This window comes from Amphibalanus amphitrite, unplaced genomic scaffold (assembly GCF_019059575.1).
Source record: "Amphibalanus amphitrite isolate SeventyFive unplaced genomic scaffold, NRLGWU_Aamphi_draft 001105F_arrow, whole genome shotgun sequence".
NCBI lineage: Eukaryota > Metazoa > Arthropoda > Thecostraca > Balanomorpha > Balanidae > Amphibalanus > Amphibalanus amphitrite.
The window spans coordinates 78,469-222,647 of NW_024882599.1; the positions used below are offsets into that span (position 1 = coordinate 78,469).

At 51.6% G+C, this 144,179-nt stretch overlaps 3 protein-coding genes across 4 annotated transcripts; 2 read left to right on the forward strand and 1 right to left on the reverse strand.

Moving 5' to 3' along the window:
• Window positions 1-609: 609 nt before the first annotated feature.
• On the forward strand, window positions 610-27,016 carry LOC122370171 (inhibitor of growth protein 3-like). 2 transcript variants are annotated; one of them, XM_043345532.1, is made up of 9 exons: window positions 610-663; window positions 10,578-10,649; window positions 10,891-10,962; window positions 12,854-12,982; window positions 13,275-13,496; window positions 13,832-14,049; window positions 14,340-14,503; window positions 14,931-15,123; window positions 25,527-27,016. In XM_043345532.1, the coding sequence occupies exons 2-9, from the start codon at window positions 10,622-10,624 to the stop codon at window positions 25,635-25,637; spliced, it is 1,137 nt and encodes a 378-aa protein (XP_043201467.1). In that variant the 5' UTR covers window positions 610-663; window positions 10,578-10,621; the 3' UTR covers window positions 25,638-27,016. The 2 variants fall into 2 exon arrangements, with proteins under 2 accessions (XP_043201467.1, XP_043201468.1); XM_043345533.1 differs by lacking the exon at window positions 610-663 and adding an exon at window positions 846-942.
• A 515-nt stretch (window positions 27,017-27,531) lies between these two features.
• On the reverse strand, window positions 27,532-113,017 carry LOC122370169 (aryl hydrocarbon receptor-like). The gene is made up of 11 exons (XM_043345531.1): window positions 112,840-113,017; window positions 84,867-85,057; window positions 59,008-59,111; window positions 58,086-58,175; window positions 46,127-46,336; window positions 40,139-40,326; window positions 37,965-38,071; window positions 31,180-31,321; window positions 29,001-30,176; window positions 28,502-28,605; window positions 27,532-28,152 (listed from the first exon to the last, which is right to left on the reverse strand). Exons 1-10 carry the CDS (start codon window positions 112,911-112,913, stop codon window positions 28,539-28,541), a joined length of 2,349 nt encoding a protein of 782 aa, XP_043201466.1. The 5' UTR covers window positions 112,914-113,017; the 3' UTR covers window positions 27,532-28,152; window positions 28,502-28,538.
• Window positions 113,018-125,769: 12,752 nt separating this feature from the next.
• Window positions 125,770-127,506, forward strand: LOC122370168 (ubiquitin carboxyl-terminal hydrolase 37-like). Its single transcript, XM_043345530.1, has 2 exons — window positions 125,770-126,886; window positions 127,055-127,506. Exons 1-2 carry the CDS (start codon window positions 125,770-125,772, stop codon window positions 127,504-127,506), a joined length of 1,569 nt encoding a protein of 522 aa, XP_043201465.1.
• Window positions 127,507-144,179: the final 16,673 nt, after the last annotated feature.

Below are 144,179 nucleotides of genomic sequence, written 5' to 3' on the forward strand. Positions count from 1 at the left end.
CAGTGCCGTGCCCGCCGTCTTAGTCTCCTGCTGCTGAGTGCTGTTGCCGTTCGTAGTATCTGTTTGCCGCCGCCGCAGTATTGAGTCGAAATTATTATACATATGCACATGCATGTTAAAGCTAGGTACTAATATATTTGCCTCAATCAGCATTTAGGCATCCTGAAAACAGATAAAGTGATCGTGAACAATGTGTGGAAATTAAACGATGCATTACAAAATCGTGGGTGGGGGCCGGGGGGTGGGGGTGGTGGTTAAGGAGGGGGAGGGGTGTGGGTGGGGGAGGGGGGCGATGGCAAAGACTAGTTTTGTTCATCTCTTGCTTGGGCAGCAGTTGATTCGTGGCGATATTGTACCAATGAACGCCGCTGCCAGGACAATGCAGCTAAGAGCTAACACCGGCATTGCAGTCTCCATTATGCCCTATGAGGCAAACTTCGAGGCCTTTGAGGCAGACGCAAACGTTGAGCTAGGAAGCTGAAATTTTGCACACTTCTTATTGGGCCAACAAGCAATGGGAAAACACCAGGGGAGCTGGTCTTCCAAACTTAATAAAATTTGACGGGGCCTTGAGTGCGGGATTATAATATAGTGGCTGTGAGTCTTGCGCGTTAGCCATGCGGCATGAAATAATTTTGATACAAAACTGGCGCGGGGCGTGTTGTAAATCCCCGATGATATGTTGATTTATTTTTTATTTTTGGGGGAAATAAGTCAGCTTGAATTAATTAATTTTTAGTATTTCTCGCGTTTGTCGATATTTTTAGGCGTTGCCCATTTATTCAAGTACAGCTTTGTTTGCGGGTACCTGTTTTCTGTGTCGCGTCGGTTATGCCGCATGTCTTATAATGTGTTTTGGTTTGGTTTTGTTAAAAAATAAGCTACTGAAGTAAAATTTCGGTTATTCAGCTACATGAATTAAGTATCTGTCTTTCTGCATGGGTGAGGTCAATGCTTTCAATTGTAGAGTATCTGGTTTGAGACTTCTGCATCTATAGTTGTTTTTTTCCGAAAGGACTCTGGCTCCACGTACGGCTTTTGAAGAAGCACATTTTTTAGCGAGCAAAGCGGGCAAAAACTGAACCTGAGAAAATCAAATGTTGACCAATTTTAACATGTGGTTTCTTCCTGATACAGATTCAGATTAGTTCCATGCATGTTTTGGGACTAGATAGGTACCGTAAAATGGGGTGTTAAGGGACAGTGGAGTGATGAGGGACAGTTGTGTGGGAACAACTTTGAGTCATGTTAAGTTCCCAATTTGAGAAGGTTAAATAAAACTTGAGTGTGGTAGTTGACACTGTTTTGTTCTTGACTTCCTGGTACCTATAGGACAAAATGGCACGTTTTTTCATGCAAGTGATTTGGTTCAAATATGGTTTTTAAAATCATGCTACATTTTCACAAAATTGCGAAATCTCCAAAACTCTGTGTGTACTGCATAAACTAGTAGGTGTACAGGTAAAATGAATGCATAGGTGTATTGTCACATGTATTGCACATGTTTCCTGAAAAACTTATACAAATCCACCCATTCATTCATCATCCTTTTCCTCTTTTCCGGACATGCATATTTTGAGGTGGATGTGGGGTACTAAGGGACAGGGAAGAAAAAATAAAAAATAATATCTAAATATAATTTCATAAAGTTTTCTTTCAGTAGGCATGGAAAACACCAAATTCCACATAAAATGCTGGCATGTTCATGCTTCCATCTCTAACACATCTTAAGCTATATAACAAAACACCTCAAAACTCCCTTAACACTCTCTTTTACAACGATAGGTCAATGAAGACTGATGTAGGTAAATGTGATGTTCAGACATGGGCACAGATCCCAGATGACCAAACACGAAAATCAAGATGGCCACTAGATTAGTGGACTTCAAGCATGGAATTATGGTGGAAAACATGGCTAATAGATGCCTCTCAACGAACCAACTATTTTGCATTCCCTCAGAGTTCACAGTTTTGAGAAAATCCCTCAAGATCCATCTCGGATCCATGGCCGCGAATCATGGATCCGAGATGGATCTTGAGGGATTTTCTCAGAACTGTTAACCCTGAAGGAATGCAAAATAGTTGGTTCATTGAGAGGCTTCTATGAGCCATGTTTCCACCATAATTTCATGCTTGAAGACCGTCAATCTAATGGCCATCTCGATTTCCGTGATTGGTTGTCTGGGATCCGTGCACATGTCTGGTGATGTTATCATAAAAAGGCCAAAACAAAGAGGGCAACATAATGACAAGTGACTAGCTTCAAAATTGTTTTTTTTTTGTTGATGACAGAAGGGTACTTTTTGGTTCTGTTTACCTTATAATTGGCACATTTTCCAAACGTCTTGTGACTCCGTCTTTTAGTGGGGCAAGTGCCTGTTGACGGTCTGTTGAATAAATACTAAAAAATAAATATAAATACAAGCGTAAACTGCATTACATGTAATTGGCTAAAAAGGCCATTAGTGGTGAATGATCCTGACTTGTTTTGTGACAGAATATGCAAAACATTCCAATAAATAAATTGTGTGCCCTTTCACACCCCAATTTTGGGCATTTGATGACCATTTCTTGGAATAATATAGGTGTCCCTTAACACCCCACATTGGGGTGCTAAGAGACAGCGATGAAAAATAATAAATAATATGCATGTATATATTTTTAAAACTTTTATGTAGCAGGCATGTAAAGCACCAAATTCCACATAAAATGCTGGCAATTTGAGCGCCGCCAAATTTTGGGTACCTTATGGGGCAAACCTTGCGCATCTTTTGATCAAAAAAATTTGACCGGGTCATGTCAGGTCACGGAGTTATGACGTCACAAAGGGAACAGCCTCCGGCCGGATTTTCACAAACTGAGTGCCAACGCCCGAGGTTTCCTGCCGGTGGTACGGACATCGGTTGATGGATCGTGATGAAACTTCCCATGCATGTTGGGGCAAGTATTGGCTATCATATGGTATAAGAAACTTGACCGGGTCAGGTCAGGTCACGGAGCTATGACGTCACAAGAGGAACAGCGTCCGGTACTATTTTTGAAAAGCGCCCGAACCACTATTTTGCTAATTCTTGTCAGCTCAATGGGAATATGCAGCAATATTAGCTATTATAGGGAGCAAATGGACATCCCAAATCCAAAAATACAATCAGATTTCAAAAATTTAAATTTTGATTTTTCGAATTTCTGCCGCCGACTGTGACCTTGCCGACTTCCGGCGCTCCCAACGCGCCATTTTTAGAGCTAGGGAAACGAAATACATACCAAACGATAGAGAATTGATCAAGGAATACGATAGTGAAGGTTTCAAGTCGATATCTCCCACCGTTTTGCCACAATCGCCGCGGAAAATTTGAAAAAGTCTATTTTCCCGAAAATTTGACCTTTGACCGGTCAAAAGTAGGTCAAATGTTGACCTAGGACCAAAAAATATACCACCAATCGCGAGATTTCGGCGAGAGCAATCCGTTGGTCTTTTCCGCTAAGCTCTACGACGCTCCGTTTTCAAACGCCAAGGGGGGGGGGTCGCACCAACCCCCCCCCCCCCTGCATGGGCGAAGGTGGCAGATCGCCGTTTACGGGCGAGGGTTAAAAAGGGACCCTCCTGGCTGCCACCTTCAAAAAAGTTAATGAATTGGCATGAAAGTGATGTCGCTCGGTTCAGAAAGAGCAAAAACGAATATCTACCAAATTTCACCGAAAAATATTCACCGGTTTTCAAGATATTAGACTTTTACTTTTGTTTACTTTTTTTGGGATCTCCGCTGTTCCTAGCGACTTTATTTGAAAGTGCGGCGTTTGCGGCAGATGTTGCGCGCAAATAGCATATACCACCACCGCTTCACAAAGATGTTAGTATAATGTTTTAAAATCGTTAGATCACCGCTGGCGCTGACGTCACAAATTCTAAGGGTCGCCGACGTCGGCACGTTTACTGGGACAACACGCCAAAAGCATCAGCCGGCGATGGGATGCGAACCCCGTGTCATTTGTATGCGAGGTTAGTGCGCTAACCACTACACCACGCAGCCAGATAACGAATTCAGTTTGTTTTGTTGGGCTATGCCCTTTCGGTCTGACAAGACCATTTCAGAGCCGGAAGGATGATAGGATGGAGACATTGGTCTTCTTGGCGAGCACCCTGGGTCCAGTTCATATAGGGGGCATTCCACGATAGATCGACCAAAATTTTATCAGATTTACACCCGACCATTTTTGATTTTGATGAAATCTTGTCTACAGGGTTCTCTTATGCCCTGAAGTCAATGGTGACAACGCCAGACCCCTACGGTCAGCGGTTTAGGAGATATAGCCCCGGGCATTTTGACGAGGTCACTCTGCAGAGTGATTTTTGAAGTGCTATATCTCCTAAAGGAATGAAGGAAATGCATTAAACCTTTGCATCGTTGTGATCGTGGTGAAATGGGCAATTAATTGGCCATCTCGGATTTTCAAAAAAATGATTTTGATTTTTAGCTGTGACGTCATCAATTTTTAAACTTTCTGGCTACCCCCCTAGTACATTAAAATTTGCCATTATTTTTGCTCAGAAATAAAGTTCCGTCAATTTCCTTTCGACTGGAAAAAACAAAAATGGTAATCTTTCTACAAATATTTTATTTTATTTTTTGAAAATCGCACTACAAACTCTGATTTACAGAATCGGGTTATTAAGCAATATAAGACACATCTGCGAGGACCAGTTACTTCCAAAAAGAGGTTATCTGGGTTTCGGCATATATGTAGGGAAATACAGAATGTTAACCCTCGCCGGACCTATTGGTTTTCTACATACGCCCCGGCCGAGGGGGGGGGGGCGGGTACGACCCCCCCCCTCGCCGTTTCGCCCCTGGTGGAGCTAGCGCGTCGCGGAAAAAACGAGCGTGTGCGCCGTTACGAGACGCAGAGATTGGTACCCGATTTTAAGGTCCTAGGTCAACCGGTGACCTCTGAGGTCAGGTCAAGTGCCCAAAGGTACGGTTCAGTTTTTGATGAATAACTTCGCGGAAAATGGCCGCAGAGCCGCGATTTTGGCAGCATCGTGTTCGCCTCGCTCAGGCGCGTCGAATGATATACTTTTTGTTCGGGTCAGGTCAACTTGGGGTGTTGACCTCAGGTCAAGGTCAGGTCAGCACCCTAAGGTCACGAAGCTGGTCTAAAGGGGTCATGTCGCATATCATTCGATTTGGCAGGTCTTCCTGAGTCCATTGGTGGCTTTCCCGGCTCGCTAGCTCAATTTGATCAAGAGTTATTGACGAAAAACTAATATGACCTTGATGACGTCATAAATGACGTCACGAAAGGTCAACATTGCAAAAGTGACGCATCTAACCTTGCAAGGAGTGCATCAAATCACGATTCTGTGTGCTTGAGATAGTTGGAGATCGTTCCCGGCGCCAGAATAGCAGTTTTCATTTTTCCCCATTGACTTATAATGGTGAGGTCACGAAAATGACCTGACCTCATATGACCTTTAGGAAAAATCCGAGATATACAAGTTGTGAGACTCATAATGGATACTAGATCCTGCAAGTTTCATTTCCCTGTGACATCTCCTCTGGCAGTGAGGGCGTTGCGAAGTTGCGACATCTGAAGACCGTGCAGAGGTTCACTTATGACGTCATAGGTCAATGACCTGACCTGACCCAAAAATGCGGTTGGTGTCAAAAGATGCGGCTTGGATCAAAGGTCAGGTATGCCAAGTTTCAGCTCTCTACCGCCGGCGTGTTCGGAGCTATCGCGAAAAAACCCTATGGGGGGGGGGGGGCGGCACCCGCCCCCCCCTCGGCCGGCGAGGGTTAGATTAAAATATCTTACGCTTTGTTCCAGTTGCGAAAAATATTCAAGAAAATATTATTTAGATGTTTTATAAATCCAGTCCTTCCACTGTCCGTGCCAGCTGCACCTATTTGTCGTTTCAGAGCAAATGTATGCAAATTTCATATTACAGAGTTGTTTTCAAAAAATAAAATAAAATATTTATAGAAAGATTACCATTTTTATTTTTTGACAGTCAAAAGAACATTGACCGATCTATATTTCTGAGCAAAAATAATGACAAATTTTAATGTACTAGGGGGGTAGCCAGAAAATTTAAAAATTGATGACGTCACAGCTAAAAATCAAAATAACTTTTTTGGAAATCCGAGATAGCCAATAAATTGCTCATTTCACCGCCATCACAACGATGTACAGGTTTAATGCATTTCCTTCATTACTTTAGGAGATATAGCACCTCAAAAATCACTCTGCAGAGTGACCTCGTCAAAATGCCCGGGGCTATATCTCCTAAACCGCTGACCGTAGGGGCCTGGCGTTGTCACCATTGACTTCAGGGCATAAGAGAACCCTATAGACAAGATTTCATCAAAATCAAAAATGGTCGGGTGTTAGGCCTTGGTCGATCTATCGTGGAATGCCCCATAGAGTCCCTGGTCCCATTGCTGTTACGTGACACTTATTGGAAAGGGCGACCCCACAATGGATTCATATAGCCACTCTTACACACCGGCACCAACGTTTCCCAAAGTGTCCCTTTGATAAGTGACACTTTGGCAAAGTGACACTTGCCGACTGGTCTTTCTATATGAACTGGGCCCGGCCCTGGTGAGTTGCCGGGGCTGAGCCTGACCAAAGGATAGGCCGAGCAGCCCCCAAGCACTCACCGCACCCGGCTACGGGCGAGCTCGGCTTACGGGCAATCCCAAATGGGATAAAGTTTCCCGTCCAGTCCGGATCAGGGGGTTGCGGCGTGGAGGAAGATTTGAGTTTCCTGAGGATATTTTGAATACAGAAGCTCTTTATGAAACATGAAACATGTAATTTATATTATTTTAACCCTCGCATGTGTAGGGGGGGGGGTCGGATGCCCCCCCCATGTTTTTTCGCGAATAACTCGCGTAAAAAGCGGCCGATCGCGACGAAACTTTCAGTACCCTCGCATTGATCAATTTTACACCTACCCTGGAAATTTCATGACCCTGACCCAAATGACCTTTGACCTGTGACCTCTTTTCCGAGACCATGTTTGGCCGGAATCGCGATTTCGCGTATGTCGGCTCGCACTAGCCGCGTGTTTGCAAGCTTTTCGTGGTTTCAAACGTTCAAACATGTGATTTGATGTTACTCCCGTGTGTGTCAAGGTCACCTGAAGGTCAGGTCAGGTCATTGACCTTTGGTGACCTCGGGTGACCTCGGGTCACTTTTTCGAGTTTTACATGTCTCTAGGCTAGTTTTTGGAGCTGAATTCGAATTTAGCAACCATTTGAACATTTACGAAGTAGTTTTGGTGACTTCGTAACATGTTACGAAGCTGTCAGAGGCGGTTGACACGTACTACGAATACCCGTCACGACGCCTACTGGTTGACCTGACCTGACCTGACCCGACCTGGTCTAAATGCTTCAAGACATCATCTGTGATCAAAACTAACACGATGTTCGTGATCAGCACCCCGAAAAACCCCTTAGCAGCCACACTTTACGACTTTCTAACAGGTCCCGATTTTCCCGACTTTGGGTCATTGACCTGACCTGGAAGGTCAACCAATGACCTAGGACCTTAAAATTGGGTATCATCGGCTTCCTGTCGTCACGGGCAACACGCTCGTTTTTTCCGCGAAGCTCTAGCTCGATCAGGGGCCAAACGGCAAGGGGGGGGGGGTCCAACCGACCCCCCCCCCCCCCTACACATTAGAAGCTGGCAAACGCCGCACACATGCGAGGGTTAACGGTCAAAACAGCGGCCGATGTCGGTCCGACGTCGCCCCGACGTCGGCCCGACGTCGGCTGAACCTCAGCAATTGATCTCGGTCCGACGTCGGCCCGACGTCGGCTGGAACTCGGCTGGACGTCGGTACATGCGGGCATATCCGACATCCAGCCGACGTCGTGCCGAGGTTGGACCGACGTCGGGCCGACGTCGACATGCCGATGCCGAGTTGCCGACGTCACCCCGACGTCGGCCGACGTCGGGCCGACGTCGGCATGTTTACTGGGTTGGGAGCGATTGCCGTGGTTCAATGTTTTGCGTCGAAATCGGCCGAACATGACGTCACTCTGACGTCATTTCCGGCCGACCTATGGTAGTTAGAAGTTCAAATTTTGACACAAGGTGTCAAATTGATGCAGCCTAAGGTACTGAAAGTTTGGCGTCGATACGTCAAGCGGTTTAGAAGTTATTGCAGAAAAACTGGAGGGGGGGGGGGCTATGAATAGCCCCCCCCCCCAGTGGGGCGGGGGTTAATCGATGATACTCTCTGATGATATGGCAAAGCAGGCATATAAGCAATTAGCGTAACCCTAGCTGATGCCTGATAGCTATTGAGAGGTACACTGAACCTAATTCGACCAAGTCTGCACCTAATCTGCACCAAATGTGCACCAAATGTGTACTAGATGGCCATCGTGAAAACGGCTATTATCGCTTACAAATTCACTTGATTCTTAACATTTGCTCACCGTCTGTAATCACGAACCCTCACTTGTCAGCATGATTTAAGCAATTTATTAAACTAAAACTTAGAAAATATTTTCAAGAGATTCCTCACTTGATATTTAACCAGAATTACAGGACTTTTCATCAAGATCAATAACAAATAAGCAATACATCTCAAAAATATACAAGGCGCGCTCCACCAGTAGCGCGCAATGCTAAAAAGGCGCCGGCGCCCTGGCCGTCGTTAGATTGGGTGGTCGGAAAATCGGCGGAGTGTCCTATCCAGGAAGGCCTAATCCATGAACGAGGCATAAATCACACTGCATCATGCATTTTTTTTTAGTTACTTAGATCAGGCAGTCTTTTTTTGCTGATATTTCATGTTACAATTAGGCTTTAGGCAAGAAACCAGGCAGTTTTGTACTTTCAGGTTCAAAATGATTTGGTTGAAGTTTCAGCCAAATATTTGCACCAATAAAAAGTTATGAGCCAATATGTTAAACATTTGTTGAAAGTAAACATATTTTGCTCTTAAATGGTAACCTTACCTGGTTGGGTTCCCTAAGGCCGGGTTCGGTGTCTCCCGGACGACAAAGGTTCTACGTCGTCCGGGAGACATCAAATGTGGCCTTAGTCTCAGTAAAATTTGATCAGGGATAGTCAGGTTGGGGAAGAAAAACCCAAGATGCCGAGACACGTCAGTTCTCTGGGTACACAACTGCCCCTAAGGACAGCAGGACATGCACTGGGACCTCGTTAGTATTTCCAGGGCTAACAAATGCCGTTTGAATTTTGACAATCGGACCAGTACCTAGTTTCGGAGATAGGAAGGGGGTAGGGGCTCTGTAAAGCTAAACCCGTCATTCGCGCTTTGGAATAGACGGCAGTCATGCGCGGATTAACGTAAAAAGGAAACCAAACTCCTGGTTTGATTCACACTTATCCTTTACACGACATACATAAACATACTTTTATCTGGCATGGAACAATAGATAAATGAGTATTTTACACCTGTCCCTGGCCCATGCACCCAAAATGTCAGAGCCGCCTTATGAAATGCTAATTTGATTTTAGCTAGGGTGCCAGAGAAGACCGTGTAGACTGTAGAGGTTTACTCATTACGTCCCAGGTCAATGACCTGACTTGAAAAAGTGGCTTTTGTTTAAGGTCGTAAATCAAAGGTCAGATGTGCAAACTTTCAGCTATTCATTCCAACACGTTTCTAGTAATTGCAAAACAGCGTGTAGTGGCCTGAAGCCTCGAACATTTAGCTCTTCCTTGACTGGCAGGGTTGAAAGTGGCTACCGTTTTCTTTCTTTCGTGGAGAGCAACGCGCTCGTTTTTCAGGGGCCCTTCTATTCAGAAGGCGCTAAATGCGATCAGCTGTCGTTCCAACTGCATCCACTGTGCAGCCGAAGGATTAAAGGGACCCTCCCACCTTCAAAAAAGTTAATGAATTGTCATGAAAGTGATGTCGCTCGGTTCAGAAAGAGTGAAAACGAATATCTACCAAATTTCATCAAAAAATATTCATCGGTTTTCAAGATATCAGACTTTTACTTATGTTTACTTTTTGGGATCTCCGCTGTTCCTAGCGACTTTATTTGAAAGTGCGGCATTTGTTGCGCGCAAAGCAGCATATACCACCGCGTGCTACCAAACGTTTTAGTTAAAGATTTAATAATCGTTACATCTCCGCTGACGTCACAAATTCTAAGGGGGCATCCCAATGCCCTTAGAATCTGAAAACTGCAAGTTTGAAATTCCATATCTCCGAATTAAAGCATTTTTCGATGTTGTGAGAGCCCAAACCGGTATTTTCAGGCCATGGCCACCAATTTGGCTATCTCAACTCAAAACTAATGTTAAGGTGGGACGGTCACTTTAAGGAGGATCGACTAATATGCATAGGTGGAGGACTATGGGTGCTCGACCTCTCCAAATTTTACGCCGGCTTGCCTTTAGACTTTAGAGCCGCAACAGACGGCGGAGGTCAGGGTCACCGCTAGGGAGGCGGCCGCGTGCGACGGATTTGTTGCGCCCGAGTACCCATAGAACAGCACAATCCTCCACCTATGTCAATATGAGCAACGGTTAAGACCTATGTTTGACATTTAATTATCGATATGCCTTCTTTTCAGGTTCAACTTAGGATACTGGGAAAACTGCTGCACACCTGCTCAACATGTTGTACCTGGAAGATTATATTGAAAGTAAGCACAGGCCTCAGACATTGAATTCGACGCTGAGAAACCCTTAGTAGTTGATAGTTCGCATTAAAATATTATTTTGTAACATCTAAATTTTAAAGATTATGTTAATACGGATATCGTCAACATCGCAGCTTGACTAATCGATATCCACCACGGTTAGCACTTTAAGCCGACTTCCAACGTAGAACATATCCACTGTGTAACCACGCCTGACAGTGGGCGGTCTGTCTCTACTCCCCAGTGATCGAGCACCTGCCACGGGAGCTGCGGGACAGCTTCACCGAGATGCGTGAGATCGACTTGCAGGTTCACAGTGAGTTTGGCTGGAGACTGGAGAGGGGCCGGGCCGCGAGTTACCTAAGTGTGGAACTACCCAGCGCCGAGCCGGCCGGATGACGTCACACCACGGCCAGTGCCGGCGCGGCGGCAGACTGGCCGAGATTGGCATGGTCTTAACTTGGCGAAGAGGCATCGGACGCCAAACTTCTGCTGCAGCTATTAATCACATTTCATGCGTTTCTTCCATGTGTATGAGCTATCAAGTCCTTCGAATACCTAATGTATAGGTGAGCGTATCTGCATTTAGCAGTGTGTGCTATGCTATGTGGATGGGCACATCCGACAGTCGACACACTGCGCAATGGATTCCGATATTGCTTGGCTGATTCTGGCTTTGTGTCTTCGCACGAACCATTGAAAGGGAGGACGTCATTTTTAAAGGTTGTCAGGTGCACTCAAACGTTTTAATAAGCAACTGCTGATTGAATTTCTGGCGAGGGGTGGTGGAACGTTCTGTTCACAAATGAGTATCTACCTACCTAGTGCCTACCTGCATTGGCAAATAACTTGGTCGCGGTCAATTAGGCATGATTCACGAAGTCCCTTATCTTTTATTAGACTTATTAAGCCCAATGTGCAACATTTGCGTCTTTTCGCGTTGCATCGGGTAGCAAATGAGAAAATCTGCCTCTTCTCCACAGCCCTCAATTCAAGAAACCGTCCTTTTCCTTATCACACCATTCCATAACATAATTTTCAAACATGGGTATCCTCCCCACAAAAAAAAAACTGAAGCAGTTTCCTTCGGCTCCAATGCGCCGCTCGCCCAGGGAGACGGAAGTGTTATATTCTCGGCGGTCCAGTCTGCATTCTGCAGCACAATTAAATTTGGCGGACCCCCAGCGCACGACTGAACGATTCGTATTGTTGTGAGTGACTGTGACAATTCACTGGTGGTTTCGGAATAATTAACAGGCGGCGCAGCCCAGTGCCTCTTACAATGAATTACAGTGGCGAATGCACTATTGCAGAGAAGAAATGGATTGAGCAGATGCCCAACCTCGCTGTATTATCAACTAAACATTAGGTACGCTTTACATTTTAATCAGGCAATCATGTAAACAAACGACTTGCGAGTTGCGACCCTTCCGCCTTACAGAACTCGGCAGAATGCCCCTGAGTCGGCTATACTACACTGCATCTCTTCAAACCTTAAGCATTTTACATTTTACCACTCAGCTATGCAACAGGCTTATAATTCACTGCTCAAGTCTCAACCCCTTTTTCCCTATCATCTTTTTGGCACCGTCAATCGCCATCTGCGCTGCCCACTGTCCAGCAAATAATCCGGCCGTCTCCAGTTCTCTGGCAGGGGCTTCCAAACTCAAGCGAACTCGCCGAAGTTTCGCCATTCAATGCGCAGGATCTGTGCAATTGAGTTTGAGAGCCTCTGGGTTGGCTCGGCGCGCCTGCGCCGCGCCGTTGGTCCGGCCAAGTACGCGAGTGACGTCATGCTATAAGCGTCATCCCCCGACCAAAGTCACCAATCAGAGCCCTAGAATCGACTTGTAGTTCCACACTTAGGTAACTCGCGGCCGGGCCTCGGCGTGATGTGGGGTGAGCGAGTGTCGCCTCTGAATATGGATACAACTGGTCGTCTCTGCGGTGAGGTGACTGGCGCTCACTAGGTGCGTGTGAATGAGACGAAAGGCTCTCACTGGGCTGCAAGGTAGGAAATTTATTTTTCTTTTAACACGTAACAATTCCGATTATTGTTGTTAGCCTTGCAGAGCTCGTTGCCATCATTTGGCACTTGGAGCGCACCAGTAGTCTCGAGCGATGCAGTAAAATGTCATTGTTATCAGCACTCCCACCCCTCGGTTAGTGCCCTGGGGTGACGGCGACCCCTCGACCCTCCCCGGCAGACACCACTGACAATCTGGAGGAACGTGTCAAGACGTTCTTCGGCAGCGCTAAGAAGCTGAAGCCGGCCGAGCGGGAACAAGAGTACGAGTCCATTAAACGAGACTACTACAAAACGCTGGACGACTCCGGTGAGCCGACCGGGGAGGGCAGAAGGGCCGAGCGCTGGTGTTTGGTAGGGGACAGCAGAGGCGTAGTGTAAACATTGTGTGCTGAGATTCGCGTGTGGGTACTGGGTTTGATTCTGAAGTTGCGACCGAGGGCAAGATTGGAGGCTATGAACTGGAGCGGGACGTTGGTACCATTTTTACGCTAGATAACTGGGAAAAGTCCATTTTAATTCACTGGGAATTAAGCCAGCGCACAGAATGATTGAACAATCTTCCTTCTTACTGACGGTGGGATCCATCGTTGGCTCGGCAGACGAGAAGGTGCAGATCGCGCACCAGATGTACGACCTGGTGGACCGGCACCTGCGCCGGCTCGACCAGGAGCTGCACAAGTTCAAAATGGAACTGGAGGCCGACAACGCCGGCATCACCGAGCTGCTCGAGCGGAGGTCTTTGGAGCTGGACGTCACGGGCGCTGAGAGCCAAAAGGAGAACCGCTACTCGGGCCGCAGCGGGCTCAGCAGGCATTCACACGGTGAGGGAGTGAATGAATGAATGAATGAATTAATGGCATGCATGAATGAATGAATGAATGAATGAATGAATGAAGACGCGAAAAAATCAATGAACGAATGAATGAAAATGCGAAAATCATTGAATGGAAGAATGAATGAATGAATGATCCCCTAATAACCAATTCACATGACTCGCTTTGTATGGTCACCTCATGATTCACTCCACTTGGTCCGATTACATTAACCTACGGCAGTCCACGTGATCCGATGTTGGATTCTTGTACGTACACCACCCCACTTAGCATGATTTCCCCCCCCCCCACCCCACGTGACTGACTGCCGTGCTCCCCGCCAGAGCGGAAGGCGGTGCTGACCGCGCAGCAGGCGGTGCGCCGCGAGGCTGACCGGGCGGCCGACCGGCACCACGCCGAGGCCCGCCAGCCGGCCGCCGTGGCGCCGGCGTCAGTGGCCGGCGCCGCCTACCCGGCCGTCTCCTACATGGGCAGCATGGGCGTGGGCAGCAACAACGCGCTGGCGGCGGCCGCCTCGCAGGCCATCGCGGCCACACAGCACGTGAGTGATGCGGGGCGGTACTTTGGACCGGGGGAGGGGGGGTAGGGGTCACCAGCTTGGGAGCTGGACAGACGTGGAGGCTATCGGGCTGTTCTTACTGGAAGCCTGTTGAAATTTTATGATTCACTAACTTTCGACACCAATATTTTATTCCATGGAAATATGCTTACTTTTACTGCCTCAGTTACTTATCACCCAATTAAAGCATGATTGCCATACATTACCAATGTGTCGCCTTCCCGTGGTACGTGTCCTCCCCTCCCTCACTCCCCGCGCCTCCCCTCCCTCAGATGCAGCAGGGCCGGAGGACGTCCAGCATGAAGGCCAGCTACGACGCCATCTCGGCGGGCAGCGGCGGCGCGTCCGGCGAGTTTCCGCTGGCCAGGGAGCTGGCCGGCGCCGCGCACACCGCCCTCGCCTCCTCCGGACTCGTGGGAACGGATAGGAAACGAAAGTACGTGAAGCTGGAGAGGGGGAGGGAGAGACGGAATGGGAGTGGGAAGGGATGGACAGGATGTGGTGACATGATTTTCATGCTGTTTTTATATATCTGCTGACATATTACGCCGAAGCTTTTTGATGTGCATGTTTCTGGTAGTTTTTACTTGATTTGTTGCTCATTTGTTGCTTAGGTTGTAATTGTTTCAAAATATTGTAAATATTTCTGCGTGTTTTCCCTCTCCGTGGCCCATGCATTTGACCGTTTCCTTCCTATTTCAACGCCTCACTCACTCAGCTACAACTGAGCTCTCCTTCCTGCTATAGCTTCCACACTTAAGTACCATTCAATTTCAGGCCGATCGATGTTATATTGAATCTACACACCCTCCACCCATACTATCCCACACATCTGACCCCTGGCGCTCTGACCCCGCTCTCAGGAAGTCGACGGCTCCTCCGGCCCCTCCGCCGGCGCCGGTACCGACGTCCCCGACCCCGTCGGACGAGCTGGTGGGCGACATGATCATCGACCCGAACGCCGAGGAGCCGTGGCTATACGACGCCAACGAGCCGCGCTACTGCGTCTGCCAGAACGTCTCCTATGGAGACATGGTGGCCTGCGACAACAGAGAGGTGAGGGGAAGTTGGTGGGATATGATGGGACGTGTGGACTGTGAACATGGATGTCAGATGTGGCTGGGGATATGAGGGGGAGATATTTTATTGGGATGTGGTGATATATGGTGGCCAGTAATAAGAGAAGTGAGAGCTCTCACTAATGGGATATGTTCAGATATTGTGACGTGTAAAGAAACAGATGAGTGCTATGTGGTTGGAATATGGCTAGATATGGTTGACTGAGCTATTATACTTCGGCAGGATAATTACTGCCTGGAGTAGTGAGAAAATGGTTAGCGCACATTATTTTGGAGATTTGAATACTATTTTTAAAAAGTGTTTAACACCGATGAGGTGCCGCTATGTTAAACGCCGTGCGATCAGGGGCGGATCCAGGAAAACTCCAGGGAGAGGGTCATGAATCAAAGTGGTGCCCCTACCTATACTCACAATTAAAAACAACGGATTTCGGCCACATAAATCTTGTGCCCTTTTTCAGTTTCTTTATATTTATTTTTGGTCAGTGTCTTGGTGCCCCTGAGCCCTGGCAGGCCTGTGGTGCCCCTGGCTGTGGTGCTCCCTGCAGGGGCGGCGGATTCCGGGGGGCAGGGTGGGCAGATGCCCATCCTGAAAAATCTCAGGGTGGGCAAAACTATCTTTTTGCCCACCCTGTTCTGGGTGGAGGCCCTTTGCTCGGAATAGAGGGCCGCAGGCCCTCTATTCCGTTTTTTAGGGCCAGCCATGCTTGAAAGAGGCTAAAGGCTTCCGTGCAAAAAATGGCACTTTCATGCAAAAGAAGGTTCCCTCAGGGTCACTTTGCAATGTTAAGATGAGGCTCTGTCGTGACAGAAGACCCTCCCACTTCCCAGTCCCTGCAAAGAGAGGCCCTCCCAGAAACGGAGGAGGATTTATGTGTACGTAGGAGGCCCCTGTGCAAATGGGAGGTCCTACGTGTACAGAGGAGGCCCTTCCTAGCACAGAGGAGGCCCCCTGAACAGATGAGGAACTAATCGTGCGCAGGAGGCCCCCGTGCACATGGGAGGCCCTCCATACACATAGACAAACCGTAGTATACAGAGGAGGCCCTTCCGAGTACGAAGGAGGCCCCCTGAAGTCTGAACGGAGGAGAAACGAAACGTAGGTACGCAGGAGGCCCACGTGCACAGGGAGGCCCTCCATCTAAAGCGGAGGAGTGTCGGATACAAAGGAGGCCCCTTACACATGGGAGGCCCTCCATGTACAGAGGAGGCGCGTAGTATACAGAGGAGGCCCTTCCGAGTACATAGGAGGCCCCCTGAACGGATGAGGAACTAAACGTACGCAGGAGGCCCCCGTGCACATGGGAGACCCTCTATCTAAAGCGGAAGCGTGTCGGATACAGAAGAGGCTCACGTCCACATGGGACCTCGGCTATAGCCTCACGGCTAGCTGGGAGGACAAAAAAGTCCACATGGGAGGCCCTCCATGCACAGAGAAGGCTTCAAGGCGCGTAGTATATAGAGGAGGCGCTTCCGAGTACAGAGGAGGCCCCTGAACGGAGGAGAAACGAAACGTAGGTACGCAGGAGGCCCACGTGCACAGGGAGGCCCTCCATCTAAAGCGGAGGCGTGACGGATACGAAGGAGGCCCCTTGCACATAGGAGGCCCTCCACGTACACGGGAGGCGCGTAGTGTACAGAGGAGGCCCTTCCGAGTACAGAGGAGGAACTAAACGTATGCAGGAGGCCCCCGTGCACATGGGAGGCCCTCCATGTTAGATATGTCAATCGGATACCAACTTTTTGGTATACCGATACCAAACCGATACCATCTTTGTATTTGATATTTCAAGGCTAATTTATTTGGTATTTTGTTGGTACCATGAATCCTCACTAATGAAAAAAGAGGTTGTGAATTTGGTAAAAAGTTGGTATTTTCCTCATATTCCCATGTCGGTTCGGTTTCTGTATTTTCACATGATCATTGTTGGTATTTGGTTTGGTATCGGTGTCCCGACCTTCTGCCATCCTCGTATCTATTGGCGTCCTCTTGCTGGTCATCGCCCTTCTGATCATTGACGGTGACGCCCTCACGTTGTTCGGGGCCCTCCTACATACTGGCGCCCTCCTGTTGAATGTTGATGACGTGGCGCCAATAGGTAGGATGACGTGGTCATCCTACCTATTGGCGCCCACTTCTTAGTAAACGGCCTCCTACATATATTGGCGCCCTCCTGCTGCTCGCCAACCTACTACTATTAGTGCTATCCTGGTGAATGTTGATCGGGGCTCTCCTACCCTTTGGCGCCTTCATGTTGATTGCCGTCCTTCCACACATTGGCGTCCTTTTCTTGATAGCCATCCTCCTACCTATTGGCGCCGTCTTGTTGATCACCGCCCTTCTGATCACAAGCGCCCTCCTGTTGATCGGTGTCCTTCCTCCTCACAGACGACGTCCTATTTAATATCACCGTCTTGGGAAAAACGCCCTCTAACTATTGGTGTTTCTGTTTTCCTGTCATTCGCCGCCCTTCTACCCATTGGCGCCCTCCCGATGTTCGCAACCCAAGCCTACCTATTGGTGCCTTCCTGTCGAATGTTGATCGGGGCTCTCCTACCTTTTGGCGACCTCCTGTTTAATGTTGATCGGGGGCCCTACTATATATTTAGCGCTCTCCTGATGATCTCCGCCCTCTCAACCATTGGCACTATCCTGCCGATCACAGCCCATCTACCTATTGGCGACCTCCGTTGATCGCTGCCCTCCTATCATTTATCTACTCGTAAGCTTAAAGGGACCCTCCCACCTTAACATTAGATTTGAGTTGAGATAGCCAAAATGGGGTCCCTGGCTCACAATTACCGGTTTCGGCACTCACAACATCGAGAAATGCCTTAACCCTATTCCTGGCGGGGGGGGGGGGGGCTCAGGAGCCCCCCTGAGGTTTTTTGGTTATTTCTCCCAAACGCGTTGAGCTAGGAAGCTCAAATTTTCTGACTTTTCCTATAAGGCTTCTACGCAACATGTCTGAAAATTTTGAATTGATCTGACCTCAGGTCAGGTCACCAGAGGCGGTTTGGTGACCCTACCTCAGAAAAGTTTGCAATCACGCCAGAGCTAGAGTTTTTGACCGATCAATTTCTTCTCTTCAGGCTTTAGTTAGGGTACCAGTATGTGCAATTTGTATATCTCGGAATTTTGATATCGGTGACCTAAGGTCAGGTCAATTTCGCGACCTCCCCATTATAAGTCAATGGGGGAAAAATCAACTCCCTGTTTTTACCACTAAAACGGGTCGGAATGGCCCCATATACCATACATGACTTCATATACGATCAACCTTCACTACCTTGAGGTCTGTTTTGCTGTAAGGCAGCTGTGAGGTCGTGTGACGTCATCAAAGGTCACCAAAGGTTTTTGGCCAATAACTCCGTACAGGAACAAGATACAGACGCGTGGATGGTCTCATTGTGTTCAGCTTGTCAAGACGCATCGAATGATATACATGATGACCTCGAGGTCACGTGACCTGAGGTCAACCTTTGACCTTGACCTTTCGAGGTCAACATATATATATCATTCGATGCGGATTGACGAGAGGATCACGATGATGCCCTTAGTTTGTTCCTATCTTGACTAATTCGAAAGTTATTCGAGAAAAACTCTCCATATCTAGCGCCGCCATTTTGACTTTTTCGACCCCTGTGACGTCATCTTTGACCTGACCTGAAAATGACCTTAGTAAAAATTGTAGACCTTGTCCATGCGTATCCGATGCCGTTTACCGCTTGTCGCTATCTTGCTTCGTTCTCGAGATCTCAGGGGGGGGGGCCGAATCGGCCCCCCCGCCAGTTTCTTGTCCCGGCGGAGCCCGCCAGGAATAGGGTTAACCTTCCAGGCGGTGGGGGGGGGGGCATTTTTTTGCCCCCCCCCCTTTACTTTTTTCAATATATCTCGAGAACCGCTGCGCCGATCGTCACCAAACTTTCAGTACCCTCCCGGGAGCAGCTAGCGCACATGGTGACCAAAAATTTTTCCAAAGGCTATGATAGGTTGGCCGCTAATGACGTAAGAGTGACGTCATTTTTGCCATTTTCGACCCAAAAAAAGGTTTCGCGGGAAGAGCTGTCAGGCCTACAGCTTTAGAGATACAGAAAAATGTTTTAGACATAAAAGGTGTGGAATCAAAAGGGCTACAAAACTGCTATTTCGGTTTTTCGAATTTTTTGAATTTTGACCCCCAAAAATCAAAAAATATATTTTTTGAATATAATAGACAAAAAATCCAAAAAGTTTTTTGAATTTCGAAAAACCGGAATATATGTGATAGTCCCTACCGCTTTCTATCTACATACCAAATTTGAGATCGATACCTCGTTTTTTGGCCAAGTTATAGCGAAAAAACTGTTCAAAATTGATGACGTCAAATTTTCGAACTCAATTTTTAGCAATTCTAGACCTCGTAGCGCAAAACAAAGACCACCATTAGACTCCCCGTGACGAGCTGCATCGAATCGATACCCATTTTATGCAAAAATATCAACTTTGAAATTTGACCTTTTTTGACCTGACCTTGACCTGACCTCCACCAGAAAGTGACCTAAACCGTACCTGATGGTCTTATAACCAACACCATTGAGTTGGAAATGAAAAACTGACCATAAAACATGCATCACATAACCTTAGTAAAGTTGGGCTCATGTGGTGACCCTTGGTGACCTTTGGTGACCTGACCTGTGACCTGACCTGGTATGACCAGTGACCTCTAATAGCAACATATGTACTAGACAACTGACGCCTTATCGCTGATTTTCGACAAAATTCGTTTTACTCGGTGTTATAGCGCTTTCCCTAGAAGCCCTGTGAACGGTGAAACCTTTTATCTTTGACCTGACCTGTGACGTCATCGGTGACCCCGAGGTCAATGAAATTTGGTTTCCTTCGACAAATTTGACAGGGCTATCGAACGCCGTTTGAATTTTCCGGATCCGTCCAGTAGTTTCGGAGATACGGGGGGGGGGGGGCAAAAAAGTGCCCCCCCCCCCACCGCGTGGAAGGTGGCTGGTAGGCCCACCGCCTGCCGGGTTAAATCGGAAATATTGAATTTCAAAATTGCAGCATTTTGATTCAGAGGGGCTAATGCATAGGAATGCCCCTCTGAATGTGTGACGTCAGCGCAGATATCTAACGATTTTTAAATATTTCACTAAAACGTTTTGTAGCACGCGGTGGTATATGCTGCTTTGCGCGCAACAAATGCCGCACTTTCAAATAAAGTCGCTATAGAAACAGCGGAGATCCCAAAAAGTAAACAAAAGTGAAAGTCTAATATCTTGAAAACCGGTGAATATTTTTCGATGAAATTTGGTAGATATTGTTTTTTGCTCTTTCTGAACCGAGCGACATCACTTTCATGCCAATTCATTTACTTTTTTGAAGGTGGGAGGGTCCCTTTAAGTATGTTTCCCAGCATAGCCGTTCTCTTGCACAATGTGATGCATTGCCTGGGAAAACTGATACAATGGAACGTGTATTCAGCACAATGAATGAAGTATACCTACCAAATGTATGAGTAGATAAGTGAAACTTTTTTAAATATAAAGGTACTGTATTAAAGCAAGCATTTGCAAACGCCTTTCGAATATATCTTCGTCAGTGCTAGCTTCCTATAATACAAAATCAAAATGGTACAAAAGTTCACAACTCATCACAAGTACACACCCAGACCGCAAATCACCCCTCCGAAGGTGTAAAAGCCCCTTATGGTTGACACACTTTGAATTAATGCCGACTCCTATAGGGTAAGGTGCCTAATTAGCGACCCCCTTAATTTGAACCGTAATTGCTTACGCTCTGTGGGTGCCACTGTGTTACTGGCTTGATTTTCGGAGAGATCGTTCATTTTTCTATTAAAATATAGTCATTTTCTGCCCCAATATTCACTAACTCATTTGTAGTGAGCATTTTGGCAAACCGTTGCAAAAAACGCTAATAGGGAACTCTTCCCGATTAGCGACCGGGGAGGGTCGCTAATAAGTCTATGGGTTTCCCCATATTAAAAATGGCAAAAAATGCGACGCCTGAAAAGATGAAATATGATCTCAAGAAGGTAACCTATACGCAAAGCACTCAATAACTCGAACAGGAACGTTTATCCAACACATTTACGTAAGTAAAAACTGATCACGTGATCCACCGAAGGCGAAAAGAAGGCGGAAACCCAAATTTTGCAGGCTATCTTGTATGATATTCGAGGTCCGCGCTGAATTCGGCACTCCTGCAGTCGGTGACGACATTTGGCATCCCCTGCCACACATTGCAAGCTTCAGCAACACCTCATTTTCATTTCTCTCTTTTCCCCTTTCTTTCCCTTCTTGAGCTATTTGCGACCATGCCAGGCGCAAATAGGAAATAGGGGAGATCCGTGTAAGACGCCCAGGGTCGGTAAGAGGCCCCATCGCTTTTTTTACCAAACCAATAATGTTATTTATTTTTTAATGTTCTTGTAAAGCAGAAGCCCTCTTGAAACAACAACTCACGAAACCTGAGGTATCAGGTGCGTCGCAGCGACTTTTGGTAAGCCTGTTTCTGTTTTTGCCCCTTTACTTGCTAGAAATATGCATCTTTATCACCCTTATATATCTGAAAAAACAATGGCTATCAAATGCAATCTTTTCTCATCGAAATTGTCACATGTTAGCTTCAGAATAGACCATGTTCTGGTGCGCTGCAAATGTCTCATAAACCATAAATATTGTGGACGTTAAAACACTGTATTTTTTTAAGAGGCCCTCCCTTCGAGGATGATAAAACGCCCCCCGATAAAAAACGCCCCCGATGCTAAAACGCCTGCACCTGCGGCAGGCGTGGCATTCTTTTTTCAAGGAGTTTGTTTTTGTTTCTTTTTTTCTGTTTCTTTTCTTAGAGGTTAAAGGTACAATTTTCGTTGGTCATCAGCGTTTGGTTGTGCTAGTTTTCGCATTGTTCGAGCGCTTTGGAAGTGTTATTGGTTTCGATAACACCGTATTTGCTTAGCTTTTCGAAATAAAAGGCCTTGCAGCTGTGTTCGCAAAGCGTCTTTTACAAGTCGACTTGACTTTTAAAACGCCCGAGGGGGGGGGGGCGTCTTACCATACCCATAGTGTAAGAGGCCCTTTTGCAACTTTTTCCAAAATGTTAAAGTTTACGGTTTTTGTACCCCCTAGATTCATTTTGAATGCAAATATGTATGGGAAAATGATGCATGCTCACAGCGCATGCACACGTTAGCGCTTAAATATTATGAGTTGTCTAAAAATAGTAACTGAGCTTAAGGGGGGGCCTCCTGCACCACTCTCCCCTACTAGGCTTACCCGCGTGCTCCGCAACGCGAAGGGGGGATTTTTTGACCTGTGGATATTGGGTTCGTCTGTGTCGATTTGGTTGGTATCCACTTCGTTCGATTGCTTTTTGACGGCCAAGCATTTTGTAAGAAAACAAAAAGATACATCGCATCGAGGTGCCCGTGTCGTATTATCTATGTTCTTGGTATTATCATGCGTTCTACTTTAGAATGATTCGAAAACTGGCGTGAAATCTTTTGAGGGCCATCGCAGGGTATGGCCATCGATGAATTTCGCTAAAAATGACAATGTAATGGTTTAGAACATTTGCATTATTAAGAATACTGTTATTCATAATGCAAAAATGAAGACTGAGCCTTGGACAGAATTCAATGCTCTTTCCAACGGTGCCATTTTTAATTGCCAGAGATATCAGATCATTGAGGAAAACCCGTGTGATTAATGAAGTGGCACAAAATTGACAAACACTATTTTCTCCCGTGATTTGTACCACCTTGATTTGGATCAATTAGCTTTTCACAATTTTCCCATGAGAGGCGGTACATTTCTCTTCCCAACAGGCGTTGTTCCAACTCGCTCCGTTTAACGGTCAACTAAAAATAAAATTAATCCCAAAATCCGTCAAAAAACGGCAATTTTTCAATAAAAGTATCCTCATAGGGGCACGTGGCGCGTGCCATCCCCTGCAACGCACACCATTCAATAGCCCATTCGATTCTCTACACGATGCTGTTTTCCCCGTGCCGATCGGGCGCACGGTTACCGAGATGTTGCACGGGGATCGGACCCGTGTGGGGCAAATTTAGCCATTTTCGCCCGATTTTGCAAGCCGATTTATACATGTAAAGTCTATGACGCGAATTCGCACTTTTTGAGCACGCGCCACGCGCTCCCTACCAATCCGATCGAGCTGAGACCCCTCAAAGGCACGTCGCGCATCCTTGATCTATAAGTTGTGCAAATTTCAGCGCGCTAGGTGCAACGGTCTGACTTGTAGTCCACGCAAAGCACGACCAAGTCGGGACCTCGGTAACGGACAGACTCACCCTCCTCAAATAGTAAAGGTAGATGAGTTGCGACACATTTTTAACCGCCATGCTGTGCACAGTTGAGCGATTCACTATGGGAAAACGGCAATCAATTAAAAAAGGAATGTCGATTCAGAATAAAAAAGGTGCATCATCCTAATGTGCATCGCTTTTCATCAGAGAGGGCCCAAACACACACGTTTTGGATAAGAAACTCGTCATTTTTATTTAAACTCACCTGAAACGTCCCACTAGAAACATCGACGACCGGAAAATAATCTAATTTGATAACCAAAGTATGGGTGACCTTTTGACGATGTTTTTACCCCGTTTTCTCCTGTCAGTTTCTGTAGGGAGGTAGGTCGCAAATCGGAAAGGGTCGCTAATTAGGCACCTTACCCTATATACCTGCCAAAGCTATTTACGCTCTAACATGGATGAAACCCGTCTTGGTCTTAACTGATATTGATTTTACAACCATGACTGGTGTTTCTGAAGATTGTTGCTGCTATGCTGCTGCATTCTCGCTGTGAGCTTGCATGCTTTCGCATCTCTTGCTCCGGTGTCGATTCGATACGGTGATTTGGTGTGGATGCCGTCACCAATAAACTTTTTCTACACCGTCACCCATGGGCAGAACGTCTCCACCAACCTTTATTTTAACCTTAACTTTGCTAAAGGGACAAGAAAAGCTTCGAATGGTGAATGCATAACAGGTGTGCCTAAAAAGCAGAAAAAGGTTGTTTTTTTACAATTCTACGGGACTTCGGCGCGGCATTTAAAGAACGTATGGTCGAAAGAAATTTGGTACCCACATGCCAATCGTTTGCAACCTTTTTGTCGCGTGTGATATTAACCCGATACCAAGTTTCGCAGCACTGCGCGTTGCCGCTTTCCTTACATACGCAAAAAAAGCTGGTGGCGTGGTAAAAACGCTCCCCCCCCCTCCTGAGCGATCGCTAAGGATTTTTTTTTTTATATCGCCACCGTACATACGGCGCCCTCCTTGGGTGAGGTGGCGCCCTCCTAACCTTTGCTCCCCCCCCTTCCTTCGCGATATTCTAAACACGCCGCTGACTACAATTTTGAATGTTGTTTTCGTTGAATTGGCTGGCGGAAAAAAAATATGCTTGTAGAGCAGATTATGCTAGTTGGTTTACTTCGGTGATACACGTTTACCCCTCCGTTGGTTCACTCACCAGATCTAGGAGGCCCCTATACACAAAAGGCCCTTTTTCGCCAGGAGGCCCCCCACGATATCTTGCCCACCCTTTCAAAAATGCAATCCGCCGGCACTGGCTCCCTGCTAGGCCGCAGGTGCCCCTGGCAGGTTTGTGGTGCCCCTGGAAGGACTGTGGTGCCCCTGACAAGCCTGAAGTGCCAACGACAGGTCCTTGGTGCCCCTAACAGGCCCATGGTGCCCTTGCGAGGCCGGTGGTGCCCCTGACATGCCTGTGTTGCCCCTGCTAGTCTTATGGTGCCCATGGCGGACCTGTGGTACCCCTGATAGGCCTGTGGTGCCCCTGATAGGCCGGTGGTGCCCCTGGCAGGCCTGTGGTGCCCCTGGCAGGCCTGTGGTGCTCCGGGCCCCAAGTGGGGGGGGGGGGGGTCATGACCCAATATATGACCCCCCCCCCTTGGATCCGCCACTGCATGTGATTTACTATTTAGCATTAAGTTCAGTTATTATTCCTGACAAATTGTCTATCATTCCGTGTGGGGTTGTTAATATGGGGGTAAATACGAGCTGAGAGTCAGGGAAATAGGAGCCAGGAAGAAATAATTTTGATAATGTTGATCGTCTGTGAAATTCATTATATGCTAACAAGTTTTCTCAGTAATTCAGCTTGCAAGAAACGTTTACAGTGAGGTCTAACCTAAATAAAACTATGGAGTAGAAACTGTTGAACGTGCTATGAGGTAGCTGTGCTAAGGTGGAAACCAAATACAGATATTTCATGCACTCCTAACTATAACCCCATGAGATATAACATTTTAGGCGAATGATAAGCCTGCTGTGTTCGTCTTCTCGACCCTACCTCACTAACTCACAATCTCTTTCCGGCAGTGTCCGTTCGAGTGGTTCCACTACGCGTGCGTGGGGATCACGGCGCCGCCCAAGGGCAAGTGGTACTGCCCGCAGTGCACCGCCTCAATGAAGCGAAGGAAACACAAGTAGGTGGCGGCGGGGCCGACTGCAGAGGACCGCCGGCGGCCGGCGGGGCGGTGGGGGAGAGGCCGGAGGGTACTGTGGTGTCGCTCTCATTCGCTGGGAGGGTGAGGTAGACTGAGGGATGAACTGGGATCTGTTAGAGGAGAGAGAGGGTGGGAGAGGGAGAGCGAGGAGTGGGAACGGACGACTGGCGGCGTGAGTCTGGCGGGGAGAGGCTCCCGAGGGGTTCACTCCCTCCTCCGCTGTGTGGAAAAGCCAGGGGTCTGTCTAGGACACTCTCATTCGGCCTGTGTGCTCGTTCAGCTCATGTCGCTCCGTGTCTTCCCAATGGTGATCGGACTGTACGCGCAGAGGTGAAATCGCGACTGAGTGGCTCCCGTGGAGCCAAACGTTACCCGTGGAGACGGCGAGGGACTCTGACCGCTCCATTGTCAGATGACCAGGTCAAACTCTGCATTGTGTGGAGGGTTTAAAAATGGTGATAGCCTTGTCAATGTCACAACCCCTCGGCATTATATACCCCTAAAAGCGTCAGCTGGCAAAGCCGCTTCTCAATTTCCAACAAGCCACTTAATACTCATCCAGGCATCCACGTACTATAAAAGCCACAAAACATGATTGTAGTGCCGTAAATATTGCTTGTGCCGGAGTCTGGGCTCGCTATGTCCGGGGCTTGTGACCTGGCTGGGGCTCGCGCAGTGTCAGCGGGTTAGGCGAAACTCGTTTGCTCCCCTGATCGTTGGGTTGTGGCGTCCTCTTCTTTGGGCTGTGGCTTCTGTAGAGTGTAGGCGGGGGGGGGGGGGGGCAAACAAATGTCAAACCATACAAATGTCAAATCATGAAGAAGGTGGCATGTAATGTGAGCCACTTCACGATAAAACCCAGAAAAAGCTAGGCTTTGTAGTTTGTAATGTGCATAAAATGGAAGTGCATTCAAGCGTTTTCATAAAAATGACACCAAAAAAGTAGATTCACGTAGACTGCTTAGCGAATAGGGAATCGCCCACGTTTCAGTGTGGCTTGGAAAAAGACTGTGGTGTCAGGCTTTGTTGCGGTGATCCACACGAACAGTCCCCTGGTCCTAGCTGTCGACCGCCGCAGCTGCAGCGGCTGCTGTCGTCCAATCAGACTCCGCCGCCGTGTGATGTCATTAGCCTCAGGACTCAGCTGTTGCATTCATCGTAGTCACCATGCGTAGGCACCTTAGGTGCCTAGCTAGTTAGTCATTTCTGTGTAGCACGCCGTGTCATCTCATCATTTTGTATCCAGATTTTGTTGCGTTGCGCTGCTTCGGTGCGATTTTTCGCTGTTTTGCTGTGTGACCTGCCTCTGTCGAGGACTAATTGTACAATGTGATTGGACCGAATACATTCTGAAAGGTGTTACACTAAGTCTCTCTGATTGTTCTGGGTACATTCCCAATGGCGGGGGGGGGGGGGGGTGCCGTTTGCGTTGTTTTAATCTTCCCTGGGACGGCTTGGTTGGTACTTGAACGCCGGAACTAGTTTCTAGGTCGCTGAAATTACGTTATCGGTGCGATTCCAGTAGTGTTCGTGGCGTCTGGGACATCGGCTAACGTAATGTACACTGTCTATTTTTACTATGCAAGCTCAGTTGTCTTGAATCGCAAAATTTCCGGGGAAATCGCCTTGCCAGGCATGACGAACTAGTCAGTATGGCTCGCGTTTTATTTCGATCAATTGGCCTTTCGCCTAGGGCTGCCACCTGCGAGGGGTGTATTCCACCGTTTAGGTGTATTCAAAGACGACCCAATGCTTTGAGCCAGGCTTTCCAGCATACAAATCTGATATTGTCCCTTTGCCAGAGTGTTCCCCCTCAAACGAAGCGAACGAATCCAGCTGTCCAGTTAGTCGGGGCGCATAGAAACAGTCGATGAAAATAGTAAGACATTTACTTATTTATTATGACGTAACAACATGCTGTAACAAAATTTCACCTCTGAATTGGACACCGGCTGCCTACCAATCACGACTTGTCAGTGCCGGAGTAACGCGCGTATGGAATTCACGCCAAATGCTGCGCATTATGGAGGGGAAACTCAGCAAACGGAACACATCCAACTTGCGTCACAATTTTCACATGGCCGTCATATGCGCCACGTACGTCTCAACTGCGACACATGCGTCATTGTAATTCGTCGTCGAGAAAGCAACAAGCAATATACAGCTCTCAACAGGCTGTCGGCCCCGCGCGGTGACACGACGGCAGCGCCGCGCCGCGGCCGCGCGGCGAACTATCACTCGCCACCTAGCGGCCGGTCGCCGAACTAGCACTTGTCCCCGTTCGGGGTAAGAAGTAGGTAAGCTCTTCTCACACGCACTGTCGACCCCTGACTAGATCCGGTCTTGCCACTCCGTCCCTCGTTCTCGCTCACTCTCGCTCTCTCTCTTTCACTCTGTCCCTCGCAGTGGAGAGCATCTCCCATTCAATTGTTCGTGGCCGTCTCTTCCAAGGCGCTCCCGGGCCGCGCAGACCCAACTGCAATGTACACTAATGCCATCTGGGAACAAGAGCGGGAAACACGTTAGTCAAGAGCTAAAAAAATAAATGTCAAACTCAAACGAGTGTCATACGCTAACAAATTATAGCTCTGGATGCAGCGTCCATTCCTTCGATTTGAAGTAGGATAGGAACAAAGAGAACCGACTATTCACATTTACCGTTACTCGGCTAAAAACAAAAGCAAAATACGACCGCCGCAGGCCCGCAGCTGACAAACGCAAGCATTCCAGAAATGTAGTCGGTATAGCTGAAATGATCGTTACAAAGCAGACAATTCTGAAACCCTGAGCGTGCGGCCGCGCCCTCCTCAGGTAAGAAATGAGCCCGCGTGTGGGTGCGTTTCTCACCTGCTCAGGGCGCAGAGCGGTGACGGGGAGGTGTCGGTTACCTCAGCGTAGGACAGCACAGGGTGCCGTTCCTCTGGGCCGCGCCGGCATAACCTTCGGACGACCTGAGACAGGAGGCGGGGGAGGTCAGGGGGCTGAGGGGGTGTAGTTAGGAGGCGACAGGTGGCCGAGATAGCTGTGTGCTGTGTAAACAGCAACGCTCACCAACAAATGCGCTTTGCCTTCCGTTTCCGTTGTAAGAACAATGATGCTAATCATAAGTGCTCCAGAACCAAGAATCTTTGAAGTTTGTGAAGTTTGGAATAACAGGCCGTGCCTGTTTTCTCTGAAGACTGAGGCAAATCGAAATGTTTTACTTTTCCCTACCCCTATCGTCACCACTCTTTCTCCTCTGGCGTTCCCTCCCTCCCTCCCTCCCTCCCTCTCCTTGTTCTCTTCTCCTCTGCCGCCTCCCTCTCCATATTCCTCTCCCCCTATCCCGTCCCGCACCGCCACTCACTGTGCGGGATTGTAGCTGAGTGACGAGTAGGGCGCCCACACCTCGGGCGCCGCCGGCTCCCCATACCCGGACGGATACGCCGGCGGCTTGGAGGCCGTCGGCTGGCCCGGTCCCGGCGAGCCGCCGCCCTTGGGCGCCCACTTGCACGCCGCTGACATGTCGGTCATCGACTTGATGGGGTCGGCGGCGCCGGGCGCGGAGGGCGGCGGCGGCGGCGGCCGCTCCCCGTACGGCGGCGACTGCGGCCCGTACGCCGCGCTGCTGTGCGTGTAGTGCGCCGGCGCGGAGGTGCCGCTCGGCGAGCAGATGACATGCGTGGCGTTGGGCCGCGGCGCATGCGCGCTGCCCCACATCAGCACCGTCTGCCGCGTGTCGTTGGCGGTCGAGTAGGCGGCGCCGGCCGCCGACGCCGCCTTCATGTCCGGGCTGACGTCGCCGTCGTGTTTCTTGCCGTCGGGTGTGTGGCGCGGGTCTCGCTCGGGCGTGCTGCCGAAACCCTGCTGGAGGCTGGCGCTGGCCGCCGAGCCGAGCCCGCTGAGTGAGGTGCCACCTATCGGCGAACTGGCCAAACTGGCGTTCAGCAGCGCGCCACCAGGGTAGCCGTCATAGTAGGCCGTTTTCGGCAGGTACGAACGGTCGGTGGCGTACTTGGTGGCGTCCAGCTGACACCCGTACTCGCCTGGCTTGGCCAGCTGCGAGGTCTCGTACGTGGGAAGGCACGTGCGTCCGACATCCACAAAGCCGTTATAGCTACCGTGGTGCATATAGTCCGGGTAGTAGCCGCCCAGCTGCCGGTAATACAGGCTGTCTGTGGCCAGGAAGCGGTTCTCTATGGGAGGGTAGAGATTCTGGAAGTTGGGCAGATTCTGCTGGTAGAGCGCCGCCGCCGCTGGGTCCGTGTAAGAGGTCGCCGCCGCCGGGTAGACGCCGGCCGCCGCCGCGTAGCTGTTGTAGGCGGCCGGGTCGGCCGGGTACTCGGGGGTCAGCTTCCTCTTGGTGCGGCACGTGCTGAGGAAGTCGCGCAGCTGGGTCTTGTAGCGGCGGTTGCCGCGGCCGGCGGTGCCGCTGGCACCCACCTCGCCGTCGTAGAGGTACTGCGAGGTCAGGCCCGGGTCCAGGTAGCTGACCTTGAAGTCCATGGTGCGCTTTCCGAGGAGGTCGCGACCCTCCTCCTCCCTGGGGAAGACCGGAAGGTCAGTCAGCTGGTGTGTCTCTATGGTGGTCATCCCTGCATATGATAGTGATATAGCATTGGATGGCGTGTACACTTCCCCATTCAGCTGCTTCCACTAGATTATTTGACGGGCGCACGTGGCAAAGTTTCTTATAGCGTTCACCCATGCAGCAAGCGGATAAACACATTCTAACCTTCTCACATTCAGCTAAGTCAGTCGGCTGTGAGATACCTCTGACAGACTGACAGTGATGGGTTCAGCGGGTGAGCTTCTGTCGGCAAACCGCAGAACTATGCCTTTTTAGCTTGCCCCGTTCGTGACTTTGAAAACTAGGAAGGCGCCGCGGTAAGCTACGGACACGAATTAAGGCTAAATCGCATCACTGCGCTCGCCACCGCGCCGGTCCGCGCGGCGCCAGTGGCGAGGCAGAAACTGACCACAATGGCACAGGCAGCCGCTCATCCGGGCGATGATATAAAAAGGGCAGCGCGCGCCCGCCCATTGTTCCATTGCACCTGCATCATCAGAGAAACGCGAGCGGAGGGAGGGGGAGGAGGTGCCATTTTGACCAGCAAACTCCTCCTTGGGGGACTCATCAATGAGTCATTCATGCGGTGAGTCATGAGGTATCTGCCCGAGGGAGTCACTGCGGTGACTCAGCTGAGCGGCTCTGCGCCATTCGTCAGTCATATTGGCATAACTGGCGCAATGCACTAAGGCTGTGACGCCCTGGGGTGAATGCATGAGCTCCACTGATCCTCCAACCCCTTACGGGAGGATCCAGCCAGCTTTTTGTTCCAACATGCAACCCACGCCTCGCTAAATACCGACTTATTACCCACCGTTCAACTGCGATTCCTATCACCGCTCCCTGGAATGGATGTCTTGATTTGAGCAAATACCTAACGGTAGTGACCTACGTCAGCTTGGCGAAATGGTATCATGATGCCCATTTAGCCTCACTTACAGCCCCACGCAGGGTTGACTGATGGTTAGCGACTTACAGCAGAGGCCGGTGCGTTGAAATGATGAAGTCGGGTTTGGAGTTTTTGTAGACGAGCCGGCTGGAGGTCTGCAGCCACTGCCAGTTGAGGTCCTTGGTTTGGAGTCTGTACGCGATCAGCCCGGAGGCTCCCGTCTTCAGCACTGAAACGGAACGAGTTCAGTGGTCAATTAATAGCAGTGAAACGGCGCGCAAAGAGCGGAGATGGGGATAAACTTAAATAGAAGGTGACGGTCAAAGATTGGAAGCCGGTTGGTCCGAGGGGTTAAACGGTTTTACCGGGGCAGTCAAGCGGACTGATAGGCGATAGCCATGAACATTGGCCGAATCGGGTGAAAAAATCGGTGGTGAATCGGGGAAATTCAACCGCCGATTGGGAAAATCAGCAGTCAAACGATTGCAAGAGCTGAACTGCAGAAACATGTCATTCATTGTTTTATTCCCAAGCTGCTCGCTGCTCAGCCCATCCCAATAAGCTTTGGTGTTGGTCATCCAGCCATCCTCTTGCGGCAGAGCTCATCGATTTCTCTGTCAAACTATATTTACGACGTGTGCCAATTCCATGAACAGACCCCGGCCAGAAACCTGGGTCAAATCAACCGCACAACAGAGCAGCAAGGCCTCAATCCGCAGTCAGCTGAAGGGTTCGACAGTCCTTCGGAAAATCGGGCCTCGTCTGGGGATTAGTTTCACTTTCTGGGAAAAGAAACCCTGCATGGTGACGGAGGAATTCGAGGGACGGGCCGGCGGGGGTCATTCACCCCGGTGGCTTCCAGCTGAGCTGACCACTGGCATGTGCCGAGTCTCTCACAGATTCGGCGCCGTCGTACGTAACTCATCCGAAAAAGGACAGAAGGTGGGCCACGCCATTTGGGCGAGAGGTTATTTTGAGAGGGGGGGGGGGTGCAATTTTGATTCGACGATAGTGCACCATACGACAGTTTTTAAATTCATACTGGGCTACGAGTAAAGCCCCGATTACAAATATGGTTTAAAAAGACTCCCCCCCCCCCAAGATGAGGTTGCTTTCCGGTCCTGTTCCCCTCCTCGCCGTCTGACAACCACTCGCCGGCGGGCATGGGGAACTAATCAATCACCACACACCCTCCTATCCATCTCCTTACTCAGGTGTTTCCCGACACTGACGAATCCGTCAACTCTGCAGCTGCCACTGCACTGACTCTGGGGCCAGCTGCCAGTGGCGGCGGAAGCAGGGGGGCAAGGGGGGCAGCTGCACCCTAAAGCTATGGAAAGGGGCGCCTCGAAAATCTGTAGAGGAGGCAGGAAGTTAACCCGCGCCCTGGTGGGGTCTGTTTATAACGCGACCTGGTGGGGGGGGGGGCTATTTTTTGCCCCCCCTCGTATCTCCGAAACTACTGGACGGATCCGCAAAATTCAAACGGCGTTCGAAAGGCCTGTCAAATTTGTCGAGGGAAACCAAATTTCATTGACCTCGGGGTCACCGATGACGTCACAGGTCAGGTCAAAGATGAAATGTTTCACCGTTCACGGGTCATCTAGGGAATGCGCTATAACACCGAAGAAAACGCATTTTGTCGAGAATCTGCGATAGGGCGTCAGTTGCCTAGTACATATATTGCTATAAGAGGTCACTGACATTACCAGGTCACAGGTCAGGTCACCAAGGGTCACAGGTCAGGTCACATGAACCTAACTTTAGGTACTAAGGTTGTGCGATGCATGTTTTATGGCCAATTTTTCATTTCCAACTCAATGGTGTTGGTTATAAGACTATCAGGTACGGCTTAGGCCACTTTCTGGTGGAGGTCAGGTCAAGGTCAGGTCAAAAAAGGTCAAATTTCAAAGTTGATATTTTTGCATAAAATGGGTATTGATTCGATGCAGCTCGTCACGGGGAGTCTAATGGTGGTCTTTGTTTTGCGCTACGAGGTCTAGAATTGCAAAAAATTGAGTTTGAAAATTTGACGTCATCAATTTTGAACAGTTTTTTCGCTGTAACTTGGCCAAAAAAGAGGTATCGATCTCAAATTTGGTATGTAGATAGAAGGCGGTAAGGACTATCACATATATTCCGGTTTTTTCGAAATTCAAAAAACTTTTTGGATTTTTCGGCTATTATAATCAAAAAATCTATTTTTTGATTTTTGGGGGTCAAAATCCAAAAATTTCAAAAATCCGAGATAGCAGTTTTGTAGCCCTGTCGATTCTACAGCTATTATGTCTTTATCGTTTTTCTGTATTTGCAAAGCTATAGGCCTGACAGCTCTTCCCGCGAAACCCTTTTTTGGGTCGAAAACGGCAGAACATGACGTCACTCTGACGTCATTTCCGGCCAACCTATCATAGCCTTTGGATAAATTTTTGGTCACAATGTGTAAAATTGATGTCCGGGAGGGTACTGAAAGTTTGGTGACGATCGGCGCAGCGGTTCTGGAGATATATCGAAAAGTCTGGAGGGGGGGCAAAAAATAGCCCCCCCCACCAGGGCGCGGGTTAAGAGGTGCGGCAGCCATAAAGCTGAGCAGTGCGACACCGCAACTGATAAAGGCACTTGTGACACGAAGAGGGTGGCAATGACGTGGGAAAAGTATCTTTTGATATGCTGAAGAGTGGAGGGCATCCTTATCTGAAACAAAGGGAGATGCTGCCGACCCTGTCGAATATAATCTTGCCAGGCGATAAAGGCTAGGAGGGCGCAGCCACTCGAGAAGCGCGCCATGCGGAAGAGGGGCGCCTGCATGCGAAAGAGGGGCGCCTGTGTGTGGGACGAAAAAGAAACATTTATGGAGACGTCTTTGAAGGCGATAGCCTCCGAACGCCAGCACGAACATATGAGGGCTTATAGCGTTGCAGGCTCCATGCGACAAAAAGGGGCGCCTGATGGCCGATATGCGAGAGGAAATTAGTTTGTGTAACATTTATCGGGGGCGGTTTGCCGTTTACAACATATGAATGTTAAGGGAGGTCCGAGATTGGGGCCTGTAAAATTGCACTGTCCGTATGGGCGGTTACACCCATAGTGCTAGGGCGTATTTTGCGTTTTTTTACTGGGGAGATGATTATGACCAGGAATAGCACTCTGCAAACTTCTATGGGCGCCTGTATAGGGGCGAAACTGATTTTCCAGTGCAGGGACGGCCATCGGCATTGTGGGGCGGCATTCATTCCACTGGGGCGTCTGCCAGTGTTGAAGGGCGGGATTCATTTCAATGGGGCGCCCGTTGGTGTTGATGGGCGACATGTATCACCTGGGGCGCCTATCGGAGATTGGGGCGGCATTAATTTCACTGAGGCGCCTATCGGCGTTGACGGGTGGTATTTATTCATCCGGGGCGCTTATCGGTGGTATAGGCCGGCATTCGCTTCACTGAGGTGCCTATCGGTGTTTTAAGGCGGCAGTAAATCCACTGGTGTCTGGGGCGCCTACCGGCGTCGAAAGGCGACATTCATAATTCATTTCACTGGGAGGCATATTGGTGTTGATGTGTAACATTCATTCTCCTGGGGCGCCCGGCAATGAGGGGGCGGCATTTATTCCGTTCCCCTGGGATGGGCCCCTATCGGTGTGGAGGCGTCGCCGTCGTATTACTTTGAAATGGGGGCACCTCTGGATGGTAGTAGATGCATTCATTTCGCTGGGACACCTACCAGCGTTGATTGCCTGTATTCATTCATTTCGGGCTCCTATCGGTGTTGAAAGGCGGCATTTATTTCACTGGGGCGTCACAAACCTGCTACTCCCACCATAAACCTCAGCGTATTCACTTCACGTTAGCAGTAACTAGAAGTCTCTTAGGGGGATCCATAGGGGGAGGCTTAGTCTCGGCATAGTCTCGGGTATCATTGCGTCGCGTCGGAGCGATTAGAAACCGGGTTCTAACGATCGAAATTTCGCAGCTCTAACCAACTTGCCGGGAGGACGGATGCAACTTAAACGCAATTTAAATGAGTGTTTTTTTTAACAATTCTCTGTCACCGAGTTAGTGTTATGGATTCGGCGCCTTATTCACTAGTCCACACGGAGGTATTGGAACCGTGGAACTCTTTTCGATATGCCTTATTCGGAGAATCTTATGATATGGTGATGAGGTTGTTTCTAAACGAACATTATGAAGGTTACATTTACGCTATGGAATGTACCTAACTATTTCTCGTTACATTAAAACTGTAAATTCTGAACGTGTTAACAGGTACAACACATTGTCAAACGTCTCTTCACTGTTTGTGTTACTACAACCGTGTATATGGTAAGGGGCGCCCAGCGGGAAGGGGCGCTTCAATATCGTTTGCACCCCTATCCTAGAATACCTTCCGCCGCCACTGCCAGCTGCATCCGTCTGGCAACACTCACTGGTAATGCAGCCCGGCAGAATTTGACGTCCGATATATTTGCTAGCCTGGTAGAAAGCAGAAATGCCTAAATACTTATTTAGTTTCGCTTCAGCGACACGATGGGAAAATAGTTCTAAGGTATTCAAGGAAGGGTATTTTCTCTGCAGCTGGAAAAAATAGAAAACGAATTTTCTATGAGAAACGACTTGTGGCTTCTCAGACTGGGCGGTGACCCGACCGGGCGTTTGCTTAGTAAGTTGTAGGTAATAACACCAAACCCGATCTTGACTGCCGCCCTATTGCCAGCTCTCACGACTGAGCTGATGTGCGATCGCTAGAGTTTGCGGTTGTGCCGCCAAATTGAGGACATAAGTCGGCGCACATGGGAGCAGTACAGGTCAAGGTTGCAGCGTTCTTGGTCGTACTGGGACAACATATGGCGAGGAGGGACGCCAAGCGTTTACAAATGGACGGTTAATTGGAAGGTTGATTAAACGTTGACTTTAACTTTCGCTGAGCCGTAATGCATATAATTCGTAGATGTTAATCCAAGTTGGTTCTGAAACTTTTCAGACCACCTGGGCAAATATAAGTTTTTCTAACGTACAAACCAAGCCTACGTCTTCTGTTATATTTCTATGTAGGTTTCTCACTTTAAGCACGTGTGGTCGACGGAAACCACAAGACTGCTTCCTGTCAGATCATGCACCAAATCAATTCTTTCAACTCGCTATTTTAGCAGTAACTGCCCGCATCGTCGAAAACGGCACTTTTTCCTCCATGCCATAGCCACGTGTAAGTGCATCTGACACATCATTTCCAAGCTCCGACATCTGCTGTTCCCACCACCACCGCCGCCGCCGCCGCCGCCGCCACCGCCCGGGCTAAGCTGGCTAACGTGATTTGCGATAAAGAGCGCTGATAGCTGCCCGCGACCCCTGCTATGTTTGGCGGCACAACCGCAAACTCTACCGATCGCTCCAGACATCGGCTTAGTCGTGAGAGCTGGCAATAGGGCGGCAGTCAAGATCGGGTTTGGTGTTATTACCTACAACTTACTAGGCAAACGCCCGCTACTACCCAAAAAGATACCTTTTTACTGCGGAGTACGCAGACTAGGCTATCGTTCGTTGAAGGATATTATGCTGTGGTGGAGTACTTTATAAACTAATATATGAACAACGGCAACGTAAAAGTATCCTTAGATTTATCCTGGGGTCATTGCATCTTACAATATTTACGTGTCACTTCTCATAACCAAAGATCCTTCAGTATTCTCCGTACCATATCTCCGCTACGGGCAAGAAGAGAAATCATCTAAGCTCTCGGCCTTGTCAGCGGATGATATCATTTGATGTATAGAAGGCATCTCAGACTTTCTTTTCCCACGACGGGCGTGGTGCCGCCGAGACTGGGATGCCGTCCCGCACGGCGTGGAGGGCGGTGCGGCGGGGGGGGGGGGGGGGCGGCGCGGGCGGCAGGGGCGGGTCAGGGGAGGGTCGTGTTGCGTGCGACACCGATCGTTGTCCCGCTGACAGAAATGGGCGGCGAATGACGGCGGCGGACAATCCAATCCCGTAAACATCCGCAGCCTCCCGCGGCGGCGGGGATGCAGTTCCAGGGAAGCAGCCAGGCTTTATTCACGTGTGGATGCTGGAATCGGTTGCATTTGTGCCGTTTCGCAGGAAAGTCTAGGTGATTAACACGTTGTGTCGGATACGATTATCTTGTTCACGGGTTTCTGACAATGAAAATGTGGTGTTCTCCAGGAGTGCAATCGCGACTTAGTTGGACACTCAGCAAGTATGGAAAAATTGTATGAAAGAGCAGCATCGCCTGTCCGACTTCTGTCGAAAAAGGCCTTCAACTGTCCAATGTAACCACAACGGAAGCAGTATCCCCCCCATCCCCTCTGCAGTGGCGTATATCCAATCTGGCTGCGTCGGCGGCCCGCCCCAATAACTCGGCCCGGCTCGCCCCGCGCGACAGGCGCGCCGCTGCCACATTGACACATGAACGGCCAATATATGACAGCGCTGTCACGGACCGACAGTCATGGCCGGATGGCCTGTCATGCAAGGTCGTCGTTTACCGTCACACGGCTGGGGGAGCGTCACGCGAGCGGCCGACACGGACTCCGCCGGGCGGCGAATGCAATTCTGACCGGGTAGCGGAGAGCTGCGTGGGCCTCAGTAGGGGACCTCAGTTCCCTGCTATATGTTGGAAACGATTTTGAATTCGTCCGTCAAGCTTCAAAATTATGGCTAAAAGTACCGGCGGCCATAAGAGCAACGACCAATTGATACCATCTCTTATCAAGACCGATACTTTACATGACCTAGAAAATAAGGCCAAATCTATTTAAAACAGCCAGGCTACGAAAAGTTGGACACCCATTGATATGCATCTCTCCATCAATGTCCCGCACACGTCCTCGTGCGTGCAGTCGTGTATTGCACGCCGTATACTCACGTTCTTGGTGCGCGCTGGCCACGTACGCCAGGTCGTCATGGTGCACCATGGCGTAGCCGCTGCGGTTCACCAGCTCACTGTCCGAGTAGCCCAGCAGCATCTTCCCCCTGTGGAAGGTGATAGGGCTAGTTAGAGGCAGAGCCGATAATGGAAACGCTACGTAGAGCGATTTTGTGATCTGTCGGTCGGACTGTAAGGTGAACATTGAATAATGGTAGTGGTAGGCTCTACATATTCGTATTTGAAAAGCCGTTTTAAATTACAAATAAACATGCATCTACAGAAGCAAATGCAAGTAATGTAGGTAGCGTTTTTGTCCTGGAAGCAAAGTAATTTCCGATGCCTGTATGTACTTTGCCCAGAACACGTCATACGTATCGCAATTTACGGCGTAGACAAAACAGAAAAACCTCAGTCGAGGATCTGCGACTAGTGTGGAACTTAGCTGGCAACGGGTGAAAGCCGCCTCTATTCAAGATAAATCCAGGATTCAGTTAATGTCTTCGGGTTACGCAATCCTCACCCATATTCCAATCTGACTCTTATCTACCCTTCAATTACAGCAAACCTTATACGTTGCCGCACGTTTTTCCTCCGAGGAAAGTTCGACTCCCTATATCGAAAGCCGTCTTTGAGCCTCACCGCAGACAAGGACGCATCGTCTAGGACTTATAATGCCGAGTCTGTTCTACTCCCACACAGGGACCGCACCTAGTTATACGATTGGTTTCTGCAGCCGGCAGCAATGAGTAATCTGCCGTGATCGCTGACAATGAACAGACACAGCACGTGCGGCTCGGCACGAGACGGCATGGAGCGTACGTCCGTGTGTGTGACAATGTGAATCAGGGCAGGTGCTCGTAAAAATGACGCGTCAACCTTGTTATGCAATGGCGACAGTAGGGATCAATATAGTACGCATATTTTGTATTTGTACTTTTGTTTCCATGTAGGCTGAGTTTTGGAAACAGCTCCTAGCATAGTGAGTAGAGTTGCAAAGTTTTCCCAATGGGCTGCTACCGGCACCGCCCCGCCCCACAAACATTTTCTGGGATACCGGCTTGCTACCACGCCCCAAGCAAAAAAAAACGCCAAATTACCGGCATACTAAAGAACCTGAATTCTTGATTCTGGCTTACCCCTACATGAGATGCCACATTTTGGCAATTTCAGTAACCGACCCACCCAGCAGCCACCCATTGTCCAACTTATTTCAATTCAATAGCCTCTTAGTGTCCAAAGTTTGAATCATATGCTGATGTTTTGTTTGTGCAAAATCAAAAATACCGGCATGGTACCGGCAAGACATGCCAGATACCACGAAAAAACCTGCGGTAGTGAAAAATTACCGGCATGCCGGTAGTGCGGTAGGGAAATTTTGCAACTCTAATAGTGAGGCTGGTTCGTCGTGCTATCGAAGCTGACGCATCATCTTTCAGAGAGAAGTTTTGCATATCCACTAGGTACACATTACAAGTAAAATTGAATGCTTCACTTGTTAATTTAAGACAAAGCTAAAATTATTTCAAAACGGCTGATTTTATCTCACAGCTATGCCAAAACAGGAGCGGATGCGGATGACTCATCACCAGCATCAATGTCTTCAAGAAATACCACATCAAGACAGCGTCTCCGTGTTAATCCGACGGAACCGGTCGACCGTGCCCCTGACTTTGACTCATGGTGCCGAGTGGCAAGGTGACTGCTGTGAGTGTCCCGCCGAGTGCCGAGTGCCCCACTGAGTGCCGGCAGCCCGTCTGACCGGCGGTCACTGCCAGGAGGTCGCGGCGCCCCCGGAGAAAGTTGGCCGCAGACCTCCACCGCGAGCCGCGGACAGTGTGAACGGACTGAGCCGGGACCGGGGCACGGGGCGGCGACACTGTGCAGGTAACCATAGCCGGGGAGCCGCGTCCTCTCGTGTGGGCAAGACGCTCCTCACGAGAGTTACATCATGCAGGACCACAGCGGATGGTGTGTGTGTGGCTCAGTGCTTCATGCTGCCACTCACAAGAACTCGACCTATCATCTAACGCATGTTAGCCAAACTTTGGATTGTTGGAGTGCTGGTTGGATCTTTACCCAATACCCTATGCCGCTCTTCTACGAACGTCGCAGAGATACATATCTACTATCTAGAGCCTCCAGGGGGAGGATGTTGGCGCTGCCGCACTCACCTCTGATCGATGGAGAGCATGGTGAGATCCAGCTTGTGCTTCGACTTGAACATGAGCTCCTTCTGCGGCATGTCGAGCAACGAGGGCGGCCCGAAGGGGGTGCAGAGCGCGAACAGCGCCAGCACGGGCTCCTCCGACTTCCTGTGCTGGCCCTGCAGCACCCGGATTCGGCCGCGGATGTCCAGCCGCTGCCAAATGAAGGAAAAACGTCAGAATAGGGGACGAGATCAAGGGAAAGCTTCAGAGGAAAAATAGAGGGGGAACAAGTGGTGGAATGGGATGAAAATGAAGGAAAAGAATGTGACTCGGTAAAATATGGAATATTACTATTTGTTTGGTCCATGCATTGGAGTCGACTTCACTGGCCAATGGCTCTTTTGAATAGACCTTCCTAAAACAAAGTATACCTGGTTAAGCTTAAAGAGAGGCGACATTAACAGAACTGTAAATGTCACGAAATGCACACGAATGCCTTTCAACTTCTTTGTACATTTGAAGACTTGTTTTTCAATCAACGGATAATTTAAGGTTGCCTGCTATCTGGCGAATAGTACGATAAAACTGACATTATCTTTATCACCACTACGCTGCTTTGTTTTTGGTGACGCTCCGTTTTCAGTCTGACACAGGCACATCGTTATGACGCTTGGTTGCACAGACAAAGCGGCCGCTATGCCCGGTCCCAAAACAGGGTCATTTGTTGTGAGCTGTTACCGCACAATGGGCGCACGGTGTGTGTCACTATCACGACACATCGGACACGCGCTGTGCGTGGTGCGACTCCCCCTCTGTCCGGATGAGCCCCCCCCCCCGGAACACACACAAGCACAATCGACGGCCCAAAATTGAATCACCCGCTGCCGTCACATCATTAGCTACAAACGCTCCGTACATACGTTTTAATGCCTTTTGATGTGTGCGTAATGCTCGGCGTTGTCGCGACATCAAACGGACCGTGACATTGGCCATTCGCACACTCACACTGGCTGCTCCATTATGGATTATCGTCGCTTTGAAGCAAATAAGGACCGACTGGTGATACAGACGGAACTGTGGTACACAATTTAGAAGCAGAGGACGAACGGTTCCGGTCGAATAGATATCGGCACATTTGTGACCACACTGGATCTACGTCGTATTGCCGTTTTATGTCTAGCATGTAGGTACTCGGCGTCTGTCGCTTCCATGGTAGGTGTGGGGCCGCGGCTGGCCGGCGCCGTACGCCGCGCGGCTGGGAAGCTCTCAACCCGCGGAGCTCGGAGGTAATAAGCCCCCCCCCCCCTCCCGGCCAGGGGCGTGAGTGAGTCTGTTCCAGGAACACCTCAAGGCGAGCCCGGCAGCCGCGCCGGCCCAGCCGTCGAGTTGAAGGTTATTGAGCTGCGGCTGAAAGCTGCAGAGCTGCCGGTCCGCCGTCGGAGCTGCCGGTCTGCCGCTGGAGCTGCAGCTCAGCTCAGCTCCAACACATACCGCCGACCGGACCGCCGCGACGAGCGCCGAAGGTATGTATGTATGTATGTATGTATGTATTACAATCATGGACAATCCACACGGGGCGTGGCGATTACAGTCCAGAGTCTGAGTCAGGTTGGAACAAAAACATGCAGGGGTTAGAATACAGACATAACGATTTAATCACAGGACACTCACTCTCTCTATAAACATACGGGCAATTCAGGTGTGCGCGTCTATAGCGTGTGCGCCACATATTGGGAATGTGTTTCAGGAGCTGTCTGCGGTATTTTGGGCGTGGTGCTGCTGTGAGAAGCACGTGATGGATTCTTGTGAACGGCGACCGAGAGCGCAGCGGTGACAAATGCACTCTTTTCACAGACAAATTGTGTCGATTTGTGCAGCGTGCACGAGTGCATTACGCTCACACCGTGCGTGGCTAATTATGAACGGTGAATGAAGCGCCGAGCACTGCTGATGAGTGTTTGCCAAATGCCGTGCAATCGCTCGCAATATATGTCGCAATCATTTGCATTGTTCGTACAGCTGCCCCTGCAGTGCCACACACAACATGCTGGGCTTGAGTTGATCAAAAGCACGGGCGGAGTTAATTTCATTCATTCCGTGCCGAACTGTGTCGTGTTCATTTCAATAGGTAGGTACCGGCGTCAGGTCCCGAATTGGCGCTCCGAAACACGCAAAGCCTGCATAACGGTGGAACATAGAGTTAGGCTTACTGTGTGCTATGCCATTGGTTACCGAATCAACGCGAATATAGTGGCTGGAATCAGCGCCTCGACGATATGTCTAATGACGGCAGGCGAGCGCAGTAAATTGTAGCCCCAGACAAACTATTTGCACACACGGAACTAGAGCCATATAAACCGCACAGTATACGCCCACTCTGGCACTAACAGCATGCAGAATGCCAATTTTAAGTACAAATGCAGCTTTTAAATCCTACCCTTCAAGCACCTCAGTGCATTTGTGTTTCTTCTAAACTTCACCCAGTTAGGCCCTTTTTAAAAGGCGACTGGCAGCATTAAAAACTTTCGGGAAGATCTCGCAGGAACATGCGTTTACAGTTAGGTATACTGTGCTTAATGTGCCTCTGGCAGGCGGCAGCAATAGTCGGCTCTAATCTGAGCTCCAATCAAACATCTCCTTTGTCTTCCGTTGGCGAATCAGCGCGTCAATGAGCGCTGTCCACACTGACGTCCGAACAGCACCCCGCGGCGGCGGCCGTCCGTCGCCATGAGCGATCGGCGCGCGCGGCAAACGCGGCGCTTCCTGACGCAGCGCGGCGGGTGGCGCGGGCGTCTCTGACAAATGCAGATGGATCGGAGCCGCCAGTGACGCAATTAGAGTATTATGACGTAATTGGTGCGTGCAGGGCGGGGCGGGTGACCGGCGCGGGCCCGCCCGGGGGCAGCGAGCACCGAAACTGCGAGAGGTCGCGGTCCGGGGGGGGGGGGGGAATGGACCGGACCGACCAGATGGACCAGACGGACCGGCTGGTCCGGTCCGACACACCGCCGTGACCGGCAGAACTAGACCAGGCACCTCTGAATGAAGTCGTCACACCGCCCGCGCCAGCCCGACGACCTTTGCGGCACTCCTGAGCCAAATCGACACCGCAACAGCGCAAACGAAAGTAAAAATGAATCTAGATAGCGATTCTAAAAGCGGAGCTTAGAAAGACCTGCTCTGTGCCACTAAAATAAAGTCTTTCTTGACGGCTAACGTGCATACATAATTCAACATGTCTATCAGCATTATCTACTTCTGACACGGCATTATCCCGTGCTGAAGCGAAACAAAGAATACCTCAAATGCCTCCTTCCAAACACGGGTGCAGCGGCTCTGTCTGAGCAGCGCCTCAGGATTCTTCCCGATGACGTCACAAACACCCTCACTGACGTCACAAACACCCCGCTCTGACAGCTCCAAGGTCCCCACAGGCCGCCGGAGCTTTTGAGGAAAATAGCTCGCCAGCCGTCCCGGCTCCGTCCCGCCCCGCGCCGGCCGTTAAGGCTCGGCCGTGATGAGACTGGCTATATCGCTGATGAGTTTCGGTCTGATGAGCAGGGCTACGGAGTCGGAGTCGGAGTCGGAGTCGGAGTCGGTCGGAGTCGACAGTTGTGACCGGAGTCGGAGTCGGAGTCACCGAAAATCTGTCGACTCCGCAGCCCTGCTAGGTCTGCGGAGTCGGAGTCGGGAGTTGGAGTCGGTCGGAGTCGACAATTCTGCCCGGAGTCGGAGTCGGAGTCGGAGCTGGTTTTTGAAAGCCGGAGTCGGAGTCGGAGTCGCCGAAAATCCATCGACTCCGCAGCCCTGCTGATGAGTGACTGAACTCGGAGTGGAGACGGCGTAACTCGGAACGATTAGCAGCGTGAGCGGAGATTGGCAGGTGCTCGTTGGCCGGAGGTGCTTCATAGGGCGAGTGACGTCATATATGACGTTACAGCTCTGTTGTAGCGATTTCATAAGTTGCACTGTGGCTAATTTTTGTCAGCGCTACAGAAGAATGCAGTCCCGAAGCTTTCACATTACTGCAATGCGCAGTTGTGGTATGCTCACTCTCTAGGAAATATCACGAAGAAATTTACCACTAGATATTTTACTATCCATGACAAATCCGGGATATCCATGTTACACAATTCTGCCCTCATTCCTCGTATCGACAAAGTAACGCAGCGGCTCAAAATCCCATCACCTACGCCACCAGGCCTCTTTGGAATTCCGAATTCCCCTGCACGAGTCACCATATCGCGTCGGCGGCAAATCCACAGCGCCAGTAATGTCACAGTCTGTCGCTGGATCTGACATCCTCCAAATGGGCGAGCGAGCCACGGCCTCTGTCTCCGCTCACTGGCAGTTCTGACAGCACCCGACAGTTCTGACTGTGGGCTCGACTGGCCGACAGTGACAGGATATGAGGATCTGCACTGTCGGGATGGGCTGTCGACTTCAAAGCGGGCTCGGGGCAGGACCAAATGGGGTCGTGCCCAGCTGATTCATATGGCACCCTTCCCGGCCGCCGCTGGCCGGACGGAGGATGGGGGGGGGGGGGGGCTTAATGGCGTGTCCCTTTGCAATAAATAGGGGATATGATAAATGTGCCGGGATAACTTGAAAAAACTTCTGAGTGCCAATCCATGCATGAATCCATGCTAGAGCTATCTAAAGCGTTTTTGTTTCTCTAGGTATTGTTTTGACTCGGCTATTTAATATTAATCTTTAATGCTGGGCAACCTCAGTAACAATTTTGCATACGCAGGCCGTGGTGTTTCTTATGTAGCTCATCTGATACCACATTATACAGCCTCTTGTCACCAGAAAAAAAAAACATAAGCTAACGGAGCCAGCCATTCTAAAGCAGCCTCCCACTTTTTCGCCCCCCCCCGTCCCGTCCCGTCCCGTCCCATCCCCTCCGTCCCGTCCCGTCCCGTCCCGATGTCGGAGATACGCCGGAACACGTCAATGGACCACCACTGGCCGGCCCCAGAGCGACGCTAATGAAGCGCGCAGCGTCGACCCGGCCGGCGTCGCGATGTCAAAACGACGGGCGCCGGGCGCGCGATGCGGCCAGATAGTGTGTGTAGTGACTTCCGGCGGCTGGCGGTGAGCGGTGGGCGGAGGGAGGAAGGTGGAGGGCCATGGATGGTCGACGGTAGACGCTGGACGAGGCTCAGCTCAGTTGGTCAGCTCAGTTCAGCTCAGCTCAGCTCAGTTCAGTTAGTGACAGGGCATGTGATCACGTGGAGTAACAGGACAGGTGGAAACATCGAAAAATTTAGGCACTCGGTTTTACGTAAACATTGCAGCTCCACCCACTATATGGCAGGGATAAGCAATGGAGCACTGGAAAGACTCCCTCGGGGCCCATGGCACAGGGAAGTAGGGTCGAAAGATGATCAGCAGGCTGGTGAGACACATCAGTGAGACGGGTGAGGAACATCAGTGAGACAGGTGAGAGGCACAGCAGTGAGACAGGTGAGACACTGTGAGACGGCGCGGAGATAGCTGAGGCAGGTGACAGCCGCCTGTCCGGCGGTGTTCCGACACCGATTCCCGTTCAGATGGACCGCGATATCCATCGACTGGACACGGAGCGGGAATCGGGCGACCGGAAACACCGCCACAAACAACGCCCCGGTTCTGAATGAATGAAATGTCCCGGGTTGTGTATGAATGGACGCCCAGTAGCACACACTGTCCAAGCTGACTGGACTTTCTCATTCTTTCGCTGTAATTATGTCAAAATTTGTGATCTGAATAATAATTTTTAAAACGAGAAAAATAATATATTCAATTGAAAACTTGGTTCAATTTAGGTCCATCTAAAGTTATATTTTTAAAAAATAAAAACGTGACATACTTTTCATTACTAGATTGCTTACCTTAATTTCAAAATTCGAATATATAATTCAAAAATAAGCACGAGCTCACATCAGTGTGAATCGAGGCACCCTTGCCCTAAGATCGCCGCTCCCGTCTGCGGACCCACCGACCCCTATCGTCGCCCCGCGTCCTCACCAGGAATCCGGAGGTGTTGTCGAGCAGGCAGCGGAAGCGGACGGTGAAGCTCCTCTCCAGCAGGTGCGCGTTCTCGGGCTGCAGCGCCTCCTGCACGGTCATGTTGGCCCGCTCCGGCGGTAGGAAGCCGTTCCACAGGAACTGGCGCTGCAGCTCGTCACGGTCCTCCGAGTGCACCAGCTCGTACACCGACTGGTGCACGATGTCAGACTGCGGGCAGAGGCGGGGGCATAGTCAGATAGTGCACCAGCTCGTACACCGACTGGTGCACGATGTCAGACTGGGGGCAGAGGTGGGTCAGAGGTCAGATCTCAGATGTGAAGTCAGAAGTCAGATCTCAGGGGTCAAACCTCAAAGGTCAGATCTAGCAGAGCTCAGCTCTCAGGAGTTAGACCTCAGGGGTCAGAGGACATTGGCCAGACCTCAGGGTCTGATCTGATATCTGATCAGGGATCAGATATCAGGGGCCAGATATCAGGGTCAGACCTCAGGGGTTAGACGTCAGGGGTGAGACCTCAGAGATCTGGGATCCAAATCTCATAGGCTGGGGTCAAGCGTCAGATCTCAGAGGCCCGGTGACGGGGGTCAGGCATATGAGGCCAGTCAAGGCGCAGGGGTTCTTCGAACATCATATTTTTCAAGTCATTTTATTGTGTTGTTCGATACATAAGTTGTCCACAATTTCTCTATCACAGTCATCAACCAATAATGTGATTCACTTTGCAAAATAGAAAACTTGCGCGATGAGGGTGATGTGTGAGACGTGACCAGACTGACCGGACCGCCCCACCAGGCTCCTCCATCACAGACGTGTTCCTGACTGGCCCTCGTCGTCAGTCAAGGCTATGTTTATGTGGCTGCGCTAAGCTGTCCGGTTAAACCAGTGGGCTGACCCGGTGACGGCCTTCGCTTCCAGCATAACACCCGCGCGGATTAACCACAGCGGATACCCGCGATTACAATCGGCTCCCTGCGCCACCGAAATAGCCGAACGGAATCAACGAGATGATTGAACAGTTTCACACCGAGGGAGTCTGTCTACCTGCATTTAGCCCAAGGCCCAAGCCGTTTCAAAGAACATTATTCAATGCATCTACCTACACCAATCAAGTCCTATCAGAAGCAAACCAACATCAGAAGTTTTCGGAAATCTGGGATCCCAGACATCTGGTGCCGAAATTGGCGTCTGTTCGTCTACAGGGCCAATATCCTGCAGAGGTTTTACCTTCACCCTTGGATCAGCCGTCATCTACAAGACGGCGCACAGGAATGCGCTGTTTTGATTACCGATTGATTTCGCCTGTCTTTCCAATCAGAGGTGCCTCGAGCCGTCAGCATCGCGCAGCGGGCGGTTAGGCGGCGCTGTTACATCGTTCCGCGCACAGCAGAACGCCGCTCTGACGCGACTGACACCCCTGTCAGTCGGAGCGCCGCCAAACATTGCAAACAATGCGAATTGCCCTCCCGGAGTGCAGAATATGCACCGGCAGAGTGAGATGGACTGGGAGAGACATCTGACGGCGGCAGTGGGAAACAGCGGGACACACCTGGGCGTGGTTGGGCCGCAGTGTGAAGACGGAGGGACCTGGCCCTGGGAGACTAACGCCAAGCGACGGAGGCCCGCGACTGCGTCCGATCCCACTTGATCCCAGTCCCGATCAGCCGGCCCGGAAACGCGGCCCAAATCAGATCCCGCCTCCATGAATACTACGGTTAATAAATTACCCGTTCACCGCTACGGTCCGACCGGGTAACGATCGAGGCGCACGCACCGGGGCCCGGTCCGACGCACAGCTCGCTCGGCCGGTGAGATATACGGCCACGGGCCGCCAGAAAAAGCCAAATTGAAACCGGAGCGGCGCCCCGCTGCGCCGGTTTGGCCGCAGCGCGGCGAGAGTGGCGCACCGGGAGCACAACAAGCCGGCCACAGACGCGAGTGGCCACAGGTGATGGCTTCATCCCGGGCCGCCTGACCAGTGACTGCTTTATGACTCGTATGTACTGCGGCGGACCATTTGTACAAGCGCTTCAGCGTGTACACTGATTTTATGGCATTTCCGTGAAGAAGGAGCATGTAGGCAGGTTTACTCCTATGCTCGATATCGCTTATTAGAGAGTTTTATCCAGCCTGCCGCTTATCTTTTATTTATTCATTTTTATTGTAACATGCACGCATGCACGTCATGCACGCACCAAAAAATGTTTGAAGATAGGTATATTTTATATTAGGTACAAAAATGCTTCCTAATTGACAGCTTATTTGAACGGAAAAAGGCCATGGATGTCTGGCAAAAGTGAACAGCTAGATGTGCCTTTAAAGAGCTATCAACAGCCGTGCGCCCGCGGGTGTCCGCCCAATTTTTCGTCTGAGCTGCGGCGACTGGGCGTCCCGCAGCGTCTGATGAGGACGCTGACGCGCCGCCGGTCCCCTCTCGCCCCGCTGGACGCGACACCTCCCCGGTCGACCGCTTACACGCGCCATCGGCTCCGATCGGGCTCAAATCGGCGCGGCGCCCGCCCCAATACGCCGCCTTTCACGGCTAATTCGAACACGGTACCCTGTCGCGCGCCCGGCAGAGTTAGTTCGCCGACCTGCCGCCGCAGGGACTGTATCGCTAGCGTCGCTGACAAATGTCGGCGGCACGGCTACAAAAGGCGCCCCAAGTGGCCGCAAATGGTGGTAATTACGTCACAAACTGGCGGAGTCACCGCTGCTGGATGGCGGCCGCCGGGTCAGAGGGGTGCAGTGGGACAGGGGAAGAAGACGGGCTGCTGGGGAGGGTCCGTCTTACCCCTGTGATTTCTTGGGACACCTCGGGTTCCACTAGGCTGAGGGCTACCCAGGGACTCACTGGGTGCGGGTGATAGACGTAAGACTATCCGAGTCAGTTCAGCTCGAAAAATAGGCTGCTTATATTCCTGTCCGCATAAAACTGTCATAACTGGCATAATTACTAATCAGAGAGCCAGATGCAGATAGAACCCGAGGAGAAAAGCTAAATCAGTGGCTTTCCCATTCATCCGCGCCACCTATTTCCACTCATCCTTCTCATCCTCCGCCCACTCCCTCCCTCCGCATCCTCCCCAACAATGGGCCTGTTCCAGCGCCTCCAGAAACCTCCAGAAAGCTCCAGAAAGCTCTAGAATCCTCCAGAGAGCGTTCCAGCGCCTCCAGAAAGCTCCAGAAAGCTCTCGCCAAAGCTCCAGAAACCTCCAGTAGCCTCCAGAGAGTTGAGAGGTCCAAATTTCTCTGGAGGCTCTGGTCTACAATTATGGCGCATATGTGACAATCACGAATGTAAACAAAGGACTTTTGACTGATTATTTTACAACTTGAATGCAAAGAAAATTACATTGCTATAATTTTGTTAATCTTTCTTAATAAAATTGAAAACAAATTTTGCGTTTCAAGAGAGAGCAATCGTCATTCTTATGGTATATGTGATGCCAATCTCCAGAATTCTCCAGATTGCGTTCCAGCGCCTCCAGTAAAACCTCTGGTAGAGCCTCCAGTCAAGAATTTCTACTGGAGGCGCTGGAACAGGCCCAATAACTCTCGCGCCCGAGCCCGTGGCCGGCCGCCCCCTCACGCGCTGGCGGAAGAAAATGAAGCCATCTCGGTCGGAGCGCGCCGCTCGCTCGGCCGGCCGGCAGCGGCGATGGATGGGGTGGGGAGGGAGCGAACAGACTCCCGGGGAGGCCTCCCGGAGCGCGGCGGCCGGCCGGCTACCGGTAAATCTATCGGCGACGGCGGGAGGCCCAGCGGGAGCCACAGCGGAGCGGGGAGCCATGGCCGGGCCACTGGTCACAGAGGAGATACAGCACGAGCAGTCAGGAGCTATGACCGGGTCATTGATATAAGAAAAATTATAGCAAGAACAGTCATAAGGCTCAGAAGCCACCAGAATTCATGACTGAGCTCCCCAGTTCCTGAAGAGACACCTCGAGGGCCGCCCCCGCCAGGAGGGCCCTTTACCAAAAGCATCCCGTCCCTCAGGACTGGATGGAGGGACCCGAAGAGTTGTAGCAGGCTTTCAGAAAAGAAGGCAGAACACAGCAGCAGATCACAGCACCTCGTGCCAAATAACGAATGGTTGAGGATAGCGGCATCAGGATCGGAGTCACGCCAGGAGTCATCCTCTGAGGCAGCAGATCTCCGAAAACAGGGACGGAGTCAGGCAGCTGATGTCAGGCAGCTGCCAAGTTACTTTTGTATCCAACTAATACTTTGATTTGATACCTAACGGTTTCTCAGTGTCCCCAGTTGTCTATGGGTATTCGCGCTCGTGACCAAGTCGATTTATTAAATCGCGACTGACGTTAACTGTCGCAAAAACACGAACGGCTAGGTGACTCAGAGGCATGAACCTTATCTTATTGAAACCGTAAGTGCAAGGAATTCATGATGAGCCCTGCCGTGATCACAGCGAAAACCTAACAGGACTCTTCAAAAGTCTTTCTTGAGTCACAAGTGTATCATTTGCCCCTCCAGCTGAAGAGGTGCTGGCGAGTGACGGCAGAGCCATCACAAGTTCTCAGACTCCTCGACAAAGTGGACCAGCTCGCGAGTGCCGAGGTCGCCCCTCTGGCCGCGCACCAGCTCCTCGGCTTCTGATCAGCGGCAGCGCGGGCGTGGCGCCGGCACGCAGCACTAATCAGCACCATGTTGACAGACCCTGATTCCAAAACTGATCATCCCATCAAACATTCATTCGCGCATCGATCCAGCGAGCTCATCGCCTAAAAGATGCACCGCGCACATCATTGGCCGCGCCGGGCCGGTGCCGGCCGGCAGCCCGCACGAACAGGAGCGCGCCTCCGCTGGGCGGGGCGCTCCGCCCGGCGGAAATTTAATATGGACAGAGCACTGCCGGCCCGGAGAAATCTAATACCGTCCGTCTGGGCGGCCATTGCGGTTTCGTCGTCAGCGGGTTCTGTAAAAGGCGGCGGTGCGGGGTCGTTACAGGCCTCGAGCAGGCCGCTCTCCGCGATGCGGCCGGGATTCTGTCTGTTTTGAAGTCGGCTGCTAGTTTTCCTCAGTGCTATCGGTCCGGATCTGGGCAGGGAAAACTGTGCCGAGCGCTGGCCATCGCCAGGCTGCTCTTTGTTAGCTGCCGCGCAGGAGTGCTGTCATTCGGACCAGCCGGCCCACTCCGCAACGAACGAGCCCTGTGTACAATGCACTCTTCCTGCCGCCGAAACGCGGCGTGGCGTGCAGGCAATGCACGTGACATTGGTCAAAAATAATGATGTTCCTATGCGGTTAATGTCAGCGTGCTTTGCCCGGATAACATGCACTTGCCCAGTGACCGGATTTTCGCGCTGTTGCCGGCCAGTCGTGTTCGCGACACGCCCATGTTTCGATGAACTCGGGAATGTGTTGTCGCTTTAATCACGTTAAAAACAATACCCTCTTTCAGCTTCCGGCCGTAAATTTCCGAAGGCCGGTCTATTAATGACGTGTAAGCAATTAGTGCGGCTCGGGGCCGGAGTAGGCCGAGCCCGGCCGGCCCGCGCGCGGCCAGCGGCGACGGCCGCACGATTTGTGGTCCAGGGGAGTGAGGCAGGGAGCCACCGTGCGCCTCCGCGCTGTTGGAGAAATATTTACGAATATGCCTACTGGGATGAGAGTCGATTGTAAGGGGGCAAGGCAGCGGGCAGGCTTCACTCATTGTTTTAAACTTCTCTTTTAGCATTTGGCTCTACCGCTGCATTGGGGTAAATGAGGACTAAGACTATCTGCAATAACCAATAACCATCCACAATCCACATGCAAAGAAACATGCTGTGACATAACAAAACGAAGACTCTGCTAAAGCAGCCAAGGTAGGTATATAATTCCACATCAGCGCATAATGCTCGTTATATTTCAGCTGATCACCTCCGGCCTATCAAGCTTCTCTTCAGTTATGTGTCCATGCCCTAACACTGAATCAATTCATTGCATGTCCAAGCACACCCGTGGGCACTTTGTTAAGTGAACTTATGCACGTTATCTTCAGTCATACACCATTCTTTGCCAAGTGAAATTGAAGCATCACTTGCAATGTGCACCTTAGTTAGGACGATGCACATTCCAGCGCTGCATTGTGGCGAAAAGTGCAGTCGCTCTGAGTCGTTTAGCGCCTCATTTCAAACATTTACTCCCACTAGAAACGCCGGATTACCTCGCAGTGCTCCCTTGACTTTCGTTTCTACCCCGGATGCTTACAAATCCATCATTCTGCATTATACGGCTGGCACCTGGCGAAAAGGCCTGCTAGCTTCCCCAGTGGCGTAGACGGCCATTACCTTCGCTCAGGTGTACCCGGCGACGCTAATGTCCCGAGACACCGTCACATATTCATTATCAATCATCGCTTTGTAGCGACAATCGTAAACGAGAGCCAGTCAATAACTACAGCGACCGACCGATCGCATTCAAAGGAGCCCCACAATGCCCTCGGCGTCAAAGGGGAAACATGCATTAGCAATTCAGCGCGAGACTTTGACAAATTTTGCATAAAAATCGTCACGTCGTAAATCAACGAGACTGCTTTTCTGCGGCGTGTCGCTGCTATGAAATATTCCCGGCATTATTGTTCTGTGAGTCGCACACGAAATTAATAAGCACCCGGCTGATTAATGTTGGGGCGATCGAACGGGTGCCGGGGCGAATCGACCTCGGGCGGGACGGCGGCTCTACTTCGGGCGGGACGATAGCTCTACTTCGGGCGAGACGGTAGATTTAAATGGGCAAGACGGTAGATCTACATTGGGTGAGACCAAGACTATAGAACTCCGGTGAGACGGTAGTTCCACATGGCACGAGACGGTAGCGCGACTTCGGTCGAGACAGTAGCCCTACTTTTCGCGAGACGGCAGCTCGACTTTGGGCGAGACGGTAGCTCTTCATTGGGCAGCATGGTCGATCTGAGAACATTGGGCGAGATGGTAGCTCTACTTCGGGCGAGACGGTAGCTCTTCATTGGGCAGCATGGCAGATCTAAGTTGCATCACGCCCCGTCATAAGGGTAATTAGCCAGTGTATCAGATGATTTAGACAGCATACTCATAAATACAGAATTAATATACAGAATACAGAATACAGAAATACAGAATACAGAATTGTAGAATTGGCATAGAAGAGCGAATAGTGTCACTTGTACTTCTGTCATCAGTAGTTTTTTTTTTCAAATACATCTTGGGAATAATTTTTTTTTACCACTCAGCCAACTCACCCTTCCGATTTCTTCTTCCTCCTACCACCCACCTCGGCATCTCTCCCCCTCCCTACGATCACCCGGGGCCTCTGTAACCCCTCCACCCCTCCCCCTCTTGTGGAACACATAACGCGTCGCCCGAGGGCGGCGGGCCTGCCCTGCCCCTCTCGGCCCGCTCGGCGGCTCGTCTGAGCCATCAGGGCTCTTCCCTGCAGCGGCCGCCTGATCGCTCCCTGCAAGGCCAGCGTGGACCGGCCGAGCGGCGCTCAACACCAGGAGCCGGGCGCAGACTTTTATCACCTCTCAAGACCGGAGGATGGCGCCGGCGCCAATTACGCTGCAGATGAGCGCCAACAGGCATGGGGAAGCGCGGCCGGGCAGCCGGGCTGTGCCAGGCGAGCACCACCACTGGCCTCGGCCCGCAGAACATCGATTTCTCCGCAAACAATGCCATGTGTGCACTGTGCAGTGGCATAGCGACATCCGTCAATGAAATTATTACTTACATAACCGGGCATCAACTCACCACGCGAAAATAATTCCAGCTGAACAACTTCAATGCCACTGAAGAGGAGGATTTTCCTGTCCTACCGACGGCATTACCGGCTCTTGCCAGCGCATTTCGTGGAAGAGGACAGAGCGCCCGTCCAACGGTCTCTCCTCAGACTCGCGTCGCGCTCCTGTTGGACACTTTTCTGCGTGCCGACAGCGTCTGCAGCGGCGACAGTTTACCTGAGACCGTGCACGGTACCAGTGCACCCCTGTCAGTGCAGTAGAGCGCACCCCAAGTGCAAAGAGCCGGCCACCCTGGAGCACCTGGACTGCGCTCAACGCCGGCGCCGGGCCAGGTGGCACGCGGCAAAAGCGACGCGCCGGTTTGCCTCCTGAGCCGAACGCTGCGCGCCAGTTTCCCTCTCGCAGCTATGTCCGGGAAAACGTCCCCTCCTTGACCTGGCTGGCCGACCGGGTTTGTTGGAGTAGGAGGCCGGCGAGTACTAGTGAAGGAGGAAGAGAGAGAGAGGAATAGGGAGAGACAAGCAGAAGAAGAAGAAGAAGAAGAAGAAGAAGAAGAAGAAGAAGAAGAAGAAGAAGAAGAAGATGAAGATGAAGATAAAGAAGAAAAAGAGGAAGGAGAAGAAGCGGAAGAAGAAAGAGGAAGGAGAAGAAGAGGAAGAAGAAAGAGGAAGGAGAAGAAGAGGAGTGCCTAGTGCCTACCCTCTTTGAGATCATGCCTTATTCAAAGGACATGACAATGTTGCAGAAAAAGCGAATATGTGAAAAAATATCAACAAGACGAAGAACAGATGGCTGGAAGAAGTTGATGTAGAGAAAGAGGTAGACAGAGAAAGAGGTAGACAGAGGAAGCACATGGCAACCAGCAGGCTCCGACCGGCGTGTCATGAAGCATGGCGGGCCACCCGGATATCGCCAGCGATAGACAGGTAGGTGGCTCGGCCACAGCAAGACGTAAATCTAGCTAAAATAACACGCTACCTTCGAAAAGAACGCCTTAATTTGTGTTCCGATTGCCGACATGCAATCATACCACCAAAAATACTACAACGTTTCTGCGAAGCCATTTGTCTGCAATTTGCTGAAAGATGCAATGATTGGTATTATAAATAATTACATTCTACGTGGGGCTCGCTTCGGTAGCCAAGTCCGAAAAGTACGCTTACGCGTGGGTAAATGGCTCTGGTCTTCTCAACATGGGCTCATACGGCACGACTCAGCCGCCGCTTGGATGCAATAATTGAAACATATTGTATAATAATGATGGGGTGGCGCTGGCAATTTCCATGCGTCTAGTTAACCAACCGCTCGGCACCCGTCATGTCTCATGAATGCATGACTTGGTAACTAGCAGTTAACAACGGTAGCCCGTATTCATCAACGTTCAGTAACAGCATCCTCAATTGAAGCCGGAAGGGCCCGGGTAGCTTAGCAGACCTTCCACGGCCAACCGCTGTGGAAGCAGACAGTGGACTGAACTGAACATTTGTGTTGTTTATCGGGCTATGCAACTGATGCTCCTTCCTAAAGTTCAACTAAAACATCACTTTTATTCAGGTACTGGCTAGCTTCATCTCATAGCTGCAAGACCCAGAAGACATAACGCCTCCCTCGTAGCTCTCTTCCCCGACCCACCCCGCAGTAGGTACCAACGTCTGCTCGGCTTCATGCGCTGCGCCTGGCCGGCCCGTCTCTCCGCCTCGCCCCGGGGCCCTCATTGGACACTCGTAAATCGTCGGAGAACAGCGTCTGTTCGCCAAACCCGACCGGCGTGCCCGTCTGCCAATCACGCCTCTGCGCGGAACACGGCGCGTCCTGCAATTGACGGGGTGAGCGAGCAGGGACGCCCCGACGGCGATCCCCCCGGCGGCCGAGGAAATTTCAGGGCAGCGCGCAGGTTTCAAGTGAAACTCTGCTCTCCGCTTCTAAGCATCCGTTGCAAGAAGGTGGTGGGATACATAATTTCTCGAAAGTCAAATACTGAGACATAGACGCAGGTGTATGTGGTGATGAATCGATGCAAAAGCTGGTGCACAAGAAAGGCGACTTTGGAGCAGAATCGACGGAGGACTTTCCAGAGCACATCGGCCGTCTTCTTGAAAATCAACACCATTACTCACTTACCAAAGGGAATTCCTGGCTGAAATATTCAGGCAAACCAAGCAGACTAGCATGAAGCCGCCATAATCTTTACAATGACACGAAATGATCGATCATGAGTACCACGGTATGGCACCAGGTCTTGGTACTCCATCAATTCTGATTTCGCATAACCTCATGCCGACATTAATGGGTCTTATGCGATTGGTACATTGTCTTATAGTTTGCCCAATTATACCATTTTCTAGTAAATTTATTCGTGATTATATTCATTTTTTTTGCTAGTTTTGATATACAGATTAGATTGATAAGGAAAAAAAAATATTGGCACCGATGATTTTTGGCGACTGCAGAGTCCATGTACTTGCAACTATACCACATGAATCGTACTTGCTCGGAGCGAAAGCTTCTATGACCGATTTCAGTACCGATTTCACCGAAGGAGATGGAAAGAGACAAAAATCCCCACAGACCTGATCCTATCGCCAACAAAGCAATCAACTTAATTGCATGTAACAAGACATCCGAGGTTGAACTCCGTGACCTCAGCTGACCTCCGGTGACCGCCAGTGACCTCTCTGACCTCTCTGACCCCGGCTGACCGCTCATCGACCCTGTCTATATAAATTCAATCACAGCGCAGCTGCTCTAATGGCTGAGGGGCTTACTGCGGACTGGCTCACGGTGAGTTCGATGAGTCGAAGGAATGGATCCGGCACCACTAATCTCGATGTAAGCGACATGAAGTCATGAAGGAACATGGTCGGCGATGAACAAAGTGCGCTTCAAGTCATGCTTGTCTACTCCTAAACAGGCATGCGGGAAGGAAAACGTCTTTTGTAGTGGACGATAATTTTTAGTGGCAAAGTCATGCTCCGCTCGTGGACAAGGAAAGGGATCCACCGATAACAACAACATGGAAATAAATTCCGCGAAACATCAACGCTGCACGCGGCTGAACAGGCTCTCGAAAACAACACAGAAGAACGAGCGTTTTTGTGTGACAAACCTCCAGTAACCCATCCCGAATCCCGATTCATGCAAGAAGCCAGCACATCGCAAGGCGAGACCAGCAAGACCCATCTGCAGCGTCTCTGCTCTGCCGGCTGGGGACGGGCGGCGCGGCGGCTGGGGACGGCTCGTCCACGTAATCCCGGCCCGTTTGATCGATCGCGGAACGCCCTCCGATTGGACGAGCCGGCCGCCGGGAAAATGTCCGCGAGCGCAGCGCCCCGCCGGCGCTCCCGTCGAAGATGGCACCCCGTCGACGCCGACGGCAGATCGCGGGGCGGGGGTGTCTTTGTTTTACGGAGTGAGACCTACCATCAGGGTTTCCGGAGCTCTAAATTAGTTCATGGAATGTAGCTGTAATATAAAGGCATTTTTGTTCTAATTGCATGCAATCACTAAGACAGTTTGGAAGTCCCCAAGGGGCCAATGCACAGAATGCAAACCGTAATGTAATCGAAAGTGACGAAATATCTTTTGGTAGATGACATATTAATCAAAAGAATATGAAAAAATTCAGGTGCCAGGCAAATATATAACCCATCGTCTCATGTTTTCTCTGCATATTCTCCATTCTCCTTCCTTCGCTCTTCTAGAGAGGTAATTTATTTTTCTCCTCTCTTTCCCCGGTAAATTATCAATAATTAGCCAAACCCTTTTGTCGTCATTCATTCCTAAACATCCCTTTCACAACCCACAGCGCCCCTGTCCCACTCCCGGACGCCCCCTGTCCCATCCAGGCGCCCCTGTCCCACTCCGGGTGTCCCTGTCCCACTCCCGGACGCCCCCTGTCCCACTCCGGGTGTCCCTGTCCCACTCTATCTGTCCCGCCGACCCGGCGTTCCGCCATCGGGATGGCCACCCCTAATGAGTCCCCATTCGAATCCAGGTGTAATTGCTCTGGGAACGGCCGGCGTGGCGCGCCTCTAATCAGGCCCTCTGCCAGCTCGATATCGACATTTCGGAGCCGGACAGAGCGATGGAGCGGGCAGAGGGGTGGGGGAGGACAGCGCCGGCCATGTGGACTGTATTAGTTTAAAGTCAGGATCCGTCAGCTACCGTGGAAATCGAAATATTGATGTCGCAGCTACGACGGGGAGTGCGGGAGATGGCACCACGGAAGCGAGTGCACTTACTTGGTGGAAGCCCAGGTAGTTTTCGATGGTGTGCGTCGAGAAGAAGACCTCGCCCTCACAGTCGAGGATGAAGAGGAACCCGTTTAGTGCCTGCGGGAACGTAGAACATTGTTAGACAAAAACCACCTCTACTTTCATTTCAGATTGACACCCTTTCGTTAGAGTACACACATGTACAATTCTTTTTAAATTCCTCCTCGAGCTTCTTAAACTCTTCAGCGCCAATTTAGACGAAAACAACACAAAATTCCTGCTACTGGATTCCTATAGAAGCGATGCTGTGGTGCTGGCTCTCCCCATGCACCACACCATCGCCCTCCTCCTCCAATCTCCGCCCGGTGCCTGACTCAGTCTCGCGGTGCTCCCAGCCGGAGGATGACGTCACCGGCTGGCGTGACCGCAGCCCGGCGTGACACTTCTCGCATGTGGAAACCGGTAAATTAATGTGCGAACGGCACCGGCCCGAGGGGCACGTTCGCATGGCACGCCATCGCCGGCGGTTAGCGCCGAACAGCTGATCGGCCCCTGCTCTGCCGCCGAGCGCTGGAGTGGGTGGTGGTGGTGTGGTACTGGGTGGTGGTGGACAGGGGTCTGACGATGGCGGATACAGGAGGGGGCGAGAGACCACGGGGGGGGGGAGACTCGTCTCAGTGACGATATGGGGGGGAGGGGTGCAAGTCCGGTGGGAAGGAGAGGATGATGGACATTGACTATCGATTCTCTCTCTTTTTCTTTGCCCTCCTACCTCTCTGTCTTTCTCTCCCTCCCTCCCACCCTCTCTCTCCCACCTCGTTCTCCCACTCTCCCCCTCTCCCTCTCCTCTCTCTCTCTCTCTCTCTCTCTCTCTCTCTCTCTCTCTCTCTCTCTCTCTCTCTCTCTCTCTCTCTCTCTCTCTCTCTCTCCGGCGGAGGACGGTACCCACCTGAAGGAAGGCCTCGCCGTCCAGAGACGAGTCGTAACCGAGCATGCCTTCTCGCCGGTACTGCGATTCCATCGTGTCCTCCTTGTTGTACAGAGACGCAGACACTGAGGAAAGAGGGACGGCGAGTGAATACATTGATCGGCACGAGCCAGTTGATCGTCAGAATATCTAGCCGCATCAGAAAGAAACAAAGAGTGGTGATGAGATGATGATTGGTGCTGGCTGATGGGTAAATCTTGGGATTCAACGTTTTGGATAGGATGCAAAGTTATTTGTAATTTATTGGCATTCCTGGATGTAAGAAATGTTCCAGGCATGATAATGATATCATATCTTTTGTTAATAAACATATTGTTTGGCTGCATAAATGCAAGGGATCATAATTCATGACAGTTTTCTTATCGTGCGACAAATTACGCCTACTAAGCCTAGCCTTCTTACCAAATTTGCATAGACATGCCGAAAGTGGGGAAAATATTCACCTTATCATTAGGTGTATACACTAGTGTTGGAATGTCTGCTTGTTAATGTTTTTAACACTAAGCGGAAATGAATTCCAGTGAACTACTTTGCTGTGTATTTATTACAGGGTGTTTATGCAGCTTGGAGTTGAGCTGTGTGCTTTAGGTGGGTCTCATTTCCCGCTGGCGGCGGCCAGCTTATACCGACCGCTCCGCCAATCCATTCCATCTATGACTGTAACATCGCTGAAGCCGTCCGAGCCTGTCTAATCCCGGCCGCTGAAATAATTACCCAAGTAGCTGGGCGCCGAGCCGCGCCGCCGGGCGGCTTTGGCGCCGCTAAGTGTCTTGGGCCAATATACCGGGAACGGAAACGGCTATCTGTTTAATGTGCCACCGGCCGATGGCATCATACCTGTCTTTGTCGCAGCTGCCGACAGGGCTCGGGCTGGGCGGATTCACATCGATTCCGCCACCCCCGCGTCCCCCCCCCCCCCCGCCCGGTGAGTCGGGCGCCCCGGCCCCCGCCGCCAGGGGAGCGACCCCGTCCCCCGTCCCGGCGCGGCGCCGGCGCGCGCCCCTGCGACCCGGCAATTTCTCGCCCTATAATTTATCCCGCGGGTAGTGGGAGTCGGTGTTTTCCGGGGAAACTGGCGGGTATGCATTGCTGCAAATAAGGCCCGGTCGATGGCGGCCAAGTGCTGGTAAATGTTTGATTGTAGCTGATCAATCCTCCCCCGACGCTATCCGTGGATCCTTGGAGCTTTGGTCGCGGCGAAACCGGCCTAAAACCCGGGTTGCCAGGCAAAGTTGACCACTGAGGTGGTTTCATGTTTAATCTGAACTGGTCAAATTGCAAATTTTTCATGATTTATTGAGATTTTCAGGTGCCATTCGACTCAGTACGTCACTAAAAAACCGAGCAGAAACCGAGACACCGAGTCATTGAGCATCATTTAAAAAAGGGATACACCGTGCGCTTAAAGTTTGTTGCTTTACTTTTCGTGGGCAGCTGACTGTCAATTTCAGCCAAATTCTGTTCGAGTGACAATGGTTCAGCCCACTTCAACTGTATATGACAAATGTCTTAATTAAACGGCAAGTAGTTCACCCTAAGGACCTGCCATTAATCAAATATAAAGACCTTCTGCCGGCTAGCACCAGCGTATAAGTTTTCAACAATGAGAAATAAGACAGCTCCTCACAGCACAGTAAGTACGAGTCTGTCTTACCAAAAATACAAATACCTATGGCCAAACTTGAAGCTCGTTAAGTATGGACACTGACGCTATGGATAATAGATTATCTTGCAATGTAATCAAGTGTTTCACCATAAGCATTACAGTAAATCATACATAAGTACCTCCGCTGACGTTTATTTCCGTTTGCTTAATTTTTGGTAATTACACTCAAATTAGGTCCAACGCTGCAGTTCCTTTTAAAGAATGATAACAGGAGTTTCCAAGCCGCTTCTCTCTACTAACACACCACGTCATCACTCATAAATAATAGCTGTAAAACATATTGTAAGTTTATTTAGAGTGTGAAAGGCAAAGCTTGAAACACACATCCAAGCACCTTTCAGTAAATATCTTCACACCGTGTTTTTGAGTAAAAAACACGAAGCTATTTGATTCATTTAGCCAAATCGAAATTTCACATCCTCCTCCAAATATATCTCCCATTTCATTCCTCCCATTTCGCCGCGGGGGCCCACCCACTGGACGGTATTTTGAGGGAGTGGGCCCGTCACCATCGCGCTAATAAAGTCGGTCCCGTCGTGCGCGCACCGTCAGCCGACCTCCCCCGGGAGAGGCACACCCGGCTGTTGACGGCGCATGTAAAATATTACACATTACGCTCATTACTTTCCGGTACGTCGTGGCGCCGCCGGTCCATTTGTGATGACCCCGCTGGGGTCGGGGGGCGGGGAGGGGAGGGGCGGGGCTCGTCTTGAGCTAACAGGATTAGCTGCGCGGCCAGTGTCGGGTCCGTGACGGCATGGTCGCGCCGGAGGAGTTCGAGATATGTGAGGGCGCCTCGGTAGCGTGAAAACGTAATCTCAATAATAAAAACAGGTAAGCTCACAAATTAATTTGTTTTATTAGGCCGCATTTTGCTGATGCCTATTTCAACCAGCCCAAACCATGCAACTGCTGGGAAAACAGGAAATAAAAGGCATTGCTCTCTGAGAGTTCAATAAGAGCATTGTTTCCAAAAATAAAAAGGAGCCAATAAAACATTGCCTCCTCTTTTGAGTCATACATAACAATAAGATCCAAATAAAAAATGTTCAAACGAAGCGTGATTTCATACTTTTATCCACAGTACAGCTAACTACCAAATGAGTCGTGCAGCAGAGGCGAGGGTGACAAATGCACCTTCACACCGACGGCTCATTACACCGCCAAACATAGCAGCATCGCCTAGTTCCGCCAGACCATCCCTCACCGGCTAACCAGCGCCCACCGATAAACCGTCTAATGCCGAAATGTTTTTCCATTTAGGCCCGGATAGGTCTGTGGCCAGCTAACAACACAGGAGTAACGTGCGGTGCGCCGGGTTCCCACAGTAAACACTTTCCATCGGCGACCAGTCGCGCTTGGCGGGCGCCACCGCCCACTGCTGTTGGTATTGCCATCGGTTGGTACTAACGTTTTCCATCCGCAATGCGCCCATTCATTTGCATACTGCAATTGGAACATGCGGGTTTCTTGGAATCATTTCTTTTAATGTGGAAATGAGAACGAGGTCTTCCGCTTTGAGCAGCCACTTCGCTCCATCATTGGTAAGAGCTGTGCTGCTCCACACTCGAGTGGCGCCAATTCGGCGCCGCAGGGGCCTCTGTTGGAGGCGTTAGCTCGCAGTAGTTCTACTTACCCGTATAACCCTTGGCATTATACCTCCCCTGCGTGATTGACGACCTGGTCCCGCCCAAATTTCGGCCCGTGTGCGACCGCTCAAGGTGCGACAAAGGGCGCCATTCGTTGACGGTGTACACATGGCTCAAAGTGAGCACCGAGCTGGTCTATTTGTCACCCATACCTGGCCGAGGAATTACAATGCTGGCGGCGGCGGCGGCTCGGCCTCCCGTATACCTGTGCCTCGATTACCGCCCATAGCACAGGACCGGCGCCCGGGGCGATATATGACGCACCGACATGCGAGCGCGACATAAGGCGGCGCGGCGAAGGCGTACCCGGCGCGGGTTTACGCGTCACATGTGCTGTCGTAGACGGCTGCCGGGCGCACCGGCAGAAATGCGAAATTCCCAGGCCGTTGATGAATGAGATTAATGTGCTCGTTTGTTTGGAGGTGCCGGTGTTGTTTCCAATGCTGCCATGGCAACTCAAATTAACTGAGGAACGAGTTGAGTAGTCAGACATGGCAAGGCTATTTCAGGCGGTTTTAGACCGGTGGTTCCAGTTCAAGGCGCCAAACTCGATGAAGCTTGCTTAATGCTTACCCAGTTATCGACAACGTTATCTGACGCCTTTTATCTTGTTTTGGTAAGAGGCTGACCGCATGGAATGGCTTGCATGCGGTATTTCGACGTGCCAGAGGTGATTAAGTTTTAATAATTCTCGTCAAAGTATTGATAGGACCAGGCGCGCACACAGGATTTTTGAATGGGGGGGGGGGGGGCACGACCTTCGAACTGGGCCCGCCATGCCGAAGGGCCCCCCCCAAAAAAAAATACGGCCCACGGGGCTATATTTCGGTTGGTTTGAAGCTTGAGCAATTGGTTTGTCAATGCATGGTAGGTAAAACAATTATTTCGGTACCAGCTTAATTTTCAAAACATATATATTTTTACGCTAGCATGTTTTTTTAGCATGTTTTTTTTTCGCGAGCCCCGGGCCCGCAAGTCACCCGGTGGCCCGGGGTCAGCTCAGGTAAGGATGTATCCAGGACCTTTCGATGGGAGGAGGAAGGCACAGTGGGTCCAGTCTCACTGGCAGACGGGTCTCTTTAAAGCGGTCTTTGCATGAGAAAATGTGGAAAATCGGCAAGCAAAAGTATCATTTATGCCCGAGGAGTGTGCATAATGTACACTAATGCCTAATTTACATGGTATTTTACGAGCGAGCGAAGCGAGCGAGCTCCTCAGAGTCACCGGTGTGTGGCGCGCTCAGAGGTGCCAGTGAAAGGCCGTCAGATGCGCTGGTGTTGGGTCCTCACAGGCGCCGTTGCGGGGTCTTAGGGCTTAGAGACACTGGTGGGGCCATCATTGGCATGTGTGTGGCCCTGCAAAATGGCCTGCAAGTGGAAAGTGGCCCGTCATAGGCTGGCAAGGACACTCGGAGGCTGGTAAGAGGCCCTCAGAGCCACTGGTACGTGGCCCTCAGAGGCGTCGGTGTGGGGACTCTCAGAGCCGCCGATGTAGGCCCTTAAGATGCGCTGGTGGGGGTTCCTTGGAGGTGGGGCGAGGGGCCTCGCAGTTGCCGTTGTGGGTGCCTTTAGAAACACTGGTGTGGACCGTGTGTCTATCACAGACTGATGTGGAGCCATAGCAGCCAATCCCTCGTTGGCCGTTACTAGGGCCCTGAGCGGCCGGCGAGGTCTCTCAGAAACCGGCATTGGGCCTTTATGAAGATAATTGTGGCTACATAGGAGCCAATAACGTGCCCCCACAAGCCCTGTGGTGTCCTTCCGAGTTGAAGTGCGGCCAGCGCGAACCCTCTGCTACCAACTGGCGCCGCAGGGCCCCTCGGTTTTGAAGGAACCCTAAACCCGAGAACGGGCACGTACCCCCTCGCTCCCTTGCTATGTCACTGAATCCAAGTGATTAGGGGCCCTTTAGGTAATCAGGGGCATTTCAGATGACCAGGGGTTTTCAATTGATCAGGGGCCCACCAGGTAACCATGGGCCACTCTGGTAACCAGGCGTTAAGTAAAGAGGAACCCCATCAATAACCAGGGCCCCTCAGTAAACGGGGGCCACTCAGGTAAGTGTAGGAGTCCCGCAGAAGGGCCGACAAGGTTTCTCAGGTCCGTTTTTTGACAAGGCTCTTATTGACTCAGGTGCGAGCCCTTTGCCATCAGCAGGGGGCCCTTTCAAGCCTTTTGAGGGCCGTTTAACGTCTCTTGAGTTCCCATTGAGGCCTTCTAAGGGGCCTTTGAGCAGTCGAGGGGCCTTTGAGACCTTTTGAGGGCCTCTTGACGTCAGCTGAGGACCGTTGGACGCCAGCTGAGGATCGTGTTTTTGGGCCTTCTGATGGCCATTAGACGCCAATGGATGACCCTCAGTGACACCAACTGGGGCCCTCTGACACCAGCTAAGGGCACTTTAAGTTTGACGCTAGCTCAGGGCCCTCTGGCATTAGCTGGGGGGCCCTCTGACGCTAGCTCAAGGCCCTTTGACGCTCTTTAAGGCCTTCTAAGGGCCCTTGAAGTCTTCTAAGGGCCCTTTGAGGTTTTCTATGGGCCCCTTGAGGCTTTTTGAGGGCCGCTTGACGCCAGCTGAGGACCGTTTGAGACCTTCTGATGGCCATTTGGCGCCAGCTGGGGGCCATCTGGCACCAGCTGGGGGCCCTCTGTCACCAGCAAATGACTCTTTAGAGCCTTCGGAGAGCCGTTCGACGCAAGGGCATGGCCCTCTGACGCCAGCTCAGGGACCTTTGACACCCTTTAAGGCCTTCTGACGTCCGTTTGACGTTAGCTGAGGGCCCTTTGAGGCTATCTGAGGGCCCTTTAAGGCCATCTGAGAGTCCTTTGAGGTCATCTGAGGGCTCCTTAAGGCCATCTGAGGGCCCTTTGACACCATCTAAGGGCCCTTTGACACCAGATGAGGGTCCTATGACGCTTACTGAGGGCCCTTCGAGGCCATCTAAGGGCCTTTTGAGACCATCTGAGGGCCCTTTAAGGCCATTTGAGGGCCCTTTGGCCTTTGTACACGATCTTCGGTGGTCTAAGGATTAGTTAGAGGCCCATTTGAGGCGGCCTTCGGCCGCCTCAAATGGGCCCCTTCCTTCGAGTTGGGCCCCCCCAACTCGAATGGGGGGGGGCACGGGCCCGTGTGCCCCCCCCTTGTGTGCGCCCTTGGATAGGACTCGCGTGCTCCTAAGTGTACTTAGCTGCATTTCAGAAATATAAAGAGGCTTAGAAGTGGCACACGATTAGCTGTATCTGGATGAACGCTTGCAAGTTTCAGACGTCATGATCTGAACGTTTGAGTCTGAACTTGTCGCACTTCCGACGTCTTCCAGGTGGCCAACTAACCTCGTTCCAAGCTCTGTTACTCAGGAACTCACCGTTCCATGCTTCTATCCTCAGGATACTGAAATCCTTCTCCTCCACACCGCAACCTCCCTCCGGGCTGGCCAGGCAACTTTATCTCATGCGGGCTGCTCCCTTGGAGCGGCACCGCTGCTCCCGAGGGAGCGCACCCCGTAGCCGGGTGCAGTGAGTGCCTTGGGACTGGGTGGCCTGTCTTCGGACGGGCTCAGCCCCGGCGACTCACTAGGGTGCCTGCCCAGACCAATGTCTCCCCCTATATATCCTATCATTCTCCCGGCTCTGAAATGGTCTTACTGGACCGAAAGGGCCTAACCCAACAAAACAAACAAACAAACAAATACTCAGGAACTTGAGCCACAATATCTAACGCCGGGAGATCGCCCATCGCTGGCTCGGCACCGCCAATGTCACCTACATATCTGACATGACCCTGACTCGACCCACACACACACACACCTATCACTCTCCCCGTCACCCGTCCTCTGCATCCGCCGCCTCTCAACCAACAATTTCGCAGTCGGCTTTTTCTCTCTGTGGGCTGCGTCCCGACCAGCCTACCTATCAATCATCCGTAACTACGGCCCGGCCAGAGGCGGCCGGCCGAATCTTCAACTCCACCGAAATACCCCTCAGCTGAAGAGATAAAAACAATGACGCGAAAATTGCCTCTGTCCGCCGGCGAGCGGACACTGGGCTCCGGTTTGAGCCGGTGCCGCCGGCCAGGTGTGACAAAAAATCGCCGGCAAAAAGGTCGGGTCACACCGCGTCGGTGGCAGTGGCGGGGTTGGGTTACACGGCGCGCTGCCCGGGGGGACAGCGGGCCGAGCGGAGCGCGACCGGGGCCGGGCGGGGCTGGGACAGGGCGGGACACGGTGGGACAGGATGGGACAGGGACTGGGACAGGCTGGGGAAGATTGTCGACGAGAGAATGCTGACGGAAACTGGGAAGGAGGGAATAGGCGAGTAAGTCATCCAGAAAAGGTGAGTGTGGGCCTTTCCACAGATCAGACTGTGGTCCTTACAACGGTTCGATCGCTTCAACACAGCCAACAAGAGTCCAAGACCCACTATGCCACTTCACCATGCCAAAACTCCGATCGCGCTAAGGTCCAACAACCTGTGTTTCGAACCTCTCGAGAGCGAGGCTCGATGAGCGGCGAAGTTTTTGTCCCGTGGCCGCCAGCGATCGGGCCCGAGAGGAGAGCGGAGCAGGAAACTCGAGCCGGGCGAGAGAACATTTGCATACCCACCGGGCAACATCGAAAAATCGCCCCACGGCAAAAAGGTGAAGGTAAAAAGGCACCAAGCCCCGGTCACCAGATGGTGCTTTGAGCCTGGCGCGATGAGCCACTTTCTTTTTAAGGTTGAACTGGAACAGTTTTTTATCGGAAGCAGATGGCTACTACCATGCATAATTAAACCGTTTTGATACTTTTGATACAGTCCCGGGAAATTAAATCGTATTTTAAATTCAAGCCATCTTGATGCGGACACTGACGCGTACCAGCTGCCCCTGGTTCTGGGCGTGCTTCTGAGCTCATTGAGGCTGACCGATTCATTGACGCGCTGTATGAATCCCTCTACATGTCTTTTACTCTCTCATGTCACTCGCTAAGACGACGGCGCGTGCCACCGTCACTGCGGCGTCATTGATCCCCTCTTGGAGACACTGCGAGTGAGTAGCGCACGTGCTCCCTCCCACTCGCGGTGTCTTTAATCCCCCGCTACAAGACGCGCGCCACTGTGCGCCCCGCGGTGCCTTCGATCCCGGTCACCCGCAGTGTCCGCTGCACCGCTGAGTGAGCCCGCTAACCGCCGCTCGCCCCTCGCCGTCTCTCTGCGCCCCTTCCTCTGGTGGCGGGACACCGACGGAGGCACGCGGCGTAATCCGTGGATTAATCGCCATAATCGGGACCCAGGGACGGCTCCGGATGGTGGCAACGGGGATCGGGGAGACCACAGACATGCAGCCGACCTTTGGAGCCGAGACACGAACGCGGGAGGATGTGAGCTCTCAGAATTCGGCCGGCATTACGGCGAATGCTGCACGTGCTGAAGCAATGACACGACTGGGAGATAGTAATGGTTTCGTTATTAAATGGTGGGTGGGCACTATGAGCATTACTAAGCAGAAACTTGCGTGTACATTTTTCTTGTTTACGACTTTAATTTACTTATGCTCTCTGACATGTGGGGCACTGGAATGAATAATGATGCTATCTTGCGGTCAAAGGTAATACGGAAACGCAATTTATAATAGTAATTGAGTTGATACGTTCAGGCCGAAAGTTAATGAAGCTGTGAGGCTTCGAAATAACACATCTGCAACTGGGACAGGCAATATAACAACGTAATGAAGTTCAGATGCGTGTTATGATAATCTTTCCGCGCTTGCAGTCGAGGCCGAAGTACAATCAACGAATATGACATCAAGAAACCACGTACGTACCGTCGGTAGTGCGACAGTTTCATTTTACCTCGTTTCCCCTGGGCTTCCCCGACGTATATAGATTGTCGACGACGCGCGTTTCGTGCGCACGGTTTGTGGCGAGACGCGTGTGCTTTATTACCCGGCGTTCCTGCAATGAACGGCCGACCACCCGTTAAATCCACTGTGAATCGGGTTTTATTGCCGACCTGTGTAGAACAGCGCTTCAGCGGCGAAAACGGACGGCGTTCGCTTGGAAAACACCGCAGCCGCGGCGGGTCCGGGGCGAACGATAAAGCAGAGCCGCGGCGAGTCCACAGAGACGGTGTGGACTCGGCTTTGTTTGCACAGAGCTGCGGCGGACGGTGGCGACACCCGCGCCTGAAATAATGAGGAGCAAACAGCCGACCCCGGACTCCGCCTCCGGCTGCCCGAGGTCGGGGGCTCACAAACCTGTCAGTGGCTTACAAACAGAACGGCGAGGCATGGCTTTACCATCTCTGTAGGGATTAGGGAGGGGAGGTGCCGATATTTAGGGACCTGCATATGTGGATGATAACGTTTCTTTTCTGTTTGATTGGCACTTAATCGATGCAGTATCATAAGTAAGAATTTCCTTCTGTTATAGAAATCGCAACTAGTTATAACTGCTTAAACAGTTACTTGTGCCGGAAGCTAACGTAAAGTCTCACTTACCATACATTGCGTGTCAAAGAGATCTGAGCATGGTCTCCTTATCATACGCACGTCCCATTAGCACATTATCCGTACTCCGGGGCAACTACATTTACCATTACCTAAATTTATTCTCGCAATAAACATTTCCGTGCCGCCGTGCCATTTCGCGCGGTGCGTGGAGCGGTTGCGGCCGCCCCTGTGGCCGCTCTCGGTCGGGCGCGGCCCCCATGACAGTGCGGCCCGATGACGACGCGTTAGCGGGACCCACATCACGTCAGTGCGTGCCCGCGGAGTGGGCGGCTGTGCGCTCCGCACCACACCTCCCAAATGGCGTGTCCGCGCGCCGTTTCGCGCAAATCACTTTGCATTGCGGTCGGCATGAAGCGTCAGCGACATGCGAAATGACTGCGCGATCCTGGCGATATTTCACAGAATACGACTGGCTTCTGAGGGAGCTGTCAACTGATGTTACCTTGTGTGATGTGCGAGTTGCGACGAATGTGAAGAAAATATGAAGCTCTGGCGGCATAAATCTGGTAGCCCGATCTTGCAAATCGTACATGCATTTCCGCGGGATGTGCCAATGGAACCTCGGATGACTTCGTAAAAAAGTAACTTTTTGCTATCAGACTTGTCGCATATTTACAGGTGCATTTTGAACAACATGCTTCAGACTTTTATGAAGGCCTTTAAAATAATGGTCACTTTAGTTGCTGTTAAGTAACGGTTAAACAGAAAATGAATGAATAGTAATGAATTTCCACCTATGGGAGGTGGGAGTCTGGGCGCCAGCAATTGTTGAGTCGAAATGGGTGAGAATGTTTTGCGACCTGTATTTAACCAAGTAGCCGATGAAGCGACTCACTGGCAGTTCCAACTAACGATGCATCATACCTACCTACAACTCGTGCGGGTATTATACCTAGGAGTTCACTTCAGCAGAAACGATAGTGATGCCTATTGCACAGTTCAAATTGGCGGAACAGCTTTTATAAACCTGCTATGTTTGTTTTCATCTTAACCCTAGAACGCCTAGGGGGGGTTGTATCAACCCCCCCCCCCCCCGAGGCTTTTCTTAGCTACACGCCGAACCGTTTCAGATAGCCTGCTCAAATTTTCAGTACCCTTTGGGGCATCCTTTGCGCAACTTTTGGTATTTTTTTTGTCAAGGTCATGTCAGGTCACGGAGTTATGACGTCATAAAGGGAACAACCTCCGGCCAGATTTACGCTAAATTGGAGATTGCTTCACATTGGTATAAATGCCGACTGACCTGACGCACTGATGGATTGTTTTATAGAATCACAACTGGCTGATTTGACATTGGCACAATGTCCGTTGACATTTTGAAGGTCACTAAAGGTCAAGGTAAGGTTATTGACCTCGGTTGACCTGTAATGACTTCTTGCACTTGTATGCCATTTCGGGGTATTTTGATGCCCTGAATTCGAATTTGCTATCCATTTCAGGCAACGTCGGTTGTTTCTTGTAGTTCATTTTGGGTCAGGGTCAGGTCAGTGACGTCACACGCCTGACGTGACCCAATGGACAAATGACCTTGCAGACTTCCGATGCTCCCAACGCATCATTTTTAAAGTTATGACATCGAAATACACACCAAACGATAGAGAATTGATCAAGGATCACGTTAGTGAAGGTTTCAAGTCGATATCTCTTACCGTTTTGCCGCAATCGGCGCGGAAATCTGAAAAAGTTAGATTTTTCCGAAAATTTGACCTTTGACCGGTCATAAGTAGGTCAAATGTTGACCTAGGACCAAAAAATATACCACCAATCGCGAGATCTCGTTGAGAGCAATCCGTTGGTTTTTTCCGCTAAGCTCTACGACCTTCCGTTTCGAAACGCCAGGGGGGGGGGTCGTAACAGCCCCCCCCTGGTCGTTCGTGTTATGAGAAATGGCCTGGTCGTGCGAGGGTTAACTCTGCACTACAAAATTTACTGTCGATGGCTTTTGGCGCAAATTCCTTGCACTAGACGACTTTGTTTGAATTTCAAAAGCGAAGCATTTCACATACCTCGGCCCACTCGAACCCCAGTTCGGAAAACGCCCTCTGCAAAATGCAAATTGTCCGCCTGCTCCTTGCACCGACCCGGGCGCGGACAAAGGCGGCGGGCAGCGCCGCGGGGCACATTCTTTGGGAGTGCCCGGCGGGCGTCGGTGGAGCGGCTGCCAAGTTCCGCAGAGCGCCGCAGGCTGCGCCGTGATCGCCGCCACTAAATCACAATCGCCGCCGCGCGCCACACGCCGCCTCCCGGGTTACGCATACCCAGCTAATGGCCGCCGTGGCGTATCGGAGGCGACGGTTGCCGTGGGAGCGGCCGGCCGCCCGTCCTAAATCAGCTCTCCTGTGCTAACAACAGGGCCGGCCGGCGCCGCTGCCGCGCCGCTGCTCGCCGCGGCGCGGCCATCCCGGCGCGGCTGCAGACCGGCGGCGAGGAGCGGTTATGACGACCGGTCATTACGGGCCCTGTAAACTGCATGGCGTCGTTAATGCCGGGACGGCAGTGTCGGCGCCAATTTGGCCACCGCACTGCGCGTACCGGGAACTGGAGGCCGCCGGCGCGGCGGCCGGACTCGGCTCCTCGACCGCCGGCCGAGCAGCACGACTGACCTCGCAGGGTGGACGGGAGTGGCCCGACCTCGGCGGAGCAACACCTCGGCTCGAGAGAAGGGCAACTGGGTCGAGCTGAGCACCAGGAGGAAGTGGAAAACATAAGTTCGGTGGAGGGAGGCCTGTTCTTATCGGATGAAGAGCAAAGATGTGGCAAGGACCACGATGACAAAGAGCAGGAACAGCCTCGGCTCAAGCTTGTGTCAAGCTAATACTTTGCTCAGCATCACTGCTCAGCATTTCACGGAAAATCTCAGCCCAGTTACTGCTAAGACTCGCAACGTATCAGTCAATTTCATGCCTGATATTCATGTCTGGCTGAGAGTCACGAAGACAATTCATGAAGAGACCACAATATTCCCACTTTGCCCACTTTACTCATGCCTAAGCAGCTTCGCCCAGCATTCTGGCTCGACAACCACATTACGCTCCATGACATACGGAAAACCTCAATGGCTCGTCAACTCAAACATCTACAGCCGCTAAGACATCCATGCACCGCAAACTGCCCAATCAAACGTCTTGCCCAGGCGAAACCAAATCCTGCAAGCCTCCATTGCAAGTAAAGTGGTCCATCGCACGGAAAGGCTCAGGAGCTGCTTCAACCAGACACATTCTTAGAGTGGTAAGAGATTTACACACCTTGACATCCACTTCAACCAAGTCCTCCCGAACCCTCCCGAACAGAAACGTTGCAGGCTCGTCCCCGCCTCCTCGTCCGCCGCCCGTCGTCTGCCCACTGCCCCGTGCCGTCCCTCGACCGGCGCGCTCATCCGCCGCCGGAAGGCGGTCTGGGAGCCTCCGCACAGCGGCCTGTTTGTACCGCGATGACACAGCAGCCGGCGAATCACAGTAGCTCCGTAATCAGCCGGTGCGCGCGATGATTTACCGACAAGTTATGGGCTGCTTTACCGCTCGGCCGCTTGCCGCCGCCGCCACCGCCGCGCCGGCCGTCCGTCTGTCCCCGCACCGCGAGCAGTGCCCGCCCGGTGCCGCGCCCGGTGCCCGCTGAGCTGGTGGCACCTGGGGCGCGCGCTGACAGACTCCCCCGTGGCGACCGTCACCCCCTGTGGCGGCGCTACGCCCCGTGTCACGGAGGCGGGTCCGTGACGGGCGTGGAAGGCTCCCCCGTAACGCGCCGCGGCGGGGGCAGTTGCGGGCGGTGGTTGTGCAACGGTGACCGCGAAATGGCGGGAAGGTGTCACTGAACTGGGGAAGGAGTCGATGCAAGAAGCGCACCGGGCTTTGAAGGGCCAGACTAGGGACATTGACGAGTTGGGGACAGAACCAGGGTCGAAACGAAGCACCTCCGGTCGCGTTCGAGGTGGTAGGGTTATTGCAGGCCAGACGGCCTAACATAATTGGACTTGAAATTGTGGTTGAGGTGGGAACCTGAAGGCCGCTGCACAATTTCGTTATATATTTGTGCAGCCTTTAATTAAGTTATTTACGGATCTGAGTACGTCTGGAGTCAGCCATCCGAGCAAATACGACACTGTTTTCTGCCCCATACCTGGACCTCGGGCCAAGACACCCACTCGAAAATATGTGGGCGCGGCATGCATGTCCCACAGTGCGCCACAGACTGCTGATTTTCACCTCTCAAATTAGCGGGAGGCCCGCCTCTGCGCCACCGGCCCAGCTGGGACGCTGGGGTGACCGATAATGGCGTGTTTACCGGGCACGGGCACCGCCAATTCGGTCCCACGTCTAATTCGGCCCCGTCCAGCGCGCGGCCCAACTTCCCTGCCCGGTCGGTGCGCCGCGGTCCGCCACTGGATATTGATAAAGCTCGCACGCGGTGAGGCGGCACCCGCGAGGACGCCCCCGAAACAAATGGACGCACCGGCTGCCGCCATCCGCGGAACCGAATTCAGATTGCTCCGTGCAAAAACGACCGCGGCCGTGCAGCCCGGTCACAAAAAGTGAATTAAACTTTACGAGCGAGTCTGATAAATAGAAATAATTATCGTCGGGGTCATTATAAATCGATTAAGTCATAAGCTGTGACGATTCCACACCGGACAATGGCGCATTAGTCGGTGTGGATGCGTCCATCGCGTCCTATCGCGTCCCGCTGAGTCCGTCGCGCGCTTTTGTCCGTCGTCGCGCGTCCACCGCCGGTGGCCGCGCGCGGATCTCTGGCGCGGACTGACTGCCCCGGGGTGGTGCACTCGCCCCTCTCTAAATCAGCTGGCGGCGCGAGCGTGCATGTCAGTGGGCAGTTTGGCGGCGCCGTCTCGGCTGGCGCTACCGTGTTACGCCGCCGCCTCCCGGAGGCCCCGCTGTCAGACGGCTCCCGCGCCGCGCCGCCGGCGACACGCTCCGCGCGCGCGCTTTTCGGGTGATTTTCCCGCGTCGCCACTGCGCGCGCGGCTCGGCCGTGCAGACCGCAGGGAAGTGATGTTTAACCTTTTTAGGCATCCCTAACGTTTTTATACATAGGAAGGATTTTCGAAAGTCGATATGGAGAGTTCAAGCGACGTACGCGAGTCCCAGCAAGTTGCAAGAGTGGAAAAGCCAGTTAGCCCAGCGCATGGCTCTTACACGACCCACCAGACCGGAGCGGGCTCGGACGAACCAGGCGCACTCGAGGCAGGCCACTGAGAGCAGCCGGGTCACGCCAATTACACTAATGGCGGGCCGGAATTCGGCAGCGACCGTGCAAAAATGTACGGCGGCAGACGGGGGGCGCCCGGCCCGACCGGCCACCACCACCCGGGTCCCGCGGCAGTGGCTGGCCGCCGGCCGCATACCGGGCGCAGCGCAGCCGCCGAGCCAGGGTCCATCACAACACGGGTAGTTGGCCGCGAAGACTTTATTGACCCATAAATTGGCATAATAATCGGTGGCGCGCGGACGCCGCTCTGCAGAGAGGCAGGCGGCGCTGCAAAGAGCCTCTGTGAGAGAAGCCGCCGCCGCGCACCGCCAGGTCAGGGAGCGGCGCCGCGCACCGGCCGGGTCAGACGGGGATGGGCCGGCCGGAGGCGGGACGCGGTCGGGTCAGAGGAACAGGTGGGTCAGCCAGGTTGAGCCAGGGCGGTCAGCGTGGCTTACCCACATACATGACACACCAGTCTGGGGGACCGTCACGCCTCAGGCCTGGATCGGCTGCTTGAAAACATACGAATCGAATAAAGTAGCAAAGCAGCTCGAGTGATCGCGACAAAGCTGAACAAACGGTGTAAGCTATCAGAAATAAGAACCAAAGGCCCCTACACTTCCACACCCATCGCCTGCGCTGACGGCGCGCGCCTGCTGCCACGCCCACGGCCCGTCGTCTGAGAACTATGCTGCCACCCGCCGCCGCTACTGGTGAGAAAACCCCACGGCCGTGTTCCACTCCTTGCCCTCAGAGTCCGGTCGGCGTGGTCACCGGCGCACACTCGCCACACATTAATGGGGACGTTAGCGAGCGTTAGTGGACGTTAGTGGACGCTTGTGGACGCTTGTGGATGTTACAAGACGTTAAGTGTGATACAGCAGGAGACCACGCCCCAGTGCGGTGCGACAGACCCTGAAGTCCGTTTCGCGTAAGCAGACGTGTATTCTGTAGGGCCGTATTTAATAGCTAGTTGTGCATCAGTTCAGCCAAACACTACACCGATATTTTACGGGAAGAGTACGATTCAGTCACCGAAGGAGATTCAACCCATGTGCCGTTGCCGTTGAAGTCCATGGGCTCTAACGCTACCCCACACCACTTCAGTGGAATCCTCAGCACCAACGCTGCCCAATAACGTGCCACTGCACGCAGTGTAGCGAGGCACCCTTCGCCAGCCGCTGAGGTGTGCCCTGCGGTTTCCGTCAACATCCCTGTTTCTCTGGGTTCGCTGCTGACGTGCGGCGACCCGCTGAAAACGAGGTGCCACCGCGCTGCAGGTGACACCGCGCCGCCCCGGTTCCCGAGAAGGCTGCAGTTGGCGGCGGCTCCCAGTGAGAAGCCGAACCGGGCAGGCCGTACGGCCGCGCCCGCGGCGACGGATGCCACACTAATGCGACGGTTGGCGCCGTCTCCTCGAACCGTTTAGCCCAGCGAGTTCGGCGTCCAGAGGTCGGCCGCAGTCCATCTCAATCGGCGCTCAGTGGCACCGCCATGGTCCGGCGGCTGTGGCAATGGAAGTGATGGTGGCAACGATGTTGGCGGCGGTGGGCAAGTGGTGGTGCAACGCCATGTTAGGAGTGCCGCATACGTCTCCCGCGCCGCGACACGCCACATGAAATACCGCCGCGGCGAGGCGTCTGCAGCGCATCCTGCTTGGCCTCGCCGCCCGCGGCCCTCCGTGGGGTCGTAACTCACCAACCCCATCTAGTGGCGCCCTGGGCAGTTGGGTTTCCATCTCGTCCGCATGGCGTCAGGGCTAAATCAACGTTCTCGCATGCAGCCGAGTCGTAACACCGCCTAATGGGCCTATGGGGCCATCGCGAGGCGCGGCCACTACCGGTCTTACGGCGGCGCGCCGCGGACGCCGCCGCCGCGCCACGCGCCGCACGTGCGCACGCAAAGCCCGCGCGAGTGACCGGATGGCGGGTGCGCACGGCGCGCCGCTTCCGCGCGCGTCCGCCGCGCCAGAACACGCGGCTGGATGCGCCGCAATCGGCCAACGGTGACGAAATTGGCGCACGGTCGCCGTTCTCCGATGCCGGTATTGATTTACAAACTGGACCCTGTAATTAACCCGGCGCGAATTACGCGCCGGGGCTGGTCAGAGGCCGGGGAAACACGTGGGATGCATAGAAATCGACCGCTTGTCCACCGGAGAAACGGGCCGAGGTATCGCCGGCACGGGGGTGGCGCGGGTCGGGCGTGGCCAGCCACCGTCTGCCGGACAGAGCTCTACAAAGGTGCGCCGGAGTAGCGGGAGATATTTCCAGCGACAATGACTGCTCCCGAGTTACGCCAGCAACAAGATATCCCAATGTAGCGGAGTTTATAACGCGCCTACCACACATCAACCGCCACTTCTTTTCGCTCTTACACTGAAGCACGTTCATAAGCGGCATCAAAAGCGGTCCAAATATGGAAATAACCAGTCTCGTAAATTGTGAGCCTCTTGATTTGCAATGGCCAGTGTGCAGGCGCCGGGGGCTCGGCCGGCGAGCCTGTTATTTTCCGCAATTACTGCACAGGACGCCGGGTAATGGGGCTCTGCCGCCGCCGCCGCCGCCGCCGCTGCCGCATCTGCCGCCAGTACAGTGGGTAACCGGCGCCGCGACCCGCACCGGCGGGTGTGCAGCAAGGGCAGGACGACAGCGCAATCGGGGCGGCGGGCACGCACAAACATGAGATAAATTATAAAACAATGAGATATGATATCGACGGCGAGAGGCGTGGTGGCTGATATGAAAAGCTGCAAGAGGTGCTGGCTGACTGCATAGTGCATACCATGCCTTTGGCTCATCCGGCCAATGACATTCTCACCGTGGTGAGCAGCATTAAAAAATGCTGAACATTCAATGGCAGCCAATAGTGATACTTTAGACGCATATAGTGGCCTACTGTAGGTCTGATGATCAAACAACGCCCCATCATCAACTGTCCACAAGAATAACAACATTTACAATCTCATTCCCGGCGGTGTTAGTTATGATTTCACGGTTCCGGGCGCAGTGGTCCACAGTTCCCGGGTCACTAAATGAACCCATTCCGCCCTCACCACTGACACCGGTGGGCAGTCAGTGTCAGCCAGCGAACGGACGACCCTTCCTATCGGCCGGCCGACAATTTTCCACCTCGCGTCCCCTGCACGGCGCGGTAATGAGCCCGCACTGGGCAATGTTTGCAGTTGATTTGCGACCTCACGCTCCGACAGAGACAGGCTGTGCCCGGACCGGGGTGTCCGCGGTTATACAGGCCGGTACCGGGCTCACCCGTTCGTAATGGACAACGGGCAGGCACGTCCTGAAATTGAGCTGTGGTACTGCAATTTGTTTGCTTCATGTGTCCTAGTAAAACGACTATTATGCTCATACTCTAGATACAGAGATACGTGTTTCATTGCCTATTGCGAAAATGCATGTTTGGATGGCAGCAAAGTTACAGCTTTGTATTGTGGTGACCTAATTCATGGTATTCTAGTCATTCCTCGTTAAACGTCCTTCCCCGTGAGCCTTGCGGCTAGCCGACACCACAAATCTGAATAAATACCACAAACGAAATAAACACGGCAATAAAACGCAAGGTATTCCAGTGCATCTTGTCTTCATTTGCACTTTTCTCACCACAACCATGGAGTTGCATTACCCGGCAGTTTTTACAGTTCGTGATCCCAACGTTCTCACTCTGCCTTTGCCGTCTCAATTCTCACCGGCAGGGTGTTGTTCTGCACCCAGCTGGGCCCGTCTCGTGGGCCATGCGAAGCGCGTGCCGGGTGGCTCGCGTGCTGGTCACGAAGGCCGCAGCCGATGTTCCCGCATCATCGCTACCGATCACGCAGACCAGGCCGGGGTGGATCGTCGGTCATATACCGCCACAGCGGCGGCACCACGGCGGGCGGGCGTAGAAACTATGGGAGGCTGGCGTAGAAGCTAGGGTGGTTTGGCGAATAGACAACAGCAGGATAGCGTACAAACTACGACTGACTTACGTAGAAACTATATAGTGGCTGGCATAGAAACTGGGACAAGCTTGAGTACGGCGGAGTGTAGGAACAAAATTTGTGGCAGGCTGGTGGACTTGAACTAACTGTACATATGTACGGCGCAATTGCGATCAAACTACGCTAACCAGCAAACGATCTACATACGGCAGGCTGGCTGACGTAAAGACTAGGTGAAGGCTAATTGAAAGCTTTCAAACATTACGATCAGAAGTATGTTAAACTGAAGGAAACTATGGCAAGACACAGGCGCGGTACGACAATTACAGCGTATCATCGTGCAATATCGCTACAACTTTTCCTTTGATCATCAACTGCACACATTTTATGCAGCGATCAAAGCAGTCGTACGTACACTGAATGGACGGCCATCCAACACCAATTCATTGGAATCAGCACATTGTTTCCAAATCCAGATCATCGGACGATAGCGACCGACCTCATTACGGCGGCGGAGTGGAGGACATTTCCCTATTATCCGACCGACCCCCAGGGAGGGCCAGCGCCGGCGACGACACCGAACTACGCCTTCCAGTCGGCGGCAATCCGGGATCAGCCGAAGAAAAAGCGCCCAATTCCCGTCACCATGGCGACGCCAGACAACAGACGCTGCCGGAATCAGATCTGCTAAAAGCCGGGCCCATTTCAGTCGATCGAACGGGCCGGAGTCGCTCGTGGCGCGCCGTTGCCGACGAGCGCCTCTGCGTCGATGCTGACGTGGGGTCCAGCTGCGGATCTGCGTCGTTTCTGCTACCGTTGGAACTACAGCAGCTTCTAGCATATCGTACAACCCAGAAAGGGACGTCTTCAACTGGACAGCTCGTCCAAGAGTCAGCACTAACGAGCAACGTCTCTTACAGTCGTTGACGAGTGACTTTGGCAAAATGTAGCCGAAAATCACCACCTCATACGTCCATTCGGGGACTGGTTTAGCGCGCGAGACCGGCTCGCGAGCGGCTCGCGCCACTAACGAACACAGAGCGGTTGTGCCGCGCCATTTTTACCGCGCGCCGTTCTGGCAAGGCTGTGACGCTGTTTTCCTCTTTCCTCGACAGGGGAAAACGGGCTGGTCGGGCGTGCTGCGGCCCGTGCCCTGGCGCCGCTCACCATTGCATGACCGGGGCAGGTGCCGGGCCGGCCTAGAAGGGTGGCTCCGGCCCGCCACGGAAACACTCTGCCAGCGGCGACAAGCAGGGCTCCCAGGGAGGAAATGGAAACGGTGCAGCTGTCTGTCTCTCTGCCAGAGCGCCTGATGGAACTTTGTGGCTAGGCAGCTTTGTTACCAAGTCCAGAGGTGCTTTCTTATGCTTAAAAGACGTGGATTAGGCATGATGTTTGCTGTTTTTTTTTTTTGGCAACCGTTTGTAATACAATGTCTCCGCAGTTTATGAAAAAATGCAGTTTCTGTCTATTTTGTCGTCCGCGGTCCGTCTGTCATATTCTCAATTGCTCCGTCTTCCCTCTCCTTCTGTTATCTCTCATTCTCTCTCATCCTCTCTCTTCATCCCTCTCTCTCTCTCTCTCTCTCTCTCTCTCCTCTCTCGCTCTCGGACCGGAAGCGGGCTGGCCGAGCATTACCGGGCTGCAACACGGCCACTTCCGCCCATCTGCCGGCCGGAAATTGCATCGATCCGTCAGCCCACGGCACAAGAGGATGCGCGCACAGGGCCGCTGTGGCGCGCTCTCTCATTTGGCGGCGCTGGGCGGCGCACAGACGACGAGCGACGGCGCAGGAAGCGGCGGGATGGCCGACGGACTCAGGCCGACGCAGGACGGGCTGCGGTGGGGGAGGGGAGGGCCGGTCGTCGGCTCGTCACCTGCAGGGCTGTTGCAGGGTCGCAGCTGGCACGGCCGAGCCGGGGCGCCGGCAGATCGATGGATGCGGAGGGGAAATAGGTGTGCTCGCTGTAATGAGGTAGTACGCTGGGATGAGGTGACGCGCCGTGTGAATTAGCCTGTCGTTGTTCTGAAGCTGAGTAGTGGAGACCGGCGGGGGCTGAATTGTGCGCTAAGTAATAGAGCACAGCGTTGATAATGTCCTGTCTTTTTAGCTGTCTTTATTCCTCCCACACTTGCATTCGTCATGGCAGGAAACCAAAGACAAGAAAGCCGTAGCCAGTCTGGACTGTTCCCAAGACATTGAGTTTTCCACCAATGACCAAATTCAAGCCCCTGAATCTGTTGACCATGTCGACCTTCGCAATATCCTCAGCGAACAGAGCCGGCTCTGCCTGCGTGCTCGCTGGGGTCATTCACAGTGACCCAGGTCAGTGCCTCCGGCTCACCTGCTGTGGCTATCGACCGCCAATCGGTCCACCATGCTGATCAGCCGGGCTGCGCGCCTTATCACGTGACCTGGTCTAGTGCCCATCTGTTTCAGGGGTACCCCACCACGTGACCTAGCCCACCTGGTGACCGCGGCTGGCCGACCGGCCGCGGTCGCCGCCGGGTACGCCGCTGGTCTGAATAATGAACGCACACTCCATAGGCCAATGTGGGGAAATGTGCCGGCCGCGCCGTGAGTGCGACCACATTGACCACCCACCCATCCTCGACACGACTCGCCACATTCCACCTCCTCGGGCGTCGCCGCGGGGTCTCTCAGGTCGCGGTGCCAGCCTGCGCGCGCGGACGGCAGCGCACACCATCCGCTGCTGTCGGCTCTTCAAAGCGGCGCGGAGGTGCGCGGCTCGTGCCCGCGTCGCCGCGCTCCCCTGCGCCGGGGGTGTAATGAATCACGAGCCCTAATGACGCTCCGTCGGCCTCCTGTCGGCCCATTCAGTGCCGGGGTCATTGATAACCGCCCTCCGTCTGCCCATTGAGAGGGTGAGGAATGACCAGCCAGCGACACTGGTTTACCGGACACCGAGCAGTGGATGGACACGGCGGCCGCTGTCTGTCCTGTCGACTGGGGAAGCATTGGAATGGGCGTGCCTATCGGATGAAACCATTGCTTTCAGAGAAGACAGAACATGGATGTGCACCTCTGTAAGCTTTGATGTCCTGAGTACGATCTCTAGTGAGGTTAATGAGAAACCTCCCGCCACAGAGTCGTTAAATTTTGGTGGGCCTCTCTCCAAAACTACGGTTCTGGCACGCCCCTGTGCATGTAATCAAAATAGGAAACATAATTTGGTGGTGATTAGGAGTTCATTCTCATAATTGAGATGATTTAGGTGAGGGTGCAGGTTGGCTGCACATTATCTACTAGGTTTTAATTACAGGCTGCCTGAGACAACAGCCGTGCTAATTGTCCAAAGCGCAAATGCAGTTCGTTTCAAAAGTCAAGCTCATTGTATCCTTGCTACCGTCGCAAGTCTACCGAACACGAGCACACGTGAACGGCATCCACAATTGTAATGAAGCGCAGTTCCACTAAAACTGCAGCTTCACCATCAAATAGCGCCACTGGCTTCAATGCTCATCTGAATCTCCACTGCTTTGTAAAAGCTGGCTCATCCAGCAATCTTCTTCATTTGGACGGATCTACTCTCGCCTCCCGTGAGAACGCGTCTCAGACACGACCTGCTCTTAGTGAACACTTCGAGCTCACCAGGAGCCACTCAGGACCCTCGCATCCGTATCAATCCACAGCTGACCGTTAATGAGCTCTCTCGTATCACCGACGGTCTGCGTATCGTTATAAAAACGGAAGTTCGATACCGTCCGATTGCGCGGTATTCCATTCATAAGAGGGTCCTCATTAATCATCGCCATCAGATCGTCGGGCGCCATTAGAGTTGGCCACAATAATAATATTTCGATAGGCGGGCTAATACGCGGGGCTCGGGTGTCCGCTCGTCGCGCCGGGCCGGTGATCGGTCTCAGGGTGTCGGTGATAGGATCGAGGACCGGGCGCGGGTCGTGTCCCGGCCGGACCGCTCTCAGGATCTCTCCGGATCGGGGGAGACCTACGGAGAGGCCTGTGGAGAGACCTGCGGAGAGAACTGCGGAGAGACCTGCGGAGAGACATGCGGAGCAAGGCGGGACTGGAACAGAGCAGGGCGGGGCGACGAGCAGCTGAGACATATCCCCAAGTCAAGTCTGCTATGCAAATGCGGTAGGATGATGTGAGTGACCACGACAAGGGACCGTACTTGGTGATCGTGTGAGTCTGGCTCCATTGTACCATATTGGGAGCAAGTATGTCCTAATTCTTCTTTCGGATCGGCAGCACATTTCGCAGAGATGTTGGCGTGAACGGTGGAGGAAGAGGGCCCGTTCCATGTAGCCACCTATGATAAACCAGCCTTGGGCCAACCGGAGCCCGGTAGAATGTCGGAATATCCAGCAGCCGCAAATCCTGTCAAGACAACTAACTACAACTTGAACTGTCATCGCTTCCGGTTCTTAGCGCGTCGACGCCCAGCGAGCCGTAAAGATAGCGGCGTCGGGTTTTTGACTTGCCCTCTCACGCTCCAGTCGCGAGCTGTGTCTGAAGCCGGTACTCCACTGCGTGGGTGGCGCGAGCTGCTCGGACCTCATTCGAAACCTGCGCACTCCTTGTGGTCAGACGGGCTTCTCGAACTGTCGCTCGCAGTTTGGGGCGGGAATCAGTTTGTGGGCTTACTGGAAGCCATAGTGGTGTGTAGTTGGCCAACCGAAGAACCAAGCAGATCGTTCGTGCGAGATCGGCTCCTGTGCTGATGATGGGCAGACCGGAGAGCAACAGCGGGATTGCAGTAGATCCTCATATTTTCAGAAATCCCTTGCCACTTGTCTTAGAGACATACTCTCTCACCATAGCTCAAGCCAATCAACCGAATGCCGCTTCTTCCTCTAATTCAGTAAACAACTTCACGCCCCTGGAACTCATACCACTCAAACCAGGGTCAACGCCTCTGATTCAGCGTCAGTGTCCCTGCCACCACTGAACCATTCTGGAGGTCACAAAAACACCACGGCAAGCCCATCCGCAATTACGCCTCTCGGAGGTCCCGGCGCCCCATAAAGATCGGTCCGGTCGCCGGAGCGGCGGGTCGGCGCCGGGCGCGAGGCCGCGGCCACGGACTTTTTGTGCCGATGATGATGAGTATTGGTCGCCGTTTCGGTCGACGGTTTGTGGTGGCCCCGCTGGATGAGCGGTGAGCGCGCTGTGCCCCTGGTCCTACCGGCTATCCACGGAACGCCAACCCGGCGGGAGGCGTTCTGCCTTTGCGATGCTCTCAGGGAAAACACGAAGAGAATGACACATAGAATGTCTTCTGCTGGATGTGTTACGCTTATGCATACATGTCGGTACTTTTGTTGCGTGTCTATTCATTCCAGTGCTTCTTTTTCTCCATGCGACATTTTTTATCTATCCCGAGGTCCTGTTAATATTCTAGTTTGTTTTGACACAGCCTGTCTCCTGTGACACCGCACCCATTGTTCTCGCCATACAGACCACATCCGTTTGACAACGGGACACGTGCTCAGCCTCCCTGTCGTACCCCCACGCCGAGGAGGCGGCCCATCAGAGCTCGTCGGCCCGTCTGATGTCGGCCAAATCCTCCACCAACACTTGGCTTGATCAGGCCTAATTCGGCCAGTTGACATGACGAGGGCGGCGCAGCGGGTACAAACGCGCCGCGCCCTGGTGGAGACAGTTGTGGCGCGCCCGGCGCCGCCCTCGCCTCCCACGTCCGAGGCGCTGTGCTGGCTCCCATCGCGTCACAAAGCGGGACCAAGCCGCGGGGGACGGAGTTGTAGTCCAAACGGTGATGTCGGGTACTCCCTTTCGGACTATTTAAAGTCATTCTGACAAGGATGATGGCAGGGTTAGGTAGCAGAATTTCCCGGAGCGTGAACTGCTGCCCTAATGTGTACGCCATTGCCGTGAATGAAACGCTTCGAAGACTTGGTTGATAAGCCAAAGAATGACGATCTTCCCCAATAAAGCTGCTCATGAATCTGAGTTATGTTTATCTCTACCGAGCGGTATCCACCTGCTAAATTTAGCAAGGTCAGCCGGTCAAAGTCCGGCTGTTCGTGCATGTCAATCTGCAATGCATCACACCTATCAATCAACCAATCATAATGGAGCCTCCCCGACTGGCAAGGCCACTGATTCCATGTCCGTGATCCTTCTCTGCTATTACCGTGTTCGATAATATCGGGCTTCAGTTGAAGATAAGCATTTGGGAGAAGTAACCCCAAGTCACGTGACTTCGGCACCTATTCTGCGTCATCAGAGGAATGACGTAACGCGGAATGCATTTATAAATGGATGAGTATACGACCTCGGGGGTACTTAAAACCGAAGAAAATCCGAATCCATTTCATCTTGGCTTTTGATGCTGTCATCTGAGACTTGTTAGATAGAAAGAGCTCCACGAATCAATCATTAGGAACAGGAAAATGTGACAGATTATCTTAGCCATCGCAACCTCTTAGATTGTGTGGCTAGTTCTTTACGTCGGGTACATGACAAACACCTGATCACAACATGATCCTTTCAAAAAGAGGTCGGTGGAGCGGATCGTGGAAGCGCCACATCTTATAATGTGACCAAAAGTTGGATTCACAGCTTCCGAAACCTATAAGATTTGTGGGTGCACCTTTTGGGACCATAAGAACTTAGCCACAATTTTGATTTGCATCGAATAAAAATGTCGCCATCAGGTAAGTCTGACAGCTTTCACAATTGCTTTCCGTTCCATTCCGCTGTCTCACACGGGCATGAAGGATCATGTCTACCACTTCTCAACCTCTGCACTGTGCAGTGAGTGTGCATCGCCAGACCTCGCATCAAGCTAACCACAGCTCCTCACCAAAACCGCACGATTCTCAACCGGAAGACGAGCCTTCCGACCCCCCCTCGACCCTGACCCTGACTGACCTTGGAAGTAGCTCTTGGTGCGCAGGTAGGCGACGGCCAGTCTTAGGATGGACAGCCGGTCCAGCTTGGAGAGGATGTTCTGCTCGTAGGGCAGCAGGCTGGCCAGCGTGTCCAGCTCGGCGTTCAGGCGCAGCCGGTGCCGCTTGCTCGGGTTGCTCTTGGCGTTCGAGTCGGCAGGCTGCGGCTTCAGGCTGTGGGCAGAACGGCAGGCCGTGGTCAAAGTCGAGTCGCACACTAAGGGGGCATCCCGGGTCGGGGTAAGTAGGGAGCTATGAATAATTCTCGCCGCCGGCGCGGTCGGACACGGGACTATTGACGCCCCGAGGTCGTTAGCGCCCGAGCGCGTACGAAGGGCCGCCACGCCGGACGGTGGTGGTACAGGTCGGCTTTTAGCTAACTCAGGTCCGCGTGACTGTGATGGCTGGTTTCCTTTGCAACGGAAGCCTAAAAACTTGGTGTGAATGTCGACGGTCGAACGTTCTTGCCTGTACAGATACAGACAATGCGCTAACAATCACTTATCAGTTAACAATCACACCGAACAGCAGACAGCTCTCTCATTTCGTACACCATCTCATGTTCCCCATCAGTCTCCCTCTACCCCCCTCCCACACGTGCGGGGGTCTCGTCATGGTGTCGTCACAGTTCCCCTCACATCCGCCCCTGGACACGACCATTGAAACAATTGACTGTCTATCCGCGGTCCATTACCTCCGGGGGCGCCCTGGGCGCTGCCGCAGGGGGACAAATGCGGCGCTCACCACTACCACTCGCCGCCGACACGAGCAATCACATGCTCCCAGCTTGTGGTGAACGCCCATAGGCGGAGATAAAAAGCTCTCGAAAAGCTTTATTTTGCTGATAAAAACAATAATTTTGTTCTGTGCGGATATTGTAATGCTACGTCCTCATTTAATCCAATCCTCAACAACGTCCTTCATGATTAGCCATTTCATACACCCGGGCAGGCATCCTCAGATGACTCAACCCGCCTAGTTATATGCCTACAGACATCTGAAGAAGATCTTTCAAGCGTTTGGCGGTCTTCACAAGGGCCCAAAGCCACATCTTCCCCAGAGCATCCGCTAGTGAGTGACCAACATTCAACCCGGCAGACCCAGAGCATCGACAGCGTCCGAGGAGTCCGGGACTGCCGCGGTGCCCCCGTTCTCCCGGAGCGAGCATCCCTCGGAGAGCAGCCGGCGCCCATTATCGGGGCGCCCCGTCGGCAGCATTGTGCCGCCTGTCCCAACACGGAGCGATTACCGAGATAAATGCCGCCAGCGGTTCCGGTGGTCAGAGGTTAAATGCCGACCGGTCGGGGGTCCGAGCGGAGGGGTGCCGCCGAGGGGAGAGCAGGGGCGGAGGGGGGGGAGAGGTGCGGTGTCCAAACTCACAAGTCGCCCCAGTTCAGTTTGAAATGAAGGACGATGGGCTTAGGAGGAGGCGTTTGTAGCAGCTCAGATGTTTCCAAACATCTCCTCAGGGGCACTACACCTAAGCAGCTCCCCACATTGAGTGGCGATGGAGGTGTCACTCATTGCACCGCGCCACCTCAGTTGTATGAAGGAGTGGCGAGCTTATGTGACTCACCGCACAATTACCGGACCTACTGCAATGCAATCCTGCAACAGAGCGGACCTGCCACCGCTGACACGCGGACAAAGGCAGCGGCTCGCTTAGGATGGCGGGCGGAGGATGTTGGGCGGTATTTAATTGAGGTAGGCGGTGAAGTGGTAGATAGATCTCAGGATCACTGGATCACCACCGATCTTACACTTTGACCTGACCAAGCCTGGCCAGCCGACCCTCTGCCAGCTCCTCCCTCAGATGACGTCACATAGCCCTTGATGACGTCATCGTCATCGGGCCAGGTGGCCGGTGTGCTATCGATCCGACGTCATAAATTATTCGTTGGTCCGGCGGCCGGCGGCGGCGGCGGCGGCGGTGGTGACGCTCTCTCGGCGCGTCGGACGCTAATTTAATCAGCAGAGACTGAGGTCGAGCCGGGCTTAATCAGCTACTGGGATACACTCCCTCCCCCGGCAGCAGTCTGGTCACCGGAGGTTCGGATGGATGGCGATGTCGGTATCTGAGGGGATAATGGGAGGGGTGAAATGACGGGGAGACGTGGAAGTCGATAGGGAAGTCCGTTCTGTCTTTAGACGGTGTTTATTCGATTAACTATTCGAAGCATTTTTGATGAACTGTTACCACTACCACTAATTCTCGGCGATTTTTAGCGATGCTCATCACTTCTCATCACTAGCAGAACCCACCGCAGTGTCGTCCCAATGGGGAGTCGAGGGGGCTGATGAGGGGAGCGGCGGCTGTGATCGTCGGCCATTTGGTGGCGCGTTTGTCCCCCCACGGCGCTGTCACCCAACACACCTGCCCCTGTTTATCTCTGGCGGGGGCAGATGGGCAGGAGCCGGCCAATTAACCCACGCCAGGGGCAGGAAGACCAGGTAGGCCGGTCGCCCGGCGGTCAGTGAGGCTGACTGGCTGGCTGGCAGGCCACGGAAGGCGTTCAATGAGGGGCGATAGAGCTAGCGATCGCTATCGGCAGGGCGCTGAGTGGAAGATCCAGGGGGCTGGACGGAGACGGTAAATAAAAAGAACGGTTTGAGACATGATTCTGACCAGGCAGCGTAAAAACAATCATATCATTCCCTGTTGTTCTTTTGATCCTTTCTTTTGTTTCACCCAGCCGGGGGCATCTAGCCCAAACAAAGCCCGTGATAGTCACCACGCTCACCACCGTGGCGGCGCCACGTGACCACGCGTAGCCACGTGTGACCACGTGCTCAGGTGGTGGGTTCCCGCGCGTGGTGGGCAGTCCGCGGCGCCCGACCCTCACGGCCGCCCACCGCCGGCCGAACTACACTAATTCCGCGTCATTACCGCCGCAATTACTGTCTGCAATGAGACCTCTAAGGACATTTCCAACATAAACCGTAGCCGGCCGCCGCGGATGACATTGGTGGCAGAGGCGCCGCTAGGGGTGGGAGGTTCGGGTGCTTGGATTGTGAGCGAAAAAGGTGCGATAGAAATCGTCCTTTCGCTTAGTTTCAATGAAAACATTGCTTCGTCCTCGCCAAGCTTAATAGTCGTCATGGCAAAAAGAGCACGATTTTTGTATCGCGTAAATATTCACTACGCTGAGCTCGCCTCTGGGCTCTGAGGTTCACCGCGATGCGGGCAGCATCGGCGCGGAAACCAGGCTGCAGCAGCACCATCAATAGGTCTACCGAGAAACGATCGAGCTGCGGGGTAACAGTCGCGCTGACTGAGGCTGGCAGCCGAGCAGGGGCGCGAACAGCCTGCACCTGCATTCAGTGGAACAGCGGAATACTATCGAGTTCAGATCCCGCATCGATGAGCTCAAAACGAGGAAGTGAGAGGGCAGAGTGACTGTTTCGGCCTCAGCGAGACGCTGATTGGGCTCCGACCAACCGGATGTTTCTAGTGAGTCCGACATACCTTTACGACCAATTTGGGAAGCTGGGAGTTGGGGCAAAAACGCAAACACGGGAGCCACAGTCCGTGATAACAGCTGAGCGAATCCGAGTCACCGACAATCAGAACCGGGTGATGATCGGTGCTGAAGTCGGTGAAAAAGTGGCCCTGGCCGACCAGAGCCTGTGTCATTGCCCGGGGTATAAGTGGGGCTGGCCGGCCGTTTTTAGTTCTGCGGATAGTTGTGGTTTGTGGCTGTCAGCGGAAACGCCCGCAGGTGATTGGTCGTGGCGGGCTGACGGATTGTTCAAGTGAACGCCATTCTGCGCGGCTTGGATGTCATTCATCTGTTGGATGTCAGTTGAAAAGATGGCAGTCCTTTAGGAGTAGATGCGGCCTTAAAAAAGACGCTTCGTTCATACGTCCTCCCTTATCCATTTGAAGTAGGCCCCGTCCTGTCGCAGGATGACACAGTTTGTCCGGCCATTTTATCACAGTTACACATTTTTCAAACGAAATAAGCCATATCCTCATCGCATGATCAGGAAAACGTGTTATCGTGGTGTTATTTGACCATGAGACAGCGGTACATGATAAATCGAACTCATTAAATCAATATTATGAGGGCTGTGATTTTTCCACGAGGCCGTTCGCCAGTGATCCATCAGGGACGCACGCGAGGCCGCCACATTCCGGTGTCGTCCAAAAGTAAACCACTCATGCATCATTTATCAATCAATCAGTGTCTCAGTAAAAACGTCGGTGGCGATTTTCCGGGCAGGCTGCCGGCGTTTCCCCGATCGTGCCGTTCACCGGGCACCGCTCGTGGTCAGTGTCACGTGCGGCTAGGCCGTCGTACGGCACGTGCTTTTCTCACGCAATCACGTCACAGACCACGTGGGCCGATCACGTGCCCTCACGCGCCCCGGCCGCACGCGCCGCCCGCCGGTCACGATTCTCCAACAGGCTCGTCGGCAGCATGAATGGAAGGAGCGGACACGTACGACCAAGGTCCACCCCGCTCGTTCAAGCACACAACCCCACAGCCACTCCACCGCCCCCGACGGAGTATGGACGTTCGCTGTTGCAAATGTGATTGGCTGGTCACTTGTAGTGAGATCATGCACGGATGAAAGTGAATTGCTGAATACTGATGTTTGCTCGAACCTTTATGCGTTTTCTGTATCTCGACGATGCATTATTGTCCTTCACGAGCAAGTATCGAACAAATAAGTCGTCTAGCGATTCATGTCTCGGCAGCCCGTGCTCCCATCCTTCCCACTAGGCGACGATCTCACCCCGGCGCTATCTATCCCCAATGATTGTCCACAGGGGTGGACAAGAGGCGACTAAAGGCCTATCCATCACCGATCCTGACCGGTGATCAGCTGTTTACCCTCAGTGACAGCGGGGCGCGAAAGCGGCGCGGCCGCTCACACATAAACACGCCCCGGGCCGGCCGCCGGGCGGAGATGGCGATCGGCCGGTCATTAGTAAACACTCATAGGATAGAGCGAGTGGCGAGACGGGAGAAGGCGGGGGTGGGAGAGAATGGAAATATAAGGAGCATGAAGAGCGAGTTACATGTAATGGTCGAAGTGAAATGAGCTGAATGATCTTCTTCGACCCAATACGCACAACAGATGGATTGTTCAAGGTGTACATTTGCAATGCATGATGAGACCCGTACTAGACTAAAACCAGACCCAAACCAGAGCCAGACCAGACCACAGACGACCAGATTAGACCCAGAGGCGTTGGACAGCGCGAGCCACGATCCCGGTCCACCCGGCTCTCAGAATGACAATGGGAAAATAATTGCGGTCGGGCCACCTCGCGCCGAGCGCCTGATGAGATGAAGACGTCGACGCACGATGGATGAGGGGCGTAGCGGAGCTGACCGCCCTCCGCCCCCGCCCTCCGCCCCCGCTCTCCGCCGCCTCTCTCGCCTTCCTCCGCTCCCTCCTCCCCGTATCTCTCGTCCTCTCTCCCACCGCCCCTCTCCCGCCCCTCTCCCGCCGCCGCCGCCGCCGCCGCCGCAGCTGCCACCGACTCATCAAGATGACCATCAGATGAGTCTCGGCGGTGACCCGTCAGCTGGCTGGCGACACTCGTCTCCGAGTCACCACTCAGATGACATGGTGGGCTGACGTGGGACTAATGGATCACATAGAGGGTGGGTTTGGTGATTCCTGCTTCAATTAAACACTTATGAAACGATCTGACCGATGATGACCCTTTCCAGCTTTAATGTAATAAATTATTTCTGCTTTGAAATATCATTTTTTAACTTACGTTTTTGTGTCAATATTTGTTACGCTGATAGCGAGCTAAGTCGAGTCCATATGTTTCCGCGCTATTAAAGTGACTCATTTTGCCACTTATAGTACCGATCCATCGAGCTTCTATCGCCCTCAACCGATGTGCGTGCCGCAGACAATTTCTCAGCTTCTTCAGTCGAGTCGCTTAATTACACGTACAACGACCTTGCATGTCAAGGGGCGTCAAATATGCACCGGCCGATGGCCAACTACCCACACCGGCAGCGCGGCCAATGGCACCGACATTAGCCCACAATAGTAACCCAGGCGGCACACTTTCGATTTTCGTTGCGCTCTTTGTGAATTCCCCCACTGCTCGCTGCTTCTGCTTACCCTAACAGGCTTACTTACAACGCTTATTAACGGGTCCGCTAACAGTGAATTCAGGCAATCACTGCCCGTTCAGCATCGTTTACCCGTCCGGAGAGCTATTTCCTCGGCTCGCCGGGGCGGTGAACAGTAGCCAGCCGGCGACTATCGCGGCCCATAGTCGCCCGCTCATGGGTGCGCGGCACGCCACGGGGCAGTTCCCAGCCGGGCGCGTATAGCCGGCCGCGCCGTTCGCCGCAGCCAACACATGCGCGCCGCCACCGCCGCCGCCGCCGTCCGCCCTGAACGACGTCGTACGCCAAATTCATGCCGCGGTGTAATGTGGGCCTTTAGACGGCGGCGGCGCTCCGCCCCGCGCCGCCCCGGCTCAAACGTCGCCGCTCAGGGGCGACAGTAAATAATTGTCGGCGGCAGTCACCGAAATTCGCCCAAATAAAACACCCGCGGGCATGCAAGTGGACAATTACCCACTACGTGCCCCAGAATGAAATTAGCGCCGTAGACGATCAACGGTAAATAACGACGGGTCGGCACCGGCGCCGCGCCCGCCGGACGCCGCGTCGAGCTCGACGAATTACGGCGCGTCGTTGCGCCGTTTCCGCCGCCGCCGCGCTGCGTCGGAATCGACGTTAAATCGGTGGTTACGTGGTGATTCAGTACGGTGCGCTGGGGCTCTGAGCTCGGACCTTCTCCATGTGGGCTCAGGTCACGCGAAGTGACGGTCCACCACCAGAGAAGGTCTCGGAGGGCGAATAAGGACTTGCTACGGATTTAGACGGTGTAGGCACTGATAATAAAAAAAAACGAGTAGAAAAATCTGACCGCTATCAGTGGACAATATCGGGGCTAAAGCTATTAACGCTATCTAAACACGCTCAGGTAAAATGATTTAATTTGCGAGGAGTGATGACGGCTGGAATGAGCGTCAATGATGGAGTGATTAAAAGCTGACTTGCATGGGACCGGAACGTTGAGAACCGGGCAATGGAATATTATCATTAATGTAATTAAATCGTGAGAAAATTCTTACAATAGTCGGACAACGTAGCCAAGTTATCAGTGCCTGAGGAGATGAAAGGCTGCAACAGCTTGCTCATTTTGAGTTCGAAAGATTTCATTGCATTTATTTGAGGATTCGGATATTTTGTTTGTAATATGATGGAGGAGTACAGCTGGGTCTTCATTTTATTAGATGTGATTTGGATGATGACGCCGAATTTAAGTACTTGTTACGAGTATGACCGAAGTGGATGATCATGTTTCTAACAGAAAAAGAAGTTGCCAATTATCAACTATACACGGTGCACAATAAATCTAATTGAACGCGCTCGGAAATTCCTTTCCGTCCTTCCCGTTCCTCTACTGAAAACCCCTCCCGCCATCACTGATCCCCGCCCCCCCCCCCCACGTGCGGCGTCAGTGGACATTCAGCACCGCTTCTGCCTTCATTTCCTGTCCGTCGGCGTTAGCGCTTTGTTGTCGGCTGTGGGCAGATCCGACTCTAAACGGCTGGCTCGGCCTCTGATGAGCTTTGCTGCACGGCCGGGGAGAGGTGAGGGGTGGAAGATCCACCGCCGAACCAGCTGCGGGGGGAGGGGGAGGGGTGGGAGGGGAGGACAGTGCCACCTGTGCACAGCGAGGTGCGCGTTTGAATATCCGTGAAGGACTACGAGAGAGGGATGTTGCAACAGCTGATGTCTGTAGAAGGGTCTGTTATGTGGTCTGTTCAAGGCCGGAAGCGGTCTGATGAGTTTGTTGTCGGGTGTTTTCAAAGAGTTTAGACGGGCTATGCAGATAGTGAGCCTATGCCCATGCACCACATGCTTATTTGCTAATTCATTTTCGGCTGCTGATTTTAGCATTGTCTAAATACAATAAAAGCCGAACAAACCCTAGACACACACTACACAGTTTAAGTACGGTTGAGAAAAAAAAGACTTCAACTAACGGAAACATTACCTAGCTCATCACACGCTGGAAAAAAGACGAGATTCTTATGGCGCAATCCATGTCAAAACGCCTCCAATGCTCTCCTAAAGGGCGTAAGTTTCCTTGCCCGACGTCATCTTAATCGATCGGCGTTAGAATTCCGCTGACATGGATGAGTCAATCCGACTGAGCAGTTGAAGTGCCGACGCCGGGCGGCCCTGACCCGTCCCTGAAGCGGAGGCGTTTCCTGACGAGGGGATGACCTCTTGCAGAGGAGTTAATTTTGTCTGTCAATCACCGGGCCTAGTGCCAGCCGCGGGCTGCAGCCTTCCCTCCATAACACGCCAGCCAAACCGGCAGGATATTGGTGAGCAGCGATGGCCGAGTGCAGCGCTGTGCATAAAACACAAAACAGCTCGCGCCCTGCGGGCGGCCTCCAGCCGATCCCCGACAGCCAGACAACAGGGCGGGCTTGTTCATTTATTTCCATACGTTTTGTTGGATCTCCACATCGTACAGCTACTCAATTTTGCACACTTTTTCATCGTTCGTTTTTGACCTGCTTCTCCCGGCCTCGTGTATAAGAACAAAACAGAACGAGGGACACGGAGCACCCCGCCCGACGCCGACACCTGGGGAGAGTGTGTGCCGCCGCCCGCACTCCCCGGATGTCGGCCGCAGGACGGCGCACGACATCCATTCTTTCCGTCCGGCCCGGGCCGTGCCGATGGCAGGAGCTGTCCCATAGCCGGCAATCAGCAGCGTATAATTGCCCGTGCGGTCGGCGCATTTTTCCCGCCCATTGACAGCACGGCACGAAACGAACGGCGTACTGAACGCAGCTACTACGAGGAGGTGGTGGGGGGAGGAGACGTGGGTGGGGAAAGGGCGAGAGAGAGAGAGAGAGAGAGAGAGAGAGAGAGAGAGAGAGAGAGAGAGAGAGAGAGAGAGAGAGAGAGAGAGAGAGAGAGAGAGAGAGAGAAAGAGAGAGAGAGAGAGAGAGAGAGAGAGAGAGAGAGAGAGAGAGAGAGAGAGAGAGAGAGAGAGAGAGAGAGAGAGAGAGAGAGAGAGAGAGAGAGAGAGAGAGAGAGAGAGAGAGAGAGAGAGAGAGAGAGAGAGAGAGAGAGAGAGAGAGAGAGAGAGAGAGAGAGAGAGATGCGTGCGCACGCCGCACACGCAGTCAAACGTGAACGCATAAAACACGGCTGGTAGACTCTTTGAGACACCTCTGTCCTCCCGACTGAGTACCCCTTTCGTCGATCTAATTTCCATCTTTGACCATCGTCGGCAGTAGTTCCCTTAGCATCCTGTTCGTCCATATGCCTCTTCTCACGATCGGCGGAACGTTCGATGGCCAGCCGTGCCGATACCGCACACAGCGATCGGCGGCAGCTCGTGATCGCCGCCACTAAATCATTAGCACCGGGCCAGCCAGGCTGACCAGCGTCTCGGCAGGCGGATCTGCCAGAGCAGTTCGGCGCTTTTCTGGCGTGTCTGGCGCCTGTCGCGTCTCCGAGAGACCGCTGGGGTGGGACGGTGGAGCTGCATGTTGTCCAGTGTGTGAAGCAACGCCCTCAACCGTACGCATGACCGGGCCCGCCTTTCCGATCGCGGCACTGTCTCCCGCGGCTGAATCACGTCAGGGCCGCTCACGAAGGCGCAGCGTCGCGGCTCGCATGCAGCATTGTTCGCTGACAATGCGCCGGTGCTAACACGCAACCCGGCGGAGGTTCGCTCGTCCCGGTGGCCCATTTCGACTCCCACACGTCCCCACCCAAACACGCACACGCGGAGCCGACTCAGGGCGACGCGTCTGAAATCATCCCGAGCTTGTTCCCCCGATCCATCGCCACGTCGCTCGCGGGCCCCGCAGTACTCACAGCGCGTCGGTGCTCGCGGCGAGCGCTATAAATCGGGGCGTAACACCGGAGTCCGGCCGCGCTGCCATAAGGTTCCAGACGGCCGCCGAGAGGGCTGGCTGGCGTGACTGGGCGCCCTTTGGGGCCGTTGCCGGGCCGCGCCGGGGCCGGCCGGAGCCGGCCGGAGCAGTGCGGTGCGCGGGGAGTGACCGTTTCTCATCAGCACCGCCAATTAATACTTTACGATACGAGCGGCGCCGATGGCCGTGCCCAGAATCTCGGCTCGGCGCGGCTGCAGCGCACCGGTTTGCCGGTGTTAAAATGAGCAACGGCAAACCGTGGGCGGACGATCAAAGCGACGAGCACAGCGCTGCGCCTCACTGCAGCGGAGACTGCGGGCACTGCGGAGAGCAGGGTTTTGAGAATCGGCAAGCCCGGGAGGCGGGAAGATGGCTGGTTCCCGACACAAATAGGGTGTTTAGAAGCAGCATTGAGAACGTAGTATGCTGAATCACAGTTTGTTGTGTCTCGACAAGTATTGCAACATTTCACAAAGCGTCGCATCAAGAATGTGCAAGACATATGGCACAAATTATAAAGCGACTGCATGGATAACATATTTTTGACCGAGTTGGCGACCTCAGACCAGCAGTCGACACTAGCTGAGCAATCTCCAATGATTACACCAACTGCTTTACAGTTGAACACCAAAACGTTGATGTTGCACTTCACCTGTCCGTCTTCCCATCAGGCTTTTCAGCGAACACCAACCGAAGCATGCAGCCCTTGCTTACACCAGAACCTCTGCCTACTACCCCAGCCCTACCAAGCCTGGCCGGTCATTGGGGCTCGCCGCGCCGCCGCCCCGCGCACAAAGGTCCGATCCGGCCATTTGTGGCTGGGTAATGGGTCCCGACAGCCCAGCGCGCCGGTCGGGCACACCCAACGTTCCGGCGCCCGCGTGCAACATGCTCACTGAGGCGGTACAGGCTGCGATGGGTCGCGGCGGGACAGTCTCCCGGTCCTGTCGCAATACTGGTCCTATCCTCCGCGGAAGTTCGCCGGTGCATTCGGCGAGATGTTGGGAGAGGTAGGCGAGGCGAACGCACAAGCGCAAATCTCGTCTGGCAGGTCAAACGTGCGAGAGGAACAGCGTGCTAGCTGCGGGAGCTTCGAGTCAAGGACCGCGAGACAGCCAACGCAGCAGTCCCCAGGCAGTCTCGGCAGTCCCGTGACACGTTACACGTTTTCCGGCCAGCGCGGCGCTGCTTGGACGCCCGCTTCCAGGATGTCATTCGTACTCGAGCGCGGCCAGGAATGAGTGTGGCGTTGAAAAACGGCCGTCATTCGGTTGATGAATTAGCATAATTTCCTGATGAATGGCCGCAGTGGCCTCCGCCACGTGTACAATTACTGCGTGAGAGAGTCGCCGCCAGGTCTAACAGGCCAGACAGACTCCACACAGAGCAGTGCCACTGTTCGGAACTGTCATTTGTATGGGTGGTATGGATGGAATAAGGCCTGCGCTACACATTCCACAAAAATGAAACTGTAGGCATCAACAACTAAAATTTCTAAATCTAAAATACCCCGGTCCCCGATGTGTTCTAGCAGACTAGCCTACACTGCTGCTTGTCAACACACAGCTCGAAGCCAGCCCCCGAGCGCAAGAGATCAGTTCCTTCTTTTTTTCCACGGTGTTGCAGTGCACGACGGAATAGTGGGGAAGGCGGAGGAGGGGAGGGGCATGCCCGCACCGACAGACACATCAGCCTTGAAAACAGGCACATTAGGCGGCAACAATGGCCCGGCCGTCTGTGGGGCGGCGGGCCCGACCAGAACATTACCAGCGCCTCACCACCGGGCGCGCACAGCCGGCGTGTGCGCGCTGGGGGATGCACAGACTTAGAGTCACAGGGGGATACACAGACGTACGACGGAACACATAACGACAGGGAATACACAGATTCGCATGATACACGCTTCCACAGATACACATTTCGCAGAGTCGCACTGACACATATCACATATTTTCAGGAACATACGCAAAACTCAGCCCATTGCCTCACAGGCTGATTCACAGACGCACATTGGTATGCACATGTTCACAGGCGGTGCTGAACCCTAGTCGTTCTACATACAGACACTCTGCCATTAGACATACAGCGCCAATCATGCCGCTCCGCAAGGTGTTATGACAAAACGCCACCAGAGTCGGCCTTTCGCATGGCCCATCAACAAACTCTTGATTAGGTCAGCAGCTATAACCACAGAAGGGTAAGTGCCAACCCCTTTTGAACGCCTGTATCTGTCACCGTGAGCAGTTTGTCTTCGGCAAGACTTCACACCAACTTAAATTGGTCCCTGCACTAATTGGGAACACGGTAGGCTAAGCAATTAAGTAGGTTGCGAATAGTTCATGTGCACAGTATTCGATAAATAAGTAATTTTGTTGATTGCTGGTCTTTTTCGATGCTATTGATTAGCATTCCTTTATCTTCATTAACTATTTGTTAGTGGAGCACGCATTGACACAAACTATTGCATACCACGAACAAGTTTTTCACCTTTTCGGGAGCTACCCTCGGCAGTGTAATTTCTAACTAAACTCGGTCATAGTAGTCGAATAATGACCAATGGAGCGTCTTCCTTACGTGCATTACATGTTCTGAACTCACAAATCCAATATAAATCACTCCTCACCGCAAAATGGTTACGCCTGCCTCGCATAAACCTCAGCTCTCAACCTGTCACAGTGCCCCTGTTATCCGAGCCCGCAGAGCTAGCCCTCCGCTCTACGCGGAGAGGTGTGTACTGTGCACGCGCCCCGGCGGACGGCCTTGTTGCCCAAATCGTCCGCGACCGGCTGTTTCTCACCGTGGACACTTGGTTGCACACCCTTCCGGAGTGGCGAGTCGCGCCGAATCCGGCTGACACAAAGACTGGCGAGCCGTGTTCCGCGAACCGCCGCCGCCACCGCCGCCGCCGCCCGGCGCCACAGTTCGCCGCCTGCTGCAATTTCGGCAATTTTGACAATTATGGTGCACCGCGGTGAGTATACGATCGTGGCGCGCTGGCGTCTAATGGGGCGCGGCGCGGCGGCTGTAGTGGCGCGCAGAGACGAACGTGGCGCAGGTAGCAACTATGTTGCTGTTACCGACGTTGCACAGTTAAGTAATAAGTCGCGAATTTGTCCATCTAGAAAAGGCAGTCACACAACTGAGCTAAAAAGCATGCCTCAGTTAAGGGCAGAATACACCTTTAGTTGCCTGAAGTGATGCTTCTGAAACATGGAGGCATCTCGACCATCATTTCTATGGTGCTCTTCCAACGATGACTTCCAGTGCGACTTTGTGACTTTTTGTTTGTTGCATGGCAACTGCTAAGCCAATACGGGTCGGGATCCTGGCTTCTTTTTCCTTTGTTTGCTCCTCAGAAGGTAGCAGCTGCCTTCCGCCTTCCGCCAGGCGCAGGCACTTTTTACAGCCTTCAGCTCGTAATATAAAACTCATCCTATGATAATATTGTTGTTCGGGACTGGTGGCAGCAGGAAAGGTGGTTATACGACACCCAGCGAAGTCGAGGATGCCGTCTGTTGGCTTTCATTTAACCACACTCTGTGCCGTCGAATCCTCTGTTGAAGTCAGGATTCATGCATATGCATTATGCATGGACATGCATTGCATTACTCGCTATGCAACAATGCTAGGTTGAAGGCTGACCGAAATCATTAGCAAGCTTCATTGCTTCAGAAAAAGAAAAGCTATAAGCGAGGACATAAGTTTTGCTCGTAGTTGCGCTGGAATAGCTTGCGACGGCTGTGCAGTGTGCAATCCGTTGAGCTACCCATCGCCCATCCTTGTCGTTGCCGTCCTGCCATCGCCTCTGCCCCTCGTCGGCGCCATCGGTCGCGCCTCTCTCCTCTCACGGGAGAGCCACATCTCTCTCGTCGGTGCGCGACGGAGCCGATGAGAGCTGGCGCCGCGATCGACGCGTCTGCGTCGGCAATGGCCGCCGACGGCGCATCTGCCGCCATCGAACTGTGAGTGACGTCACGGGACGGAATCCCTGGCGTGACGTGCGGCCGTGCGCGCGGCGCCGCACGTGCGCCCCCAGACGGCCGGCTTGCGTGCGGCGCGGCCATGCGTGCTCGCCGCCCGAGAAAGGACAGCGGGGGTCGTCGGCAAGCGGCGTCAGAGCGTCTACGAGGGCCAGCTATAGCTGGCCCTCGTAGACGCTCTGACACCGCTGACTGTCGGTGTCAGAGCCACTGACTGTCGGTGTCGGAGACTATAGTCTCCGACACCGACTAGCTGCCGTGCGTGAGATGGTGCTGAGAGCTCAGATCACCCAGGCTCCACAGATGCCAAGAAGGCATATGAGTCAGTCTGCTGGCCCTGCGAGCCTCCGCCCTGGCCGAGGTGCTCCTGTTGTTACCACAAAACCGCGCCTTCCGCCGTCAATAGGCGCTGACGCATTGCAGAGGCCCTTTGATGGTCGCGCCGGCGCCGAGCGACGTGAGAAGGCCCGCTTCGTAACGGCGCGGAGCCGCGAACCTTGGGAGTTCGGCGCGCGCAGGAGCCTGGTGAGTCGCCTGGTCTGCGGTCACCAGGCAGTAGATGCGACGATGTTGTGTTTAGGCCAAATATCAGGCTCTTTTACAAGATTATACTTTGTTTTGCGTCATCTTTCTAACAATTATGAGCAAAGGCTCCTTCATCATTCTCATGATGCTGTATTTAACTAGATTGCCAGACAAGAGGATAAGCCAGGATGAACTAGTTGTGGGTTTCTATGAAGGGGAACGATCACAGTGTATAGTAGAGCTGTAGTCTTTACGGGTCTAGCGATGTGCTGAACGTCAACAAGATACCGATGCAGCAGCTGCTGCCTTCAATCTTGTGGGGCTCTTACGGCCACTCAATCACCCCAAACAGTCTGTCCCTGGCGCGGAGGTTGCGCCACGGCCGCATCCGCGCGCCGGGAACGCCTCTCAGCGGCGCCACAACAGCCGCGGCGCGGCCACGACGGGTAATGACAGTAATTTGACGCGGCGGCGGCGGGCCTGCAGCGTCCTTGAGCCGTGCTCAGCGCGCCGTGAGCCGCCCGCTGCCGTGTGCCGTGTGTGCCGCCGAAAACCGGGCATCGCGGCCCGGCCGGGGGCGCACGGCATGCATGCCGCGGTTCGGGAGCCTACCGTCTCTCCAAAACGCTGTGGCTCTACAACGTTAGGCTCCTGGGTGTGCCTGGTTTGGTAGCGCCACTCGGCTAGCGCTTGCGCTTGCGTTGATGAGTTCTGGGATCATCATTGACGGACACATTACAGCGCTGAGAGCTGAGGGGGCTGATGAGGGGCCGCTCGATCTCGGGAGCACCTGGTTGGAGCGATGCCGTTCACGCGGCGGATGAGGCGGCCATCACAAGGGAAGGGTGCGTCAGAGAGTGATGGCAGACAGAGAATGGGGGAAACAGATTGATTGGATGTCCGGCTAATGTCGGCGATCATGGCCGAGGCTGGTCCATGTATGTGGGATGAGTGAGTAGGACTGTAGTCCCATTCTCTTGCATGAATGGGGCAATAGAAATGATGCTGCCCTAGGGAAGGCACCCAATGTCTGACAAAGTTGACAGTATTTTTTTTTTGTCATATTTACCTTTAAACGTAGGAATGTGTAAATGTGTTAACATATGTGAATAGTTATTTTCTGATTTGGCTTCAGGCAACTTCCAAATAAACAACGATCACAAGCTGCACCATCAGAACAAACGGGAAGCCAAGTAGCTAAGCAGGCAGGTCAAGATCTATCTTCCTGATCTTCATCAAAACCAGGTGTCTGCCTGCGGTAGGCGCAGCAGCCTGCGGAGATTAAGCGCCGTCAGAGGATCAACCGACCAAGCTGCACGATAATTACTGTCCGACAAGTAAAAATCCCTCAAAACGAGCCGCCAACTTTGATACCCCCGCAGAGGACTGCTGTGTGCAGCCAATGGCACAGCCATTCTGACGACAGAATCCGAATTAAAGGTCCCAAAATACGATTGATGAATACAGCGGTTTGTTTGATTTGACGCATCGTTACTATCATCAAATCGAGAGTCGTTGAATGGACAGTGATTCACAAACCAGTGTGAAATAGCGTGTTCTCTTGTAAAGGCGTCAAATTTTCAGCACGAACACCCTGGTCACAAAGACGCCAAGACCACTAACTTCTCCTCCATCAAACACTAACAGCGACCGGCACGAAGTCCACGACCCTCTTCTTGTTTCCCATTGTGGACTGTGGTCCATCTCTTCCCCCGGAGCGCCGGCACTGATGGTCTCTGCCGGCCGGCCGGCTGACCGATTTTTTCAATTCTGACCGGGGCCAGGTGGTGCCGGACCGGTGCGTCCGGCCAAAATTACTTCATTACCGGCCCATCGATCGGACTCGGGCCACCCCTTCCGCGCCGGCCTGGCGGGCGGCGAGCCGACGGGGAGGGCGGCCACACACACAGACAGACAGACACAGACAGACGGGCTGGTCAGAGACAGAGGGAGAGCGAGGGATAGACGGACATAGAGACAGAGAGACGGACAGAGAGATGGTCAGATGACGCATGCAGCAGTTTTGTTGTCCCACCAGGGGGTCCGCTGCTGAGCTAATATCAGTGACGTTACAGTACCACACATCAGTGACGTTACGGTACCACACATCGGTGACGTTACGGTACCACACTTCAGTGACGCCACAGGACCACACATCACCGCGGCCCGGCGCGGTACCATCCCACATCCCTATCGCATGCCGGGCTCTCCAAGCCGGCGGCGGCGGCTATTAGACTAATGACGCGGCCTCAGATACGGAGCCGACGGACACGTCCAATTTTCAGTCTGACGTACAAACCCGGGGCGGATCAGAAAAAGCCAGCTGATCCGCCACGGCTCGGAGAAAATACATAAAAACTCCGGGAGCGGCCGGCGGCTCGGCGCGAGCAACGGTTTCAGGACTGCAGCCCTGAGAACGGGCCGCGTCTCCAGTGAGAACAACGGAGGGCTGTGGGTGGTGGCATGGTGAGCTGCCAGCGAGAAAGATGGTGAGCTGTGAGTGAGAGCGACGGCGAGTTATCAGTAAGAGTGCTGGGAGCTCGCGGCTCGAGCCTTGTGCGTTTTTATCCGCCCTCACTTCCAGTCTGACAATACATATCGGTTTTCCTTCATGTTTCTCGGATACGCTCTTTGAGGTTCAATAAGTTGCCTCCACCGTGCGTAAAATCACAATTCAAGTCTGAATTCTCGGAGTCTTGCCTTTACAAATATGGCGTTGAGCCGTTTCTGCTCGAATCTCAGGAAGCCGCTTAACAAATTGAGGCTGATTACCTTTGTGCAGGAGCTGAAAAAAGTGCCGTATACGGGACGGCACTCGTGGATACGGATTCAGCCAAACGGCAAGCCGTTCATTTCCGAACTCTCAAGGCTACATGTCAGGCCAAAGCTCTGAAGAAGCATTAGCTGTGGATTGCCTTACTTTTTATGCACATGAAGACTTGGTAGGGGAGAGTGGGGTGGGTTGTATCAGTTTTTACTCCGAGACCCATAAACTCGTAACTATCCGTGATAAACTCATTATTTCCATACTGTCCCCTTCCTTGATTCTTCTGCTTTTTTGTGCAAAGTAACTTTTCCGCTACCTCTACCAGTTTTTCTTCTACGGTCTGCCGAATAGAACAATGTTTTTGATACAACTTGCCCCATGGCTTGGGTGAGTTGTATCACATGGTGGGGTAATTTGTATCACTATTTCACGTTTCAGGGAGTGTGCTTGCTACTGGTTTTGAACATAACAGCAACATTAAATGGGGTTAATACAATGTATAGGTATGCTCAAAGGCTTCACTTTATTAGACCAAACTTAGGTCAATGCAATCCGAACGAAACATTTTTTTATATTCAGGCCTCCCTCCAACGGGCACTTATGTCCCATTTACAGGAGGGCTCCTCCTCCTCCTGGCCCTTGTTCCCCGGCCCCCCAGGCTACGGCTGAAATGGGAGCCTACCCCACACCTGGTGACACAGCCGGGGACGACGCCCGCGGAACGGGCGGAACCGGGAATCGAACCCGAACCCGGCACCGCCCGCACCGCGGGTCGACGCCTTAACCGACTGCGCCTAGACAACATAGCCCTGGTGACATCAACAGACTAGACGCAAAAGTGGCCCGTTAAGAGCAAAGAAGCCAACACATTGTGCCGAAATGGAACGAGCATTGACTAGCTACCTACAAACGCGAGCCAGGGCTTAGCTTTCGCGATCAAAAGCAACATACCCATACATACATACATACATACATGTTACAACATACCCCACCCGGCTCTGATACAACATGTACCTAGCCGCCATCTTGGAAAAACATCCTCGTGCTAAAAAAAAAAACAGCGGACAACTGGAGAAATCCGTTTTCACTCACGCAGCCTTAGAACCTACCCTCACCACCGCTACGGAGATCTTTCAAATTCGTGCACATCTAAATGCCCAAAACACACATTTTCTTGCAACTTATTTTTTTTAGAATGACATTAAAAAAAAAATCGGCTCTCACCTCGAGACGCGTCCACTCAGCCACAAGACAGAACAGGGAAAGATGGCGCCCGGAAAACCTCGTCGGCTGGTCGTGTCGCGAGCGCCATCCATTGGATAAGTTTGGCACAATTCGCCCTGATACAACTTGGACATGATACAACTCTCCCCGCTCTCCCCTAATGCGAAATATTTTCTTTTCGGGGATATTATCTCCTCTATCTTTCGGACCCAGCCGGGGCCGAAGAAGTACTGCGAGCTGATGTTTGGTATGGTTTGGTGATGAGTGTTGTATTATCTTTATGAAGCGTCATAGAAGTGATGTTATAAATCCAGTCTCGAAGGGACAACGTGCCAATATTATCTCAGCCCACGAATATCTCCAACACCTACATCATATTATGTTTTAGAACAAATTCAGAATCATCTGACGTGTAACAAACGCTCTTCAGCCGTCACACTATCCACTGGCTGATAAACGTTACACCAAAATATTTCAGCACGGTGCCTCTTCACTTATCATTAATGACTGATAAATGCATTATTTAAGGATGCTGGTAGCACCTGCCAACAAATGCTGAATTATGGCTTCAAGACCTAATCGCTTCTTGCTGCTACCCGGAAGTTATGACTTTGCAGTTTGTGGGTTCGTTAGTGGTAAATGATGGGTAAATTTGTGTTTGACTCATAAATTCGTTGAATAACAATATGATCACATGAAATAATGTAGTAACATATGGCGCATTTCGCCTTTGACACGTCGGTTGTTGAACAAAAGGTAAGAATTTGATACAGTTGTCCTCAGGAACGGTTCCAGAGAAAAGGTCAGAAGTCAGAACGCACTCTCAAGTCAAGGAAATCCACTATGTCGTTTGCGATAGACGAATCACATGAAGCATATGTCACAACGACCCCATAGTCCGCCCGATTCCCCACTGCTCCAAGAGACAAAGACCCGAAGACCAAATTGCGTCCTGAAGCAAAAACAATATGCAACATTTGTCACATCATTTCACCAGTCTTCCCCAGCAGTGCAGTACACTGTAGCCGTTGTCATATTAAAAATGCCAATTAGCCCCAAATCCGCATTAGACGGAGGACTGGGCAAACACAGCGCTGCTAAAGCCGTGTCAACAGCGGGCCGGCGGCGGCAGTGCATAATTTATACGCAGAATCGATTGTGGACACAGATAACATCTATCGTTATGCTTCATCCATATTGATTTGGCCGCTAGGACCCTAATTAGCGAGTTAGTGCTTAAGTCGCCGACGCTGCTGCCGGCGGGAGGGAGCAGGGAGCGCTCTCAGTGGAGGCCCGTTACGTGGGGCACTGCCTGCCCCAAACAATGGCTAGCGGAGGAGACATGGCGGTCACTTTGTACCTCCAACTGTCGGCCGACCGCTCCCCGACAATGGTCGGGCACGGCGCGGTCTGTCGTCCGTGGCCGCTGGTTCAGCTTGTAGGCAATGAGCAGATGGAATGTTTCGGAACTTTGACAATACTGTTAGATAAAAGGTAAGGTGGGCAACTCCACACCCTAGAATTCTCAACACTTCCCTGGACAATTTCCCCGTCCTTGGACGCAAAGAAGTTTTTAAAACGTTTCTCTTTCAATTTTGTCCAGCGTCGTAACAGCGATCAAAGTTCAGCACCTCAAAGTCCACACGGCGTGACCTCCGCGACGTTAATTATTTTCAACGCTCGTCGAAGCGACGACAAATGGTCGTTTCTACTACGGACATTTCTGCGTTTACACAAGAAAAAGCGCTATTATTTCAGCATAAAGAACGAAGCCTTGTTCGGAAAGCGGCCGTCGCCAGTGCAAACAGGTCGCTCGCGGCCTGTGAGGCCCGCAGTCAACAAACCGCCGCCCGTCGGCGCCCCACTGCGGGGCCGCGTCGGCCACGACGGCGACGCTCTGACGACGCGGGCTACGACCGGGCGAGGAGGCAGCCGCGGCGAGTGGACAGCACAGCGAGCCACTCCGCCGCCGGAGATAAGAACTAGAGCTCTCTATTGATTGGTCAGCGAGAGGAGGTGGTCGTAGACGGGCGCTGCGGCACTCGGCGGTGGTAGCGGTGGTAGCGGCGGTGGTAGCGGCGGCGGCGGCGGCGGCGGCGGCGGCAGAGAATTATGATGTCTGACTGGTACGGCAGATCAATACCGGTACCTGGTTCGGGCAGGGCGGCAGCCCGCTCCCCACCGCCGCCGCCGCCGCCACCACCACCGCCCCCCCGGTCATCGGGCCGAGCGCCTCCCCGGGGAAAACTCTGGTCAACAGCGGGCCCGGCTGGCTCTCGTATTCAGTGGTTACGGCCCTCCGAACGAACAGTTACTCCAGTATAAGTGATTTGCTGTTGTGGGACGCCGTTGTGTCGTTACATAATGCTGGTAGCAGTAGAATGTGCGCGGTGTCAAGCGAAGGTCAACACGGAAGTTCTGTATAGTAAAGTATCAATGCTAAGTGTTGAAGCCGTTTCATTTAGCAGGGCTGCGCGATGAAAGATCGTTGAGTGTTACTGTCGCTCCAGGGTGATTGCAAAAACAATATTTGTTGCCAGGCCCTCAGAAAATGGTTTAAAGTACACCCAATTCGTTCAGGAAATATCAACACGTACGTACATGCTTTCTAATAAAGCAACTGAGTAAATCACATTTTGTGCCGCATTTTCAGTGCTGGGCCTCTTTTCACCGAACGGACCAGGCCAGACCCATAGCTGTGAGGTCTGGCGACCTCTGCCACAGGAGCTAGGCTCGTAAAATGCCGAAGTTTGTCAGCTAGAGGCGAATGTGACGCACCGCCGTGCCTGGCACCGGCGGCGTCTTCGAGCGGTGACGAATGGTGGCGCACTCAATAAAAATGAATTTAAAAGTGGCGCACTCAGTAGCATCTGTCTAGAATGGTGTTGAGTAATATAAGTGCTAGTATTGGGGTAGCGCGAACTAAAATTGCATAAAATGCACGCCAAATGTGTTGTAATGTATAGTTAGGCTACCGATATATATAAAGCAACCGGAATGAAGAAAACTAAATTAGCATCTTGAAAGTTTATTTATTTACTGTTACTTGATTCGTGATCGCTGTAAACAAGTTTAATTATGTTTTGGAGAATTTAAGTTCCAAAAGGTATTGAAAGCAAAGCTGAAAAAGTAGTAAGGATAGCTAAATGATAATTGTCTGCAAGGTACCTAAATTCCTTTACTGAGGGCTTGTGTTCAAAATTCAAACATTCCTCTCTCGTGTGGTTCTAAGTCAAATGAAGAGAGTCCACTGCCACACCGCCAGACGTGCCCGGGGGTCAGATCTGGGCACACCACACCTAATGAGCCGCACCGCTGGTGGGCGCAGGCTCCGGTCACCTCGACGCGTAATCAAATCGAGGCGTATGACCACCAAATTGGGGCCGGCCCGCGCGCGCACGCAATTGAGACATTGGCGTGGGATGGGAGAGGAGCTGCCGCCCACCGCTCGGGCGGGGGCGGCGGCGGCGAACCGGGTATACAGCCGCCCTGAGATGAAAAGTCGACTTTCTCCAAATTTACCGTCAGCCGAAGCAGGCTTCTTGATTGCAAATTAGGAAGGAAAAGCTTTTGTGGATCATATGGCAAGGACCCGTGTGGATGCACAACTGAATTTCTCGATGATATTGGCTTGTGTCTCAACTCTCAACCCAGTTCCTCACTTCCATGTGGCTGGGAATGTATAAAATTCTTGCAAGTTCATTTTGCTTCATTAATATGACAATCAACCAAATTAACTAATGAGGATATTTCGCAGTAATAGGACAGTGCACGCCACGAGAACGTAATCAAGGACTGCTCAACTTTGCATATGATGTCCAAATTACATGTTGCATTACATACCCAGTAGCATCCTCACTTCATGGTGATTGCTGCCTGCAACGGCCAACTGTCACAGTGACATAAATGCTTCCATTATTTAATTCCCAATTTCATAACTGTGTACGTGTCCCCGTTATCATTATAACGTAACATTTAGTAGCATTTCTGTGCGATCTATCAAGACGGCGAGTCTTTATCGATAATTCTCTGCATAAGACTATAATGTCCGAAAATAGCCATAGTGGAAGAATGGCCAAACAATTAGGTAAGTCCAACTTTGCCCGCACTGCTTATGCTTATTTTGTTCCCATTTCAATGGACTTCTCATTCAAATGACACGAAAAAGCCAACCAAAGAAGACCAGCGACTTCTCTTGCCAGGCCATTGCTTTCAACATCAGCATGTTTATATGAGCTTATATGTGTTTTTCACCAAGATTCACCTGTATTTTCGTTGACTCGGATATGGAAAGAGAGGAGAGAGAAAGGTGGAAGGGGAAACTATCACCTAGGACCCTCCGGAACACAGACGGCATGGCGGTGGTCTCATCGACAGCTGCGCAAGCAGACTAACGGAACCAAATGGCACTATCGACAAAAAAACCCAGCGCCGGTAAAAAATGCGTAATGGAGTGAAAAATGGCCCTGGCCGCGCCGGGCCGGGACATTTGGTAACAAGTAATTAGTGGGTATATTCATTAGGGTGGCGGGATGCGCGGCGCACGGCTACTGGAAATTGTGGGCCGCGGAGGCGGGAGGAGGGACGGGAGGACGGCGTGTCCTCCCCGGGAGCGCGCGCGGGAGGAAACGTGACACAGTTCGGGGACCACCGCCAGAGAGGGGACCCGCCCGAGCGTCTCACTTAGGCCGAAATGGCCCTTTTTTCGTCTTAGCACAAAAACCGCGTGGCTTCATCTTCAGTCATTGGCATTGACATGGAGGCGTTAGGTCACCTGCCGGAAAGGTTTTTTGAAGTTAGCATATGCCTGGCTGTATTTTATTCTAAAAAATCAGCAACTCAATGTAGAGTAACATTTACGACGGAACAATTCACCAGTTCTCTATTTGAACTCAGTGGCTTAATATTAAATGAATGACCATTAACCCAGCTTGCAAACAAGCTCGTCATGTTTTGGTCTCCTAATGTATCAGCTTCGAATAAAACATCTAAAATATACAAACAATTGCACCATACCAGCCTGATCTTATTACTTCATTGTCATCATTTTGGCCGCATGCGTGTAATTAGTGGTGGCGTTGACATCAATGCAGACACCAAAACGGCTAACGTCACACCACGCTAACTGAGTCGAGATAAATACTAGTCAGATGCTGCAGCTTTAATAACTGCCCACCAACATCGCATTTGCGCCACGTTTGTCTTCTGTGGGAGCACTACTTTGATGCCAAACGACGTGAATGGTACCAATTCGCTGACACTGCTGCGCGAAAGAACCGTATTTTGGTGAGAATGCTGGTACGGGGCCTGTGTTGAGGTTTGGCAATTTATCCCGCTATGGGACAATGTGACAATTAACAGCTGGTATCTTGCAGCGGGCGGATTAAATGAGCGCTTCATGAAGGAGCCACGGTACACTGCGCAGTGTTCACGAGTCTGTTGAATGTCGCCGCGAGTTCCGAGAACTCGGTCGCGGCTCGTTCGGGCCTGCTGAGAGGCTGATATCTCACTGTGCAGACGGCATATGTCTTACCGCAAAGCCACAAATTCGGAGCGGTGAGAAATGCGTGAGCGTGTTTCCGCCATTATTGCAGGTCGAGCGCCGCGGCGGGCAGACTCAAGTCGTTACTGATGTAATTTATGCAGCGAAACTAAGCCTATGTTTTATCGTAGCCACTCAGTAACAAGTCTATTCAGATGATTTGTACAGCTTCGAATTGTAGTTCGGAAGAAGCGTTTGGTTGAAATGGCCAAATGAGGAGCATTGTAAGGATTTGCTACGTGACTGACAGCTGATTACTTCAGCGGCCACCATTACACGTCCGCCCACTCTTTGTCACACTTCGATGACGGAGGGCACACACACATCGCAGGCGAATCTTTAGCAGTAGTGCCGGAGCCCGCGCTTTAATCTCAAATGATTTCTAGTTTCTGTTCAATGAATTTACACCCATACCTGAAACATCCAGTCGTTAATGTTTTTTCCCTCTACTTGCTTCTTCCATTGCAACGTTTTGATTGAATTTATTCTCAACATGACATTGAAGCTCTCGAATTACATAGAGTAACCATCACACACCGGTGACATCAATTTAATATCAAAAGTTAGACATTATCCTACAAGCTTATATCAATTCACAATCATAACCGTGCCGAGTACGTTTAATAAGTTTAATAGCGTACCTTTAATAGGTCACTTTTATTTGAGTCATTCGACAGCTTGCGTTGCTTCAGATAATAAATGAAAAGTCGAACCGAGCCTATGAAGACGTGCTGCTCATGATCGCAAAAGACGGGCTGACAACAGGGGATCAGCCGCCATACGAGCACAGACGAGCACCAGCTAGATGGTGTAAAAGTGGAATTTGTGGCTTCTAATCTGCCACAAATGGTTAGCAGCAATCACATCTCCGCAAGCAGCTGCTCACTTTGCAGAACCTTGCAAGGAAGAGTAGTCATGCGATGTTTGAGCAAGTTCAGTGGACAAAACTAATATAGCAAGAGACTGGATATAGGAAACACTGGTTGAAATAGAGCTACCTCATGCGAAGTTGGAAAATAATAACCTGTGTTTCCAATAGTGGATTTTGCTGTATAGGATGAAACATAACAAATGAATAACGTTCAGACAACCATAAAACAAAAAGGCCCGTTTGAAGCCAATCTGAATTTTCAATGGCTAAATCAAAATACGAAATTAGTAAAGCGAAATATCACCTCAACCTTAAACAAAGTAGCTACATTCGCTGGCATATTAAGTAGTTGAGCTGCAATATGACAGCGATAAAATTGTGTGAGAAGATCTTTATAGCTAAATGATGCTGTGGTTAGGAATATGATACCTCACTGGTTGTTAAATGAAATCGGGACAGTGGTAACCCACCAACAGTTCCCAACACTGTATTGCAGGTCACTTGTCGGAGGTGCAACGCCTGCCACAGTCCACGTCCACCGTCCACCGTCCACCGTCCACCGCCCACTGCCCATGGCCCGCTGTCCACCGTCCACCGTTCACCGTCCACCGTCCACCGTCCACTGTCCACTGTCCACTGTCCACCGTCCACCGCCCACCGTCCACCGTCCACCGTCCACCGTCCACCGTCCACCGTCCACCGTCCACAGTCCACAGTCCACCGTCCACAGTCCACAGTCCACCGTCCACCGTCCACCGTCCACCGTCCACTGTCCACTGTCCACTGTCCACCGTCCACTGTCCACCGTCCACCGTCCACCGTCCGCCGTCCACCGTCCTTCGTCCACCGTCCACCTTTCACCATCCATCGTCCACTGTCCACTGTCCACCGTCCACCGTCCACAGTCCACCGTCCGTCCACAGTCCACCGTCCACACTACACAGTCCACAGTAAACTGTCCACCGTCCACACTACACCGTCCACCGCCCGCCGTCCACTGGCGTCCGCTGCCCGGCCGATTCTCCCGAGTCCCGATATCACCGTGAACTCAGTACAAATTACCGGTAACAACTTCAGGACACCTAAGCCAAATAATAAGTAATTTGTAAGATACTTTGTAATCGAGCTGGTTGCTGGTATCTGGTGTTTAAAACGGTACTTGTCACATGACCAAAAAAGCGCATCTTTTATGTTCAATACAATGCTGCATCAGAACTAACACAATAAAGTGTATATTGGAAGCCTATAATATCCCATGCTCTCATATTTACTGTTGGTCGACTCACTTTTGCAACTTTTTCTGAGGCACTTTTAATTTAAGGAGAACTTGTGCTGTTGAAGGTGAGCTATGGCTAGTTTGAGTATTATTATGAATATCATGGTGTTAGCATTTTCTAACATAATAATAGAACTTGTGCTCCTACATTTGTCATCCATAGGTAGGTGGTTACCGTGTCATAATCGCTGCTCGAAAATTGTACATCATGGTCAATATCCAAGGCGTTGATTCTGGTTCCAAGCCCTGTGATACTATCAAAATGATGGGGCAGACCAATTCAGGAAATCCTGACGCCCTCTACAGTTTCCGTTACTTTGCACCTTGCAGAATTGATACAGGAAGATGAGTTCGACAAACTACCGTGCCATTGTCATAAACCGCGCTGGTCTACTGTGTAATGGGACACACCACCGCACAACTCGGCTGGGGGCACACACACCACCACACAACTCGAGACAAAGTTAAATCACATCCGCCGCTTTCGGAGGCCGGCGCTAGTGACACATCGTGCATAAGAGCCGAGCGGACATTGATTTATTTCCGAGCGCAATTTTCATTTATTGGACAGGTGGAAAATAAATGTAGTCACTGTCAGCTGCCGGTGTTACGGCGGGTAATTGGACTAACGACCTGAGTGCGCCGAGTTTGAAAAGGATGGTGTTTACACAACAGTGTCGAGGGATAAATGAAAGGGATGGACCAAAAAAGAAAGATGATGTGCGATCATTAATGTGATTGCCACGTACGAGCCAGGCAGCTTCGATTGAAATGCTTTGATTCCTTCAGCCAGATGCGACTAAGTCCAAAGTTTTTTTTTATATAGAATCTTCCCATTTTATGTCAGTACCTGCATGTTTCACCCCAACAACTATTCAATTTATGATCATTTTACCTATCACCGTCGGAGTTGTGATCACTGATCAGTCAACAGCAGTTCGGCACGATCGGCTTTACCGGCCTGGGCACGGCAACGGGCTGAGCATGTGAGCCGGTAACACACGCTGACCGGTTATTTACCAAAGTGGTGAATACATTGGTAAATGTCGGTAATGTCGGTACTCCCACATCCCACAACACAGACTGATCCGATAGCTCGGTAATACCGGCCGTGTCGGGAAGAAGCCAAGTGACTGGTCGCTTCGCTGCTACGACAGACTTCCAGCCGCAGGTGTAGAAGTTATATTTTACTTATAAGTTATACAGAAAGGTCTGGTATCGGATGAACTTATGACGAAAAACAGCTGTTATAATTTATTCCTTCATCATTTGCGTTCTCGCAATTTTGTCTAATGCGACCGATTTTGCCGACATAGGTATTCAAAATAAATTCGGAAAATTGCGAGTTATGCTATTATAAACATATTTTTCTTTCAGATACGCATATCTAGCTCACAAACGTATTAATACCAATGTCAAATTAAATAGCCGTAGCTCCCCTAAACTACCCCATGTATGTCTTCTCATGACCGCATTGCGTCCTGGTTAAAATACATGGAGCAGCCCCACAGTCCTACCGCCCACATATGTAGGTACTACCGCACTGCTCGAGGTACTCCACCTACAATTGTGCGTGTAGCAGAATGAAATATTCACACGACCCGGGGACCGGTCGACGCGCACTGCCCTAGTCAATGGCCACACCCACAGGGGCGCCAGTCAGTCCCATGAAACCAGGGCACAGACAGCAACTACGAGCCTCAGCTGTGTAACTTGCAGCAATTAATATCCAGGAATACTGTTTGAATTGTTATCAGTTGGACACATTGATCGCTGAAGGCGGGGCGCGGCTGCACGGCAGCGAACTCACCTTTTTCCATTCCTCCTCCTGCGCTTGGTGGCGTACACGGTTCCAATGGGATTCATGTTGCAGTGGCTTAACATGCCCGCCAGTTTGTCACTATGCCGTCACAGCCGCGCGCGCATTCCCCACGTGCACAGGAGCTCGCTGAGCGCGCCGCGCTCCGTCCGACCCCACGCCGTTGATTGATAGGGGCCGGCGCCGAGAGGCCTGGCGCCACAGGCTCCGCCCACCGCGCGGCGCCGACCAATCAGCGCCGGCCGGCGGCGGACACCCACTGCGCGGCCAGGCGGCGGCGGCAGCTATGGCGGCCGGCGCCAGTGACCCGCTCCCGACGTGACCTTGACCCTGGCTGGCCAGCCTGTGCAGCCAGCAGAGCAGGCGGCGCCGAACGCGGCCCGATCGTGACCGCTCTTCGTGAGCGGGACGCGCGATCTACCGTTGGCCGTTCTAACAGGGGCGGCGGGAGGGAAGGGGGCGGGCAACGTCACCGTTGGAAAAACGCCCTCAGAAGGGGGCCGATGAAATCGGACGCCACCCGGACGCGGCCGGTTTGGGTTTCTGTTGCCATGCCTTCAACCGTCGACTAGCCGGCGGACATAACTCAGAAAAGTGCGTGATTATGTCTGTCGGAAAAAGTTATACTCTTCCTCACATGAGATATTAATCGCTGTACAAAACTGATGGAAAAGTAACAAAACAAGATGCCTCAAGGGATATAACCAAACAAGTAACCTGCTTTTGCCGGGCCTGCCACATGCTAACTCAATGAAGTTTGGTGTAGCGTCAAGTTGCATCACATATGATGTCTACAAGCAAAAGCTAAAAAATATTGGTGAATGTGCACTTATGTGAGAACTGAAAAAGCGCTGTGCCAACGTATTTATTCACTTCACCGATTTTCACCGAGCTCAGGAGCCAAGCTTCTGGGAGATGAGCAGTGGTCTTAGCAACGCATGTATATAAGCAGTTAATTTTTACTGAAGGTGAATTTTGTATAAAACTAAAAACGGGCTTACCAATGTGTCGCATATAAGACTATCGGTAGGCAGACAACTGAACCAGTGACAACTGAACCAGGGACAACTGAACCAGTAAAACTGAACCAGGGACAACTGAACCAGTGACAACTGAGCCAGTGACAACTGAACCAGCGACAACTGAACCAGTGACAACTGAACCAGCGACAACTGAACCAGTGACAACTGAACCAGTGACAACTGAACCAGGGACAACTGAGCCAGTGACAACTGAACCAGTGGACAACTGAACCAGTGGACAACTGAACCAGTGGACAATTGAACCAGTAGACAACTGAACCAGTGACAACTGAACCAGTGACAACTGAACCAGTGACAACTGAACCAGTGACAACTGAACCAGTGACAACTGAGTCAGTGACAACTGAACCAGTGACAACTGAACCAGTATGACAACTGAACCAGTGACAACTGAACCAGTGACAACTGAACCAGTGACAACTGAACCAGTGACAACTGAACCAGTGACAACTGAACCAGTGTCCAGTGGACAACTGAACCAGTGACAACTGAACCAGCAGACAACTGAACCAGCGGACAACTGAGCCAGCGGACAACTGAACCAGTGGACAACCAATGTCGTACTGCGCTGTATAGGTATAAGGTAGCGGGTGGCTGGACGGACGGTCTGTGCCAATCTGCCGGTCTGCCAATTGATCTGTGTCCGATCTATTAGAGTGTCCGTCCGAGAGCCGTACGACGGCTGACAGGGCTGACAACTAGCCAGATAGCCTGGTGGTCGCGAACTGGTGTGGCAACCGTTACGCCCACCTGGGACGCCCGAAGAGCTAGCAACGTGTAAATGATATTCACTTTGTTGGCCTAACTCGGGACAGACAGGGTACGCAACGTGGGCTTGGCAGAGTTCAGCCCGCCTGGGCCCAGAGGAATCTCCGGTATATAAATGGATTCACTGCTCGGGCTTACATCGGGCTTACGCCAAACGTCGCACAACTAGGGCTAAACAACGGCTGTCCTGAGCTCGCCGAGAGGCCCAGAGGGCATACCTCCGGCAGAGCATGGGCTTTAGTCGGCGTTTGTTGTGTCATACGCCGACTTTAGTCTTTAGCCCAAGCGCTAGCCGACTTTAGTCCAAGCGCTAGCCGACTTTAGCCCGACTGAAAATATCGGGCAAGCCGCACTTCAGCTTGCTTAGGCCCGGAGTAAAATTGCTTGCTGGGCTACTGGTTAGTGGTTCAGTTGTCACTGGTTCAGTTGTCACTGGTTCAGTTGTCCCTGGTTCAGTTGTCACTGGTTCAGTTGTCATACTGGTTCAGTTGTCACTGGTTCAGTTGTCACTGGTTCAGTTGTCACTGGTTCAACTGTCACTGGTTCAGTTGTCACTGGTTCAGTTGTCACTGGTTCAGTTGTCTACTGGTTCAGTTGTCCACTGGTTCAGTTGTCCACTGGTTCAGTTGTCACTGGTTCAGTTGTCCCTGGTTCAGTTGTCACTGGTTCAGTTGTCACTGGTTCAGTTGTCCCTGGTTCAGTTGTCCCTGGTTCAGTTGTCACTGGTTCAGTTGTCCCTGGTTCAGCTGTCACTGGTTCAGTTGTCCCTGGTTCAGTTGTCAATGGTTCAGTTGTCATAACTATTTCCAACATCATGGGCCTGGACGCACAAGAGGAAGGACTTTTTGTGGGCGGCTGGCGCTGCCATCTTCATTATATAGTCCAGACTCCAGATGCCTTTTCCGATAAATATCATACACACTTCATGAACACATCATGCCATCCATACACATTTACATATCTAGCATTGAAAAAAAACATTGTTACCGTCAGAGCTGATAGCATTATTTAAAGCAATTGAAAATGGATCTAAAACGCCTTACATATAGGTAACCAAAGACTAGTTTTACCTACACTTGGATAAACTAAAAACTGGAAAGGTAAACATAGCTTTAATATTTGTAAGCCGTAGCCAATAAGTACTGGCGGTCTAGCATTATCTAGATGAGGATTATACTTTCACTTCTAAATAAGATTATCTCCGATGCGCCGGCTCTCAACCTTGACAACATCCAACATTTACCAACTAGATGCCGGCAGCGCTCGTGCGTTGCCTTGGGCCAGAATTGGAGGATCCATAGCCCAATGAAATGTGCATTATTTTGGAGGCCTTGCCTGGGACTACCATTGAACCGATTTTGAGGTTGATAGCTTAAAATTTCTTTGAGCCAGAGGACCTCACGTCAAAACGGTTTTCCGACCCCAGCACGTGCAGCCTGCACCCCTCGCAGACGGTGACACCCCTGGAAACTGGTTCAAGGTGTTACCGATGTGTCCCGCCAGTATGGCTTTGCCCGTGACCTCGGGTTGACCTGTAGCCTTGACAAAAAAGTTCGTGTCACCGAAACTTTGAAGCGGAATAGCGTGTGCCACGAAGCACCGAGCGAACCGAGGCCAGCACCAAAAGTTTACCTCGTCGGAGACGAATCAAACGGTCCCACTTTCGTCCCGATCGGTCCACCCATTTTGACTCCAGGTCCAAAAAAGCTTGGACAAACTCACTCACTCACTCACTCACTGACAAACAGGTTCAGCCGAACTTTTTTTTCAGCGACCCACCAATGGGAATTTCCGGAAGCAGCATGCTTTTTGATCCTCCAATTCTGGATTCCTCCACATCCAATGTAGGTAGCGACCATTGTTTCATTCCTAACGACGGACGGAGATTGCGAGCCAATTTTCGAAAATTTACATTATTCATACGCAAACAAATTGAACGCAATTTATAAAAGAAAGCTATGAGCCTCGTTGCAAATAAACTGTTTGTTAAAATGGGGTATGGTATTGACAGGATATCCAAAAAAGACAGGATATCAAATATTTTATTGTATTTGAAATAGAAGGACTTCCACATAAATTACTTATTCACCATTACCTACCTCCAACCGCTCCTAATAAACTTCGCCTCATGACCCGACTTCAGTTTGTACCTTCACTGGCAGTCCGCTTTAATTATTTTGTAATTACATTTTTGTTACCATAGGTCTATGCCTCTACAATGTGAATCACCCCACCAAATATGGTTATTACTCAAACATACCTATCAGGCTCAATCTACGTAACCGCCTTATCAGTTTGCATGCGACATTAGACACGCATCGGTATATGAAAACATCCGGTGGCTCCAGCGGTAGGTGAAGGTGCCACACTGCCACAGGTGCTTACTGCTTGAGCCGGCTGAAGAGTCCTGTTCGTCGTGTAAGAAGGAAAACGCAGCCCGGTGCAGAAGATTGGCTTACATTTCACTACGCTGTTCAACTTGCATATGAATAAACATTAGCTATTCAAAGCAGGAACGCGCTAAAAACTTAAACTCCTATAAATAGCAGAACGTAACTTGTACCAAGCTAAAATAAACTTGATGAGAGATTGTAACTACACTTGATGGTTAGATTGACAGTTGAAAATAACAAGAAAATATCAACACAGTACAATGCAGTTGAGCCATGTAAGAGTGCTTTAGTCGTCTTTCTGATGTTTTCCAAACAACAGTCTTAAGTGTTTTTAGTTATGTTGTGCTGTGCTGTGAAGGTTTTGTGAACGCTCTAAATATGTAGGTAACTTGTGGTGGTTGCTGTTGCTGTGAAGTACAAATCACTGATGATCAGTTACGCCTCAAGCTTACTTAACTAAAACTGATTTGGTTGCAGTCAATCAAATGATTTCAAATTCTTACGGTAAATCCGGTCGTATTATATCTTAGAACTAGCACAACCAAAAAGGCAGCAATTAATGAGCAAATGACATTCACAATGCGCAAAATGTTATTTACCTTCTTTGTCTTCAAGTTATCAAATATGTAGTTACTTATGCTTATCTTACGTGTCATATACTTATCGAAGCTTTTTACCTTATATGTTTATCAAACACCATTGAGAAATTGGATTCAGTTATTTTGATAAAATCTTGACAATGTGATTAATGACGCTCATGAAAGTAACTGCCAGCATCTAAAGAAGCATTTATCAATGCTTCAGGACACTCGCCATTCTGATAGCTAGTATTCGAAAGGAGCCGTGTCAATTTCTGCTGATATGACGCCAATATTCATCACTACTGAACGCGAAAACCTATGTATGTTTGACCAATTTTTACGACGCTCAAAATGATGCTGTCCACTGTTATAGGATGCAGTTACACAAGGTTGTGGCGTAAAACAGCAAGGTGGGGGAAATCAGTGGCATATCTTACGCGATGCATTTTTTGTAGAACATGAACTAACGGAATATCGGAATACTGATAAGTTTGAATGCGCTGCGAAAATCTCAAGATGTGTTTAGGTGACACCTTATCTTATCATTCTAGATACATACTACACAAAACTAATAAAAGTTACACAAGACATGCTCAAAGACTCAAAATGCCTTTGCATATATCACCTCCTTTCTTTTGCAACGCTTAGTAAGTTCACCCAGGTACCTACACTGAATTGACTTGACTTTACACATAACGATTACTTTTGGAAAATAAGCCCTCCCCCATAGACCTCTGTATTATGTATGTCCACCATAAACCTTTAGCATACAGACAGAGGTTTATGCTTCCACAAAAACTGAAGCCGTGAAACGTTAAAGGAAATAGTTCACTTTTTAACATGGGTTTTGAACTGGAATAGCAGTTCCGTAGCTTGGGCTGAGACGAGCATAAATCAGGAGCTTTTACAGCCCAACGATCACCCTAGGCAAAGATATTCTATTTCTCGTCCCGAAAAAGGTGTCTTGCGTTGAGGATGTGTGCCTTGCATATATTTCCATCCAGTATGAAAAGAGCATGGGTCCCGAAAATTCTTCAGAAACTAGAGAAATGATCTACGAGAACTCTAGAGTTATTCTCGTACTGATCAATTAGGACATTCAGGGAAACATTATCAGATCGAGCAGATCGCCCAAATGCCGGTGGCTGCGATAATTTCTCTGTTTCTGAAGAATTTTCGGGACCCATGCTCTTTTCATACTGGATCGCGTGTGCCTTACAGAAACTGAAAAGTTCTTCCTATATCAAAATATAGAAAATAATATTTTGTTATAAAAAGGTTTTATTTTCTTTGCTGATTATTTTGAACATAAAAAATCATAAATCCGTTGCAAAAAAAAAATAATTTCGTGAAAGTGAACTATTTCCTTTAAGACCTGCAGCACCACAGAATCCTGTGCCGCGTAGAGTACCTTCTGACCCAGTAAGACCGACTGACCTTCACACTCACTGATATATCTGGGTCGACTGGACACACAACTTCAGTCTATTGTATCACCGAAAACTGGTCCACATAAGATCGGCCAGCTAAGTGCAGAGTGGCGAAATCACAGGCGTCCGCTACCACGAGGAAATATTGGTATTGCGACATCCTTATTACAGACTTACGCACAATGCCGTTATATTGATGAGTCAAGGGCGCAGGGCTTATATTTTGCACATCTGGTCAAGCTTATTCAATCTGCTTAGCTGGGCTCTATTAAGTGCACTCCAGTCCCTGAGCTACGCAGCACTTTATCCAGTAATGGTCTCTTTCCCTCTATCCCTTCTCTTTCCCTTCCTCTCTTTCTCTGTAAATACGAACATTTCCTATCATGGCTACATGGCCCATCCTTTCCGTCTAAACACCTAACCCACCGCAATCCGGCCCTAGCCCTGTAGATAGAGAAGACTCTGCCCCTCCCCTCCCTTACCCCCCCCCCCTCTAGCCGGAGTAAAACACCCGTGTCAGACTGCACAGAGTCAGAGTGCCACACCGGACCAGTCAGCGGCGGTTAATGAGCTTCCGACGGGAGTGGTTTGATCAGGGGCCGGGACGCACGGCAGCCGGCGTCGCTGGTGGGTTCGCGGGGGGGGGGGGGGGGTGAGGTGGGGGTAGAGGTCGACTTTAGGATAGAACGGCGAGTTATACCCTATTGTCATTCAGACGTTTTTTTTGGGGGGGGGCATCTCATAATATTTTCATCTGTTTCAATTTTTGTAACAAAAAATAACTACCTAAACAACCAACAGATATGCAAATAAAATGAGGGGAAAAACGACACAAAGTGGCACACGAGCTTAGGAGAGACAGATCTTTTGAAGGATATGGACAAAACGCTAGCCATAGAAACTGCTAAGTGCTAATGAACTATACCAATATGTGTCAGATTTAATGGTCTCATGAAGTTTCCAACTGTAACTTGTTCGTCCATTCTTATACGTAATTATATATGGTTTGCTTCGTACGCTGTAAAAATGTTTTGGTGCTCTTTTTGGTTAGACTCGATTTTTGCTGTGGATACGGTGATAAATGTATGTTTTATGTATCTGATGTTGCGCTGAATCTCATTAGCGTAGACAAGTTCTAGACATGAACAATTATGCGTGGTGACGTTGGGTTTTCCGATTTTCTACAACCAAGGAAAACCCGTCTGATGCTATCAGATAGCATGTTAGTCGTGCTAATTTAAGTCACACTGACAAAACTAGCTCACGCACTGCCACAATTACATGCCTAGCTAGCACTGAACGTCGTCAACTGACCAGAAAGACAGCCGTCACTCCGTGTCTACCCCACTGCCCCCATTTGACGCCCATATACCTGCCACAGACTGCTGCACTCAGAAAACACTTTGAGAACATTTTTGAATAAGGGCTCATATGAGTGCCAAAACAGGGCTCAAATCTGTATGATTTTAAAATCGGGATCAGTTAGGCGCCCTTTTCGGGCTCAAAGTACATGAGCCCCGAAAGCGGCATCAGTTCGTCTTCCTTTTCGGGCTCAATTCGAGCTGCGTTTTAGGGCTCCATACGACATTCCGCCATTCCGTCTTTTGCTGTTTTCAGTGCCATGTGTTGGTGTACCTACCGCCGTGATTTCAAAATGAATGGTAAGTTATTAGTTATCAGTTATCGCTATCTTTTAGAAAAAATCAAGATGTTGATGCTCATGCCATTTTAATCCCTTATCACTTAAAGGAAATAGTTCACTTTCACGAAATTATTTTTTTTTGCAATGGATTTGTGATTTTTTATGTTCAAAATGATCAGCAAAGAAAATAAAACCTTTTTACAGCAAAAAATTATTTTCTATATTTTTGATATAGGAAGAACTTTTCAGTTTCTGTAAGGCACCACGATCCAGTATGAAAAGAGCATGGGTCCCGAAAATTCTTCAGAAACTAGAGAAATTATCGCGGCCACCGGCATTTGGGCGATCTGCTCGTGCTTTTGTTACTGGAGCGCCTCACTGGAGCGAATTTCTCTAGAGTTCTCGTAGATAATTTCTCTAGTTTCTGAAGAATTTTCGGGACCCATGCTCGTTTCATACTGCATGCGAATATATGCAAGGCACACATCCTCAACGCAAGACACATTTTTCGGGACGAGAAATAGAATATCTTTGCCTAGGGTGATCGTTGGGCTGTAAAAGCTCCTGATTTATGCTCGTCTCAGCCCAAGCTACGGAACTGCTATTCCAGTTCAAAACCCATGTTAAAATGTGAACTATTTCCTTTAAAATTGTGGTGACATTTGTTCAAAAAAAGGTCTGATCTACAATTGTGGCGCCGTTGATACGAATACGCACGGGTTTGATTATTCGTTTTTCTTGTATTTGCGCCACATGAAAGCATCATATCTGGATTCAGGATGTCAAATAGTGTAAGAATGTGCAAAATTTTTGTCTGGTTCTTCGTGATGATGTGATTGAAGCAATGCTTTCAAGGGTAGGTAAGGATTTTGTTACTTGTTCGTAATGGTTATCTTGATGCTCAGCTAAAATTAATCCTAACCTTGCCTACTAACCTATTAAGTTAAACTTAGTACCAATACCTACCAACCTACAACCTATTTGGATCTTTCATATACTTATAACATGCTGCTGCTTCTGCTAACATGCTGCGGAATGCTGGTTGACATGATGGAATGCTGGTATGACAGTGTTCCATGTTTCAGAATTTTAGGTGAATAACCACACATGATGGGGAAAATATTTTCATCCTAAAAATACGACAAGTGGCTTTATTTCATCTTTGCTAAAAAAAATATGTCAAAAGTTTGATTCAACAGCCAGCTGCCAGGTTACGCATGACTTGACAGTTGATGCATCTACTCTACATCATTTCATTTCAGATCCTGTGAAGGTTCTGACAAAATCTGAGGTAAAAAATGGCATTATGCAGTTTTGCGGAAAGACTAAATCTATCTCATTTTGTCTTCAGATTTTTTTTTATTGGGACACCCAATTGAAATCCAATTTTAGAACACTGTGACACCATGCCTGTGTGCCAAGTAAGAGGAAGGGTCTACAAGTATACATCAAGATAACCAATTATGGACAAGTTGAGACTTGAATCATGAGCTCTTATTTGTGGTTACAATACCTTCAACTGCATGATTTTGTACAACTTCCATACAGGCATCCAGACTGGAAAAGGTTCAAGTCCATACTTATTCTGGTGCTTGAATATGGCAGTTCAAAGATGGAAGGCATATGATGCTACAAAATGAAAAAAGTAATTCAACTTACAAAAGTTGAATTACTTGACACACGTCACGTCGCGCATCTTACACGTCGCGCATCTTTGATCTATAAGTTGTGCAAATTTCACCGGGCTAGGTGCAACGCTCTGGCCTGTAGTCCACGCAAAGCACCACCAAGTCGGGACCTCGGTAACGGACAGACGCACCCTCCTCAAATAGTATAGTACTTTTCGAATATTTTTCAAAGTTTCAGCACAGTGAAAACTAAAAAACTCGTTTGATTTTTTGCCGTAGTCACGTGCGCCTCAGATTAATTTGCTTCAGTCTCGAAGATTCTTAAGTCATCATTCACAGAGCTTTTATGAACCTTACCTCGGCCGAGAAGGTAATTCGACAGCGATGAACCTGCATCATGAACAGCTCCTCGTCTCAGAATGAATCGTTAGATACACCAGTTAGCCACACTCCTCGCTGCTGCAAATGCGTTACAAATCCTTGCAAAACATGCAGATGCGCGAAACAGAACAAACGCTGCACATCCTGCCGATTCGGAGACGGCTGTTCGAACTCTGCAGCGAATGACCCTCCAACCAGTGACATTGCCAACGAGATAGCCTCTCTGAAGCAGCGATGCCGACTCTTACCCTTCATCCCCAAAGGGGCACGCATCGCTGTGGCTGACGCGTTAGCCCATTGCATCAACGATGCCGTAACCCAGGGTACCGACCTCGCATGGCGTAAGCTAATGCGTTTTGGTTACTTGGCGCTTACCATCCGTGACAACAAGGGCAGCAAGAAGAGGCTATCATTAGCCACTCAAGTTCGTAATAACTTGTCTCAAGATGATTTCAACCCACCTCGCCATGCAAGTAAAAGGACAGCTCAGAACAAAAGAAATCGCCCACCTAGCACCATGGCACTATTGCGCCGCGTCTCAGAGAAGATAACAGACGGCGACCTCCGCGGTGCTCTGCGCCTCCTGGCCTCGGACGATTCTTTTGCGGTCCCAACAGATGATGTCATTAGCAAAATGCAAGAGAAACACCCGGAACCACCCGAAGATATCCGCCCTGTCTCACCGCCCGACGAGGGCACAGCATCGCTAACAGCTACTGAAGCAGACGTCCTGAAGGCCATCAACTCATTTCCACCGAGCTCGAGCGCTGGACTAGACGGAGTCCGACCCGCTCACCTGCGATCTCTGATCTCCAGAACAACTGCCGAAGCCGGAGCACGCCTTCTCACAGCTTTGACGGCTCTCGTCAATCTGGCGTTATGTGGCCGCCTTCCTGAGTTTGTCTTGCCAGCATTCTTCGGCGCCTCTCTGATCGCTCTGCGTAAGAAGGACGGCGGCCTTAGACCCATTGCCGTCGGAAGCGTGTACCGCCGCATCACTGCAAAAGTAGCTGCGCACTCAGTCTCCGGACGAATCGGGGCCGAACTGAGGCCCGTGCAACTGGGCGTGGCCACAAGAAATGGATGTGAGGCGGCAGTCCATGCTGTTCGAACATACATCCAGCAGTCGGAACCCAGCGAAGACAGGATACTCGTGAAGCTGGATGTCTCAAATGCCTTTAACTCAGTGCGCAGAGACAGCATGCTGGAGGCAGTGAGAGCAAGAGCACCTGACATCTATTCTCTCGTATGGCAAGGGTACAGCCAATCTGCTCCCCTGTTCATCGGAGAGAGCCAAGTGCTGTCTAAAACCGGCATCCAGCAAGGAGACCCTCTCAGCTCTTTGCTGTTCTCGCTGGCCATAGACACCGCCACCAAAGCAGCAGATGCAGACATCAACGTCTGGTACTTGGACGACGGCACTCTGGCTGGTCCGCTGCCAAAAGTGCTCGCCAGCATTGAGCGCGTCAAAGAGAACTTTGAGAAGGCTGGCCTGCGCTTCAACGGTGCGAAATGCGAATGCACCTTCCTGGGAAAGCAAGGGGCCCAGCAAAAACAGAACATCTTGGATGATTTGCACGGCATCCTCCCTGACGCTCATGAAGTCTGCCTGGATGACCTGGAACTGCTCGGCGCACCAATGAATGACTCTCAAACACGACACAGACTCCTACTCGGCAAGCAGGAGATTGAGAAACTAGTACGGCGTCTCAGAAGCATGGAAGAGCCCCACCAATCCTTCTTCTTGCTTAAGAACTATGTCTCTATGCCTCGCCTACTCTACCTTTTGAGAAGTTCCCCAGCCCACAGACACATTGACTTGCTTTCTGGGATCGACGAGGTCGTGAGGAAGGGTCTAGAGGCGATCACCAACGTTCAGATGCGCGACGACGCCTGGCGACAGGCCACACTGCCTGTCAGTCTTGGCGGGCTTGGTGTGAGGATGACCTCCGATCTAGCCCTCCCCGCTCACCTGGCATCGCATGTCGCATCTGCGGCCATGGTGGCAGCCATCAATGCAACTACCTCAGCTGACTTCAACGAGACCACACGGCGTCTGATCAATGAGTGGCAAAACCGCACCGGTCTAACACCGCCAGACGACGAAAAGCGGCACCTTCAACGCGAATGGGACCGCTCAGAGGCCAAGTCTATCAGCACGCACCTGCTAGACAGCAGCACCGATAAGGTGTGCCAAGCTAGGCTCCGAGCCGCCGGACAGCCACACTCAGGCGCCTGGCTCAACGCCTACCCGTCACCAAGTGTAGGCACCCTGATTGAGCCTGACACCTTGCGGACAGCAATCGCTCTGCGGATTGGCGCTGAGCTCTGCGCTCCCCATCGCTGCCGCTGCGGGGCCGACATTGATGAGCGTGGTCTGCACGGTCTCAGCTGCCAGTTAAGCGCCGGTCGACTACCCCGCCACGCAGAGCTCAATAACATTATCAAACGTGGCCTCGCTGCCGCCGGCCTTCCAGCAGTCCTAGAACCTGCCGGCTTGGATCGCGGCGACGGACGCCGTCCCGATGGCATCACAACCTTCCCTTACTCAGAGGGGAAATGCCTCATTTGGGATGCAACGTGCGTCGACACTTTCAGTGCCTCCTCAGTATCCGCATGCGCATCGCGCGCGAGTGCCGCAGCCACTGCTGCCGAAGGACGCAAACGTCGACGCTACGCTGACTTAAGTCGGCGGTACCTGTTCCAAACAGTCGCCGTCGAGACATCTGGTGCTTTTGGCACTGATAGTCTTCACTTCTTAAGAGAACTCGGTCAGCGGATCGTTCAGACAACCGGCGATCGGCGAGACATGGAACACTTAATGCAGCGCATATCGGTGGCAGTGGCACGTGGCAACGCGGCTGCTGTGCGACTGGCAGCAGCTGACGACACGTCAACGCTTCGACGAGTCCATGCGCAGCCTTCCTGCACTGCTGAGTCGTCACCATGCAGCCAAGAACCAGATAGCGATGAAAACGCTGGAAGGCAGGCATCTGACGTCGACTCAAGTCATTCCCTCTCAAAGTCGAGCCAAGGTGGATCTACATTGGGGACCATGCACCCGTCCGAGGCCAAGGGTTCGCGACTGTCGCGCTCGAAGGAGCGGGCGCCCAGCTGCCCGGACCGCGCTGACAGGGAGAACACGAAGCTGCTGCAGGTGGCTGGCGTCGGCCCGCGCCGGTTCTACGGTGACTCGGCCGAAGCCGGCGGCTCGCTGTCCGCCGCCAGCCCACAGATGCGGCCGCCGCCGTCGCTGCGCAAGTCCGGCGAGGGCGACAAGAACCCGCAGCTGCACTGTGGCAAGGCGCAGGCGGCCAGCCGCGGCCTGCAGCTAGTCCCGGCCATCCGGCCGCTCGACTCCGACAATGATGGCAAGGACCCTTTGTATATCGGCCTACCCAACTACGGGAACTCCTGCTATCAGAACGCCACCCTGCAGTCGCTGCTGGGCCTGCGACCGTTCCTCAGTGAGATGATTTCCCTGATCTCGGGCCTGGACGAGAGCGGCCAGTGCCGCACGCTGCGTGCCGTCGCCAAACTGATGGTGCTGCGCCAGAAGGCACTCAGCAAATCAGTCTCTAGCCATCTCAACGATCTGCGCGACGTGTTCGCCGACATCGACCCGGCGTTCAGAGGTACCGAGATGCAGGACGCCAATGAGTTCTTGCTGCGCCTGCTAGACACTATGAAGGGAGAGATCGACGCGCGGCGACCGACCGACAACCCGGTGCGAGACAACTTTCAGTACCAGGTCGTCGAGAGCTACATGTGCACCAAGTGTCATGAAACGGCGCTGAAGCGGCAAGAAAACATATGCTGGTTTGTCAGAGTGCCGCGCCGCCAGGGCACGGAGACGCCCACGCTGCAGGACGCACTGCGAATGTGCATGCGGCCTGACCGGCGCGAGCGGCTCTGTCAGCACTGCCAGCATGATGAGTGCCGCGTCACCACCAAAATCAGCCAGCTGCCCAGGACGCTGATACTACAGCTCAACCGGTACGTCTTCCTTGGAGGGGAATCGAAGAAAATCAGCGCCAATGTCGGCATTCCCAAGTTCCTTTCACTGAACGAATATGTCGCGGATGACGTCACCCGGCCTCCCGAGTGGAAGTGCAGGAAGCCTTCCCTGTGCACCCTCTCCGACTTCGAGGAGTCTGAGGCGCCCAGGTCGGGTCCGTCGCCGCCGCCCGCCGCCTGTGGACCGTCATCAGTGCCGACCGCCAGCGCCGGCCCGCCGGAGTCCGCCGCCGCCGGATCGCCGGTGTCGGCCGGAACCGCAGCGCCGGCGCGTCCCTCTTCACCGGCGACCGGTGCCGAGCCGCTGCCGCCGCCGCCGCCAGCGCAGGATGAGCTGGTGGTGCTGGACGCTGACTCCGAGTCCAAACCGGCGCGGACCCGCGAGGACGAAGATGGCGAGCTCCAGGAAGCCATCGTGAGGTCGCTGGGGAAGGGAGCGCCGGCCGACACCTCGGAGCAGGCACATCTCTCGGATTTCTGCGTGGAAGACGGCCAGTCTCTCTGCTCAGTGGACCTGGCCGGCGACTTTACCTACCGGCTGGTGGGCATCGTCAGCCACTACGGCGGCGCCACGCACTCCGGACACTACGTGTCGGACGTCTACAGCGTCGGCAGGGACCGTTGGTACCACTATAACGATAGCCGAGTCAGCTGTGTCGACGAGGCCGACATTATGGGCGAGGGACACCAGAGAAACGGCTACATATTCTTCTACCTCCACAAAGACCTATATAACCAAGTGGTCAGCGCAGAGGGAGCCGGCGGGGCGCTGTAACCGCCGCGCCAGGGAGCACAGGCTCTGAGCGGCACCGGCGGTTCGTATGGGTACATGTGGTTAATGTGTTTACTGTTTATGCATGTGAGCTTGTACTTTCTGTTAAATAGCACAATAAAAGGAAACGACATGTCACTTCAAAAAAAAAAAACTTACAAAAAATAGGTATTCATATCTATCCTAAACTAAACTAACCTAAACTTACCTAACCTAATCCAACCCAACCCAACCACCCCAACCAGCCCAGCCCAGCCCAGCCCAGCCCAGCCCAGCCCAGCCCAACCCAACCCAAAACCTACAGTCTAAAACCTAGAGCTAAAGCCTGCAGCCCAAACTGGAAAACATCCATATGGTACGCCGGACGCCCGTGAAGCCGTCATGCGCCGAAGTTCGGCGCAAGCTATTTTGCAATTTGCGCTGAAATTTCTGCATTATTTGCACCGAAGGTTAGTGCCCTTTTGCGTCAAAATTAAGCCACTTATACAAAAAGCACATTTACATCTGCTGGCCAAGGTTTTATAAACCAGACAGAACGCTCTGGGCCTTAACCACTCCTGACTCCCATGTTTGAGCGTCCAAATTAGTTGATGTTTCCATGGAAGCTGAATACCACAATACGTGTAGCGCACTGTAGCATCGTGCCGTGAAATAAGGCTCGGGACGGAAGTTCCGGGGTCACAAAAATTGGTGTGGCGGTGTTGTCGCGGCTGGCGGGCTCCAGCAAGGGGTTTAAGTTTACGACACCACTCTTGTTTCAGGAGAGGTGTCAGCGATTCGAGACTACTTGGGCATGCGGGCAGCGGGGTCGGCGTGGCTGCCTGCGGCTGCGGCCACACATCTTGGCGTCCTGGAGGCGGAGATGCTGATGGTGGCATGAGTCATCACTGGCTGCCCGATTTCCATGCTCCAAGACTCGCCGTGAGGGCCGAGGCGGGCGTCGTGCCGATGGAGAGATGAGGAGGGATGCGCTGGCATCGCGCCTACTGGCGAAGGCGCTCTCCCTCCCGTCGGAGGACCCGCCGCGTCGTGGCGGAAGCCCCCCCCCCCCAACCGTGACTGAAGTCAGTGACCGGCTGGAGAGAGCGCGGGGGAGCGGTGTGGGACCACTGGAGTGGCGCTGCCCGCCGAGGCGCGCTTATCCACGAGACTGCCCCCGTAGACGCCAACAGACGGCGTCACGGTCCACCTGGACCTGCTGCCGATCGGGGCGTCCGCGACAGCGAGGAGTGCTGCGGAGGCGTGACTGGGAGCGCTCCCCCAGCGTGCGACGTGGGCCTGGGTCGACGGGTCTGCGACCGGGGGAGTAATAGGAAGGCGGCGCTGGGGTCCTCACCGAGCACCCAGACAGTACAACATTGGTACTGCGGGAGGCGGCGGGGAGGATTTGCTCCATTTACCGATCTGAGATGGTGGCGCCCAAAACGGCAAAGCAACATCTCCTGAAGCACCCGTCCTTCGAGGAAGACCCCATAATCATTTGCTCCGACTCGCAGGCGTCGCTGGCGACGCCACGAGGTGGACAAGTGGCCCAGACACCCCCCCCCCCCTCATCCCCTAGGTGCCGCCATCTGGGAGTATATGATGGCCCTAGTGGCTGTAGGGGGCCGAAGAATCCACCATAGAAGGAGGGCGGCGATAGCCCGATTAAGCTGGGCGTCCAGTGGAGCCTCGGCTCTATCATGGGCATTGGGCAAGGACTCTGCGAGCACCCCCGTCTCCTCCATCTTCGACGGCACTCCAGTCAGAAAGCTGTCCCCACCCGAGTTTCCCAGCAGCATGGGCCACATGAAACCGAACAGCGCCGAGCCGCTCGACGCTGAGGACCAGGCGAGAGTAACAGTGAAAAGGTGAAACGCTCGAAACGGCGCGCGCCGCCGGCCGAGGGCGCCGAGCCGGCCCAGGCCGGCTGCGGGTCAAACAGAAGCCGTCTCCGCGGCGGCCGCCCAGTGACAGCGACTCGGACTGACGTCGAGGCACCGCTGCCGCCTCCGCCGACCAACCCGCCGCCCAGCAAGGGCAGTTTGAAGGCGGCTGCGCCGGTGAAGGTGGCGCGGCCTGGCAGGGGCCGCGGCCGGCCCACTCCCAGCTACCCGTCCCGCGAGGTGCTCAGTACCACCGACTCGTCCGATTCTGAGGCAGCGCCGTCGGCGGGCCGCCGCCAGCAGTGACGACGACCGGCTGGCGGCGTTCGCGCGGGACTTGTCCGACTCCTGGTACTCGGACTTGCCGCCCAAACTGGACGCCGGCGGCGTGAGCACCAGCAACGCCAATAAAAAGTCCACCTTCATCCGGCTCTTCTCGCACCGTGTCAAAAGGACTACGCCGCGCGGCCGGCCGGCCAACTCGAATGAGCGCAGCGAAGGGCACACGTCCCCGACGGCGGCACTGGCGCCTCCCGCCGCGCCGCTGCCGGCGTTGCTGGCAACGCCGATCCAGGCCCATCGATTTCTACTGTTTTGTTGCCTACGTGCCGCTGCCGCCGCTCAGCCAGCACAATGGCGTGCCGGTGTTGCGCTGTCGGATCGAAAAGCGGCTCGTGCAGCGGACGGACGGGTGCGGCCCGCGCGATGAGCCGCCGCCGCACACCGAGCTGCGCCGCGCGGACGTGAAGGTGGAGCTGGCAGCGGCCTGCTCAGTCCCCTCAACGGCGTCGACCGGCTCTCCGGCGATTTGCGGTCAGAAACGCCGCCGCTTCTGGGACCAAGGTGTCAGAGCGCGGCGCTGCCCGTGAGACGTTAAGTTAGCACAGGCAATGTCGTCTGCACTCCTTGCAGTTCATGTTGAATACACAACCATGTTGCGAAGTAATAGGCGCCGGGTTTTTCAGTTCATAGAACTTTTTCCCTGGCTATTACACCCCACAACCGAACACTGACACCTTGCACAAGTATGACTGTGTCTATGAATGTTAATAAATACATGAACCAATGTTGTGTTTTCGGTTCCAGTACCTTCTTTGGGCACCTCGGCAACAAGTAAGTAATCCGTTAGCTTTGCCACACCTAAGATAGGCTCCCACGTTGTTATTTGCTCCCGGGTTAACATAAACCGGTTTAACGTAACTTTTGCATCCCGGCCAAAATTGCCGGTTAACTGTCCCACCGCTCGAGACTGGCGCTAGGCTGGCCGAGCAAAAAAAAAAAAAGTTTGCCCGCGGCTTCGTCTTATTCGCAGCTGCTGGACACGGGGGAGGGGGGAGGAGGGGCTGCATCGGACGAAAAGCGGGCTCTGGTATTAACTGGATTTTTTGCCAGCTGGCGCCGTATGGTGGCGCTAGCAGAGCTTCTTACATATCAATGCTAGATATAAAAGAATGAATATTTACCAATCAATTTTTCATTTAAAGCTATTTGAAATATTTATGTCCATCCTACTACCGCGCTTAGGTATATCTAAAATTAAATACCTTTCGTGCGTCGCCAGCTGGCCAGCCAGCTGACGCAATCCAGCTTTTACCAAAGCCCCGAAAAGCGATGACGTGAGCCCTAATATTGGCTTCACCACACAATTTGAGCCCTCAAACTGGAATCAGGTGAGCTCGAAAATGGGGATCAGGCTGAAAACTGGTATCATAGTGAGACTAGTTTTAGAGCTTGACACCGATAATGGGTACTGACTGAGCTCTGTTTCTGCGATCAATGATGCCGATTTAAGGGATCGTATGAGCCCATGTGGCGCTAGCTCAGAAAGTATTCTCGAAATGTGCTGTCTGTTTTGAATATGGTACATTAGCCCGAAAACTGGTCTCTGAGCCCGAAAATCGGGACACTGTTTTCTCAGTGTGCCCCGCCACCGCCCCGCAGCTCAGCGGTACCCGTCACCGGGCGAGCACACCTGGCGCTCAAGGAAAACCCCTCGTCCCGCCCGCTCCCGTGCCCGGTCCCGTGCCCACCCGCCCAGTGGCCAGAGGCTGAAACACGCCCCGACGGCTCCACAATCATCACGAGACGTTAGGGGACGTCACAGGACACTATCAGACGTTTTCTCGGACGTTCTGAGGACGTTTTTTGGACGTTATCGGACGATCTCCGGACTGCGATGACGACAGTCCATGTCAGCGCTCAGAGACATTGGGCGATTTTTTTTGGCATTTTTGCGTCATTTGTGATTCTTTGATTGTATCTTGGCGAGTTGCAGTGTATGTCCAGCCCATCGGTTCGGCGACCTTTGCTCAAGGTGAATGCCTTCGAAGGGTGCACGCGAAAATGCTAATGCAGGTTTCAGTAGGGAGTGGCGGTGGCAGGCGTTCTTTGAAGCGACCGTCTGTTTCTGCTAGCTGGCGTTTCTGTCAATATGCTCTGGAGGGATGCGCTGCTATTTGAGACCAACGTATGCGTTTTCAGGCTGCTAAGCTGCAAGCCAAGGAAAGGTGCTGGGATATCCGCATCCACTGAAAGCAAGTTTTTAGACCGCGTGCTCGTAACAGGAGACACTAAGTAGGAGTAACACATGACAACCAATCATAATGTTTTTATTTATTTATATAAGAGTTGATAGGAAAAAACAGTGAAGTCTAAAAGAAGAACAAATATGCTTGCTCCATTCCATGATGTATGATCACTTTATGCCTATATATTGAAAGCTTTTTGATGCTTAAACAAAAGCATCTCAACTTTATTTCCATTGCATGGATTTCGAGAAGTTAAAGAGTTTATTTTTGAAATATGGTATTATTTGGTACGTTCAAGTGTTCCTGTTTCGTCATTCACCAGAACAAAAACTGCAAAAGAAGGGCTGAAATTATGATGGACGTATGCTTTTTAAGCACGTCTGGTTAATCTCGAAAAACCTGCCCGTGCCTGGCGCCGTCAGCGCGGGAAAAGTACGGCGAAGACGGGGCCCCTTTTACCGTTCTGGCTGGTAATCCGTGTAGTGGTTTCGGTAAACGATATGCAAGGGTCTGGGCTAAAAATGAGTGAGACCAGGTGCATTACACACGCCATAAACGGAGCCCAAAGACGCGAATGAAACGGCGAATAGGCATTCCTGACTAAGGAAGAAGTTGATTTGGCTTCCTACTGGACGTCAAGAATTTGATTTGCTAATTGCTATTGCATAGAAAGACCGAATAGCACATTATAGCTGGCCTAGAACAAGATAGTTACTAGCCTTTTGTACCAGCACACATCGAAGTAATAGCTCACCGCTTATTGTCTTAAGAAATGAGCTAGTGTTAGAGGGAATAATCAAACTTATGCACAGCTAGCTACATGCACAGGCGTGTGGTACCTTATTCTTGCACCCCATCAATCAAAAATACTGCCTAAAAACAATACAGTCGGCAGCGCTTAATTTAACATCATTACAGCCAATTGGGATGATGCATAGGCCAGACCGAGAGCTTACCAGCGCCAGGGGCAGAGAATTGAATCACGTCTGTCCTTGCAACGGAACTGTCTTGAAACTACATTATTTTGCATAGCTACTGCATTTAACAAGCTCCTTGCATTGGTGATTTATCGGCAGCAAAGTCGTGCGAAGTATCGTGGAAAACACAAACACCTGGTAAAGTACGAGACCGTGTTCCACATTGTCATTTGCCGTATATTTTAACGATATAATAGCGGTAATGTGGATGGTTAATTAGAAACAATCTCATGCCATGTGTGGCGATTCTAGTGTGCATTTTTTCATGACATATACGAAAAAGCTATTCAACGAAGAGATTCCGATACATAAGTTGCTTTAATTAAAATACTTATGCCATAAATCACAGTTCAAAGAGTTTCGGTATACCGAACTCGCGATGCCTTATAGGGCAGTGCGATTTATAACCATAAAAATGATAGTGTGAGCGCATTAATAGGCGAAGAAGACAAACACCATATGTGTAAGTCGTCATAAAAGAGGAAAGAAGCGATCAGGTCAAGCCTCCGAATGTCATAACCACAAAATAACTGTTTGATGACATAGTGAACATTTTTTTCGTGTGTTATTTTTTACATATTTGATGTTTAGACTCACAAACAGAATCGGACCAAAGGCTGATGTAAATGTCGAATTTAGGCTAAGTCGGCAAATTTAACTTTTGACCTTGACCAACGTTGAAAGCAAGAGAGTGCGCATCTCATTTGAGTTGACGTCAATGCCATGCTTTTCGTTTCTTTGTGACGAAAGTGGTCAGAGAAAGAAGTGTGATAGAACATAAAAATCGCAGCCACAAATCTCCGTTTCTCAAACACGAACCGAACGGGGTAATGATTACTCCTAGACCAAAATCAATGATAAATGCAAGTAAATATATAATGCTGCCCGAGTACTACCACATTCTGGAGTTAAGGCCCACTCAGGGACTACACACCGTCAGAAACACATACTCCACTCCCCGCACTGTGACCCTCGCATGCTGCTTGCCAGTTAAGTGACTCTTAAGTCAACGACTGGCTGGGGCGCCAGGGCATTACTGGGCACCGGATTGCGTGAACTGGCCCCCGACAGGGCCCGTCGTGTACCGTTTCGGGCCTGAGGGCGTCACTTACAAGTTTACGTCGCGTATGAATTTTGACCGGCCGGCGCCGTTTTTATTCTTTGAACATGGGCACTGGCAAATGACACGCGAGGGCGAGTGAAATAGCCTCCGGTGTTCGGACGAGCCGCTGATCATATTTCAATTTACGGTTATTTATTTGACTATTATTGTACGTCGTTTGCAATTGTACTCAATGTGCACGGCCGTTATCGTGGCGGGATTGTAGAATAAAGCGCAGTGAGTGCCTATAACGTTAGCTGGTATGAAGCGCTAAATCCAGTAATAAGTATGCTGGTGATATTTATTATATATGTTCACCTGAACAATTCAGTGACTTCGGTGCTGGTATCGAGGGGCGCAAATTGAATGCTATGGACATGACTGTGCAATAATGACATCCTTCACAACCCCATGACGTATGGCTTTGCACAAAATGGGGTAACCATAAACCAACTATTTACCAAAATAGTTTTACAGTGTGAGGTGCTCAGAACATTTGGCAAGCTTTCAAAGAATAAATAAACCTGTTATGCTTCCAACTCCGTGTCAGCCCATTGCTAGGTGACAGATTCACGTTTGATAAGCTGATGCCACCGTCCAACAATTTTCTGGAGGGCTGCTCTCTTTGACTTTGCTGATTGCTCCTTCCTAGATCCATCAGCATTCAGTAATGAGCTATGCTTATGAAATACTTTACTGTTGGAGGAAGCGCAATGTTCCTTAATTTGTCAAATACAGCTTGTTTTGTGATTATGTAAGCACATGTATTGGCTATTGCACTCGCAGTCACAAAACAAAGATTGTTTCAATTTATAAAAAAAAAGCTCTAAGAAACCTAGGGAAAATGCGGACTTTCCCTAAGTGCAAGTTACTTGCATGCATGACAACCATCAATCAAAACCCATTATTGTCTATAAACACCGCTTAAACATCTCGTTCATTAAGAATCAGCAACCTAAACCAAACATCCCCCATTCAATTAATTCTAACCGAGACTGGCGGCCTACCGTTCGGCTTTCCCGTGGTGCGTGCCTCGAGTAGCCTCCGTAGCGTGCCGGACTCACTTCTGGCTTTGACATGCACTCACGAGCACGAAACACGGCCGCATTGACAGCCGCCTCAAACGGCGCATCCACGCCCGGGCGGCAACGGTCTGCTGCCTCGCAAGGCGCTCCGACTTACCGTTCTAGTTTATCATTTCGGTGAGCGTGCCGCCATTAAACGTAATCGCACGGTGCTCTCCCCAATCGGGGCTACATGCCTTCCGGCCTGCGCTGTGCCCCGGGGCCAAACGGAGTGAAGACACAGAGTCGCTCACGAAACCCGCCTGGCTCACACGCAGCCGGTCACGGCATTTGGAGCCGCGGGACCGGAGAGCTGGGGAAAGGAGGGATGGCAAGGCAAGTAGGAAAGGGTAGGAAGCGAGAAAAGAGGAGAATGGATAGAAATAAACGAAGAAGTAAGGGGTATAAGCAGGGTTGTATACCAATCAAGTCGATTGAATTGATTGATTTGTTTCAACGCTTTCGATTGACTTTTCGAGATGACTGGTTGACTGACTCGTTTGACTTTAGCGACTGGTTGACTGATTTGATTCCCGAAAATTAGAGTGACTCGTATGATTGAGTCGATTGAATGGAAAGTTCAAATAAGTTTTAGTTGACGAAAAATAATGACACCAATTGATGACACCAAAGATCACAAAACTACACTGAAAACTGCTTGTCATCACAACTGCAATATGGGGTAGATGGCCAAATAAAGAACAGGGCCTAAACAACATGAACAGCCAACGTTGACTTTCAACTGCAATGACTGCTCCAATCCTGGTGATAGAACCTGGCGATGCACCTACCTTCCTTTCTGCACTCAGCAGGAAACGTTTTTTTTTTTAAATCCAGATGATAAAGTGCAAGGCCCTATATACTAACAAAGTGTGATTAATTAATAATTCACATCTCCACATCTCCTCAGAAACAACCCACTGAGCTCTATAAATATCTGAAACCCCTACAAAAATAACTGAAACAAAAGCGCCGTTTTCGTCTCGCTGATTACGTTTACGTACAATTAATAACTAATTTGCTGCATTGTTTAATTTGCAGCAGAACGTTTGCTGATCCTTTTCTCCTGAGAGCCTAAGCATAACATACTTAATATATTTCATTTTCCTTAAAATATTTTATCGAATATTATTAAGTACTTTTATTTCAAATCAAATAATAATTAAAACGAAATTGGTGCTGTACAACCGATTTATTTTATGATTATCTGCCATACTACATGATAATCAATGACGTCATCTTACCAAAAAGTCAAAAGAAGTAGAATAAGGATTTATAAAAGCTTAGCATACCTACTTATTGGCAAAACCAAACGTTTTCGTTGTTTCGCAGTCGCGCCGTGCCGTTTTCCCGGTTTTCCCAGAGTCCTTGTCCTCTCCATTTCCTTTTAAATATATTTTTAATCCTCATCCCTATCCCCCAGTCCTAATAGTTTCAAATTGTATTGCAATAAAATGTTTTCAATTCTTCACATAGGTACCTAACATTGACATGTCACGTCCAGAATCGTGGACCGCTAAATACTTCAAATCTCTTCCTTCCCAATCTGACAACATCCCATGTCTCAAATGCACATTGTGTGGAATGATTTTTCAGGCTGCCCGTCAGTCTCTGTCTAACCGAAACCGTCACATGCATGATGCAGGTAAGATATTTATTTCTATTTCACTATGGTTAATATGTTATTGATGCATATTATCCATTAACCCTCGCATGTGTGCGGCGTTTGCCAGCTTCTAATGTGTAGGGGGGGGGGGGGGGTCGGTTGGACCCCCCCCTTGCCGTTTGGCCCCTGATCGAGCTAGAACTTCGCGGAAAAAACGAGCGTGTTGCCCGTGACGAGAGGAAGCCGATGATACCCAATTTTAAGGTCCTAGGTCATTGATTGACCTTCCAGGTCAGGTCAATGACCCAAAGTCGGGAAAATCGGGACCTGTTAGAAAGTCGTAAAGTGTGGCTGCTAAGGGGTTTTTCGGGGTGCTGATCACGAATATCGTGTTAGTTTTGATCACAGATGATGTCTTGAAGCATTTAGACCAGGTCGGGTCAGGTCAGGTCAGGTCAACCAGTAGGCGTCGTGACGGGTATTCGTAGTACGTGTCAACCGCCTCTGACAGCTTCGTAACATGTTACTAAGTCACCAAAACTACTTCGTAAATGTTCAAATGGTTGCTAAATTCGAATTCAGCTCCAAAAACTAGCCTAGAAACATGTACAACTCGAAAAAGTGACCCGAGGTCACCCGAGGTCACCAAAGGTCAATGACCTGACCTGACCTTCAGGTGACCTTGACACACACGGCAGTAACATCAAATCACATGTTGGAACGTTTGAAACCACGAAAAGCTTGCAAACACGCGGCTAGTGCGAGCCGACATACGCGAAATCGCGATTCCGGCCAAACATGGTCTCGGAAAAGAGGTCACAGGTCAAAGGTCATTTAGGTCAGGGTCATGAAATTTTCAGGGTAGGTGTAAAATTGATCAATGCGAGGGTACTGAAAGTTTCGTCGCGATCAGTCGCTTTTTACGCGAGTTATTCGCGAAAAACCATGGGGGGGGTCCATCCGACCCCCCCCCCCTACACATGCGAGGGTTAAGATAGACATGGTGTAGGGTAAATGGCCAAATCACGAACACTGCCAAAATCCGAGCAGCCAACTTTCAAGTGCAATATCTGATACTTAGTGTAAATGGAGTTGGAATATGGCCAAAATTAAATTGACAACTTTTAGGTGAAAGGTGGCGATTTGGGGCGAGTCAACTACTGCAGGTCATTTTGCACCCATTAAATGAAACTTCTGCTCCAATTCTACCCATTGAACCTCAATATCATGATCCACCTGTCCATCACTAGGTATCCTTCCTTATTACATAGAAACTTTGAATGACATGGCAATTTATGATTTTAAATGACAATATTTTTATGTTTCTTCTGTAGGTAGGTAGGTAGGTAGGTAGGTAGGTAGGTACACCAGACTGCTATGGACACTTTTCCAAGTTGGTGGGGCAAAAAACCTTATGTATGTCTTGGTTTGAGTCGTTTGATTGAGTTGATTGATTCCTTTCATTGTCGCGTTTGAGTCGATTGAATCAATTCCCGAAAACTGCTCTGACTTGATTGATTTGATTGGTTTCCCAAATTTGTCGTGATTGAATTGATTGCTATTGATTGAGTCGTATACAACCCTGGACTAAGGAAATGGGTGTCAGGGGGTGGGGGGAATGGATCGAAGGAGAGAGGAGATGAGAAAAGGAAAAGGCCATGTGGAGAAATATTTTAAATCTGAGAAAATGAGGTCGAAAAAGAAGCATCGACTTTACCGTCGGATTAAATTGCGTGGTTACGAGGATTGTGGTCGAGCAAAACTGATTGTACTCAACGCCTAACGATCAATATTGGCAAAGAGCCAGAGAGAAGGCATTCGCACCCGGTGTAATAATTTGGTACAGAGGTTAAACTTGAAAAATTATTTGTGATTTGAAGGCAAACCGATTTATTACGAGACAGAGACATCCAAAACCTAAAACTTCAGCAATAGACATGCGAGCTACACTTCAAATGCCGCCTGCCGAGTGATTAGACGGCTTACAACTTCTCAAGATAAGTGGAACTGTTTTCTCTCTCCTGTTCAGCTGCTTACCGACTAAAAAAGCAAGCATAGTTGGAACAATTAAAACATTTTCGTAATAGGTTTCGCTCTGACGAGCTAAGACATGCTTTTTAGTGCACTTCCATGTCTGCAGAGAATACATTCCTAAGTTCATCGCTCTCAAGTAGCACCCACATATTGCACACAAAATGCAATAAATCTAACGCGCTCTGACGCCTTCAATGTGAAGACAAAGGCCTAATTTCCAAATTCATAGTCCAGTTATGATTTAATTAGCGAGACGTGCGATAATTGAGTACTTTATATGCGAACAGGCCGCGTTCTGTCATCCAAGTTGCGTGGGGTCACGCAGTTCTACTAGTGTCTCCATGACACGCCTGTTTGTAAAGACGTGTGATTTGCTAACCAGCTCGCGTGCTCAGATGTAATGTCATAGCCGCTGAGCGCTGATTCGGGGTGGCAGCTCGTCCTGGGTAATATATGGGCCTCAATATCTGAGCGCCGTAATTGCTAATATGACAGTGATGACAATTAGTTACTAACATACACGAGCTGGCAATGGGAGCAGTGCAGACCCTACAGTTCATTAACATCACACGGAATGGGTGTCGGCCGGACGAAGATGTTACAGCTCGGCGTGATTGATATTTATTGCGTGTGCACCGAAAGTCTGTGGTGTTTCAGCACCCTCTAAATTCACAGAATGTGATTGGGGTATAGGGATACTTCGCCTATCGTGCAGCTAATCTGAATGTGTGCTAAATGAAGACAGTGAAAACAGATATAAGACGTCTATAAATGTCTGGGACCAATTCACTTGCTGTGTATCAAGTTATGGATGAGACATATGTATGCATATAGGTATGCAGGTACCAAACTAGCCCATGCATCACTTCGTGGCGTTTATCATTGCTTTGAATATACCGAGGAGAACGCAAAAACATGTTATCAGTGAAAATGAACTCACAGAAGAAAGGCAAACGATGCTCTACACTTCATAGCCCACACCCTATATTTCGCCAATATTTTTACTCAGCAAAAAAGTAAATTCATTTGAATTGTTTGCATTTTGCAATAGTGGTAATGTTTGACGGGACAGTCTACAAGGAAAGGAGAACTTTGACGCAGACCAAGTACCAACCACCAGTAAACAGCGAACGGCAGGGTTAGGCTGTAGTGATTGCTGCAGTCTCTGGAAGAAAATCACGGACATTAATGTAAGGCGGTACAGCCTACCAGTGAAGGAAGACTGCGTCAAATTAAGAAGATAGCACTGACGAGGAATTCACTTAGCCGGACAAGCATTCAGCACAGTGAACGATGGTAAGAAAAGGCGATCAGAATCAAATCGCCGACTATTTCTAGATTCTGCCACACTGTAAAACATTATCTTTCATATCCCCGCTTCCTTCACACCACATAATTGGCATACTTGTAAATCTATGTCCATTCCTTTCCTCCAATGAGGGAGAGGGGGGAGGGGGTCTCTGCTCGCCTCCGCCCGTCACACACTCTGTTGGTGAACCAAAACAATCATCACGTGACTTTCACAGTAAAGATACGAAATTATCACGTGACTATCACACTAAATACACGTAAACAGCGGCGAGACTTGGGCAACGAGGGCGCTGCAGGCACGAGCCGTGAAATCAGGTGCCGGCCACCCGCAGCGGGAGATGGTGGGACTGTTCTACTGTCAGGGGTGGAACAGTGGGCACTTGAGGGGGAGAAAGGCAGGGCACGGGGGGGGGGACTCAGGGGAGACTGCCGACTGGTGTGTATGATATGATTGTCACATCATCAACGAGCTACCAGATGTTCGAAAAAGACATGCAGTAGACACTGTAATGTTGCGTGATTTTAGAAGAAGCACTAACTTCTTGCGTGAATAGCCAGCTAAAAGAGTTACTGGCATGACCTTTCAAAGCGAATTACGAGCGCAATACCCCCTGCCTATGGATATGACGAATTAAACTGGCCTTCCTGGACTCAAGCTTCTATCCAAGGGCAATATCAGCTAGCAGCGCTTCATCTGTGCAGTGCATCTCGAACCTCTCCGAGCTGAGCTACCGAGCTGCCCAAACGGGAAGAGCTGTGCACATTACGAGCTTGCAATCTCCACCGGTCTGGAGAGAGCAGCTCCTGATTCTGCGATCGGCTTACCCGGCCGGCAGCAGCCGCCAGAACAGAGGAGTGCGGCGCCCGCCCGGCGCAGGGGCGTCCTGTGTTCAATTTAAGCCACTGGTAGAGGAGGGAGGTGCTCAACTCGAGAGCGATCAGGCGGCAGATTTGGCAGCAGAAAAATGTGAGGTGGGGGCTTAGCGGTCACGGATCTCGAGCCATAGTGGGATGATGTTTCGGCTGGTTTGAGAAAATCGTGCCAATGAGGCGGTGCATGTGAGAGGTGCTCCCAACTGGAGGTGAGATGAGGGGTGTGCTTCAGGTGAGCAATGACCCCATGCTCCTAACCTCATCAGACCGAACATATTTATACATACACAGGCCACAGCAGTCAAGGGAAATAGTGGGCCTCGCTGATTCGACACAATAGAGTTAAGGTTCGCCAGAAAGGCGAGTGTGTTTACCGTCATGGCCAAGACTACGTTATCTGGTACGATGAGAATATCAATTATTACACAAAAGGTCAGGTTCAAGATAAAAATGTCTAGCGTTGGTCTTTGGCAAAATAGATTGGCATGATCGTTACTGCCTCATATAGATGATTTCATCGCAATACTTACAATCATATTGTCTCTCTGGTTCCACATCTCAATTTGATGAGATTTTTTTGTGAAAACGGTGATAATCTTAAATGACCTCAAATGACCTCAATAACTTATAAGCTCATGCGAACTTCGCAATGAAGAATATAAGAGAAATGCTAGATACGGAATGTGAAATCACGTTTTGTGTTAGTTCTTAGGCTTACGTACGCCAGAGGCAGATCAGTGACATTAACTCGGCCCGAAGCTGAGAGGCTGGTACCTAAAAAGTAGTATTTTTAATAATAAAACATACAATTACGACAGAAAGACAATGTAAGGCCAGCTGTGGTAGGATGTGGTTCAAACTACTGGTTTTATTCCTCGGGGAAACGTGTTCCAAGCTCATACTGTGAGTAGCGAAACTTTAATAGCACTTGCGGAGCAATCTCCCTAAAATAATCACCGCTATCAACCTCAGTAGCTCCAGTGACGCTTCGTGTTCAGAGCCCCGTACACATAGCTATTGAGCATTGGACAGACAAGGAGTTTTAGAGGCAGAATGAACCACGGACAAAGATACGTTGCATGCACACATATGGCACAGCTCCCCGGCAAAGTGTCAATAGAAACAGAACACGACCTGACCATACGGGTCTACGGATGACTGTGGGTGTGGATGACTGTGGATGAAGAAAACATCCCATGCTCCATAGGTACTCAGCGCGTCATAAACCTATCCAGCTATTCGCAGCCCACACCAACACCTCCTCCTAACCTACTAACACCCTCGCCCACTCCGAACAGGTTCCTACTAACCATCCCACCCTCGCCCGTCCTTCCGTGACCAGATTTCGTGAGTCCCCGTGGGGAGTCCGACCCCCGGGTCGACTCGGCTCGGCGGCGACCAGCGTCCGCGATAAAATGCCGAGTTTCGTTAATTTGTGCCACACAAAAAGTATATCGCATGCGGGAAGAGACGAACTGGACGACGGCACGGGACCGAGCGTGGAACATGAACCGCGCGGGGGCACGCACTTCAGCCGGCCGCCTTATAAGTTGGCGGAGATGCGACCACTGGCCAGTTGGGCGGAGTTCGGGACGGGGATGGCAAGCGAAGAGGATAGGGTGCAGAAGATCGGCGGAAAAGCGCTGCGAATAGGAAATGAAGTGGAGCAATGGACGAGGGGCAGTGGAGGTGAAGGAGAACGTGGTTCAAAAGGCGAGATGTGATGACGGTGATGACGGAGGAAAAGTGGAAATTATGACGTCACGGTTACGATATGACGTTACATGCCAGCGATGTGACGTCACACAGGGTCCCACGTCACTTCACAGCGAATGAGAGGGAGTGATTATGAAGTGAAGAGTGAGCGATGGTGAAGTGAAGAGTGAGTGAGTTGGCGAGTGAGCGAGGACGGTGAATGATTTGAAGACATCTGAGTGTGGAATTGGATGTTAAGCTTGTTGGATTGTGGCGGACGATAGCGCGGTTGCGGATGATGCCACAGTGACAGAGGTGCGTTGGTGTCAGTGGTGTTGGAATGGTGAAGGAGGTGTCACAGCTTTGTCGGACTTTGTGACAATATTCCAACCGCAGAGGTAGTACCCACCGTTGAATGTTAATGTTGATGTTGATACTTGACAGTGACCAAAGAAGAGACCAATCAGTTGTATCTCGTTCCGTTTCACCATTTTGTTCCTTTCTATCCCAATCCCTCCCATCCCGCTTCGTCTCATCGCGCCCTGCGCCGGCTCGCCGTTCCACTGACCTCGTTTGACCCCGGTGACCGGGTCAGCCCGCGGCGTCCTCTGATTGGCCGGCGGGCGACTCCCCGGGCCCGGATTCGCCCATCTAATCACCCGATTGTTGTGACGTTCCGCGTCGCGTGTACGGCTATTTTTGATTGCGATATTTTCGGCCGGCGGCTGGTGGGCGTCGATGCCTGGCTTTCCGGCCGCTGAAGGAACAATGCCCACCTGCCGGCGCCACGCACCTATTACATTCAATTAAATTGCAGCCTGCTTTTTCTGCCGGCTCCGGCCGGCCCGCCGCCATTATTGCAGCTTACAGCGCGGAGCGGCGCGGTCCGCTCCGCTCGGCTCGGCTGGATTCGAGGAACGCATCGCCGGCCGATGAAGGCTGCTCTGGTGCTGGCAGACACCGCCAGTGATTACCGTTTGCGGCAAGCAGATGGGTACTAAACCGGCCGACGCGAACGGCCGCGGGCGCAGGGCGAGGCCGGCGGCGGCCGGGGAGTCTGAGCCCGGCAGAGACCGGCCGGCCTCTCCTCCCGGGAGACCGTAAAACACTGAACGTGACGCCGCGCAGCCGCCATGGAGCTGAGGCTCCGGCGAAACTGTCGGCGAAAAGGACCACGGCGCACCGTTTGGCGTACTTACATACATACGTCCTCGGCTATATCTATACTGGGATCGTAAGGGAAGAGGGAGAGAGGGGGTGTGAGGGCGGAGAGGTGGGTTGAAATTAATAAAAAAAATGATATTGTGTAGTTGTGGTAAATATCGTAGTAGAAATCGTGCAAATATGTAGTCAGGTGGTTAATGCGTAGATACAGTTTTGAATAGATGAGGGGCAACTTGGTAGTTAATAATAAATAACTTATCAAATTAAACGACTCTCATCTAAAATGTAGTAAACGTCAGGTGCACTGAGCATCGACAAACGACACCGATTATTCCTCAGAGCTTTGTCCACTTCATTCGAATACCTTGCTGTAAGTGTTCATCCTTTCTACCGTCATTTATTCGCGTGTTTGCTTACTTCCCCTGCCTAAATCATGTTTGCCGTCTATTGATCTATA

Bases quoted from the DNA above. Each gene is read 5' to 3' on its own strand.
- LOC122370168 (XM_043345530.1), top strand. From the start codon at position 125,770: ATGCACCCGTCCGAGGCCAAGGGTTCGCGACTGTCGCGCTCGAAGGAG. The intron at 126,887-127,054 runs GTCCGTCGCCGC...CGCCGCCGCCAG, and splicing joins GTCTGAGGCGCCCAGGTCGG to CGCAGGATGAGCTGGTGGTG.
- LOC122370171 (XM_043345532.1), top strand. From the start codon at position 10,622: ATGTTGTACCTGGAAGATTATATTGAAA. The intron at 10,963-12,853 runs GTGAGTTTGGCT...CCTCCCCGGCAG, and splicing joins GATCGACTTGCAGGTTCACA to ACACCACTGACAATCTGGAG. The intron at 15,124-25,526 runs GTGAGGGGAAGT...TCTTTCCGGCAG, and splicing joins TGGCCTGCGACAACAGAGAG to TGTCCGTTCGAGTGGTTCCA.
- LOC122370169 (XM_043345531.1), bottom strand. From the start codon at position 112,913: ATGTTAAGCCACTGCAACATGAATCCCATTGGAACCGTGTACGCCACC. The intron at 38,072-40,138 runs GTGAGTGCGGCA...CACCTTCCACAG, and splicing joins ATGCTCTCCATCGATCAGAG to GGGGAAGATGCTGCTGGGCT. The intron at 28,606-29,000 runs GTGAGTGGCGGT...CTCCTGTCTCAG, and splicing joins CTCAGCTACAATCCCGCACA to GTCGTCCGAAGGTTATGCCG.